This window comes from Chanos chanos, chromosome 5, assembly GCF_902362185.1.
Source record: "Chanos chanos chromosome 5, fChaCha1.1, whole genome shotgun sequence".
Classification (NCBI taxonomy): domain Eukaryota; kingdom Metazoa; phylum Chordata; class Actinopteri; order Gonorynchiformes; family Chanidae; genus Chanos; species Chanos chanos.
The window spans coordinates 10731621-10873005 of record NC_044499.1 but is presented as its reverse complement, the minus strand read 5'-3'; the positions used below and the strand labels follow the sequence as shown (position 1 = coordinate 10873005).

The 141385-nt window shown below is 40.0% G+C and overlaps 12 protein-coding genes and 2 pseudogenes across 15 annotated transcripts; 7 read left to right on the top strand and 7 right to left on the bottom strand.

Moving 5' to 3' along the window:
• Positions 1-9798: 9798 nt before the first annotated feature.
• Positions 9799-30038, bottom strand: apold1a (apolipoprotein L domain containing 1a). The gene is made up of 22 exons (XM_030774626.1): positions 30003-30038; positions 29801-29860; positions 29193-29258; positions 29031-29099; positions 28879-28947; positions 28690-28761; positions 28238-28306; positions 28062-28133; positions 26768-26836; positions 25449-25523; positions 25290-25358; positions 25095-25163; positions 23947-23997; positions 23670-23741; positions 23544-23583; positions 23368-23419; positions 22386-22800; positions 21678-22278; positions 11164-11294; positions 10881-10982; positions 10607-10724; positions 9799-9845 (listed from the first exon to the last, which is right to left on the bottom strand). The coding sequence occupies exons 1-22, from the start codon at positions 30036-30038 to the stop codon at positions 9799-9801; spliced, it is 2424 nt and encodes an 807-aa protein (XP_030630486.1).
• Positions 30039-37050: 7012 nt separating this feature from the next.
• On the bottom strand, positions 37051-40678 carry apol1 (apolipoprotein L, 1). Its single transcript, XM_030774625.1, has 10 exons — positions 40670-40678; positions 40379-40438; positions 40134-40190; positions 39854-39937; positions 39633-39689; positions 39443-39505; positions 38975-39049; positions 38843-38882; positions 38107-38158; positions 37051-37963 (listed from the first exon to the last, which is right to left on the bottom strand). The coding sequence occupies exons 2-10, from the start codon at positions 40397-40399 to the stop codon at positions 37051-37053; spliced, it is 1362 nt and encodes a 453-aa protein (XP_030630485.1). The 5' UTR covers positions 40400-40438; positions 40670-40678.
• A 7863-nt stretch (positions 40679-48541) lies between these two features.
• On the bottom strand, positions 48542-71687 carry tep1 (telomerase-associated protein 1). The gene is made up of 56 exons (XM_030773560.1): positions 71605-71687; positions 69177-69752; positions 68711-68881; positions 68255-68404; positions 67948-68112; positions 67670-67807; positions 67403-67474; positions 66486-66607; positions 65999-66156; positions 65770-65879; positions 65553-65631; positions 65074-65266; positions 64728-64947; positions 64274-64426; positions 63571-63642; positions 62999-63123; positions 62573-62644; positions 62298-62444; positions 61611-61902; positions 61253-61374; positions 60915-61028; positions 60704-60821; positions 60360-60548; positions 60082-60269; positions 59157-59319; positions 58851-59030; positions 58665-58757; positions 58366-58498; positions 57668-57827; positions 57448-57581; positions 57126-57214; positions 56910-57024; positions 56749-56799; positions 56286-56499; positions 55799-55919; positions 55524-55648; positions 55275-55374; positions 55003-55158; positions 54617-54829; positions 54341-54397; positions 54124-54238; positions 53760-53990; positions 53352-53509; positions 53080-53187; positions 52756-52860; positions 52451-52580; positions 52249-52334; positions 51944-52079; positions 51627-51757; positions 50973-51094; positions 50645-50776; positions 50438-50537; positions 50023-50212; positions 49622-49704; positions 49419-49523; positions 48542-49253 (listed from the first exon to the last, which is right to left on the bottom strand). Exons 2-56 carry the CDS (start codon positions 69681-69683, stop codon positions 49134-49136), a joined length of 7833 nt encoding a protein of 2610 aa, XP_030629420.1. The 5' UTR covers positions 69684-69752; positions 71605-71687; the 3' UTR covers positions 48542-49133.
• A 2524-nt stretch (positions 71688-74211) lies between these two features.
• LOC115812136 (mannose-binding protein-like) lies at positions 74212-75568 on the top strand. The gene is made up of 4 exons (XM_030774624.1): positions 74212-74434; positions 74575-74661; positions 74973-75056; positions 75180-75568. Exons 1-4 carry the CDS (start codon positions 74212-74214, stop codon positions 75566-75568), a joined length of 783 nt encoding a protein of 260 aa, XP_030630484.1.
• Positions 75569-77779: 2211 nt separating this feature from the next.
• Positions 77780-78886, top strand: LOC115812135 (uncharacterized; annotated as a pseudogene).
• Positions 78887-83257: 4371 nt separating this feature from the next.
• LOC115812134 (mannose-binding protein C-like) lies at positions 83258-84614 on the top strand. Its single transcript, XM_030774623.1, has 4 exons — positions 83258-83480; positions 83621-83698; positions 84019-84102; positions 84226-84614. The coding sequence occupies exons 1-4, from the start codon at positions 83258-83260 to the stop codon at positions 84612-84614; spliced, it is 774 nt and encodes a 257-aa protein (XP_030630483.1).
• A 6003-nt stretch (positions 84615-90617) lies between these two features.
• On the top strand, positions 90618-93767 carry LOC115811783 (mannose-binding protein C). 3 transcript variants are annotated; one of them, XM_030774138.1, is made up of 5 exons: positions 90618-90691; positions 91119-91368; positions 91506-91592; positions 92442-92525; positions 92649-93767. In XM_030774138.1, the coding sequence occupies exons 2-5, from the start codon at positions 91146-91148 to the stop codon at positions 93035-93037; spliced, it is 783 nt and encodes a 260-aa protein (XP_030629998.1). In that variant the 5' UTR covers positions 90618-90691; positions 91119-91145; the 3' UTR covers positions 93038-93767. The 3 variants fall into 3 exon arrangements, with proteins under 3 accessions (XP_030629998.1, XP_030630000.1, XP_030629999.1); XM_030774140.1 differs by having other exon boundaries at positions 90629-90691; positions 91122-91368; XM_030774139.1 differs by having other exon boundaries at positions 90632-90691; positions 91136-91368.
• A 3270-nt stretch (positions 93768-97037) lies between these two features.
• LOC115812133 (uncharacterized) lies at positions 97038-97765 on the bottom strand (annotated as a pseudogene).
• A 2731-nt stretch (positions 97766-100496) lies between these two features.
• On the top strand, positions 100497-104107 carry LOC115812968 (E3 ubiquitin-protein ligase znrf1). The gene is made up of 5 exons (XM_030775536.1): positions 100497-101212; positions 102393-102488; positions 103164-103269; positions 103397-103496; positions 103670-104107. Exons 1-4 carry the CDS (start codon positions 100693-100695, stop codon positions 103452-103454), a joined length of 780 nt encoding a protein of 259 aa, XP_030631396.1. The 5' UTR covers positions 100497-100692; the 3' UTR covers positions 103455-103496; positions 103670-104107.
• A 4427-nt stretch (positions 104108-108534) lies between these two features.
• Positions 108535-111223, top strand: LOC115812132 (protein lifeguard 1). The gene is made up of 6 exons (XM_030774622.1): positions 108535-108799; positions 109011-109093; positions 109214-109414; positions 110229-110357; positions 110616-110759; positions 111069-111223. The coding sequence occupies exons 1-6, from the start codon at positions 108535-108537 to the stop codon at positions 111219-111221; spliced, it is 975 nt and encodes a 324-aa protein (XP_030630482.1). The 3' UTR covers positions 111222-111223.
• A 995-nt stretch (positions 111224-112218) lies between these two features.
• Positions 112219-117163, bottom strand: parp2 (poly (ADP-ribose) polymerase 2). 2 transcript variants are annotated; one of them, XM_030775669.1, is made up of 17 exons: positions 117088-117163; positions 116537-116740; positions 116248-116424; positions 115767-115837; positions 115459-115509; positions 115253-115349; positions 115056-115131; positions 114842-114944; positions 114575-114731; positions 114202-114340; positions 113856-113919; positions 113466-113600; positions 113212-113339; positions 112957-113056; positions 112720-112818; positions 112497-112621; positions 112219-112378 (listed from the first exon to the last, which is right to left on the bottom strand). In XM_030775669.1, the coding sequence occupies exons 1-17, from the start codon at positions 117161-117163 to the stop codon at positions 112219-112221; spliced, it is 1962 nt and encodes a 653-aa protein (XP_030631529.1). The 2 variants fall into 2 exon arrangements, with proteins under 2 accessions (XP_030631529.1, XP_030631530.1); XM_030775670.1 differs by having other exon boundaries at positions 116248-116421.
• A 498-nt stretch (positions 117164-117661) lies between these two features.
• Positions 117662-122281, top strand: mettl17 (methyltransferase like 17). The gene is made up of 14 exons (XM_030774620.1): positions 117662-117744; positions 118684-118825; positions 119033-119188; positions 119291-119372; positions 119520-119601; positions 119756-119829; positions 120172-120266; positions 120404-120474; positions 120584-120691; positions 120803-120871; positions 121049-121099; positions 121241-121333; positions 121577-121791; positions 122179-122281. Exons 1-14 carry the CDS (start codon positions 117667-117669, stop codon positions 122279-122281), a joined length of 1419 nt encoding a protein of 472 aa, XP_030630480.1. The 5' UTR covers positions 117662-117666.
• Positions 122282-122363: 82 nt separating this feature from the next.
• Positions 122364-125393, bottom strand: sdr39u1 (short chain dehydrogenase/reductase family 39U, member 1). The gene is made up of 6 exons (XM_030773673.1): positions 125310-125393; positions 124736-124842; positions 124226-124308; positions 123820-123941; positions 123414-123566; positions 122364-123231 (listed from the first exon to the last, which is right to left on the bottom strand). Exons 1-6 carry the CDS (start codon positions 125323-125325, stop codon positions 122804-122806), a joined length of 909 nt encoding a protein of 302 aa, XP_030629533.1. The 5' UTR covers positions 125326-125393; the 3' UTR covers positions 122364-122803.
• Positions 125394-129516: 4123 nt separating this feature from the next.
• ltb4r2b (leukotriene B4 receptor 2b) lies at positions 129517-131356 on the bottom strand. The gene is made up of 5 exons (XM_030774619.1): positions 130790-131356; positions 130320-130520; positions 130167-130210; positions 129622-129816; positions 129517-129565 (listed from the first exon to the last, which is right to left on the bottom strand). The coding sequence occupies exons 1-5, from the start codon at positions 131354-131356 to the stop codon at positions 129517-129519; spliced, it is 1056 nt and encodes a 351-aa protein (XP_030630479.1).
• Between the last annotated feature and the right edge of the window lie 10029 nt (positions 131357-141385).

The following is a 141385-nucleotide window of genomic DNA, read 5'->3' as shown; positions in this document are numbered from 1 at the left end:
TATTTTAGGTGATTCACTCCAGTCTCCTGACAGAGACTCTGCCTGTTAGATAGATAAGCTCATCATGACAAGAAGATGTTCTGGTCTAAAATATTAATGCGTTAGACAGTTTAAAGACAATAGTTGTTGAATGTTAAGAAACAGCTGCCTTTGCTTTAAGGTGACATTCAGGCAAAGACATAGCTAATGTTGTTCTGTTTAAATACTGATTTGTGATTGTATCTGTGAATTGTGGCAAGTTAATTTTATGTGGATGGGTATGTTGGTAATGATTATAGTACAGCAAGCTTAAATAGCCTGTCAGTTTTACAGATTTTGGTATTATCACATCATGGTTAGAGATGACTGACTATGTTGACAAAATTTTTCACCAATGTAATGTACTACCTCTCTGTCCTGATCTGGCAGAGATACAGCATGGTGTATAGATGACCACTGATGTGTGATAGTGTTATTATTTATAACATATAACATATGAATTTCAGCCCCTCCAGAGAAAGCAGTAGACCCTGCAGGCAAGCCCCCAGCACAGGAGCAAGAAGAGGAGATCGACATTGACTTAGATGCTCCTGAAACTGAGAAAGCAGCTTTGGCAATACAGAGCCAGTTTAGACGCTTCCAGAAGAAGAAGAAGTAGGAGAAGAGAGTCAGCGAGAGGAAGAAATGATGTGAAACACCACAAGAAATTTCCTGCAATGAGGATGAAAACAGTGAGGAGCAGAGTGAGTGGGTGGAAAATTGAGGGTTTATCAGAACCAAATAACAGTACTTTACTTTGACATAACGGGGTAATTAGCATTTAGGAAGATATGGGGTGGGGGATATGGTATCAGTTTTGTTCAGAATGACTTGCCAAACAGCATTCTAACCAAACTCTTCTCTTCTCTTCTCTTCTCTTCTCTTCTCTTCTCTTCTCTTCTCTTCTCTTCTCTTCTCTTCTCTTCTCTTCTCTTCTCCTCTCTTCTTTTCTCCTCTCTCCCCTCCGCCTCTCTCCTCTGCACTCTTCTGCAGTCAAAGGCTTTATCCCCCTCATGTACTGAAATCATGATAAATAATTGATAAGCGCATAGCAATAACATGTACAATTAGCAATATAGGTAATGTTCTGTGTTACAAGATTGTTTATGGGTGTAGTTCTGTCTCATTTTTTTTACATGGGCTTTATAGTTTTTAGAAGGCTGTACAGTCAACACTTATGTCCCATTAATCAGATGAGAGTATGATTATTCAGCCTTTAGTCAGTGAATATGAAAATTCCACAATAATTTAATATAATCTTTAGTTCTTATCTGTATTTGGTGTAAAATATGTGCAAAAATATGTTGTATGTGCACTGAAATGGTTCAGAATACACCAAACATTGTAACTGCAATATTATCCAAATTACACAAATTTTGTCTGTGCATCACCATGAGTCCTCTGGATGAGAAATGTGGTGTATTTACACTTGGGTGTCTTAAATGTTTTTGTTTTTTTTGTTAGTATACTTTGTGCATGGGTAGTGGCTGTCAATAACTCTCAGAATTTCCAAGCTGTTATTGCATACTGAGCTAAATAAAAGTTGTTTATGAGATCAATTAAACCTCAGTGAAGTCTCTTTCTCCTTAAGCGTCTATTTACATCCCTGGCATTTCAATAACTACAAGCTGTTTTGCAGCTCATAATGGTTCATTTTACATTACCATAGGCAACGGATAACAGGAGCAGCAAAGGTATGCAGATGTCATTGCATAACTTTATACCTTATTATTATCCATCTCTACCTTACTGCTCTGCATTCCATCACTTCTTTCAGGTAGCCAACTCTGAGTCATCCATTTAGTGGCATGCGCGATGGGGGCTTTTCCTAAAGTCTATGCTATTTTTTTTACAAATGCCCAAAGATCTGTGAGCCCAGTTTATTGTTTATGCGGCATCTTACATGTAATGGCTTAGTTGAGTCGTGCTCCAGGCTGCGATCTTTTCATTACACATTCTACATACTTTGTTGAGTCTGCTTTCAGTGACAGACAAAATCCGCGGACAATGTTGACTTAAAACGTCTTTGACGAACTTGACGGATGTGTTTCAACTCTTATGATGAATTCAATTTGTACTTTTAAAACATTTTTACAGATGCAAAGTGAATATACATTTATAGCGTTTCTAGTCATTGAATCAAATAAATCTGGGGAACAAAACCTATAATTATGTTTCATCTTTTCTAATTATCTCAGTCATATCTTTTTACACTTGAAATTACATATATTTACTTGCATTTGATGAGTCACTCCCCTCTTTTCTCTCTCCCTCTCTCTCTCTCTCTCTCTCACTCACTGTGTCTGTGAGGGTGTATGTAACATATACAGATTCAGAGAGTTGTGGGTGTGATACATTAGTCCACAAAAGGCACTTCTACTGAATAATATCTGAAGGACAGTGAGTTGTTATATAAACTAAAAAGTATTACCCAACGTGGTCCTTTTCACATATTCAAACATGTTCAAGCGATGTTCAGAGATAACTTTTCAGTCGTCTATCTCAGATTAGCCAAGCAACCATAATTTGTTAGAATTTTTTTTTTTATCAAATTAGCTTGACCACACTGTGTAAATTATATATGTTTATGACCACAAATCTCCTTAGGCGACAGAGCGTAGAAAGAAGCAGAATTGATCTCTTTGAGGGGTAAAAAGAGAGGGAGTGAAAAACTAAAAAAAAAAAAAGAATGTTCCTACTTGTTTCTATTTATAACCTAAAACAAGAGCACTTACTGAGAGCAGTGAAAATGAATGCTTAAGCGTGTGTATCTGAGTGTGTTTCTATTTGTGGTGGGCAGTTCGATAAACAGAGAGAGCAACAGCAGAGAGGGGTGAGAAGAGGCAAGGAAAGGTGAATAGAGGATGCAGAGAGGATGACAGTGGAGGAATAGAGTTACGATCTGAGGCCAGCACTGGCAGTGAGAATAGGTTACGATAGGTTAATATCTGTGTTTACAAAACACAAAGAAGTTTGGGGGAGTAGATAAAAGTTCTAGTTAAGCTTCAGATGTGGTAGAAGAACTCCCAAAATAGGTAAAGCTCCATATTGATATTCCATATTCATATTCACTTCTATAAATAATGTCAGTTTTTTACCCCGTCAAGGTGTACCAGCTATACCTTTTTCAGTGTGACATACCACAGTTGCATTTTTTTCAGACAGTTTGTTTGAAGTCTCTACCCTTTCCTTATGCCATTCATAGTACATTTTACACAATTAATTTAGCCCCCAAGATTTTTTTTTTGTGTGATAATATGGACTGATATAGGAAAACTTGCAGGCAGTTGTCATATAGTAGTCATGATTTCAACACACTTTTCTGCAGTGATGGTTTTGTAATCGGTTAAAATGCGACGAAATTACAGAATATTTGCTCAGTGATTAAACATTCTCAACTTGCAGGTCATATGAAGGCAGGCAGGGGGCAGCCAGAGCATGTCTCTTAGTTTCTTTTTTTTTTATCACATAGCAGTTTCCTTTCCTGTCCCTTTCTCCATGTGACACACAGCTTCTTTCTGGTTCTGGATTTCACCACATTATAGAATATATGAACTACACATGTCTAATTGTGCATTCAGCAGGTTTTGGCAAAGGCACAGGTGGATGAGACTGAAATGTTTTGGTTGAGAACATATTTAGTCACAAAGAGTATTCCAAACAACAGCAGTTGTGGTGAGTGTGTTACTCACTTCAACCTGTATACATTCCAACGAGTCTGTAAATGGTAATGTCTATTTTGTACTTTGCTCTATGTTAATATTTCCCTCTAAAATATTTTTGGCACATGTTACTGGTTTAGTGCATGCTGAACACTTGAGAACGAGTTAAATGCTTTTAGTAAGTCAGGGTTGAGAGGCATTTTACAAGGAATTATTTACAATGAATGTTCAAGAGGCGAATTTCAGTCCATCGAAACTCTCTGCTATATAAAGTAGTCAGCCACCTCTCCATCCACATTTATGTGAGCAAACCCATCTCCTCTCCCTGCACTGTGCTCTTTTGCAGGTTGCCCCTGTTCCGGCATTAGTAGAGACTCGGGCACAATCAAGACTAACTCCCACCTCCCAACCAAAAGACTGTCATCTTTGCACATTTGCATACTGCTATTTTCTCCCACTGATGATTCAGGTATTGAACACATAACTGATAATAATAGTGGTCTAATAGCACAAGGAGAACATACTTGCTAACTATGTGGTTTACGAAGAGAAAACATGCACATCTACATTTTGAGGTGTAGGACTGATAAACCATCAGTTAGAGAAAATGTAAGAGGATGAGAACGGAGTAAAATTTGCACACTGCTATGATGTTCCCACAACCAGCGGTTTTATTTACACATTGATCAACATTTCAATCTAAAGGAGTCTTCGTCAGCATGACAGCGACACACAGAAACATCTTCCCTGGCCATGTGATGCGGATCAGGTAAGAGGAACTAGCCATATGTGCAATAAACCGTGATAGTAAAAGAGTACAAGAGTTCAACCAGTGCATCACTTCTATATACTGGCAGAAGTGCTCAATGGCCTGTAATCCACCATGGTGTAAAATACTGGTGTATATGCTCTCCACACTCAGAGAAACTGAGGAAGTCTTATGTTACACCATCTCAAGACACTGTAGTGATTTAATAAAACAGAGAGAGTTTCCTGTGTTGAGAGGAAAAGAAAAGACAAATGGCTTCAGAAAGAAGTCAGCAGGTGAGGTTAGGAAGGTGACAGATTTGAGACTCCTAGGAGGTGTGTCAATAAAGGCTCTTTTGTAACTTGTCACACTGAGCAGGAACTTGTACGCACTTGCCCTCTCATTCTTTTCTTAAGTGTGATCACAGCAGTGTGAGGACTCTACTCCCTCTTTTAAAAATGAAATAATATCTGTTTATTTTAGACTGGTGATGTGTATTTGTTTTGATTCCACAACAAATTAGCATGTGCTGATATTCCAGCACCCCTGGAGAAACACAGTTCGTTCCAGAGATGTCAGGTGCGGAGGAATCTCCCTCATATGTCAAGTGCATGAATCTAAAGGTGTGCCAAGAAAAGGTGTGCTAATGTTTTAAATCTGGTTGACAAAGCACAAACAGCCACATTGTTAAAATTAGTCTTCATCCATATATTTACATTCATTCATTTGGCTAACTCTCAATTTCAAAGCAATATACAATTGATTTTATGTCAGAGGTCACTCTTCTTGAGAAACAATGAGGTCAATGCATGTGCACAGGAAGCGGTCACATCCTTTGGCTATTGGGCTGTATCTTTACAAATGCATTTACTCAGGCGAATTTGAGTTATACACTTAAAAGTGTTTCCATAACTTGTAAGTAAATCTCTTGGAGGTAATTTAACACCAGTGAACTTGCAGAGTGTTGGTAACGTGTCAAACATCCTTGTTTAATATCCGTGTTCTTGTTTGTTCGAAGTTGTAAAGAGTGCAAACAATGGTATTGGATTATGTGATGGAAAAGTTAACCAGTGATGGATGCAGAATACCATTCACTTCTCCAGGCGGGTGAGAAGGTGTCCATTAATCCATTTGTTATGAAGAGTCATTTTGTTTTCGAAGAGTTTTGCCCTAGGCCAGTGAGCCACATATTTGCTATGTAAAATGTTTTGCTCAGGTTCCAACTTAGACCATCACCCACTGATATACAAGAAAAAAACACAATTACAAATCTCTGCATATTTCAAGCAGGACTAGTTAAAGGAGGTATAACTCAAGATTGTTAAATCACTGATATGAGCATAGACAAGGCCCAGTGTTCGGTAGTTTGACTGGTTTGAGATCACATCTATATATCACAGACAAATAATTCCTTGACACAATGCACTGAACTGGGAATCAAGTCAGGTCAAGTCAAGCAGAGCTTTACTGTCATCTCAGCCATACACAGTACATTACACAGCAGAGATGAAATCACGTCCTCCTTGAACCATATGGTGCAACATAGACAGACAGCAGCACATTCAGTCAGAGAATAAATACACTTTGTTAAATAAAGAGCAACGCTAAAACAATATAAGAAAAAAACACTATACTAAATGACAATATAACTGGGGGGACACATCGGGAAGGCACAGTGCACTGAACATAAATATAAGTGTAGTGTAACATTGTGGAACTGTAGAACAGCATATAAACAGTAAAACCAGTATGTAAACAGAATCCGTGCAAACAGAAAGTGCAATATAAATATAGTGCAACATTGTAGAACTGCAACCCCAGTATGCAAACTAGGGATGTACCCGAATCCGAATCCGTTACTCGGGAACGCACAAATAATGTGATGGAAAAAGATATTTCTTCTACCCGAAGTTGCTCGTTGTTATTCGGGGGGGGGGGGGGGGGGGGGGGGGGCGTGACTGACATGTGTGTGCGTCCCCCTTTATGTTTCTTTAAATTGATTATCATTGTGGATGGCCACAAGATAAAAACCCCCATTCTAAATGTAAAAAAAAAAAAAAGTAAATTCTCTGTGATTGCACACACACACTGCGAACAGTGAATTTGTCTCTGCGTTTAACCCATCCAACACACCAGTAGTGAACACACACAGGAGCAGTATTCCTCTGCAGCCAGGCTGTGTTAGGGTTAAGTGCCTTGCTCAAGGGCACACAGCCATGGATGGGCCTGGGAATCGAACCGGCAACCCTCCAGTCACAAGACCGGTTCTCTTACCTTTAGACCATGGCTGCCCCGTTTGCAACATAGGACTATTAGGTTAAAAAATACATTTGCCCGATTTAATGTGACTTCTGGTGTAAACCATGCACACTTCCGGTCTACTATCCGAATACAGTTACAGAGACAGATAATTTTGTTGCTTGAACAGATACAGATACTGACACAGACAATGACATCTCTCTACACCTCTAATGCAAACAGTAAAAACAGTGTGTAAACAGGATCAAACAGACAGACTAGTGCAAACAGACAGAGAGTGCAACATGGATATGTACTTAGATCAGCCAGCCATAGTATACGAGGGTTAAACACTGGCAGCTATGGAAGGATCTCCTTGTACTGTACCTATTACAAAATTGTCTGTGCACTTCAGTTGTTCAGTAAAGTGGCTGTGCAAGTGGGGAAGGTGAATAGGAACTGGTAGAGGTCCGGGGGGTTGGGGGGGTAGGTAGGGGTAGAAATCCAGAATGGGGGGGTTAAGGGGTTGGCAAGAGTCCAGAGGGGGGTGGGTGCCCCAGGGGGAATGTGACTTTTTATACTTATACTTACTATACTATACTTATGGATATATCATTTTCACTGCACACCCACGAGAAATAGTTGATCAAACAGGACCAACAGAACAACGATACTGTAAAGTCACCAAAGATTCTGAAGCGTTTTTCAAGTTGAAGCAGTTTGAAGACTTTGGAGATTAATGAACGTGATGTGATGCAAGTGGTAGTGTGAGCGTATGGTCAAGCGTGGGAGGGGAAAATTCTTTTTTAAAGGGAGGGATCTGACTTTCTGCTCTTTTGTTCTACTGCTTATACATCCTCCTTTCTTCTTTCTTTCTTCTATTTTTTAAAAGAAGTGTTTTTCCTAACACCCAGCCGAGAGCGTCGAAGGGAGCCATCTGATTTGCAGTCAGGATCTTTTGTGATGTAGCTTCCTGCAAATGAAGCTACACCACAATAATGCAATAATGCAACAGGGGAGTGATGTTTTGAATAATCTCAGTTTAAGGTGGAGCAAGTAACGCTCAGTCGTTGTGTGACAAGCAGAAATAAAACACAATTTCAGTTAACTCACTCCTCAACATTCCATTGCCATATTACATTGTGAATATGTCCTGTTTTTTTTTTTTTTTTTTACAAGATTATCGCTTCAAAAATTCCTATTTCCATCTGTTCTGAATCATGATATGCTTTTGTGGTCTGAAAAACAACGTCAGATGTTCTAGTTCTCCTAAGTGGTCCAATTTAATATAATTTTAACCTTTAGTCGTGAAATGCAACTAAACACAATTTCTACAAGGTGTTATCGCCTCGCTGTAAATTAGAACAGTATTCTAAGTGGGAGGATAAAGCCCGACATTTTTTCATTTCACTGCCAGCACTTCATCTATGTCCTTCCATAGAAAGGGACTTACTTGGTAGACTGGATTTTTAACGATGTGAAATGTTAATATGGAACAGCTGAATGTGATGTAGACAGGCTTCAAGGAAAAAACCAAACAAACAGAAACTTCCCAGAACTGATGGATGTCTGTTTACCCGAAACTGACCTGATAATAGTCTAACCACATCATAAGGGAAAGGACATTTGTGACTCCCATTAACCATCCTGTGAGTGGAGGAACTGGCTTTCTGTTGTTCTTTGTGTCTTTTGTGACAGACCATTTTTTAATGCCTTGGGAGGGTTATGTTGGGTTCATCTTAATTTGGTCCTCTCTAATTCTTACTTAAAAATGCAGTCCGCTGTGATTTAGGTCCGCTGTGATTTTCTCCTCGAATCACACATTCATGGCCCTTTCTTTGTGATATCAGACTGCAACAGCAACAGGAAACGTCCACAAAATAGGTCCCACCGAATGATTCTAAAAACTAGGCCTTATTTGCTTACTTTACAAATGACAGATACTGCATGACAAATGACGAGATACTACACAACACTTTGTGTGATAGCTAAACCTAATGTGGACATAAAGTTGCCACACCTTCAAGCAGAATTGCAACATTGATGTTTTGGATAAGAAATTGCAAACAAACATGCATTCCAATCTGTCAGATTCCTAACCTTTACACAGGCGTGAACAACGCCTACCCATCAGAGGTCCCAACAGCCTACCAGTCCACCCTCCCTGTTCTACACTGCTCTCTCCCTGAACTGCCATTCCTCTGTTCGTTTGCATGATATCTGAAGCGCCCTCCAAAAAACTGCATAGTAGACCTGTGTTTCCAGTGAGTCTCCGGACCAAACAGGACACACACAGTACCACAATCATTATCCAAAAAAAGTCTAAAAAGCCTTTCTTTTACTCCACAAGTCAAATTGCCACTGTTTATACGATTAAGAGCATAGAGGTAACAAAGTTTTTAATATTTTTTTTTAAGGTGTATTGATATTCTTGTTCGCTGGTAACTGAATATGTTCCATTCACATAATCTATAAGATTTGTGATCTCAATAAATAGTCAGTTGTTCTGCTCACGCAGTAATGAATGTGGGCTACGCAAAAATAAATCAAAGCAGAGAAAGCGTTTTTAAAATGTTGTTTAATTTAAATTATTCATACATAAAATAATCACAAAGCATCTCCAGGACATTTCAAAAGAGCTGAAAAGGTAAGTGCAATAGTACCAATAACAACAGAATGCAGAGTCCTTCACTGACATGGGAACGACTTCATGCTCAGCCTTTTAACAAAAGGCCTCATAACATATGCTTTTATAGCTTGTTCTTGGATACACTCTGTCAGACACACAGGCACACACACACGCACACACACACACACACACACACGCACACACACACACAGGCACACAGGCGCACGCACACACATGATCACAAACGTGCATGCCAAATCACAACTTTTCCCTTTCAGGAAAAAGTTTTGACAAAGTGTGCAATAACATTTGAGAATGGTTGTAAATCAGGCAAAGAACTTGACAACATTGTAGAGACAACACAGTTGTCCTGCATGGGGTCTCAGCCATCTCCTGTATGAATAATGTACTTCTGTAAACCGTCACAGTAAATGAGAAAAGATCCATTATAAAAGTCTTTAGATCCGTCTGAAATAGTCCTTAGGTTAGGGGTCGCCGGGTCTTCAGCAGAGCATGCGGAGAGTCAGGATACTGAACAGGGCAATAACAGCTACGAGAGACAGAGACAAAGAGAGAGACAGAGAGAGTCATTTTTTTGTGACCGCAAATACACTTCAACTGCCAAAGGCACTCTTTCCGTTTGACACACGACACAAAAGCTGAGTCATGAGTGAATTACTGCATCTTGCGTAAACTTATTATTGGCGTGTTTACTCAGACTTGGCAAAAATACTCCAAACCATATTATTTCTGGCTGCAAAATGATTGGATCGGTTTCCAAACAGGTATGTCCATTTACCATGAGAGAGTGTATTTTGGGCTGATCCATTGTCTGCTGTGGTTGCAGGTGTCATGGTGGTTGCAGCAGTTGTGGCGGTGTTGTTGTTGTTATTGCTGGCAGGATCAGACAGGTTCAGTACTGCAGAAGCGTTAGCGACAGTCCTGGGAGATTCAAGTACTGTGCCTATTGGACGATGATTAAAAAATATTTCCATCAAAAAACGTTAGAGTGAAGGCATGCGACTTTCTCTTGAGCCAACAAAAATTACAAGAAAAAATAAATAAATAAAATGAAAAAGAGGAATTTTTCAGGTGTGCTCATAGTTTTTTTTTTATTGAATGATATTGTTTTCTTACTGTCCCTTACTTTCTTTTATATGTCTTTACGTAAATTGTCTTTATGGTGTAAAATTGAAAATTGTAATTGTTTGTGGTAGGTCTTTGTCGGATAAATCAGTACTTGTTATGTTACATTTCAAGTTATTATATTTGTACCATGAAGAAATGGAGTATATATAAAAAACAACTCACCATTGGTAGTGCCCTCAAAGAGGGTGAGGGAGAAACTTGTGCTGCTGAGGTTACGAGCAGTGAAAGTGCACTGGATTAAGCTTCCATTGATTAAGTTTTGAATTGAGTCCACATTTGGCTAAAAGAAGGCACACAGACACCAAACTAAATTAGCACAGAAACGTTGGATCATTCCTTTCTTTAAAGCGAAATCTTTCCCCAGATATTGTGAAGGCAGTAACTTAAACAATGTTAGAAAGTACAGAAACTTGCGCATAATTCAGCTAAACCTTACCGAATTAGTTACTTCAAGTCCTGCTGTGGCATTGGAGTTACTGGCCGTACGGAAGAAGAAACTGGTGTTGTCGTTACCACAGACAAAGACTATGCTTGCCGGCTGGGATAAAGGGATAAAGAAGTTAGACATCCAGATAAGAATAACACCCTTTTATTTCAGTTTTACACATTTGTAGATCTGACCGCTACTGCAGGAGAGTTGGAAGTTATGATAGCCCATAAAACTCTGAAAATTTTGCCCCGTGTATGCGTAATACAGAGAAACATCACTTGGACTTTACCATGGACTGGCTAGCAGCTAGTCCGAGGGCAATGTAGCCTGTTGAATTTCCACTGAGTTCAAAGGAAAGATCTGTAGCGTTTGATGACGTGTTGGCGGAGCGCGACGAGGCAAAGAAGCAAGAAGTGCTAACTGAGGGGTCGCAGTCAGCCGGCTCCGCAACACACACTTTAGTTGTGCCACAACCCTGGCGAGTGATGCTGGTCTGCCAATCAACAGAAAACAATGCATGTTATCATAACCATCATTACCAAAATTATAATAAACAAGTTCCTTTTTTTTTTCACAACATCTCTGTATAATCCAGAGCCATATATTTACTCATCATATTAATACATACACCATCAGAGCAGCCAATATTACTATATCACAAATAATCCTTATTGTCAAGGTTTTCAGTTTTTCAGATAGATCAGTGATGGAACACACGTGTAGTCACTTACATTTAGGCTCCCTGAAAATAACAAATGACCATCTCCCTTGATGCATGGTGTCATGAAGGCCATCACCATGACAGCCATAAAGACCAGTCTGTTGTCCATTCCTGCCAAACAAATTGATTTGTCTTTAATATACGTGATCAAATTCAAATTGGTAAAAGGAAGCTCAATTGCTCACAGTCTGAAAATGCACCTTAAACATTCAGTAACGGAAACCAAGCGGAATGGGCTTTTGGTCAGTCTCAATTGTTCATATACTTACTCTTACGTCACAGTAAATAAAACATGTAAATATGTTTTATTACTATTTATTTAGGTAATTCAGTATCATAATAAAAGATATTAATAAGTGTGTTTTCTTTCCGTGACTGTAGAAAATGTCTTTCTGATCATTATCTTCACTTTTTTGAGTCAAAAATATATCATATGGGATCCATTTTATACCAGTTTTCCTTAATTGTATTTAAGATAAAGATACTATTTATCACAGACCTGAGTAATTTATGGTTATATTCTTATAAATACATGACATACAACAAAAAAGCCAGATTGTAAAGAAAAAGAAAAACGGAAAAATTAAAACACAGTTCTTTAAACTGAAAAATGACTAAAAATAGATGAATGAATTATGTTTACCTCTTCTTGAAAAAGTGTAGATCCTCACAATGTGGGAAAATTTCTCTCAGTGATGTGATGAGACACCTGTGCCTTTGCTTATAAATCCAGATTACACTATTACCTCACCAACCATGACCTCATCAAAGGTGTGCTTTAGGGTGGGACTAAGGCCAAGCAAAGGTGTGGTTAAACAGGTTGTGTTGTGTCATGGAACAACTGCGTTGGTATAAGTATCAGATTCAGTTGAGCTGAGTCACGTCCTTGTGTGATCATTAATCACATTATGACTGTATACCACTTAAAACTGATTATTACAGCTAAATAAATAAGTATCACACACACACACACACACACACACATATATATATATATACACATACATGTATATATATTTATATGTATATGTGTGTGTGTATACATCTATATATGTGTGTGTGTGTATATTAGGGGTGGAGCCGAATCCAGTATTCGGCAAAACACAAGTAGTGGGTTTTTACGAATATTTATTTCATAAAAATATTTTAAAAAATTATTTGTTCTTGGGAAGAGAAAAAAATAGCTGGTGTTCCTCATAACAACGGAGTATTAGGCCAATACTGAGGGGGGAAATTCTGAGATTTCGAGAATCAGGTTGTAATTTTACGAGAATAAATCGTAATATCAAGAGAATAAAGCTGTAATTTCAGAAGAGCAGAAGAGGATCAGAAGAGCACACTGCCCCAGTGTGGTGCTGATGTGCCAAAAGATTAAGTATTTCGTTATTTGTGAAACCCTTTACCAAAGTATAACTTCACAAGATGCTCCACTTAGGAGATTAGCCTACGTTAGCTCTGGCAGTGTAGTTACTAGCTAGTTCACCTATACATGCTGTGCGCACTGCCTAGTCAGTCTGTGTGTCACGGTTGCGCTCTCCAACTAGGGCGGATGGTGGCGGGGATTACAATGTTCACGTGGGAATTTATTAGTTTAGAGTTTAGTTTATTGGTTTGAGTGTGGAGTAGGAACTGAATGTTAGTTTTAAAATGATTTTCCTTTCAATGATGTTTACGGTTATACTAGTTTATTGCTGGGTTTATGAAAACCATAAACCAATATTACATTTAAGTGTTCGTAATTATTATGGTTTATTGAAGAATACTTGTATTAACACTTCAGTTTCCTAAAATGGGAAGTGTAATAAAAACAAAAACAAAAAAAGGATTGTTACACTTATTTCTACTTCAAATACAAATACAAATGCAAATAATTTTGCTTCCTCAACAAATACAGATACAAATACAAATACTGGGCTCTCTGTACATCCCTAATATATATATATATATATATATATATATATATATATATATACATATATAAAGAGTCGAGACAATTAACTTACGATTTCAAACTAAGCTACTGCAGTCATCAGCTAGTATTGGGGAAAACAGTGTCATGAGATGATACTTTGTCTTCAGGAAGACATCATCTTCTTCCTGTCAGGAAAAAGAATAACAGTGCTTATTAGTACTCTACTGTGAACATAAACAGAGACGAACAGGTAATTCATTGTTCCTAAACCAAAACTTTCGGGACAACATCCTCATTTTTCATCATGGCTGACACTGGTTGTACTAGTTTTGAAAACAATAGGAAATAGTTTTGTGAGTACTCAGCCGTCAAGGCAGTGTTGGCAATTTTCCGATCTGTACTTTGTGTGATACTGAAATAAAATCAACAACATGACATGCATCGTGACGTGAACATGTAGGTTTCAATTATCTACTGAGATAAAAAAACAACAACAACGATGAACTGGAATAACCAAATAATTCATTCTCAACGAATGAATATCTTACAGTGTTTTTAAATGAATCAACATGAAAATACATATACATATAAAGACACTGTTTCTGGAAAATGGGACAATATAATTGGGTATGAGACAGTTTACTACAGAATGAGAAAATCTTTCTCAGGCAGTTTACAATTATTGTGGAAACTCCTCTTAGAATGATGAGAACATAGTAAGGAGGATGTCCAAAATGAGAAGAAAACCTTGAGAGATATGGGTCTGAAAGTCTTGAAAAATATTACATGACACATCTTTGAGGTGTTAAGTTTCAGGTTTGAATGAGAACTGTGTGTTGTATTCACCTTTGCATAAAACACACTCTTTCTCTCAGCCATAGCAGAACAATTCAGATAGTATCTTCCATGCCATTCTATACTACTGGAATTTTCTTGGCAAGACAAACATTCCAGTCACGAGCTCCAATTCTGATTCAGCTAGAGAATATGAGTGTTGCGCAATGCCTCCATCATTTTCCCATACTTATTTTTTGTGTCATCATCATCTTAATGAAGTATCGGTCTGAGAGATAATGAAGAATATTCACCTTTGAAAATCCATTTATTTTATAAATACACAGTAATTAGGCACAGTAGATATAAAGTAACTTACAGCAGAGTAGGTATTTTTGTTGCAATGCCCATCCATATTAATGCTGGTGACATAAAAGCGACCATAAGAGAACTTCTCAGGCTGATGTGTAAACACATAGTTATTAGACTTGCATTGTGTAAAATGAGATGCCAGAACTGACTTAGCACAGATATGGGGATCAGTGGGCACATGACTATCTTCGAAGAAATGACTGTCTTACAAAATTGTTGTTGTATTGATTCATGGATAAAGAATCTCCTTTCTCTAGTCTGAGGGTATGCATGCAACCAGTCCATTTCTTGTCCTTCCTCGTCACTGTCTTTTGGGTTGATTCCTCATATAGGCATTGTGTGGCTAAATGCATTGTGTAATACTATGACTAAACCTGGGAGTTTACATGGCAGAAACGTCAAACTTCGGGTGGTTATTCATAAGGTGTAAATCACTGGATAAGTATTAAACCCACCTGTTGGAGGATGGAAGGGTGTCTTGCCCTCATGCACATGCGGATGAGCACTGTTCAGGAGGCACCAAATAATCCAAGGGTCAAATTTGGACAGTTACAGAACTGTTGTGTCCTGGGTTCACTAAGTCCTTAAATTTACAGTTATACATAAGGCCATGCCATCATATTATTTTGAAAGCACTTTTTTCATACTATTTTATATTGATTGACTACTTTTTAAAATTTTGAACATGTTTTACCCACTCCTAAAATACATTTCACATGTATTATTTTACATGTTACACTAATAAAGAACAATTAAAGCATATTGCGTTTAAAGCATTTCTGTAAAACAGTTAAGATTATTAATTTTTTTCCTTTTTCTTTTAATTTTAGCTTTAGCATTGTGATTTGTTTCAATCAATCATGATTAATCACAAATGATAAGCATTCAAATGTAGTCCTAATTAAAGATTTTTGAGATAAATTAACTCTGTATAAGAGTACAACAGAGTATAAATGAAAAAAAAAAAGTTGTCGGTATCATATATTTTAATTAAAAGAGAAAAGACTTTTTCTTTAATCTTTTTTCTTCTTGTTTCCATTGTCGTCTGAAGTTTATGCTGAAACAAAATGACTTGAGATGTTCCAACAGGTCTTGTTTCACTGGTGTCTCAAATACAGGTCCCCACCTGGGCCTTTCACTCACAGCTTAGGTTTTAAGCTTTAGAAAATCAAATAAGAACTATCAGTCGGTTTCAGTCCTTTGGGCAAAAGTAGCTCATTGTTGAGACGTGTTGATGGAGAACGGCAGGGATAAACAGAATTAATTCATTCTGTCAACAGATGGACCACAAACAAGGAAACCACAGCCCTGTTTAACCAGTTAGGTGCAGAACGGCACCTTAGAATGGGCATCTTATTGCTGCCAGTCACAGATACGCTGAAGACAGTGACACTGGGTTCTATTCCTCTCAGCTAAAAACAAGAAGCAGCTCCAGTGGGCACATAATCACTGACATGGACAGCTGAGTACTGGAACAACAACACTTCACAAATCCCAGAACCTGTTGCATCATGCTGATGGTATATTCGGGATTCGTTGTAAAGCAACGCGAATCCCTGGACCCATTCTGAGAGTAAACGTTAAAGAAGTGTATGGTGCGGGGCTCCTACAAACGTATTAGCAGATGCTTAAAATATACATCCTGTATGCACTCAAAGTATGTGTCCTCAGCAAGAATACAGTCATGCATCGCTTAGCATCAATGATAAGTTCTATGAAATAGGACGTCATGTGATTTGGATGTTGTGTGAACACCATATTCTATACTTAGCAAAGCTATATGGGATACTGTAGTGTACCTGCATTGACTAAATAGCCAAGACACTGTACACATACAGTACTGTATTTCAGCTTATGTATTTGGCAAGGTAATATGTGGGTTAAGTAGGTTAATATTGTACAATACTGTATACATAATATAATACTCACTCAGTCTCACTCACTCACTTTCAAAGTCGCTTATTCTAATTAGGGTCGCGAGGGGGTGCTGGAGCCTATCCCAGCGTTCATCGGGCGAAAAGTGGGGAAACACCCTGGACAAGTCGCTAGTCCGTCGCAGATATAACGATACATGGTAAATATACACTACAGTAGGCTATACATAGGCATTTATTGTGACTATAAAGACATACGTATTGTAGGTTATGTATATTCTGTATCATTATACTCCTGGCAGCATAATCGCTTTTTATACAAGAGACGTTAGATACACTTGTTGCGTGCTGGAAGCTGTTGCGTTCGCTACGCCCGCTTACGTCCCGTTCTCCGATCGGAATATCTGAACTGTATTATAACCTTATGGGATCACGGACGTAGCCTGTACTGTGTTTTAGTGAAGTTATGAGAGAGTTAGTTTTAGAGAGTTAGTCCAGTCCCACGTGCTGGGATACTATTATTATTACTGAACCTAACCTTTATGCTAGGTTCAGTCCTAGCATAAAGGTTCAAATCCACGGTTAATTTTACAAAGTATATCTCGAGCAGAAAATATGTGGAAAAATCTATGAAACCATGGTGCACTTTTGACACGATAAGTTTCACACAACTGTTATTACCCAGTTTTACATGAGGATGGTCAGGTCTCCACTTCCTCAAGGTGAAGCATTCATTTCCTTCTGGTCAAACCTAAATCTTCTCCCGTAAAAAAAAAAACCTGTGACATACCAGCCATGTCGAACACTTCTTCCTTTAAACATGAAGACTCTTCCCGCATAACGTGAACAGGAACGTCAACAATGACGGTAGAGAATATTCCCGCATAAAGTGAACAGGAACGTCAACAATTACAGTAGAGAATATTCCCGCATAAAGTGAACAGGAACGTCAACAATTACAGTAGAGAACAATGGAGGAATCTCTTTAGAATATATGGTTTAACTTTTCCTCCTGTCACGTCACTTTACTGGACAACAGCATTGGGAAAGAAGTTGCTTTATTATCAGCGACACCGCTCCGGTAGTTAAACATTACATTATTACACACAAAGAAGGATGAAAAAGCCCAGTGCCTTAGATGGAAAAGTACAATAAAACAATAAGAGTACCACATTTCGTCTCCCTCAAATATTTCGTTTCAAATTAATCAACCTTTTTTTCTTTTTTGTTACAAATTCTGTGAGGAAGCCCATTTGCAGAAGTGTTATACAGTAGTTTATTTTTTGAACAATTAATGAAGTAGGTCAAACCAACAGTTGCATGTGTACAAATAAATCACATTGAATCCTAAAAGGAAATCCCCAGAAGGAAGAGGCACAGATGTCTTCTTTCAGGTAAACCAAAGCGGAGCATTAGTTACTGCTACAGCAGAAACTGCTACATACATACATACATACTATACTATACTATACTATATATATACTATACTACATATATATATATAAACTGCTACATACATACATACATATATATATATATATATATATATATACACACACACACACTGCCCCTCAGAGGTGAACGCCAGTAATGTGTAACATCCTTAAACTGAAAAACTGATCTTTTATTCATTTATTTTAGTTTTGTTTTGTTGTTTTGTTTTATTCTGTTTTATCTCAATGGGCTAAGGGGCTCAACAACTCTGTTAAAAGATCCTTCAAAAAATAAAACAGACAATTCGGACAAAACAGCAACAATGTTAAGGACAGCACTCAGAGATCCAGTTACGGTTAAATGATGTCAGTAATTATTTCTCTTTATGTATGTATGTTAATCATCAATTTATCTATATACATCAAATTGTTTTAGAAAGTGATTAGCTTATTTTGAATATTATATGTAATCAACAAAGAAAGAAAAATTAATAGTTACATTAAAATTAAATGTAGACAAAACCTATATACGCTACAGCCATATATATGTTTGAAATGATTGGAACTTCAGGATTTTATCCACTAATAGCTGAAAGTAATTGTGAAAGAACGGCTATGGGATAGAATAGGATCAGAATAATATAAGGTATTTGGACATCATAACCTCAGTATAGCTTAAGATGTTTATTATTAAAGAGATTCAGTTTTTTGGAGATTCATGATGATAAAAATGATTGGTCTCCCTCTGTTCCTTGCCCCATTCAGAGCACTACCTATTACCATAGCGCCACCCAGTGGTAAGAAATGGAGCAGAATAATCCCAGAATGCACATCATAAAAAGCAAAAAGTCAAATTCCCAAATCTAACCTGATCAAAAGAAAATTGAGACCATAAAACTCCCAAGTTCACATTAATACTTTAATGCTGTGCTATTAATCATTAACACAGAACTTAGGCTTTGAAGGTCTTCAGACTTACTCCCAGACCATGAAAAATGAGACAGGAAAGTCATTCTAATTGATAAATTATGAATTACCTCAGCTTCAATCTTCATATATTTCCAAACATGCAAACACACTCAAAATCAACTAAAAGAGGATTCAACCCTCAATAGAAACAAATAAAATAAATTTAAGATCAAAAAGCAAGATAAAGAAAATAACACTTACCTTTTTAAGATACAGGTTAAGCATCGTAACCTGATTATGCCAAACTGTTAGAAAACTGTACCGCCACAAATATATATTACCCCCATGTAGACTGCAATAGCTCTGTACTGAAAGCCTTTCAAGAAACGTAACATCAGAAATAGAAGCCAAGGTTGATAAATACTTCTGTACCACATTAAGAATAACAGCCATAGAACAACCAGTTTAAACTGGTTAAAACCCAGTTTACCACACAGATGAAAATGGAGAGGAGATTGTTAATTAGGGAACAGTGCAGGAAACATCAGAAAAGGAAATAATAACAAATTGAGAGAGAAATCAGGATTTAGAATATGGAAAGCTATGGAAGAATAGCCAACCCAACGAATGAATTATTTTATTTAGCCATATTAATTAGAATACAGCATAAATTACATGTAGAAGCAAAACAAAAGAAAAAAAGAAAGAAAAAAAAGAGGAATATCATTCAAAGTTTGGGTGGGTGCCCTTACATGTTTTCTGTTTTTTTAGTCTGTATTTGTGTCACAACCTAGTTATAGTTACTGTTAGTCACTGCAATGGCAGTATGCACATCAGTTTTTACTGTATCATGATGTCCTATTTAATCAGTACTACAGTTTCTGTACTCACCCTCTCATCTCTCTTTTCCTGACTTATGTCTCCTTTCACTCATCTCACCACACACACACACACACACACACATTATATATACAAATAATTCAGAACACTCATTCCTATATAAATTAGCAATATCAGGGAATGAGTGTTCTGAATTATTTGTAGAGTTAAATCAAGAAATTAGAAGTATCACAAAAGTCTGCATCACAACTTGGCTATTTTACTGTAGGTACTTTATTAATATCCAATAAACCATTCTAAATAAAAAATAATGAAATACAGACATATATGATAAAAGTGTTGCCGAGTAACAGTAAGAGGTCCATGGTGTAACAGACTAAAGAATATTTGACCACAAACAAGTGTGTAATCACCTATCACATGTAGTAAATGAGAACTGAAAAGGTGATACACCAAATAATAAGTTATGTTTCATTTCAGCATTAGTGTTACTGTGTAAAATGTATGGGAGTTGAAAGTTAAGATGGAGAAACAGTACAGCAATGGCAACAACTTTGTGAAGAAGTGAAACCCTGAGTTCAAGAGCAGGACAAGGTCTATAAAGTGCATTTTGGTATTTTAAAAATGTACAAAACCATATTAAACTGGATGGCCAGTTTCTCAACCTGAAAAATAACTTAAGATGGCAAGTCTCCTTAATGTAAGGAAAGCCATATAAAAAAAGACAGATAGGAGAAAAAGTTTTGTAACTGCTTAAAAGAGTATTATTACTTACAAATCAGAAAAGTTATTCTAATACCAATAACCCCCTACAAGGTATTACAAAGGAAAAACTTAAAAGTTAATGTTGGTCCTGTCTTTGTCTTAAACCCACTCTATTAATAAAAAAGTATCTCCAAATCCCTGAAGAATATTTCGTTCATCTTTCTGGAAAATAAGTAAAAATGGTGAGGCTGTTCTCAGCGACCTGATGCTAAATGTTGAGGCCTTCGTGTCGAAGAGAGCGAAGACGAGAATTCAGACTGGTGCTCTCCCCTTTTCTCAGGCTTCCTTTTTCTCCCTCTTCTTTTCTGTCATCTTCTTTGCTCCTTCTTCTCTCACTCACATGTTCGTGCTTACTCGAACGTCTGTCCTCTTCCCTGTCCCTGCTATACCCAGAGTGACTATCACCTTTCCTCACTTTCTCCCTCTCTCCTCTGTCAGATTTGCTCTTTTCACCGACGTGCCGTCTCTCAGCTGTACGTTCCCTGATCATCCCTTCACGATGGCTTGTCCTTTCAACTTTATTTCCTTTTTCTGTTTCTCCTTTCTCTGCCGTCCTTTCTTTTCTTCCTCTATCGTCCTTAAACGTATCCTCAGGATTTTCTCTTTCATTTTTACTTGTATTCCTTTCTGTCGCAGTTTTACTGATCCTCTCAACCCTGTTCACTATTTCAGTCTGCTCTCTATTGGCAGTACTGTTTTTCACATTTGCAACCTCTTTCTCCTTCTCAGTTTTCTTGTCTTTGACCTCAGATTCAGTTCCAGTTTTGCTCTTGCTGTCTGTCTGTCTCTCTTTTATACCTAATTTGCTCTTAATAATTTCTGTGACTCCTTTGTCATGTTTATTCGTTCTCTCTGAATGTGACTTCTCATTATCACCTGCTCTCCTTTCTGACTCCCTTTTCTCAGTTTCCCTCTGCCTGTCATTCTCTTGTATTGTCTTTCTTTTCACAGTTTCTTTGACAGACTCAGTTGTTTCATATGTATCACCGCTCTCCACCTCAGTTTCTCCTTTCTTAGTTCCTTTCTCTGGTTTTATCTTTGTTTCCATGGTTTCTCTAACAGACTCTGCCTTTCTCTCACTTTTCTCACTCTTGTTTTTCATCTCTTTCTCGCTCTTTGACTCCTTCTCTTTTTCTTCCTCGCTCTTTGACTCTCTCTCTTTTCCTTTCTCAATCTTTGACTCTCTCTCTTTTCCTTTCTCACTCTTGCCACTTCTCTCAGACTCTCCACTCTTGTTTTTCACGGGTTTCTGCTCTGGGCGAGTCTCCTTGTCGAGTTTTTCCTCCAGCTCATCGAGCTCCTGTTCAAGTTGAGCCAGTTTGACAGGATCTGACACCAAATCATCCTCATCATCTTCCACCTCCTCCTCTACCTCTGCCTCCTCTTCATACTCCTCTAGTTCGATGCCATCCATGGTCTTCTGCAGCTGAGTTTTCACCTTGTTCAGTTCCAGGAGGCCATCTTGCAGTTCTTTGCACACGTCACGGATCTTGGAAGCAAACTGAGTCTTAGCACCCTTTCGCAACTCGTGAGAGTCTTTAGCAAGGAAGAAAACGTCAAGGGCGAGGAAAAGCGCAGACATGACACCTGTGGTGACACTGATGGCCTGTGCAGCTTTGGCAGCCCCACCAGCCACGCTGAGGACCTGCACGGTGCTAATGAGCTTGTCTGTGTTGATCATGAGTGCTTTGCCTGCACGTCCACCCTCCTTCATCACGTGTTTGATGTTATGGCTCAGATGCTTCTTGGCCACACTCTCAGAGTACTTCTCAAAGTTCCACTCCTGCAGAGTGTCTATCCCTTCCTACAGAGAGAACACACAAAGAGGAGAGAAGGCTACGAATGGAGCAGTTGGGGGAGATGAAAGAAGAAAGAAAAACAGAAAACGCCCGTTATGTCCATTCTACATACCTGTACAAACTCCAAGCATTCTCTAATGTCCTTGATCTCCTCCTGATACCCCTGGATCATCTTCTCCACCTTCTTGCGGTCCATTTTAGCGTGGACCGTGTCTGTGATGTTGGCTGTAGCTGAGGAGATGCTGCCGGCTGTCGCAACACCAATACCCACTGCAGTTACAATGATGGAGGTGCCAAATGTAAAAGGTGCCAGGATGAGACCCGTTATGGTGGCAACACTGCCGACCACACTGGCCACCCCTCCCCCGACAGCTGCTGACACAGTCTTCTTATGGAAGTTATCCACGCCATCAGCCACTGCTAGGAGCTCCAGAATACGCTGCTGCAGTGAAGCGCCGCGTTGATTAAACAAGCTCACGAAGAGACGGGCCGCCATAAACACACGGTCTGATGCCGCCTCCAAAGCCCTGAGACAGAGGGTAATGGGAGGGTGACAGGGTGAAAGTATAGGAGGATTGGAAAAACATGGGAAAAAAAAGAGCACTGGGTTCCAGTAGAGGTGTAACGGTTAGCCCTATTCATGGTTCGGTTTGTATACCATGGTTCAGTTTGTATCATGGTTTGGCTTAAAAGGAAACTGCACCGACTCAGAACTGAAGGCTTTCTTTTGTAAAAAAAAAACAAACAAAAAAAAACATATGCACACGTGCATACATGCAATGCACGCATGGCGCGGTGAGAAATGAAAAGTAAAGGAAAAGGCATACGGGCTTCAAATTATGACTAACCTTATTCTTATTAATCAAAAGCACAAACAGAGTGAAATATTGTCCTTTACAACCAATATGTATTCCCTGTGATTTGCAATCATGTTCCCTACACGCATAAAGTGAAAACTGAACTGTGGTTTTTGGTTTCGGTACAAAACCATTACCCCCCTCAGATTCCAGTAACAGACAGAGAATGCAGATCAGTGTATGCAATGAGCTCCACTTGAGAAATGCTGCATCAAAATGAGGCACGGATTTACTCACTCCTCCTCTTCATCCTCATTAAAATGCGTTGTTTCATTCCATTCATTCCAGCCTGGTAAGCGAAAAATCCAGAGTCAGGCACCGACACACCAAACCATAAACTTTGCGGTCAAGTATACATGGTGGTTCAAATTTGTTGTCCAGAATCGATCTGAAGTCTAAGTATCAAGACATACCCTCAACTTGTCTCCACCACTCCATCAGTCCTTCATCGTCCTAGGAAGGGGAAGAATGCAATTCGATTTATTAATATGATTCAAGTGACAAACTGGGATCTGCCTTAATGCATGATGGAGACAAACCTCCATTTCCAGAGGGTTGCCTTCAGTAGGGAATGCTGCCATCTCCACTTGCTCAACTTCTACTGTATTCTCCTGAAACACATTGACAGACAGAGGAAAGGGGTCAAGAGAAACAGATGGGACGAATCTAATAATAAAGCCATGTTAGGCTAGATAGGTTAGACTAGGCATGACGAATTTTGGAGAACAAACTTCAGAGCAGATTCTGAAACCAGCAATTTAATCTAACATTCTCATGGAGGCACAAACATATAACCCAAAAATTTATGTGCCTCACCTGCAGGGGGGGCAATTCCTGCATCTCCACTGGCTCCTCAACTATGGCCTCCTGATCATGAGAAAAGCAGATCTCATCACTGACATAATGCAAACCATTTAGCTTTCAGTGACTTACACATGACTTACACATACCAACTGGAAAAAGGGAACTGAAAGGGCCTGGGATTTTTTTTTTTTTGTTGTTGGTTTGTTTCACTATCACCAGAGGGTGGTTTGTAGCGATTTTTTTTCCTTTTTTTTTTTTTTTGTGGCTGTCATGGTGACCATACCAGAAAAGTTACACATGCTGGATTATAGTGTTTGATTGAATTTAGAAAAAAATTGATCAGCTTTAAATGGGGACAGGCAAGAATGTAAGGGAGCAGAATGATAGCAACACCTGTGCAGAGTTACTGAGAGAGAGCTTGGGCATCCTGGGAAGAGTTCTCTTCACCCTAAATGACACAACCTGTGGAAAACAAAACAGCTAGGATGATTCAACACTAAACACCAAAGAGCAACATAAAAAAAGATACATCTAGGCACACGACAACAAACAAAGTTCACAAGTCAGTTCTGTATAGTTCAACTCATGAAACCACTATAGAGGAACTGGAACAGGAACTGGTTTGTGAATGACATGCAGAAACTGATAAAAAAAAGGGTTTTAATGTACATATGACTGGCCACTCACTCTCTTTTTTCTTTTGATGGATCTCCTTTTTTTAATACCATTTCCACCCTGTCTCTCACGGTCTGTTTCTCCCTGAATGTAGTAAAAGGTTGTGTTAAAAGTGTAATTGTGGTTATGCAAACACATTTAATAAAATATACACAGTGAGTCCAAAGGGAGACGATAAGAAGTTAACATTATGAAGAGAACATAGCATTTAATATATCTAGCAATTAAAGGCACACTTTGCTCTCAACCAGTGTAATGAAATATTCAAATGCATTTCCCTTGACCATCTGACACTGAGCAGTTACCTGTTCAACTGGTTTAGTTGCTCTCTTAAACATGCCACCAAACACCCCTTTCTTTTCCTGTGGTTAAATTTGAAAACACATATGAGCCAGTACTTTTCCATTTTAGGGAGGAAGAAAAAAAATCAGCAAGCACATGACATGCTGAATAATGGCAAAAAAAAAAAAAAAAACCTGACACACCTTGGCAGCATTGTTCTCAGAGAGACTATCACAGCTGGCTGAGAGCCCCTTGTGTACAGAACGATTGTCCTGAAAGAAACACATATGAGGTCAGCTTAGTCTTGATTACCAGGTGAACACAATAGGAACAGAGGAGTAGAATAACTGTCCGTCAAAATGGGCCATTGGACAGAAAGGCTTTTGTAAGTTAAATACCTTTGTGCTGTCAATTTCAGACAGGCTGTCATTGCTGCCTGAGATTTCGCCGTGTTCGGTGAGAGGGTGCTACATGATGAAAAACAGGTTGTTTTTGACAAACTGTCACTGACAGACAGAAGTAAAATAAATTTAACATAGAGGGATCAAGTTGAGTACCGTATCAGTAGTAAAGCGTACAGCAGGTTTAGGAGAACGCCGGAAGATTCCACTCAGCATTCCATCTGGTTTCTCCTGAAACAGAGCGAAAAGGCGAGCTCAAAGACGAATTACATTTAAAGTGAAGAAAGAGAATATGCATACATATGCAGAAAACAGTACCTTTGTAGTAACGTTGTCAGATAGATCATCATAGCTCGCTGAGAGTTTTTTATGTAGTGGTGGACTGTCCTGAAATTAAGAGTGAAATAATATTGCACATTTTAGTGTACCGAGTAGTTATTTTAGTGAATTCCAAGCTGCAGAGGAAAACAGAAGTAAATTCAGTAGTCTTTGTATGGCTGATCAAAGATCTTCTGTATTCAAGAAGGTTTAGTTTCAGTTCTGGCTGAACCATATTAAGGATTTCACCATTAAGATTGAGTTTATATTAGAGATCTCTTGATATAGGCCTGACCAGGTGACTGTACCTCCTCTAGTTCTGCGTCCTCAGTAGGTTTTTTAGACTTCTTAAACATCCCACTAAATATGTTTCCTTTCTCCTAAGGAATGTAAAGATGACATTTAAGCCAGTTCATAGACAGTTTTGATTATTATCAAAAAATATTTAATACTGAAAGTTGACATGGCTGTTAGAAAGAACTGACCTTGGAGTGAGTGTTGTCTATGAGATTCACGGAGCTCCCTGACAGTTCATTGTCTAATGTTAATTCTTCCTATAACACAATGTTGGATAATTCATGTTTAAATCTTTGAATTAATTTTCATCTACATCAATGTACTACATACATATGACTACTGCGTATTCAGAACATTTCTGTGTGGTTCACGACCAGCAGTGTACAGGCAGATCACAGCGCGAAGTAAAATGGAACGCATATACCTCTCAAACAAAGATGTTACACTCAGATTCATTAAGATCTCATTCAATTTCTCTGACAAGCAAAGCCTCACGTGTTCTAGTTCAAACAAGGAGCAGTGTAAATACCGGCCACTGTGCAGGTAAATCAAAGTAGAAATGTGTGGGCATGTAGAGTCCAGAACAATGTAATGACCCAATCTTATGTCAATATGGAAGCACAAATAAAGGCCGCACTGTTACGATGTATTGTTATAAACTCAATCTAACTGTGACACAGCCTGTATTAGTGTACTCACTTCATCTGTATTTGTGACCTCTATCGATTTTGGAGGTTTTCTGAAGAGTCCACTCAACACACCCCCTTTCTCCTGAAACAGTGTGCAAAGTATGACGTTAGTTAAGTTGGGTTTTTTTTTTTTTTGAATATGTAAATTATGACGTAAATTAAACAACTGACCCTTGTGTTATTGCCATCAGCGAGATTGTCGTTGCTGCCGGAGATATCACGGCGTGTGGAAAGATTATCCTAGAACAGAGTGAGACGAATGAGTAAGAGTAAGACTAGAGTTAAGGACCATGGTTATTTAAAGAAAAAAAAAATGAAAGAACAATGCCTGAGGTGCATTAATCACAGATGGATATGGATAAACGATTACATTTAAAAACAGAGATTCATAAGAATTCCCTTTGCGGAAGAAAATACCTGTGTTTGCACCTCTTCCTCTGAGGGTTTAGGAGATTTTTTAAATATTCCACTGAACATGCCACCTTTCTCCTTAAAAAAAAAAAAAAAAAAAAAAAAAATCAAGATCAAGTTAAGGATAACTTAGGGATGGTTTGCATTGATTTAAAACTAAAGATAAACTTGCTTTTATTGTGTGAATAATGAAAAAGTTTTATGCTGGACTCACCTTAACAGTGGTATTGTCAATGAGATTTTCAGTACTGGCAGAACATTCATCAAATGAACCATTCTCATCCTTTGACAAAGCAGGAAAAAAAACTTATTAAGAATCTAGGCACCAAACATCTCTACTGGTGTGACTGTATTTAGCTATAATTATGCAACTGTTATAATATCCATTATAATAACTATAAATATAAACTGTATTATTGCTTTTTTGTACCAAAACAACAATCTAATTATTCCGCAGGCAATTCATCGCAAGTTCAAAAAGACTTTTCATTAAGAATGCTAAATGGGGCATGGTGATCTATGCAAACGCTTGAATTATGAATTATGTCAGCAGACTTTTCTTTTTTAAAAGAGCGAACAACAAAAGTTTTCAACAACCATCACCTCATCTACAGGAGTCCTTGCTGATGTCTTTGGTGACTTTTTGAACATACCACCAAACAAGCCTGACTTTTCCTGAAAAAATGACAATGCACGCATATTTTGAGATATACTATATATGTCTGTGTGTGTATATATATCTATATATATAACTATATATTGTTTTTTTATTACAGAGGACTTTGAGAGACCAGACCTTTGTATTATTGTTGAGACTGTCTTCACTAGCAGAAAGCTCACCATGTAGAGGTATCTTATCCTGAAAGAATTTTTTTTTTTATCATGTGGTCAGTATACAATACCCAACGCGTCTGTACGATAGGGATTAAAATTCTTGTAAAATTTAGAGAAAGCAGAACTATGGTTATAGATAGCGCTATTGCTAGTTACAACAGTGTGATTTTAACTCAGTATTTTCAACAGTTCAGTTTCAGCACACTATTAAAAGTCTTACCTCATCAGCAGCAGTGTTCTCGGTGGATTTAGGAAACTTCTTTAAAAAGCCACTCAGTACGCCTCCTTTTTCCTGAAATACAGCAGAAAAAAAAACATTGATCATAAATTTTGGACACTGAAAGTCACCTATGTAACTAAGCAAGGTCTAAGACAATGTTCCACATGCTGACTAACCTTGGTGTTACTGTTGTCACAAAGACTGTCGTTGCTGGCTGTGAGGTCACTATTTAGTGACATTTTGTCCTGAAATGTAAATCAAGTTCATATAGTCACCCTTATGAGAAAACACAACAACAGTGGAAACTTTTGGCTGTTGACTCAAGATTTTATAGATATTAACAAATTTTAACAGGAGTATGTCTATCGATAAAGGTGACGCACTCAACAGCATGTTAAGAAAATCTTGCACTAATAACAATAAATCAATAAATAGAGAGATCATGATACTCATTTTGTTACAGGTTACACTACACAGTACCATCATCAGGGCTAGTGGATTCAGAACTACAGTAATACTGCCCATCATCTAAAACACAATTTTACTTGTATTAAAATTCCTATTTTTTTTTTTAATAGGAATTTTAATACAAGAAGGAACACTATTTACACATTACCACTACTGTTACCTCCTCAGCAGAGGCATTGTCTTTGACTTTTGGAGTTTTCTTGAACATTCCACTAAACATGCCACCTTTGCCCTGAAACATAGCCAAGAAACACTCTAAGTCATTCAGAGAGTCAATAAGGCAAAATGTTGGGTAGCATTAGTATACTGAAAACAAAGGTATGGAAATATACTCCATGTGTGGACTGACCTTGATGTTATCACTCTCAGTGAGACTGTCATTGCTGGCTGAGAGTTCACTGTGCGCAGATAGACTGTCCTGAGAGGAAAAGATAAAACAAAAGTAATTTTCCTTCTTCCTCCAAAAACCATCAGCTGTATACTTATAGAGCGTCGGATCACCTCAGCAGGTGTTCCGTCGGCTGACGTTTTCTGTTTTTTGAAAATCCCACTGAAGACACCCCCTTTCTCCTGATGAACAGACACAAATAAAATAAAAATGCATCAGTATTGCAACGGTACCATTAACTTTTCTGTATACTGGCATTAATCATTGGGACTGACCTTAGTAGTATTATTGTCAGAGAGGCTGTTACTGCTGGCAGACAGTTCTTTGGTGGAGAGGTTATCCTGATGTAGAGACAGGGAAAAGTGGTTTGATTTGGAGTATGTGTGGTTGGTACAACTTAGAGTGGCTGATCATTTTGGAGACAGAAAAATTTAGGCTACTGATACTTGTGGTTAGAATTATACTGCTACCTGCGATGAGTCTTCAGGCTTGGGGTGTCTTTTGAACATACCACTCAAAATGCCACCTTTTCCCTGCACAGTGTTAATACACATTAGCCTTGACAATCTTGATAGATTAGTCTTTAAATATTGATACATCAGTTAAAGATGTTGATGTTATATGTGTTAACTGAACCATGACTTGAAGTTTCTATTGGTGAAATCTAGTAGGGCTTGTGGCAATGCCATGGTACACGCATGCAAAGTGAATGTGTTTCATGCCCTACAGAGGTTTTAAAAACAGCAGCACTCCATAAAAAAAAATAGGTACAAAGTTGTAAATAGTATAGGTGAATGTGAAAGAACCGGTGAGATGTGTGGAAAAAAACAAAACAAAACTACAACAAAATTAGAGACAATGCATGAGAAGTGCAAGCTCTTACCTGACTGTCCTCAGTTTCCTCTTCCTGTGGAGTTTCTGAATCACTGTCTGCTGGGCTTGGCTGCAACAAATTAGAAATATTATCAGGGGGAGCTCAATAAAAGTTATGCTGTTAAAAAAATACAGAACAGAACAGAACAGAACAATTAACTAATCTATAATAAACTAAAATGAATAACTATGGATCAGGGAGTCTGAAGCACCTTAAGGACAGGGGAGGAGGCATCTTTGCGGAACATTCCGCGAATAAATCCAGCTTTGTTCTTTGTTTTTTCCTGTTGAAACAGTAGGTAACATTTAAACTATACATTCACCTGAATTTTTACGATATTAACTTTGACCCCTTCTCTGTCTCTCTCTTTTTTTCTAACAGATGCACAGTCTTACATGTTTTGTCTCTGTGGACTGCTCATCATTGGATGGGTCATTCTCTGAGACCGATTCATCAGTTTGAGCATCAGAAGACACTGGAACAGACTGCGTGGCAGAAGGAAAAAGTCTTCATTCCTAAACTATTACACTTGTTATCATTTACTAATGAGGGTGAGTTCACACATCATTGTAGTTAGCCAAGAAAAAATTTACACTGCACCATAAGAAACATTCACAGCCTCACTGAAAATCATACTGAACATAGCAGTAAAAATCCAACATCCCAAATTCTCCAAAGCCTGAAATTCCCATCAATCAAAACTGCCATGATCAAACCTGCAATCAAAGATGAGGTAAATCAAAGCTAAATGAACAGATAGAGGTTGCAAATCCCAGGTGAGATGACTTCTTTATTGCCAATACTGACTTACTGTCCACTCTGTTACAAGCTACCTGTACACATCAGCGAACCCGTCACTTTATAACATTAAGCCAGTGAAGAAATGTTGCATCATTTGCATAAATTAAATGTAGGTTCCTGGTTTGTCTGTCATATAGCCTGGGGGCATGCAAACCCTATTGTCCATTCAGCCAAAAGTGTCATTGTTTCCCATTTTAAATATTTCTGTAATTATAGAACAATGTATCTAATACCTTAGCTGAAGATCTAAATGGATTAACCTTTGTTAACAGTCCTTTTGGTAAACCCTGGCACAGATAAAAGACTTTTACTACAAATGTTAAGGGAAAAGAAAACAATTCCTTAATCATAACAGAATTTGTTATCAGTTGAATTTCATTTTCTGGCTATGGGTGTATGTGTGCGTCTGACAATATGTAGGGGTTGGGTGTTTGCAAACCTGTTTATTGTCTTGAGTGCTTTTCTCAAGGGTGTCGTCATGCTCATGTGAGTCAGCATCTGTAACATAACTCTGAGAGAAAGAGAGAGAGAGGGAGTGAGAGAGAGAGAGAAACAGGGAGAGAGAGAGAGAGAGAGAGCGAGCAAGAGAGAAAGAACCACTGATTGAGTCAGCTATCTGTCTAATAGAACACCACCTGGAAAAAACACCCATGAAGTATCTCTCTGTTATACAACATCAGGTGACTAAAACACTCACGGTGAAAGTAGATGGGCGGTCTTTTGGAGCTTTCCGGAACATCCCACCAAACACACCAGCTTTTTCCTGAAATTAATAAGCAGATAAATATGCAAAACAGAAATATACCTTATAATATCAGCTATAGCATTAGGAGTATATCACACCTGTCTGACATCAGCCTTCTCTCTGAGGACCTCAGCCACGGGAGGCTCCTCTTTCTCTTTGGATTTCTGTGAGAGACGAGACCAAAGCCAAACACTGCATCAGTTATATATAGGACTGGGTATTGGCACAGTTGCCCCGATTCGATTCGATTATGATTCACAAGCTAGCAATTCAACTCCATACAATTTGATGGTAATAATATGAAATACTACATAGCATATTTGGAGAGATGTTTAAAAAGCTCTAAAGGAAACACAAATTTACGAATGCAGAGTCACTGGAAACAAATAGTGAAAACCACTAAAGAAAAGGCCAAAGACTTGTATACCAAAACCTGTTTATTTGAGGAACACATGTGTAGAGTTCCTTAAAAACAAAACCAACCTGTCTCTTTTAAAGCACAAAAAAAACCCTTCTGACTGAAAAGAATAGCTGAAAATAAAAATGGGCAAGTCTAAAAGTCACATGCCATGTTTCACAAGGACTTTAACTTAATGATACGAGCCAAAACATAGAGTTCGTCATTAAACTTAAATATAAACAACAACTTAATTATAAATTTATATTATGCAAAAGTTTTGCCTCCGCTGTTACTACAATGAGAGTTTGGTCATGTGACTAAGCGTTGCGCGACATCAAAGCAACACCCCTGTGCTTCCTAGACTCGGCATATTAGCACGACCCCCAAATGTCAACGCAGACATCCCTCAGCCAGTACTCTAAAAAACCGAGTAATGGTGCAATGAGGTCGCGCCGCAGATAAGCAGGAATTTGACAAACACAGTCTCGGAATTCGAACCGACCAGCCTATTATTTTATTTTAGACCTAACTGCTTCTTCATTTAGCCTGTTTTCAAGAGATTTAATTAAAAGTGCTTGGAATGCAAAGAGATATACATTCAATGTAGGCTTATGTCTTTATTTAATTAACAATAGCAGGGCCATAGGTTATTTGTTTTATTTTATTATTGTAGCCTACATGTTCAGTTCGCAAAGTTTTCGAAGAGTTGCAAAGAATTCATTCGTGCTAACTATTTTTAATAAAATGGGTTACATTTTTTGGATCATAGCGTTTGTGTTTTGTGTTTTATTGCTGTTTGAATGTAGACTATTATATGGCTATTTAAAACATAGCCTATGTCCGGTTGTTGCAAGGCCCGATTCTGGAATATTAATGGTCATATTGGCCACCAGAAAAAGTCTAGCATAAACTCTGGTAGCCTATGTGTATAATGTATAGGTTTTCCTATGCGTTCGTAGGTCGTTAAACGTTAAAAGGTAAAGTCAGGCTATGTCAGAGCCCATCTATTTAATTCTCTGGCTATATTTAAGCATTTCGGAAATGAACCTAGAAAGCCGGGGGGAAATACATATTTACCTAAAAGATCGATCCATAAATGTTACAGATCGAATCGGATGAATTTATAAAAAAAACAACAAAAAACCCCGATATTTTTGCACACCTCCGGGTAGCCTATATATCACGATATCAGTCAGAAACAAAAGGCTTGATTTCCCCCAAAAGAACCTAGTAAGTCTATAATGGCCCAGGAACATCTATTCAAATATTATTATTTATCCTGTTTGCGTCTGTATGAGCATGTGTCTACCGTGCTGTCCTCCTCCTGCGTCCTCCTGCGATGACTGCTTCTGATGGGCCCATGCAGTTCCTGATGAGCACGGCAAAAGCAGACAGAGGCAGTTAATGACCACAAAACATGAATCATTCACAAAGAAAGGTATATTCATAAAGCAGACATGACACAAGCTTGTGGATGCCTGTGCTATGTGACTGTGTGTGTCATAAAGCAGGCTGACCTCGTATGAGGGTCTGGGAGGCACCACTGGAATTTGAGTCTTCTCTCCCTGAGTCATACAACCATTGACAAGAACAAAGGCAGTCATACAATGCACTTTAACTAAATAAACACAAAACGAGAAAATCTAGACCAAGGCCCATGACTTATGAAGTGTGCATAAATACCTGATTATCTCCCGTTTTGGCCGTATTTAGTCGACTGTGTGTGATTGTTTTGCTCAGCTCCTGTCAGGAGAAGCATGTCTTGACTGAGATATGTTCATTTAATTTTTTTGAGCTTTTTTTTTTTTAATGTTTATGTCTTTTTATTCTCATGCAGTTTGGTACAGACTGTCCAACACTGACTTTCAGAATCACGTGGATATATTAACCCTCTGGAGTCAGAGGCCTGTCAGCCACTTTTGAGGTGGTATGACATGTTCTGACATTTTTATATATTTCACCTATCTAAAAAAAACACTGATCCCAAAGTGTTACATATGCTTATATTCAGTACAAACTCTTAACATTTCACACGAGAAGCAGGATAATGAAATGATATCGCTTTATAATATTTTCACTACTAAAATGACCCGCAGAATTAAAAAGTACCTCTTTTGTCGGTCTGGGGGGAACCACTGGAGTCAAATGCCCTTGCTGGTTCACATTTTTGTTAACCTACAAACAACAGCTCATATTACACAGACATTCCAAAAGCTTAAGATTGAATCTTTTTGTCCTCTGAGCATAACTACTCCATGACCTATCCTTGTGCACTGTCTCCATGGTTAAAATCTGGATGAGGGACATGTTTAAAAAAATAATACTAACAATAATGAAGCGTGATCTAGACAGAGAAGTAACAACTAAACAGTGGAGTGCGTGTCAGTACCTCCTCTGTGGGCCTGAGTGAGACAGCCGTAGTGGGGGGATCTCTTTCTCTCCGATCAGCTTGAGCCACATCCCTATTTATCTGAACAGAGGAGCCACAGTCAGAAACCGGACAGCATACTGTAGCCAAATTTAAATGCCAAACCCCAAAAATGACACCTACCTCTTGGGAGATCTTGGGTGGTTTGGGGGGAGTGTGTGATGGTCTTGGCTGTAAGAGGAATAGAGAACCATGAAAAACATCAGGAAAGATTGATGAAATTTCAAATATAAATAATGACTGGTGTTATGTTTGCTGATATGATACAGTAATATTATCATTCAGTGACGTAGCATGATATCCCATATGATATAATATGATGATACTACCTCACTGAATGATTATATGGAAAATATTGTAAATTTTATATTGTGTCTCTCTCTATCCTCCTGTACTTTTGGATCATGTGCTTTGAATGAGGCGGAGTGTAATCGGACTTAACCTGTCTGGGTCTCTTGCTTTTCGGCTCTGGCCTCACAGCACACTGCTCCATCTAAGCACACAGATGTAAACACACTCAAGTTTGACAACGCCACCGTGCACACCATCTAAACAAATGATCGTTCACAGTGGTTGTGAATGGAACCTTAAAATGTAGCGATCAGACAAACAGTTGCTGGAAATAAACATCAAGAAGTGAAAAGTCAAAGGAGAAGCGATCTCTCGCAATCTAAATCACTGAATATCTACTGAGTACATAGTCGAAACTGTTCTTTTCAGTTGGCACACCACAAAAACGTCGACACTGGTTACAGTTTAGTTACAGCGACTCGAACACATAAGTTACTTCGAACAGTGACCGTATTTCAATAACTGCGGCATGATCCCCCCTTTAAGTTGCATAAACACCACAAGCAAAGCAACAGTTTGTACCCTGTCAAGAACTACATACACAGTCGGTTTGAAAGAGCATTCCCGACAATATGTAATGTCACGATGAATGCCATCTCTTAAATAACTGGCGCAGCGTAAAACTAACAAAACTTACCGTTTTGTTAGTTTTGCTAAATTTAACAGCCAACTGAAGTCGCAAGCTGTAGACGTACTCCTAAAAGCGTACATTAACTAACCCCATCCTAACATCTGCATGTAATTTTAAACGACCGACCAACGGAGCAGCAAAAATGCCAAAATACATTTCTCATCACAAAATAAACATTTTGCCTTCACGAGACATACAATTTCAAGCCTATCCACAAACTGTTTTTAAAACAACTGACTCACATGTAGTCCTGTAAACGATAGGCTTCCAGAAATCGAAACTCGAACGGGTCCTCTTCCCCTTAAATCTCTACCAAAAGCAAATTTTAAAATAAAATGATATTTGACACTTCCAGTGTTTCCCCCTCTCTTTCGCCTACCTCGCCTCAGGATCGGTGATAATTCGCCTGAACGAGGCGTGGCTAGGTTTGTCTTTACACCATAGGTAGTAGTCCCTGTGTTGAAGTACACCTTGTAATCACGGTGACGTTTAAGCACCTGAAAACAGGTCTTGGCTTAGTGCAGTTCACTGCCTTCAGGCAGTTAGCCTCAAAGGAAGATCCGTTTCATCACGTCTATTCGGGTGTCTACACATATACTTGCCAAATGACATTTAATACTTACGGCTTGTATGCATTTTTTGTAACTTATTTTATACATCAAATCAAAATTCTTCAGAGGGTTTTCGTGTCCAAGCTTTGATTGACTGTCAACGCAGTGTTTCACACTGGTCTAAAAATATTCCACACAAGTCAGGACATGCATAAATGCGAGGTTTCGGTCATGCTCTTCTGTGTAAGAAAACAGATCCAGCTCCTTGTATTGTTGCCTGCTTCCTTCGTCTGGAAATTTTAAATGTTCAATCCATTCACAAATACAAGCTTAATATTAAATATTTTAATGGTTTTATTATTTGTAATATAATACATTCTGTATGAAATTACAGGTAGGCCTATGTATCATTATATTTATTTAGAAAAATATTCACAGAATAAAATCACAAGTACACTCCCAGCCAGTATCATTTAAAAGTAATGGCTTATATTGTGCAGTAAAATGGATATCTAAGCCATTTAAATCATTTCCAACAAAGGTATAAGGTTTCAAAATCCCTTATATAACTCCAAAAATGTGCGTAAAATATTCTTATCCAGCACAAATTTTAAAAAAGGATAAAGCCAAAAACCCAAGAACACTAGGGACATTGATCTGGTCATTCTGAATAGATCTGTCCACTTTGATAGACCTGTGGTACTTAAGTAAAAACAATGAGCACATGAAACCCTGATATTTTCCAAATGACACCATCTAAAGATATGAATGACAAAAATCCCTGGAATCTCAGAGACAAAAACAAAACAAAACAAAAAAATGAGCTAAACCTACCTTTCAAGATAACACATTCAAATAAACGCCTAGCTTATCAAATACAAAAAGGTGGAACCTTTCACAACTATAAAAGATTTAAAAGTTAAAGCACTCCATCATTACAAATATCAAAGGAATACAAATGTAACGGCACAAATGTAACCTCCTGCTGAGGAGTCATTTTTTAATCTAACTCTATGCTAAAAAGACTCCTGAGGCAAGCTATTTTAAAAAAGTGGTTGACCTAATAGATGTATTACCATGTTCCTACAAACTCTATGAACAAATAAATAATATCAGTACTGCCTTAAAATCTCCATGGTACAGTCTCTCAAAAACTAAGTTGTACAATGGCTCTGGCAATGCTACAGTAGGGTCCAAGATTAAGGGAGTACCTTGTGCTTACAAAATTACAGATTGTAATGACTGGTTACATGTGATTCAAACGCACGGAATTTCTAGCATTTGAGATTTGCAGTTGTTTTGAGGGAGGAGTCAGTGTCACTACCGAGCCTTTAGAGCTCTGAAAGCAGAGGTTATTCGTCAGCAAGCTTAGCCTTCTCAATATCCTCAATACTTTTCTCTGGCGCAGGAGACACAAAGGAGTTATCTGGATCATTGGTAGAAGAATTATCTGGATTACTGGTACACTGAAGCTCCTCTCGGATACCGTTGAGTTCCACTAGACCCTCATGTAGCTGCTCAGCAACTTCTCTAATCTTTGCAGCAAATTCTGACTTGGCACCTTTCTTCAGCTCTCGTGAGTCCTTGGCCACAAAGTAGATATCCATGCCTACAAACAGACCAGTAAGCACACCAGTGGCCATACTGGCAATCTGAACAGCTCGCGCTGCTGTGCTACCAGCCACGTTGGCGATCTGTACCACCCGCATGATCTCGTTGGCATTAATGAGTATGGCCTTGCCAGCCATGGCACCATCCTCATAGATGTTATTGAGGCCTGGGAAATCTCGGTTGTAGGCATGGTTTTTCATTTTTACCAAGTTGAACTTGCGCAGGTTCTCAATTCCCTGCTTAATGAATTTCATGCACTTGTTGAGGTCGGCCATCTTCTCCTGGTAGTCCTCCACAATGCGTTCCACTTTCTTGCGATCCAGAGAGTTGTTAACAGTATTTGAGATGCCAGCAGATGCAGAGGTTAGACCACCTGCTGTGGCAACGCCAAGTCCGACAGCTGTGACAATCAGTGAGGTTCCCATGGTGACAGGTGCTAAAGCAAGTCCAGCAATGGTTGCCACACCTCCAACAGCACTGGTGGATCCTCCAGTAATCTGGGCAATTTTGGTCCTCTTGCTGAAGCGATCTAAGCCGTCCGCAATGGCATGCAGGTCAATGACATGTTGCCAGAGGCCCTCAGCTCGCTCGGAGAACAGCTTGTTGAAGACACGGATGCCTTTCTGCACCTTCTCAGCTGTCACTGCAAATGCCCTGGGAGACAATAGCAGCAGTCTTTCTCTGTGCTCTGAGAATTATAGATTGGACCTCCAAACTACCTCAGTAGGATGGGATTAAACAGCAATCTAAACTTGGTAACTGCAGACAAATATCTCTTCGTATAAAATACAACTTACTTGGCCTCTTCCTTTTCAGTCATGTCATCATCTTTGGGCATGTCCTCCCACTCTGGATAAAGAAAAAGAGGGCAGGGGAGACAAATTTCAAGTGAATAAAAAAAAATACGCCTCTGGGAGCATCAGCGCCTTGCTGGGTCTAAACTAGGCGGCGCCATGTCACCACCACTCGCTCAGACAGCAACCACTCAGCTGAAGGATCAACAACCACAAAAACATACGGAGAGCCCAAACAATAACAAAGGCACGTATGGACAAGGCGGGAAAACTCCATGGCGGTTCGGCTGGCGGCTCATCAAAGTGCACACCTGCACCCCATTGGAAGAGCAGCTAAAAAGCCAGCCTGGGGAGAGGCGAAGTCACACTTCAAAGGAAAATCATGAGCGTCTATCCTCTCCCACAGACTTAGACTGAGCTGCCTCCCAGTAAGCGCCGCAAGCCGAGTGGTCTAGCAAAAAAGTCCTTGCCTGCCACACAGGTTCAACTCCCAGCCAAGTCCCACTGAGTCAGCAACGTCACCCACCCGCCCACCCCCTCCAGGCCCAGCAACCAGTGCAAAGACCCCACGCAACATCAGACCTATACATCACTGAGCTGCTCCACAATGGCACCCCCAAAAACTAGACCAGCTACCAGAAACATATCCCCATAGCAATCCACGCCTGTCTTTGGGTGTAAGTTTGTGTGTGGATATACATGGCACATTTGTGTGTTGGCGTGTGAAAGGTAGACTCACGTTCCACTGTGTTCCACCATTCCATGAGGTTTTCAGGATCCTGTGCAAATACAGGATGATATGAGGATAACTCAAAATAATTTGCTGATTGCATGACGTCATAAAGGGGTGAACCACTGAATGTACGCATACCTCTTCGTCTTCCTCAGGCCTATCAAAACGAAATTCATTCAGCTGCTCCATGAGGGACTTCTTTTGGCCTTCACTCTAATGACAGAATAATGACAAAGAGTTCATCGCAGTGCAATATCACTGTGTTTTTCTTATTGTTCTCTGTTTCTCTTTAGTTCTTGGTTGAACAGAGAAAAGGGAAATGATAATATCTAGGTCGCTGAGTCTGACCCACAATCATTTCCCTACTGTCTGCGGAAGTCATGACATGAAGTTACCAAACAAGTTTTGGCACATATCTGCCACCGTGTTAAGTGCAGCTTGTTGCAATGTGACATGCCATACTGCCAGGATCATTTTAAATCCATGTTAAACCATCAGTGAGAAGATGTGTTTCCATAGAGTTTAAGTAGAACAATTCAAAAGGGCTTTAATTTCCTTTTTGGATAATATATTCATTGCTGTTATTCCATAAGTCAGACACAATACCTCCCCGGGGTTAGTGCTATTGCTCTCTCCCTGATTCTCACTCTTCTTCTGCATTGTTCTGCCCTAAAGAACAGGATACACAAAAAAACAAACACACACACACACACACACACACACACACACATGATCACTTTGATAAACACTGCTTAAAGACAGGGAACAAACAAATGACCACTGATTTGTTTCTTACCTTGACTGCAACGTGAGGCATGAATGGGTTCTTCCTCTTAACTTTCTTTTTCTTTGGCTGTGAATATTGTCCATAGGAAAAATGCATTAACAAACTGAATGCCAATGTGGAAAATGCTTTGTTTTTATAAGTTGGTAAAACACACATGTATAAAAATATACAGCTAAGGAAAGCACAAGAGAGATGTTTGGGAAAGTGATGGAATGAACACAAATCCGTACTGGTTTGCTTGCTTTGGCACTGCCCTCTTCTTCATCCTGTGCTTTCTCAGTGGGTGTGTCCTCCAGGCAATCTTCACTCTCATCCTATAAATCATTATCTCATTAAGACCAAACCGTGCACATACTGTATGTATAAGACCATTTCACAAACATTTTCAATACATGTGAGAATCTATTGGAAATGTCTGAAGGTCCACAAAACAGCATATGATCACGTAAGCACACTAAATATTTCAATCTTGTTGTCCAGGTAACAGTGTACAAATTCATGACATCATACCTCTGTGTGATCATCAGCAGCAGTTGCATCCTGCTCCTTCTCATTGGCTTTTTTACCCTGAGGTGGAAAACAGTTTAATCATATGACAAATATTGACCGAACTGCGGGAATGGCCTCATAAGGCTCTTACTGTCCACAGCATGGAGTGTTTAAAGTGTTACTTTCAAGCATTTAAAATCATGTGAACGTCACACACTTCACAGATGAAATTATGAATAAGAAGAAATTGAAAACAAAACATCTACCTTGGCTGCAACAGCAGGCATAAATGGATTCCTTGGTTTCTTGGTTTTCTTTAGTTTTGTCTGTGAAAAAAAACAAATGTCAATGGAAGGGAAAGCAATTAAAGTACTGTCTTTTTTTCTCAGAATGATCCATGCTGACCACTGCAACTTTGAATGAGTTGCCTTTGAGTACATCAAATAAGTAAGCTGAGTTAAAACGTAAAAAAGAAGAAAAAGAGAGAGAGAGAGAGAGAGAGAGAGAGAGAGAGAGAATGTTTCTCAAACAGTGAGTAGGAAAGGCAATGTTCTTACTTTAGAGTTTTCGTCAGTGATGGGCTTCTCCTCTGTGCATTCATCACTATCATCCTGAAACACACACACATATGAACCACTACCCAGACACCTTATGGGTTTGTCATGACATGGCACTGACTTCATACAGTCAGTTTGTGATGCTTATAATGGTATGCTGAGCTTTGTGCTGATTTTTGTACCTGACTCTCCTCAGCATGAGCTTCCTTGAGCTGATGTTGTTTCACTGGAGTATTAAGTTCCTGACGGGGCTGTTTAAAAAAAAACAAACAAAAAAAACCCCAAAGATTTAGTTTCCTTTTTCACCGTAAAACAGTTTTCAGTTTCATCCCACAGTATCCACCATACATCCGTGTCCTGGCACAGGAGCTGAGTACTTTTCCACAGGCTTAAGATAACATTCACAATGACATTTCCTCCCATGAAGCTGCACCCAATACGTAATTCTACACCATCTATTGTTTCCTCTGCTTTTACATGACATCAAACAAAAACATGCTTTAAGTGTCCTCCTTGTTTCAGACATACCTTTTCAGGCACTCTGGGAGGACCCAAGGGCGTCTTAGCTGATCTCTCCCTTTCTCTCACATTACCACTGACCTGCACAGGACAAACACCACAGACACATTACTGTACACAGAGTGCTTTTGTCCTCAGGTTAGCTACACATGTCGATATAAAATGAGCAGGAAAATCTAGCGGCTCAGCAATAGGCTCTTCGTACCTGATTGTTATCCATATCCGATCTCTTCTGTCGATGATGTGAGACGGTGTTCTTCAGCTCCTAATGAGAGAAAAAACATAAATTTCACTACAGTGGGCAATCCTTACAACAATAACAAAACAAGCCACTGTGCTCACTGCTGTGCACTGTACCTCCTCAGTGGGTCTGGGAGGAATGAGTGGAGTTCCAGTAGCTCTCTCCTTCCTCTCTGTGTAGTCTGATTTCTCACTGACCTGACAAGGACACAGACACACACACACATACAGTCACGCGCTGCACCATTCTAGAAAGCGCACAATAAATCCCACAGGAACTTTGCTTTTGTTTTAGACACAAATACACATGGATACATTTTACTTTGTTGTGGGTCAAATCCCTTTCTCACTGCTGTGTGTGTGTGTGTGCGCATGTGTGTGTGTGAGAGAGAGAGAGAGAGAGAAAGAGAGAAAGAATGAGCAAGCACCTTTTTTGAGTCTGAGTGCCCAACTTTGTCCTTCTCTATCCTGTGACTATCTTCAGAGGCTTCCGCTTCATCCATGCTCTTCTGTGGCTGAACGATAGTCGTCGTTATAATCATATACATATCAATTCTTTACATCACTGGATTATCACAGTAACCATAACCATATCACAATAACCAGTGACCCTCCTCCACTGTCAAAGACCATCACCATTAAAAAGCTCTGCACATTTACAAAAAAGAGAAAACTCTTCAATCATTATTATTACCATAACAATAATAACCATCAAATCCACCACCGTTATCACCAAGCCTTCTGCTAAACATGACCCATATTAGTATGAAGCATGCCAGTCATGAGTTTAAGAAAAGCAACAAAAGCACCAATTTCACAAAACTAAGATATTCAGTAGAGGTTTCACCACAGAACACCATCACCATGGTTATAATGACAATGTTCACAATCATAGCAAATCTCATAAAATGTTTACTTTAAGGCCACTGCGAAATGGGTTCAGTTTTGATATGGCTCCAGTCACAACATTCTAGTAAAGAGAAAACACATCAATATTTAAGCTAAATGAATTAAGAAGTCTGAAACGTAAAACATTATGACATGTTCCAAACGTGTATAAACAAACCAACATAGAGGCCAAGTCGGACGCCGAGAAGAATACCTACATGTTTACATTAATACAGCCTTGGGGGCATTAATACAGACCTGTTTACGATTTGACTGGTTGTTTGCTGTGGCAGTTGCTTCCTCACTGTCAGACTCTGATTCCTTGTCATTCTACAGAGGAAAATTTCACTCATAAATCCCCGTCAACATTTTTGTCCTCAATCCACAACATTCACATAATAAAGAGTTGATTTTTTTTCTTGTTGTTGTTGTTTATTTGGAATATGGACTTGAGATAAGGAGTGTGCTCTTACTTTGGCTGCTGTGCGGAATGGATTCAGTTTGGACATAGCTCCAACCAGCACATTCTGATATTCACAGAGAATGGATATATTACAAATAAAAAAATATAACCTAACCCAGAGGGGATATTAAAAAACACAGGCAAGAACAGTGAGGTAAGCCAGGTTTTCACTCACCTGCTTGCGACCTGGACCATTCTCAACATCAGCCATCTCCTCTGAGTCTGAGCCCAAAGCTTTCTCCTGCAGTACAGCAAAGGTGCAAATTAATTAATCAACCAATCAAGAAAGAAAGACAGAAAAAAAGACAGAAAGAAAGAAAGAAATTAGTCTTACCGGGTTATCAACGGGTTTGTGACCTGGCTTGGGAGATTTTCTGAACATACCACTCAGCATTCCAGACTTCTCCTGAAACAGACAGCAAAGACATCATGTAAAGACAGAGAAAGATGGAAAGAGATAAAGAGTCATGGAGAGAGAAAGGGAAGAGGAACTTACTTTGGTAGTGGAGTGCTCAGAGAGGCTGTCATTGCTGGCTGCAAGGTCTCTGTCCACATTAAACGTGTCCTGGAAGAGACAAAAAAGTCATTTCAACAACTAAACACAGACAGTCTCATAAAAAAGGAAAAAAAAATCCATCTTTCTTCCCACTATACATGCGGCTGCCCACTGCTGCTAGCGTGTATGCTAACTGCTCCTAGTGTGTGTTTGCTCACTATTCACTACTCCTAGCGAGTGTGTGTGTGCTCACTGCTGCTATCATGTGTGTGTGTGTGTGTGTGTGCTCACTGCTCCTAGCATGTTTTGTGTGTGTGCTCACTGCTCCTAGCATGTTTTGTGTGTGTGCTCACTGCTCCTAGCGTGTGTGTATAGGCTGGGTCAAATACAGAGGATGAATTTCATCCCAGTGTGTACTGTGTATAGGGCTGGGATGACAATAAAGGATTTCATTACATTTCATTTGATAAGGAAACACACGCAGAAACACATACGGTCACTTGCTGCACCACCCCAGAAAGTATACAATAAATCCCATAGAAACTTTCCTTTTTTTTCAACACAAATACAAGTGGATACACTTAATTTTGTGGTGGGTCAAAACCCTCCAGCAGGTTTTTCTCACTGCTGTGTAGGCATGGGTGGAGTTTTCTGTCTGTGTGTGTGTGTGTGCACATGCAAGAGAGAGAGAGAGACAGAGAGAGTGAGAGAGAAAAAATGAGCAAGCACCTTTTTTAAGTCCGAGCGTCCAACTTTGTCCTTCTCTATCCTGTGACTATCTTCAGAAGCTTCCGCTTCATCCATGCTCTTCTGTGGCTGAACGATAGTCGTCATTATAATCATATACATATCAATTCTCTACATCATAGGAATTATCACAGTAACCATAACCATTGACCATATCACAATAACCAGTGACCCTCCTCCACTGTCAAAGACCATCACCATTAAAAAGCTCTGCACATATACAAAAAAGAAAAAACTCTTCAATCATTATTATAACCATAACAATAATAACCATCAAATCCACCACCGTTATCACCAAGCCTTCTGCTAAACATGACCCATATTAGTATGAAGCATGCCAGTCATGAGTTTAAGAAAAGCAACAAAAGCACCAATTTCACAAAACTAAGATATTCAGTAGAGGTTTCACCACAGAACACCGTCACCATGGTTATAATGACAATGTTCACAATCATAGCAAATCTCATAAAATGTTTACTTTAAGGCCAATGCGAAATGGGTTCAGTTTTGATATGGCTCCAGTCACAACATTCTAGTAAAGAGAAAACACATCAATATTTAAGCTAAATGAATTAAGAAGTCTGAAACGTAAAACATCATGACATGTTCCAAACGTGTATAAACAAACCAACATAGAGGCTAACATGGACGCTGAGAAGAATACCTACATGTTTACATTAATACAGCCTTGTGGGCATTAATACAGACCTGTTTACGATTTGATTGGTTGTTTACTGTGGCAGTTGCTTCCTCACTGTCAGACTCCGATTCCTTGTCATTCTACAGAGGAAAATTTCACTCATAAATCCCCGTCAACATTTTTTTCTTCAATCCACAATAAACCAATCTATCAACCAATCAAGAAGGAGAGAAAGAGAAAATGTAAGAAAGGAAAAAATAAATGTCATCTTACCGGGTTATCAACGAGTTTGTGACCTGGCTTGGGAGATTTTCTGAATATACCACTCAGCATTCCAGACTTCTCCTGAAACAGACAGCAAAGACATCATGTAAAAAGAAGACAGAGAAAGACGGAAAGGGATAAAGAGTGATGGAGAGAGAAAGGGAAGAGGAACTTACTTTGGTAGTGAAGTGCTCAGAGAGGCTGTCATTGCTGGCTGCAAGGTCTCTGTCCACATTAAGCGTGTCCTGAAAAAGTCATTTCAACAACTAAATTAAACACAGACAGTCTCATTAAAAAAAAAAAAAAAAAATCAGACTTTCTTCCCGTTATACATACCTGTGAGGATGTCCTATCTCCAGATGGTTTTGGAGATTTTCTGAACACCCCACCAAATACGCCCCCTTTCTTCCAATACAAAAAGAAGGATTCAGTTTAAAATCTCTCTCTCCATGCTGTGTCTTAAAACTGACACTCAACCCCAGAAAGAGTGACTCAAAAAAAAAGAGCGAGGGTGACCTTACCAAAGGGTTAAAAAAACAACAGGTTTAATGTATGTAACTATCACGGACCAATGTATGGACTAACCTTGGCATTATTATTGTCAGAGAGACTGTCATGGCTGGCTGAGAGTTCACTTTGAGTGGAGAGATTGTCCTGGAGAAGGGGTTGGTAAGATCAGTAAGAGAAGCATGATGATCGATTCTACATACACATGTACTACAATTGCCAGTGTGGACTCTAAATTCATCTACATAGCATTTATACTCATAGAAGATTCTATCCTACACTCCATACTTACTTGTACAGAGGATTTGGAAGATCTCTTAAACATCCCACTGAACATTCCCCCTTTGTCCTAGAATGTGGAAAAGATTGAAGCAGAACAGGGGAAAACTGATTGGATTGGTCCGACCTGATCCTGCACAATTTAATCGTATTCTTGTTAAAGTAGCCATAGATCCTGACAGGCCGTTATATAATGACTGACTTGTCACTTATTTCAAAACAGCGAAGAAGCTAAAGTACACTCAGTCAGGAATGTGGGTCTCTCTGGCTCCTGTAGCCAGAAGCAAGATTAAAAGATCTAAACAAAACCGCTCCCTCTCGTCATGCTGTTCTTAAATGAGTCATTCTCCTCCCCACTGACATGATACTCTGCTGTTCCCTCACCAGTTTAGAAGGTGCCTCGCACTCCAAGTCAAAAGCGTCATATCGTCCACCTGGCTCCTAAAAATAAAATGAAATACGAGCAGAAAGGAACTTTTAATATGGTAGTGGGTCGGTAACATCTACATGCTTACGATGGCAAAGTGTCCAACGCGCACTCCCCATAAAGGCAAACTGAGTCTTGATGTAAAGTTACTCAGTCGAGGCGAAATTTGATTTCAAAGTCAAAATGACAGAACATGTCTGAAAAGGGGGTGCAGCTTTGTTGTCTAACTTACCATACACCGATACCTAAATGGAACTGAACCGAAGAGGGTAAATGTTCTTCCAAATCAAATATATATAACCACACACAACTCTTGTTGCTTCTTCGGCAACCAACGAAGCAAGTTCTTTTTCCGCCCTTCCAATGTTATTCAGCTTTGCGGAAAAACAAACCCCGCCTTCACACTTCCCATTCGTCCTTCCTCCGTGAGGACACCGAAACCAGTCAGGTGGACAAATTACCTGAGTTAGAAAACATAAGGGAGCATTCGTTGCGTCAGACGAAACCGTCTTTTTTCCATAAACGAACACGAATCTGCGTAAAATGACAGCTTTCAAGATTTCAGTTAGTCGCGGGACTGAAAGCACAATGTAATGTAATTAATGCTGATGCTGAACACTTACGAACACCTGTTACAATACGACTGGTTCCTGTAACATCCCGCATAAACAGGAATAGTTTCACAGATATTAGAAATGCTAGACTGCTCAGACAAAAGGACAGTTCGCATTTTAGTGATATTTCAATGACGGATAGTAGTGTTTTTTTTTTTAATCATAATTAGTCGCAATCATTTTTAATTGCATTTAAAGTTTTACAGTTCTGCATTTTTCTTCTTTTTGAAGGGGCACACCCACCAAAACAATGGGTGGGAGGACTTTTCTGAAGTGAAGAGCCTGCAAATTTCGCTTTGAAATCTACATTCGCCTTTGAAATAACCAAGACATTTTCTTTTGCATTACAGGCCCTGTACCTTTGGAGACACTCTTTTGGCTGAGCGCTATGACGGAGTATTAGGGCTTCAATGAGGGCAAAAAAATTCTGAGATTTCAAGGTCGCAATATTACGGGAATAAAGTCGTAATTTTACAAGTCATACTATTACGGGAATAAAGTCGTAATATCTGGCTAATTGTTATTTTATAGGGAAAATATCAGAAGAGCAGCCTGCCGTCTGCGTTAAAATGAGGAACGTGGACCATCTCGTGAAGTTATACTTTAGTATAGGTTTCACAAATGACGAAATACTTAATCTTTTGGTACATCAGCACCACACTCTCTTGACTATCAGGACATGACTGTCCTCTCGCCCGTTTCGTTGGTTGCTGGTAATATATTGTCCTAAAAATTATGTTTTTGTCCTTGAAGTTTTACGATTTTATTCTCGTAATATTATGTCTTTTTATTGAAATATTATCATTTTATTCTCATTTAATTGCGACTTTATTCTCGAAATATTCTGACTTTTTCTTCTCAATTACGGCCTTATACTCGAATTTTTTTTCCCCCTCAGCCTGGACCTAATAGTCCGTCATAGAGCGCCACTGTGGCTATGAGCTACATTTGTGAAGAGATGCAGGGTGAGGACTTGACTTGTTATTCTGCTTTACTGCAAGAAGTGAAAAGTGTAGATTGTAAATCTATGATGTGCAAAAGGTGAGAGAGGAGTGATTACAACAGCTCACAGGAACTACCACATATTTCGGATTATACATCTAGTGAGAGACTCAGCTGCCATTATTTTGACTAGAATTGTCATCAGCATGTATTGTCTGAGATACTTAAAATATGTCAAAGTCAAAGTGCACTTCTGCTTGTATTTCAAAGGTTGGAATCAGATTTGCTCAATGTCTGATCCAATCCCAAAGAGAATGACCAGTCATGGAAAAATGTCGATTATCCCTGCCATAGTCCCTAAACAACATGAAAGGATGTATTCTGGTTTAATCGCCACATGAGTGAATTGATATGCCACAGGCATAAACCTGCAACCTTGTGGTTAAAAAGTGTAATTGCAAGTTTCGTATTACTTGTACCCCCTTTAAACCTTTAGACAGTTAATGTTTGTCTGTCCACCATTGTAAAACTATCCAGTATCTTTTTCCTCATTTAATCACTTACATCTGTTCAGTTGCAGACTATTTCTTCCATTTATAACACAGAGGAAGCTGTCAGCCGGTGGAAAGAGTTGCACACTGTTTTGCATTATTGTGCAATACTTGAAATAATCTGAAATTTTATTACAACTGACACAGCAATCCAAAGTGTCATATTCAGTCACACGGTCATCTAAGGATGTCTTTAAATTCACTCCACCCTCCAATATAGATTTTACATTAAAACAAGCACTATAGAAGCTTACAGTGTACACACGGGGACATAACAACAATTTTTACCCACATAGCTATTTATTGATCGAGATGAAAGTCACACAGTGGCCACACAGCAAGTCTTGACATAACACAGAGTTATAACACCCACAAATAGGCTACGGAATCACATGCCCTCCCCAAAATAACTGAGCACAACAACAGCTATATAAATAAATGTCAAAGTTTGCCCTTAACTTACCAGTCATCCCATAATAATTAGTCTCTTTCCAACAGTAGACTTGTGGTTTATACAATATCACTCTGTTCCTAAAAAAGAAAAAAAAAAATACCCTGACCCCTGCTCGACACCATCCAACATTTAGAGGCCGTCACGTGAAAAGAGGTAAGCACTTCAGAGCATGTAAATGATTGAGTTACAATACCATAAAACTTATTTGTCAGTTGCCACTGTTAATCTGGGGAATAGAGCTGTGTAGTGTCATCACTCACACACAGACTCAAAACTATTATAAGCTACAAAATGTAGCTGCCTCAAGTACTGTGTATTGTCTTTTGTGCAATTTAGCTTTATATGTAATGCTTGCAGTTACGAGGTGCAGTGAACATTATTGTAGTGACTCTACAGTACATATTGCAAGAATGTCACTGTGTGACATGGGAGTTCAGTCTCTCCAAGACAGGACGTAGAACTGGCCTTGTGCATCTCCACACACCAGCTCATTGGGGTGGCTTGGGTTCACCTCCAACACCACAACGGGCCCCCCACACACAAACAGGCCAGTCTAAAGAGAATGAAAGAGAGAGAGAGAGAGAGAGAAAGGAAAGGAAGGAGGGAAATAAGGTAAAGAATTGTATGAAGTTTAAAAACTGAACTCGTACATTGAATAAACAAACTTCATGAACAGAGAGTGTCTAAGGCAACCATGGTAAGAGCATGTTTAACTCACCTGTTTCTTGCTGTTTCTGTCCCAGAATTTGACAGTTCTGTCATAGGACGCAGAGATGATGGTGCTGCTCGTTAGCCGCAGAACGCTGACTCTGTCGCTGTGCATCTACGAGAAGCATAACTGTCGTTCATACTATCACAGATATCACAGATGTATTACACACAGTAACATCCTCCTTCCAAAAGGAACTAGACAATGCTTACTGGGCTTCTTTCAGTCCAAGATGTCATGCGAGGTGGCTGATTGAACCAAATATTCCCCCTCGAATCTCCACACACCACAAAATCTGCAGACAAAGAAGAGCACACAGCTTTGGTTTCATTAAAGCTTCATTTAAGAATAATGAAAACGTGTCATGATATAAAGGAGATTTTTGCAAAGAGATCAGGCATAAATATTAGGTACAAGCTATAACCATAACTTGGTGAACGTTGTAAGAATTACAAGACAAAGGCCAGAAGAAAAGTTGGTGTCCGGGAGTGGGAAATTCAAGTGCTTGCCTGTCACATTTTTGATTTTCTTTCTTTTTTTTTTTTTTACTTATTACTGTTTTTTTTTTTTTTTTTAATTAATTTAAAATATGTGTGAACAAATACAGATGTACCTTTCTGAATAGCGACAGCTGTAATCCAGTTTCTTCTTGCCTCAGAGGAGACAAATGTCCTCTGACAAGTGTCCCAGATCTCCTCTGAGGTTACGGAGACATTTGTCTCTTCTGTCTCCTCTGTCTCCTCAGCACTTAGTGAAACACAAGTAAAGCCCGAGGAAACAGAAGTTGACGAACCCATGGCAAACTAGAGGAACACACGGTAAGCAAAGTTAAGTGTGGTCATTTAGCAATTAACAAAGCAGCAGCATTCACTGAGATGTTGTTCAGGATAACATGACACCATTATAGGCATGTCTCATTAATAAAGAACACTTTATTCATTTTTCACAGATTTTACGTGGTACGTTTACATGCTAATGAGAATGAACAGTAAAGATGACAACTATTATTTTAATGAGAAGGCACTCACACAGAAGCCAAGCTCAACCTGGCCATTATTCTCTCCCAACAGCCACGTGCTCTTGACATCATTGCCCTCGAATCCCAGAGGTCGCACCTCGCCGCTCCCTCTGCCATGACAACGGTATACATGAGGATGTACCAAAAATGAAACGTAACAATCTGATGAACAAGACTGTGTGAGTGTGTGTGTGTGTGTCCGCGTGTTTTTATATACCTAAATATAGTTCTGTCCTCACTGGCCATGACATTGAGCACATCTCCATCCACACAGGTGCCCAGCAGGATGCTGCAGTAATGCAGAAATTTCACAGGATTTGGCACCGTGTTGGAGCTGACTTTACACAGCCTGAGAGAAACAAAAGGTCATAAATATACAGAAATGTCGCTTTAAACCCCACCTATGAAATTAGACAATTTAAGATATAAATTAAGAGTGACACATGCACAGGGCAGTGAGTGATATGGGCAGATGTGACCTACAGGATCTGATCGTGAACTGAGATCTCATCTGAAAAGCCTGAGGTTAAAAGTCAATGCTATACCTTGCAGTGCAGGACTGAGGTGTCCAGTCCAATTTCCAAACAGACACAGAGCAATCACTGCAGCCAATGGCAAGTTGACGGTCTGGCATAGCCGTGACCGCTCCAATGTGACCGCCACTCATCTGAAACCAAACAAACACATGTAAATTCAGAGCCAAAAGGTACCCAAAGCCACTCACACAATGACAAATGATCACATGTCATCTGCATTAATTATTTAACATCACCAGGGATGTATTTCCACGAAATATTGTGGGGATGGATTCTTCATCTTCAGCAAATTGTCCAACAATTCTATCACATGACAGCAAACTAAGAGATATTCTTTGTGCAAGCTCAGCAGTGAGTCAGAGGTTTTGAGGTTCTAGCTAGAGTTCATTCAGTGTCTAACAGATGTTACAACAACTGTTATCAGAGAAAATTAAGAGCTTCACTTGGAAAAATGATCCTACAAAATGTCAGAGCAACAATAAAACACGCAAGTCTTAAGTCTTAGTTTTATATGCCATGACCAGAGTAAAAAAATAGCAACAGTAATTTTGTCTTTTAACAGACTTCAAACTCACAGAGTCACACCACAAAAATGACATATAAACACACACAGATTCCACCGTTACTATCTATTATCAGATCAGTTTAAAACACTTGGCTTACCTGCTTCCAGTACACCATTGAGTTGTGATGCCATATCTCCAGTCTACCAGTGTCATAACCACACACCAGTAGTTCTCCATTCTCCATGAAGCACACAGCACTGACACTACCCCTCTTGCATGGATGACTCTCTACAGGCAGATTTAGGAATGAGCACAGCTGTGAGGTCCAATCTCAAAAGTTAGAGAAGGTAATACAAATTTTAACACTATGATAATGTTTGGTCTTTGTTCTGCTGAGACGATTTAGCCAAAGTCATTTAAACCAAAAAGTCAGATTGACAGGATTATTGGAAAGTATTGGAAAGTGTGCAGTACCCATTGCTGTGGCGAACTTCCAAGCCCTGAGTGAGTGATCCTCAGACACAGTGAGGAACACAGGGTCTGATCCCTGCCTGAGCACTGCAGCCTGGACACCTCCACTGTGTCCATACAGAGTGCCATGGTGATGTACCTGTGACAAAAATACACATCTTACAGTCTTTTTTTTTTTTGTGGTGGTGGTGGTGGTGGTGTTCTTACTAAGGAGACATCAACGTTGGATATCAAATGATGAATATGACTCTTTAAAAAAAAAAGGCTTTTTGAGGCCTTGTAAAGGTTAAGAAGAGTTGAATGCCAACTTTTAGCGGATGCCAGAGCTTCACAGTGCCGTCCTCACAGGCAGTGGCTATCATAAGCTCCTCTTCCTTGCTCTCCCGGTCCTTGTCTATTTACAGAAGCAACACATTCTATTGCCGGAGTTGTTGGAGTATGCATGTGTGTGTGTGTCCATATGCCTGTGCGTGTGTGTGTGTGTGTTCGTATGTGTGTGAGTCACATTACCTTGTGCTGAGATGACAGTGCAGTGATGTAAACGTGACTGATGAGCCTGAATCCTGGTGATCTCCAATCCCGATTCCCATTTCCACACCATTACCAGACCATCTGCAGACCCTGCCATCACCAAATCCCCCTGCACACACACACACACACACACACACACACACACACCACCAGGTACACATTAAATGCGCTCTCTTCTGATGCACAAACACAAACCCATCCCACAGAAAACCACTGTTACTCTTCACATAAATACACAATCACTGCAGAGCTCAGAGGCTCTATAGACGATGCAGTGGACTCACCCAACAGCAGAGAGTGCTTAGAGAAGAGGTGGTGAGGATCTCTCTGACACAGCTGCCTGTCTGTTTGTGCCACACACGCAGGCTGCAGTCAGAGGAGCAACTCAGCTGGAAGAGAGGCGCAAACATATTAAAAAAATGCACGTTATTGCTATAACAGACTGAGAGCAGTGAAGACTACTGCCAACCTCTGACGTGTGCAAAGAGAGGCCAGCAGTAGACATGAGAAACAGTGTCATCCGTCTGTACTTAGGGAATGATATCCACGTGTAACAATGACTATAACACACGCACACAAAGTCACACTCACACAATCTGTATACACACCACAAAGTTTGAGGTCCAGTTACAGCCTGTGACCCAGTCCCCATGACAGTGAGGGATAGACTGAGAGAGCACAGGAGGGGAGGAGTCCATCTTCCACACCATTAAAGTCTAGAAACAAGAATGTACTCATCGTAGTCAGTACAAAAGATACTGGGAAAATGTAAAAAAAAACAAACAAACAAACAAACAATGAAACATTATATCAAATATTAATTCCACTAGGTAAAATGAAGAAACCTAAAAAAACAACACATAAAGTGTACACACAGTACCTTATCTTTTCCCCCTGACAGAAGCTCATCCCCATTAGGGCTAAAGGACAGACATGTGACCCCTCCGTTATGACCTCTCAGGACACAGAGCACACTGGGCTCAACCCAGGCCTGAGGGGTCATGTCACTCTTTGCCCACAGAGCAATGGTAAAATCATCTACAGAAAGAAGAGAGAGAGTGGTTAAACGAGGGAGAAAATTAGTTGAACACTCAGACTTTTTCTTCAAAAAAGTTCATGATACATGAACATCCCAATACATGAACATGTGACAGTTTTCAAAGGCACTTCTTTATTTTCACGGTAAAGACCTGAGCAGCAGCGCTGGAAAATGAAAAGACAAAAAGCACAGACATGTGTGAGGTGTGTGGGTGAGAGTGTGTGTGTGTGTGTGCTCGTGTATACAAACCTGAGGCAGAAGCCAGATGAGAAGAGTTTTGGGCTAAGGCAAGGATGGGACCACCCTGAACCCCAAAACAACCTGTCAGCGTTAGATCCTCCAAGTTGTCCTTTTGTCTCCTCCAAATACGCAAACGGTGGTCAAAACCTCCTGATACCAAAAGCTCTGTCTCTCCTGACTCCATCCAAATCAGGCAAAGCATGGATATTCTGAGGTCTTCGCTGGACCACACTTTCTCAGCTGTAGACCAGAGCAACTGAGAGTTGGTGACTCCATCATTAACAGCACAGTTCCAGAGATGTTCACTACAAATTATCAGCCCAAGGTCACCGAAACAGTCAACAACAGTAACCACTTGTTGCCAATAACATACCTGACTCCAAAGAGAATAGCTTCACGCCGTCCCCATGGTAACCTACAGCAGCATAACCTCGAGCAACAGCCACACATAGGGAAGCAGTGTCAGTGGCTGTTGAATGACTTTGCCTCTGTAATACAAAAACATACATTAATACGCATACATACATAAGCATGTTTTCGATAACTTACATAAGGAGAAAAGAGAAAAAGAATAGAAGAACCGGTCTAACCTTTTCCTCTCCCAGTACTGCAACTGAGTGACCAAGACCTCCAGACCACAACTGGACCTGAACAAAACAAACCACTTATACACAGACGTTCATCCAAGGGCATTATGCCATATTTCCCAATTTGTCATCACTTAATCTGGCTGTTCAAAACGATGGCTGAAATAAACCACAATTGCTATGTCTTTCTCGGTGAATAATGAGAAAGTGAGAGCACTGAACCAGATGAGTGAAACAAAGGACAGAAGAGGATCATGTTTGTTTTGCATCAGGTCTCACCACACTGTCAGATCCAGCGCTGAGTAGAACGCTCCCTCCCTGCAGGAAGCTGAGCACTTGGGCAGAGCCACGGTGTGCCTGATAGCACCCCACACAGGCTGAGGCCGAAACCGACCACAACCGTACCTCTCCAGACAGACTTCCCGAGCAAAGAAGAGATGAGGAAGGAGAGAAGGAGAGACTGCGCACAGACTGCTTATGACCTGTGAGAGTCTGAAAGAGACAGAGAGAGACCGGGAGCGGGGGAGAGAGGGAGAGAGAGAGAGAGAGAGAGAGAGAGAGAGAGAGATTGGAACTGACATTTCTGTTTCTCAAAAGCTATTTAATCTCATCAAATTCCTCTGTCTCATCCACCCCTCCCCTAAAATCACTTTCTTTCATCTCACCATCAGGCTTTTCTGTTCAAGCCATTTCCACACTCGCACAGTTCCATCCCAACAGCCAACTGCCAGAAGGTGTCCTTCAGGGTCAAAGGCCACGCAGTTCATAGGGCTCGGGTTCGACAGGGAACTAACCATCTTGGTTTTTTCAGATGACCACACCTGCGTGAAATGTAATCAAAAACGGAAATCTGATCGGGAGAAAACACACTTGATCTATCAAATCAAAAACATCAGGGATGTTTTTACATTTTACTTGGCTCGTTTTGATGTCTCACCTTGATGTTAAAGTCTAAAGATACAGTAGCAAAATGTTTCTTATCAGGACTGATGTCACTTGCTGTGATCCTATTTGAATGGCCGTTCATATGGGCAGTCCTTATAACACAAGAGACAGAGAATTTCACATATGTGTGGTGTTGCGCAATTTACGTCCTTCTTGCAAATTTACATCCCGGTTTAGTGACGCAAATTCAGATGCCCAGGTATGACATAAATGGTGAGGTTGAGAGCGTGTAAGAACTCACCTGAAGCCATTTTCAACATTCCACACTTCTATCTGTCCATCATATGAAGTGGTCCCAAGTAATCCTTCCCCCAGAAAAACACATCCAGAGATGCCATCGCAGTTGCTCGCCAATGACCTCACTTCCTGTTATCAAAGAAAAATAAAAACTGATTTGTTAAAAGCCACGTCAGTCTGACTGACTGGAAGTTCTGCCAGATCTTAGCTTCTGATAAAACCAGCGTGTGTGCACGTTGTGTGTTTTCTTGTGTCTGAGGAAACGTGCGTCCAGGGCACCTGTCGCGTGTTTGTGTCTATAAAATGAAGAGTTCCTCCCCCCGTTCCAACAGCCAGGAGCTTGCCACACGGACTCATGACTGCACAGGTTGGCTCGGAGCGAAATGTTGACACCAATTCACTGAAGACAAACAGATTAACAGACACAGGTATATGGAGAGCAAAATAAAAATATAAACCGATTACAAAATGGATTAGCCAACTACAACAAATATCAATAAAACACTCATATTTATTTATCAATACTTACTAGGAAATTCATGAATTACAAATGAATCATAATTAATGTTTAAGTCATTCAGCTAAAAAAACTTCAACCTGTTGCAGAATAAAAAAAACATATTTGTCAAGGTATTGATGTACTACAAATTGATAATAACTAATGTATAAGTTATCTGACAGAAATCCTCAACCCGCTGCGGGGTAAAACTTGTTGTACGAGCATTAACAAGATGCAACAGCAATGACTGCCCCACAGTGGACAAACCTGGTCACATCCGGTGTCTCTCTTGTGTTGTTCAGCCACCTCACTGCGTGTGCACCTCTCTTTGACAACATGTCCTGTGCCCATGCATGGGCTTTGGTATTGCAAGGTTCATTAAGAGCTTGCTGTACAAAGAGACCTGGCCAGCGAGACAGGAGTGGGGCATGGCACTGCAGGAAACGGTGACAGTCTTCCAAATCACCCATGGAATTCTGATCTATGGACAAGAGAGAAACCACTGAATTCTGGGGACCCCTGACTTTGACAGAGACCAATCTACTTTGCAGAGAAACCTAAACTGCAAACGACACTCAAACGGAGTTACGTGTCACTGTGAAAGCATGTCCGCAAATCCTTTCAGAGTCATACAAACTGTACTACTGCACTGGAAAAATACTTCAAAGTCTAATGACACAAGTAATTTCCTTCACACAAACACACAGAAACACGATGAGAACTGAGGTACCTGATGGTGCATCTGAACAGACCGACTCTGACTCCTGCCCATTCCTCTTTGCTAAAGAGAAGCAAATGAACGTTATTATGTATCTCATTCAGCCACAGGTTACTGCAACAGCGAAGGAAGTTTTCATGGGAAATGTAGTTCTAAGTGAATACGTGACTCACAAAATGACATGTAGGTCTCAAAAAGGTGATGAAGGAGTCCATGTCGCACATTGGCATAGAGGAAGTAGTAACTGGAAAGCAGAAAATGCATAGCTTCCCACTGACCACAGTTCATCTGAAGGAGGAAAGACAACAACAGACAGACATGTATAATGCCTTCATTTTAAAGGCTCTGTAAAAATGGAGAGGTCAGAGGTGACAGAGAATGATGCCGACCAGGTGATGGGGTAGCTGGATGAGAGTGTCCAAGTCACAATAAAGAAATGTGTTCTTCCCCTGGGGGTCCGACCTAACCCAAAGGTGAGCTGGAAAAAAAAAATGGGCGGGCACGGGCACGGGCACGGGCACGTGCGCACACACACACAGACACACAGACACACACACACAGGGACACACAAGACATTTATGAACAGTTTTGAATGGCAAGCATGAAATCAAAAACGTGTACAAATTTATTTGCAATTTGTAAGTTTTCTGCACACAAAGCCATGCGTCTATTTAAGTGTTGTGGAGCTTAAGATGTCCACTCCCACAGTACCTGCCATAATAAGGTGAGCTCTGTTCTGGTCTTCCTCTGTTGAAAGGAGAATCTGCTCAAAGGCAGACCTCACCTCCGGATTGGTCAGAGTTAAGCAGTCATCTGGGCCTCGAGCAAGGGACGGACTGATAAGGCTGAGAGTCAAAAAAAGTACCTTACAATACCTTACCTGATATACTGACTTGTACTATCAACAACTAACTGCCCACATTTCTTGTACCTTTCTAAAGTTCGTCCCAGCTGTGAGAAGGTTGCCATGGGAACACGGCTCTTTGGGTTTCTCGCCAAACGTAACATGTCCTGCCATGTTGCCCGCCCTCCTTGAGTTGTTAGGTCATTGCACATGCATAGTATGGTGTACAGATCTCTCTCTCTCAGCCCTGAAAAGAGCACACAGTACAAAAACCAACCAATTGAACTATCTGTTTTATAAGTTAAATTCAAATATTCAGAATGAAAAATAAAGTTTTGAAAAGGCATGTCTAACGCCAGAAAGGATATTTTAATAATCCAGTAACTGTAATGCGATTACAGAAATTTGAACTGTAATGCTTTGCTGTACTTTGTTACGGAGGAAAGTAACATAATTACAGTAACACGTTACTTTGTAACTCGTTACCCCACTGATAGTATACAATACAAAGCTACCTTTCTATCAATTTGTTCCTGCAGGAGTTATGCCTGTTCCCCAAATGATCTCAGACAACTGAGAACTACCTCAACAAGACTATAGAAAATGATTGCTCTCAGGCTAAAAACAATCTGGAAGAACCCCATTCCCAGAGCATACAAGGTATTACATGACTGGAGTACATGGACGAATGAGCTAAAACGGTGAATTGGGAGTAAAACAGAACACAGTACTAGATTTCTATAGAGCTGTAACAGTTTGTGTAAAACGTGTAAGTGCCATCGTACCAGTTTTACTGACAGCTAGAGCCCCCAGCGCCCAGCCCAGCCCCGCACTGCCGTACTGAGACTCCAGCCTCAGCAGGCTGCGCTGCACCAGCTCACAGAGAGACTGAGGGAGAGACTGGAGGCTTTCCTTCATCTGAAACGCAAGAGGCACCATCATCATTGAAATCATCGTGGTCATCGTCGTGATCTTCATTATCATCATCATCATCATCATCTTTGATCTAATTTTGTTTATTGAACTTGCACCACAAATCTCCATCACTAAAATGTACACGAAATCAAGTGACATGAATTCAGACCTTTTCAAAAGACGCATAGTTCCTCAGCTCTTCACAGGCTAAGTGTAGATAAAGTGGGCTCACAGCTCCTTTCTTCATCAGAAGTGTTTGGAGCTAAGGGCACGCATACACACATTTGGTAAAAAATTAAACTGATCCTTTTTCATACTTTTGAAAGCACCATAGAGTGGTTTTAGTGAAACACACCTGGTTGTTAAATGCAGAATCACTTAGTTTCTTCCCATAAACAGCTAGTTCCTTTTGAACTATGTCCCGTCGGTCTGGCACGGATAACGGCCCCAGTGGAAAGGATATGGAACTTCTCCTTTTGGACACAGTTTGGTGAAGAGTCGAGTTGGAAGTGACACTCAGAACCAAAGACACTCCCTGAGAAAATGAGCAAAGATAATTATTGAAAAGATTGGATCCACTGATGCATTCAAATACAGTATCTACAACATGACTTTTACGTGTGTGCCACCACTGAATTATATTCTACTTCTAAAAGTTAACCGTGTGTGTAAACTCTCTGACCTTGGGGAGGCGTTGAGGTATCCATTCGGACACCTTTTGGCCTCTGGCATCATCCAGAAGGTCTGCTCCATCAATTAGCAAAGCCAGAGGTTGTCCTTTCCTGACCTCACTCAGCTGAGAGTTGAATTCCACCAAGAGGTCTCTAAGACAAGGATGAGACCATGCATTCATCTTTTGGAAGAAGGCCCATTGTCATCATTTCAATTAGCCTCACGGGTAACAAGAGCAAGATTCTATTCTGTCATGATTCTATTACTTCTGTTGAGATGCTATACTTAAGATGCTATACTTCAAGTGTGTCTCCTATCTCAAGTCAGCACTTATCTACTGTGAGTTAATCCATATCATTGCTGCATGTAACCACCCTTTGGCGCCATCACGTGGCACACCCAGTTAGCACATTAAACACTTATTTTTTATTATTTAATTTCCCGTCGTGCCATACTTGCAGACAAGGGCCAGAAGACCAAAGGAACTCAATCAGCCCTGTCCCTTAGGTATGACCTGTCAGCTAGGGTCACCTTCCCCCTTGCTGCTCATCACTGGACAATACCAGTCCCCTGTCCACTGGTGGATATCACTGTGTGAGTAGTGCTGTCATCCAAGCTCGTAACATCACTTCATGTGAAAAGGTTAAAAATCCTGTGTGAATTGGCAGAAGGATGTACTACCCTAATGCAGAAATGAGAGGGGGCTAGTGTGCAAGAGCTGAATGAAATATTGAGCTTTCCAAATTCAGGAGGAATGTGGGTAAACCCAGTTCAGCTATTACATCAGTTATAGGGGATTTTAGGCCGTGCCACAACCATAACCTCTGATGTACACCAATAAGAAACTACAATGAACAAAACAGATAAAGCATATCATTGGCTAAGCTTTTCGGTGTCTAGTTTACGCCACTCACCTGTAAGACAAGTTAACGGCTAACTCTTCCTCTTGTTTCTTCCTTCTTCTCAAGCATAGGACCAAGCAGCGTAGCAGCTGCTCCACTCTGCATGCTGACTGGCTGGCAGCTGTAGAATAGGATATTACATCACAGACGTGGGCTTTCTTGGACTTGTTTGGAGTTCTGAGGGCGTGAGCCAGAGCAGCCTGAAAGAGGACACGCAACAAATAAAGGAGGATGCTGGCCACTTATTCAAAGCGGCAGGATATGTGTGAGTGCAGCAGAGAACTAGTCACCATGAACACAGTCTTGCCCTCTCCAGCAACACCATCAATGAGCACAATTCCCCCTTTCTCCTGACTCTCCTTAACTTTCTCTATTGCCATAGAGACCAGTTTTCCTCGCCCGTGGAACAGACGCTGCTGGGCATCCTGGTACACTTCCTGTTCTTTGATTTCTGACTGGAGATCAGTCTCATCTGTTTCCTGTTAAAAAAAAATATGCAATATTCAAATGATTAGTCAAAAGAGCATGAAAGATGAAACAGTCAGAGCAGGACAGAATGGATGGCAACATGTATGTTCTGGTTTTCATATCTGAGCAAAGTTACTGTCCTTTTTTTATTCGTCAGCAGACTGACCTCAACAAAGAGTTTCAGTAATGCAGCCCAAAGATCATCCAGGACAGCCTTGGCAAAGTCTTCAAGGCCTTTCACAAAAGGTTTTCCATCTACTACGCCACCCCACTCACAGGGGTAACTAATGAAAAGACACAGAACACAAAAACAAAATTAAAAATCTGGTCCTGGTCTAACTTCTGTTCCACATATTACAACATTATATAATACTCACTTTTCAGTGACATTAAAATGACTGTTTAGGAGTCGTTTCTTCAGATTGTCCATTTTAGCTTCTGCCTCCTTGGATTCTGATGCGAAATCAGCCCTCCATGCAACCGGTACTGACCTGAGCAGTACAGACAATCACGCAGAGAACAGGAGACTTTATGTCATATATTTTTTGTGATGTCTGTCTTATGTGTTCTTCAGTCCAGAACTGAACTATGCATGAACCGTTACAATGCCACTACAATTTTGCTTAACTTGGATCTGATTAGGGGACATTCTTAAAAAGAAAAACAAAAGTAAATATCAGTGGGTTATGGCAATGGCGGAGGAGAGAGTGTTTACTTGGACAGGTGAGGCGATCTGAAGTAGAAGAACATGCGACTCTGAGCAGAATCAGGAAACAGAGCCTCGAACTGTCGAATCTCCATCTCTGTGATGGAAAGGCCAGAGGGAGCAGATTCCAGCTGAAAGAAGAGGGATGAATGAGTACGTTAGAATACAGTGACAGATTCGTATTGTTGGCTCTCAATGTGCAGTTTTTTTCTCGTTGTTCCTGTGTTGCTTTGTTTTGTTTTTGATCAAGTGAAATTGACAGGAGTAAAAACATTTTCAGACTGAAATCAGAAAGGACTATAACCAGAAACAAGTGGAAAGTTCTAACAACGGTGAATAAATATGAACTGAAGTCTACCAGACCTACCCAACTGTACTGAGGAAGATCGGGTAAGGAGGGACGGGGTGGCACTAAACCATATCTTTCTCCCAGAATTCCCAGCAGCACTTGGCTGCGGCAGACCTCAGACAAGCAGAGCTCCACAGTACGGCTTGTCTCCTCCTCAGTGATTCCCCAGCGCAATTCCACCTCCTGCAGGTACAGGCAGTGTGGCGCAGCACGACGGCGGAGCTCAGGAAACACGCTTCGCACGAGAATATCTCTTTCAGCATGCATGTCCCTGAAAGTGGACGAAATGAAAACCCGCACTCCACGCCACCTAGAGACAAAATGAGAGGGGGGGGGGGGGAATATATGTAAAGCAAGGAGACAGATTGAAATGAAAGGTCAAAAAATTTCAGCATGTACCCATTCTGACTATTCTCTCACATTCCATGACAATGTCACCCAAAGTTCAGGAAAACACAACACGAGACTCATTCACAATAAAAGCATTCATGGTAACTCTTCTCTACAGCGCTCTGATAGGCTCATTATACAGTGATATTATCTGTTCATCTCACCACTTCTGTTCATATCTTCATATCAGATTATTGAGTCTTTAGGTTAAAATCTCTACCACTGTTCTTGGAGATCAACATTCTAATCCAGGTCTCGTTGGCTCCAACATTTCAGTGCAGTGTTTTACTGTCTGTTTTATCAGGGTGTAAGTACCTTAACTTTGGTGTGGCAGGCAGCAGGGACACATCAGCTGCTTGTTCGATCTGATCTTTGGTCCCTTGTGGAGGTGGAATGTTGTACAGTTTATCAATGCATTCAATGTGGTCCAGAAGCCTAGAGGATCCTCTCTCTGAAATAAACCTATCGGTACAGATAAAGTAAGTGAAAGAAAACAAAAAGAAAAAAAAAACGCATTAAGAGGACCAAACTTCACGACAGTACTCCCAACATAATACAATATTTTCATCTTACTTTAAAGGAGCTCTTACTTTAGGATCTGCTCGCTGAAACCGTGGAGCGTCACTGAGTTCCTGCCTGTTGCAACATCTTGGTTGTCTGAGCTGTTAGCAGGGCATAGACACGAGAGCTGCTGAGTTCTAACTGTGGTTGAGCTAATGAGATGTATAAATAGTTGAGTGATAATAGGCTAACGTTTAAGTATGTGCATTTTACATGAGAATGGTGATTTACCAAAGGTGACCTACTAATCGTTTAACGCTAACCTGTAAGGATCAATAAAACAATTATCCTGGTACATTATGCACACACTCAGCATTGTCTAAAGGAAACGATGGTATGTGCAAATCTTTATCTGAAGAAGATACTGCACAGGTAAGGGTTGGCTTTCCAAACAAACAGGGGAGTGGTATGAGAAGGGTGGTCTGGTCTAACAGACGAGAGCTGACATGACCTACCTTGATGATCCAAGTAGGACATTAACCACAACAGCATTGCTGTTTCCATCCATTTGATATTTCGTAATTTCTCTGCTCAAATCTATGTCACAACAGTCACCATCCAGAACAATTATGCTATCCACCTAAGACCCAAAATACAACAGTCATCAGTAAAGAAAGCTGGATAAATACACAGGAGTTCAGGTCCAAAGTTATAAACATGTGAGCAATAAAAAACTGAAATACAACATTTTATTTCTTTTTTCTTTGAAGAGCAATATAAAAACAGTATTCTCATTGTAAGCTTTCTCATGAATCAGATTTGTAATTTACAAACACACTAACATAACACTATAAATTACCGGCATAGCTTTTACAACTTAAACAGGTTATGAACAACATTTTGAACATATATGCAAGGTCAAAGTAACTAGGGACTGTATATGGTCTGTAGCATGTAGCCATGTTGAACACTGAGATAAACACTTTACAGCAATATTTGATACTATCTCTGTACAAAATTTGGAGGGAAAAAATCACACACTGAAGCAAAACAACAGGTCAAAGAAGAGTGTCAGAAGAGAACACACCTTATTCTGCTGTCCATAAATACCACAGAAGAATTTACTAAAGGGTGTGGTCTCCGTGTCACTGCTGTGGTCCTGGTATAGTACAGGGAGAAATGAAAACAGATTTAAAAAAAAAAAAAAAAGAGCATGGCAGAGTCATTTGCATTGAGTCAGTGTCAGACGAGTAAGGCCACAGTGATAACTAGCCATGCAAATTGAAGAGAACAGGTCACTCAGTCAGCATGAGTGTTAACTATAGTAATATGTCCCAAACCAGCCCACTGAATGCCATTTGTTGCTGCATCATATCTATTCCACATTAGTGTGATAAAACAAAATGATTACACAATGATTAATATTAATACAACAATTCATATATGTCCTCACCAATACTGCTGTCTATTTTTTACTTGGCATCTGGCAGAAAACCCAAACATATGAAATACAGGTTGAGTATCCCTTATCCGAAATGTCTGGGACCAGAAGTATTTCGGATTTTGGAATTTTTTCAGATTTTGGAATACTGCATTTCAATATGCATAATGAGATATCTTGGCGCTAACAGAGCGTTAGAGCCCCACATGGGCAAGAGAAGTCAGGTGTAGGATTTTCCACTTGCGGTGTCATGTCGACGCTCAAAATGTTTCGGATTTTGGAGCATTTCGGATTTCGGATTTTCGGATTAGGGATGTTCAACCTGTACTAACTCTAAACTGATTCTCACCTGCACTTTCTTCATTACATGCCTCACATTCTCCAGGATGATGTCAGATTTGAATTCTGCCTCAGTAAGTCCATAGCTGTTGCTAAGCATCAGCTGAGCATTCTCACTGCAGTAGCCAATCATCAGCGCCAGAAGCACCGCAACTTCCTGTACCTGCAGAGGATTATTGGATACATTATTACTGATATTTTCAATAACACCCTTCTAATAAAAATCTTAACAAATTGAGAGCTTGACAAAAATCTAGACAACACCGAACTTTTTTATTTAATATAGAAATTAAACGCATGAACTAAATACATAGAAAAGTAAAGACCTGCGTTTTGATGTTGATACAACAAGTCAGGTCAAACGTATGTTCACACAATTTCATTAACTCATAGGAGAAAACTGCAGGTATTTCAATAGGCCCTGTAGGGCTTTTCGGTCCGTAAGCTACAGAGAGACGTCTTACTGATGCGGTAAGATGTGCATTTTGGGATGAGGCATCTGGCTCGGGGGGGAGGCACAAATCCTTAATGCCGCTACATCCATGGCCTTCCCTGAAGGTTGTGCTACAGATCACTAAAGTCCGCCCAGGCAGCGGGGGGATGTTGTACCGGCACGATATCTGTATGGCTGTCTCAAGAGCCTGTCGGTATCGGTCCAAAAGCCTCTGACTGTATAACTGCTGACTGAGGATATATGCATATCAAAGGAACAGATTAATTCATTCCCCAAAATTTTCGCGCCTACTATACCTATGAAAAAAATATAATTCACACTAAACTCTTCCCTTGAATGTATTTTGAAGCACTCACTTGGCCTTCATCTGTAATTTGTGCTTCTTTTTGAACATGCGATAAACAAAGGGCACCGCCAGACTCATTCTAAGCCTTTTTCGCCCAGCTGTTTGCCAGCACACCCCTTCAGAACGCCTGTTTTTCGGCATCTTCTTCAGAATGTCTTTCAGGAGCTCCTGAGAACTGCGCACTGCTTTGTGAGGTCCGCCAACTAAGACAAGAAGAATATTTCGTATAAATGAAATGCAACACTTTTGAAAAGAGTGAATTAAAAACAAAATATGCCGAGCCGTCCTTCCATCCAATCACCCAGCCCCCCATCCACCCACTCAGCCATCCATTCATCCATCCATCCACCCACCCACTCAGCCATCCATTCATCCATCCATCCATTCCTCCATCCATCCATCCATCCATTCATCAGTGGGGAGACTTTAAGAGAGGAAAATTGGTGAGAGACTTCAGGACCGAAGGAGAGAAGATTTGGCACTACTTACTAGTCTCGCCCAGCTCCATTATGACTTTATATGCTGACAGGAAACGGAAGGGGAACTGTCGACTCTGCATCACTGCAGCCTGTAGGGATAATTGAAGAGATGAGAAGGAATATTTTGTGTGTGTGTGTGTGTGTGTGTGTGTGCGCGTGTGTATGCGCACGTGCGTGTAAGCCTGCGTGTGTGTGTGTGTGTGTGACAGAAAGAGAGGGATACTTGCCTTAGAGGTGAGTTTATTCAGGATCCTCTGGTGATGTTTTTCACTAATGCCCTGGGTAATCATGTTTCTGAGGTTCCTCAGCATAGCCATGAATGGCAAAGAATTACTGTCTGCAATTACACAACAAAACACGGCAAAAGGGTTAGACAAAGTGACAGCATTAATGAACGTATGTGTGTGTGTGTGTGTGTGTGTGTGTGTGTGTGTGTGTGTTCATGTGTTCACACACCTAAGAGCTTCTCCCAGGTGGCAGCATTGTTGCCCTCCTGGGTGAGTTTGCGGTCCCAGGTATCTGGCTGCGTGAGTTTCATACGCTGTCCTGCTCTCTCACTCTGCCACACTCCACTGAGACCACTGCGTGTGAAGGTCTTCATGTCCTCAGGGTACCTGCATGCAAACATGGGCAACAAATCTGCACATGAACACGACACATATGCACGTACACACATAGTCAAATCCATATCCATACAGTTACAGAGAAAATAGTGAGAGACAGCGAATGTCATTAATAACATTATGTAAACACTATTCATTTAGTTCTGAGTGCTGCTAATATGAACACTGTTTCTGTTTGTGTATACTTATTGTCATTAAAATAAGCTACATGCCCACATAAACCAGTAAGCTGCTGAATCTCTGAGTCAGTGGGAACAGAGAATCATACAGCAGTCAAAAGACAACACAAAGGCGAGTGTTGTAAAGATAAGGATTAGCACCTCTTTCCCAGTATAGCCATGATATACTCCGCTGGCTCTTTGATATGAAGACGCTTTATCATGTTCTTTAGACTGAATTCACTCTGTCTCTTATCCACGGCAGCGCGTGTTCCCATCTGTAACTGGAGTGTTATGTTCATCATGTGATACAAACATACACACAAATCCACATACGCAGCCGCAGTCCGTGACTGAAATCAGTCAAAATAATAACGTTTTTTTTTTTCATCTTATAAAAATTGTTTTTTTCAAAAATAATGCTTGTCTAAAATAGCCACACTTACGTATTAAGCATATTCTGCCCCTCCATTTATAAGCAGTTGTATGGAGTTCTCATTTAATTTGCTTTGTGTTTTATAATCATTTATAATCATTCTTGCATAAGTCTTTCTCTGCACTTATGTGCCATTCAAACCAAAATTATATTCAAAATCAAGCCTGCATCAAGCCTACTATCATGTAAACATTCCCATGTGAGCCTCTCTAGTGCTACCATTTCAGTTTCCTGTGAGGTGGACCCAAAATGTCTTGGTCTCCACTGAACCTCACCATTTCTTTGACCTTACCAGAAGCTCAAGAACCAGTAAATGCAAAAAAAAAGCTGTAAACTGAGAGATACACCACATATTTGACTAAAATTACAAGGTTCTTCTCACCACAAGCATCTTTCCTTCACTACCCCCTTTATCAAGGGCGTTGCCTTAGAGTGTACTGTTCTTCTTGTTGGGCTTAAAGATAAGCCCTTCCTTCGTGCGAATATGAAAGCTAAACATATTTTACTGTGCGTATAACGTTCTTTTAAATGTACGCGCCCTTCCTTTCTATACACTCTTTGTTTGTCTTCTTGGACAGCGGTGTCCGAAACAAACAGGTGCAAGCATGAAAACATTCAAAGGCAGATATAAATATGCACTCACATATTTCTCAAGACTTTCAGCATCTGATCCAAGTAGGCGAGCCCAACTCTTCAACTGCTCTCGTGAGGGTTTCTAAAACAGAGGTGCATAAATGTTTAAACAAAGCTTTAAAAGCTAAAAACAGTTCATCACAAAACAAGCTAAAGGGAATGACAAGAGTATTTCAATAACCTGTTTATATCTGCGTGATACTATTCAGGACTTTTTTTTTTTGCTTTTGAAGGTACGAGAGCATGCATGTCCTTGATGCTGAAAAAAAAAGCAAACCTTAGCCGTCTTTTTTTTGCGACTGTGTTTGCAGCGATGCTTGCGTGTGTTGTATTTGGCCAGCTGATATTCGTTGAACTGCTTGAATTTGTCCACCAGAGCTTTCTTCAGACAAGACGGAAGAGACGCGCTAAAACACTGCAAAGAAGACACACATGGAGACAGATCAGAGGAAAGTGAAAAATACACAGGATAAAGAAAACTGAGTGGCCATGTGAAGGGCTAACCCATCGGCTACAGGGGCTGGGTGTGAGTACCATTTCAAAGGGACAACTCACCGTACCATACAGTCTTGTCACCTCCAGCCAATCAGATGGCAGCTGCACAGCTGCACAAAAGTACCTGCGCAAGTGTGGCTTGGTATCAGGTAGATGAGCAGCCAGAGCCAATAGAAAATTGGCCGTGGCACGAATATTCAGTTCCTGTCTGGTGTAGACTGCAACCTGTGATGGGACAATGCAATCAGCATACACTGAATTGTTACACTGTGCAGTGGATCAGACATGTTCTAATACGTCATTGCTAAACCAGGGAAAAAAAAAAAAAGTTGGTGTACCAAATACACACACAGACATATACTTATACCTTGAGGAGGAACTGAGGGTCTTTGAGAGCGATATCTTCAGCCAGTCTTATAATCCTGTTCCACACACTGCTCTCCACATGCCGAGAGTTCGAGGTTGGGGTACAACTCTTATTGACCAAGGAACTGCACACCTCATTCAGGAGCCGGTACTGAGAGAAAAGAGATTGACACAGGGTGAATTTTGTTAATTAAGCTGACACTGTTTTTAGGAGAGATTTTGCAATTACTACTGGAGTAATCTCCAGGGTTTAGTGGCTTGGTAAGGAGCCTATCAGCACCAAGCTATCACACTTGGAGTTTGTCCCCACAATCCTGCAGTTAGCAAGCCAGTTCCCTTACTTCTAAGCCATTAAAAATAAAAGGTAGAAGCATAAAAAGAGAAGCAGACAGAGAAAAGGTAGCAGAAAGAGATTCACCACGTCCGCCACTTCTAAATCAAAGTTCTATTAGCTTACCTTCTTGTCCTTAAGATCTTCCATCTGTTCATTTTTATCTGTTTCAGGTTTACCAAATTCCTCATCAAGAACTACTGTCTCCTCTTCTTGATCATCCAATCCCAGATCCAGGACAGGCATCTCAGCAGACAATGCTGTATCTTCACACTCAAAGCCTCCGCATTCAGAGTCCTTTCAATATATACAAATGACCATTTCATTTCATGTATCTAGTAATAAATTAAATATTACCTTGAATACATGAGTTGGTTAATATCACAGCGATAGGACTGCTGAAACTGAACCACTGAAAATATTCGACAAACAGCTTTCTAGCTGCAGAGGGCTAGATATGACAGAAGCTTGATTATTAATTCATGTTGTGGAATTAGGATAAACCTGGATTTTTACATTGTTCAATCCAGACTGCAAATGCATAAGATGAATTAGCAAGTTCAGAACAATGGATTGTGCTGAAACATGGTACCTGAGAAAGCGTTTCATCATGTGACTGCAGGTCTTCAGATGAACATAGACTCTTCCCTCTTTCTCTCATGTACACCTCAGGAGGAGCAGGCCAGGAGCAGATGGGAGCAGAGACTCCAACAGAAGGAGTCAGGGTAGTGGTGAGTGAGGGGTTAAGGGGTGTGGAATGAGAGGACAAGGGAGGAAAGAGGAGTGAGCTCCTCTTCAACTGAGTATTCTCAGTGTTGAGGAGGGTGGAGGAGGTGGACGTCACATGAGTGGGGGTGACGGGAGAGAAAAGAGGAGAGCTGGACGTGGTGGAGGAGAGGCGGGACGGTTGGAGGGAGAGGCTGGGGGAGAAAGAGGTCTGAGTAGCCCAGGATGGTGGCATGGAGAGAGACTTGGACACTGCTGAGGAGGCCTCGGCAAGGACACGGTTCTCTACACTCAGCCCAGCGTAAACGGAGTGAGGCCCACCCGATCTGGACCCGTGGTCCATATTCGCTTTTGACTGAGTCAGCACTCTCATGTCAGCTTCGAGGTTTTACAACAGAGAATGGCTGAGGTGGTGTGAACTGCGTCTCCAATCTTGGCAGCCCTGTAGGAAGTATAACAACCCCATCTCACATAAAACAGTCAGCAAACATCACTTACTTAATAAAGTGACCATCAAGTTGCAGCGATAAAACATGTCTCCATAATGTCTCTACAATAAAATTCTCCATGTCTGTATAATAAAACATTTTTAAAACATGCAACTGCATACGGGTCATGAACCTCGTTCATAAATACCGGACCAGGTAACATGACGTCCCTCTTTCTCACTTGTTCTACCTGTTGCACCTGAGCGCTCCTGGTTCGCATGTGGATGCTGCGTCGTCCTGACGGGCTAAGCAGGTTTTGTGTTTTTACAGAGAGAGCAGCCTTTTGTTCATTCTGTGGTGGTTTTTTTTCCGCACCGTAAAGCTCCGTGATCACGAATCTGGTTCACACTTCTGTTGTGAACTGTTTATCATTTTTCGGCAGGTGAGACGGCAGGGGTGGGTTTGACATGGCAGTGGTGGCTTCATCTTTTTTTCTTTTTTTTTTTTGTTGTACTTGTCCGGTCAAAGTGGGGCTACCGGGGAAGATTTCTTTCGGGAGGTTTTTCATTAGGGTAATTGTTTTTTTCCCCTGTTTATTTACATTTTTATCTTATTCTCTATTTTCCTATGGTGCCCGGTTGCCTTATGTGTGTATCTCTGTTAAATGAATTTAATTTAATTTAATCCACCATCAGAAATTAAAGAGTCTGTAAATCTGAAACCTGCGTTTTCTTATCATATCATATCGTATCATTTTCTGCCGCTTATCCAGGAGCAGGTCGCGGCTACATCAGGCTGAGGAGGGTAACCCAGACTTCCCTTTCCCCACAGAGAAACAGGCACCTAGTCCAGAATAGCCCCCCCCCCCCTTGAGCCAGGCATGGGAGGGCAGCCCGTAGGCGAGCGCATGATGGCCGGACCTGCCACAGGGTCCGGCCAGGCTCAGCCCGAATGAGCCACGTGGGGCGCTCTCTTGTGGGCGGGTTGGGGCGAGGGCCCCGGCTGACTGCACTTTCTTTAACATGTTCATTTTTGTTCTGGAAATGTTTTCATTGCATACTTAATCATACTTAAGGTGGACGTTAACTGAAATGTTTGTTTTTACCCCTCTCCTTTTACCGGGATTACCACAACCCTTAGAGCGGAGGACCCGCCTTACTTATCCCTTAAGAGACCCTGGCCCGTGTTTGTTGCTTTGTATTGAACAATAAAATAGAAATCTTCTGTTGGTCATATCTGGACTGGAATGTGTTTCTTTAAATAAATAAATAGCAGCGTTAAATGGTTTTGCTGTGCTTGGTTAACTTCCACCTAAGGCCAATACAATTATTAACTTATAATTTTACTATTATTATTATTATTATTATTTTGCCACTTTGTCTGAGTGGTGGTGGATATCACCTGGCGCCTAAACAATTAATAGTGCCCCACTACCGCCACAAAATAAATCCGCACGAAGAAAAGACATTGCCAGAGAAACAATGGTTAGTGTCATTACGTTTTAGTCAAACAAACAGAACTGGGCAAAGTTCTCTTTCTTGTTCGCGTTCACGGATATGTATTTTAAAGGGCTACCCTCCGGACTCTGGTTTAATGTCCTAAAATTACAAATTAGAGCGAAATTTTACCAGTTCTGCAATCTCAGTTGTGAAACAGTGGACAAGGTAGTCAAATAAAGCTTCTCAGCTTTGATGTCATGACACAGTCTCTTATGACAATGTTGATTTACCACATTGTATTTTCATTCCATTATGTCCGTGTGCAAAACAGGTAGTTCTAACAATGTCGTATTGCTCTAAATCTTCCGAATTTTTTATTTGCTAATTTTCTAAAATTACTATGAATAAATTACTATAACCTTCTTACCGTAAAAGAGACACTTCGAGTGTCAACCAATGCTAAGGAATACACAACAAACCGTGGACGATGTGAATAGCTGTCATTTGCTTCCTGAAACTTGTGCAACTTAATCAAACAGGCCTTCTCCGTCAAACACTCGCTTACCGTAAAGGCCGATGTAAATGCACAGAGGAATCAAAGTTAACTTTGTTTCTTTGTTTTATATTAGGTTGTGTAACGAGAAGTTTAGTTAATTCGTTATTATCGTGACTACGCGCAGATGTGGAGTAGATTCGTGAAGTAAATTTGTGAATACCCTGGTGTATATATATGCTTGGAGTATGCCTCGTGAATACAGAGGTCCAGTAGTGGGCTAATAGTCGCATAGGCCATTTGGGGAAGGAATAAATGTTCGAATTAATATTTCGTTTTACAACGCTGCATTGGAGCTATTCACGCTTGCAAAATGGAGCGCAAAAGAGTAATAACATGTGAACACAGTATCAGAGAAAAAATTAGGTCTGATTCACGTACAGTTTCTCAAATGAACCTGCAAATAGATCACACCAGACTAAAATCACGAATTCATTCAGCCTGTAGGCTATGCATTGATGTGTACAGAATATAAGATTTTTGCAGGATGTAATATTTTTGTCTGAAGTATGTTTTGGGAACAAAACTTAACAGTAAACATTCTTCAGCAATAGTCCACCAGTCTCTTTTGTGTTTTTATAGTTTTCTTCTGTGATTGTAGGATGCAAAGAAAATATTATTAATGTGAACTTAAGTGTTCCAGTAGGTACGCATTTCCAACAGAATTTTGGAACTTAATCCATAAATGAACATAGAATCGATGAACTTAGGTTTTTCCAACAGGTTTGAGCAAAACTTGTGAAGAACTTTTCATGACTTTTATGTGGTATAGTAGGGAAACATTTAAAGGCTTTGTCTCATAGGTAAAATTCAAGCACTCAAAATGAGTTTTTTACAGGGTTTTATTAATGATGAACAGAATATCTTGTTGACTGCGTATGATATAATACTTAATTCATCACCAAAACTGACAGATAGATAGATAGATAGATAGATAGATAGATAGATAGATAGATAGATAGATAGATAGATAGATAGACAGACAGACAGATAGATAGATAGATAGATAGATAGATAGATAGATAGATAGATAGATAGATAGATAGATAGATAAATAGACATTCTTTCTAACATCAAATGGTCTAGTATTAGTAAACATTGTTGAATGCAGCATGAAATTTGGTGCCCTGCCACAGGTGCCTCTGTTTATTAAAATTTATTTTCTTTGACTCATGTTAACTGTGTTTGCATTTTCTTTGAATAAAGTTTTTATGTATGTATGTATGTACTGTGTTTGTTTGTTTAACTTCAGTGAGCTGTTGTGGGTTATTGACTCCTTTTTCTGGATATACTCTCTCTCTTGTCCTCATATAGCCTGTGTGTGTGTGTGTGTGTGTGTGTGTGTGTGTGTGGTGTGTGTGTGCGTGTGTGTGTGTGTGTGCGTGCATGCGTGTGTGTGTGTGTGTGTGTGTGTGTGTGTGTGTGTGTGTGTGAGTGTGTGTGTGTGAGTGTGTGTGTGTGTATACACACGTACACATACATACATACTTAAATATACACACACTCACATACAATAAAAACATATTTACGAACTTGGTGTCAAGTTTTGTCTGTGTATGAAAAACTCTACACTTCAGCAGTTTTAAGATAAAGCATCACATGGAGAATGTGGTAACAAAGTACTCTGATTAAGGAGAAAGAAAGCAAGTCAAACACTGAAAATAGGTTAATGGTCTAAAGGTTAATGGCTAATGCCTCAAAGATGAAAGTTAAAGCTGTAAACATTTACGGTCTTAAGGATAATAAAAGGTGTAAAAGGCAATCCTATTCATACAGTGTATAAAAAACTTCACCTCATCTTCATTCTACAAAAAGAACCAGACACATTTACCCAGGCACTTTAGAATCCAACATCTCCAAGCCATTCAGCTCCTATAATCTGTGGTATGTGCACATTTTCTTATGAATTTTAAAGCTTAAATCCATACAAACATTAAATATACAATTAATATACTCAAATCATTCAAACAAGTTTGAGCAAAGTGTGTAACGAACTCATCCTTTCTGTGACTTTTGTGTAGTATAGAAGAGAAACAGACAATAGCTTAGCTTCATAGTTAAATGGATGAAGTTTGGGAAAAGGAAAAAATCCTTGATTGGGGTTTTTATGCACAGGGTTTGTTAATGGAAAAACATTATATCAGTTGATTGTCTATGATATAACAGTTCATCCATCAGCAAAACTTATTGGGTAATCTTCAGGAATATCAAACCTGTTCTATTCGCTGAGTATGATCGTTATGTGGCAATGACCAAGTGGTTAGAGAAACAGCCCAATAACTGCAGCCTTGTTGGTTTAACTCCTCAGCATGATAAGTGGGTGCAGATATGCCCCTGAATAACATCCTAAGATCTGCTGTTGTTATAGAGATTTCTAACAAAATTTAGATGTTCTCTTTAGGTTGTTCTTCTTCTTTGTCTTCTCTTATTTCAAAATGAATTTTATTCGGTTAGCGGTTATGTTTCCATAGATAACACCAGATGGCACTATACAAGCAGCGTCTCACTGCTCTGCTGCTCCTGCAGCTAAACCTGCTTGTGAGAGTTGGAACTGAGACAACGACTTCTAACAATCAGAGCTGCCCTGCCTGTGCCGGGGTCCCAGGGACTCCTGGGCACAATGGTCTTCCTGGCATAGATGGGAGAGATGGGAAAGATGGGAGGGATGGAGCTGTTGGACCAAAAGGAGACAAAGGTGACCCAGGTGTGTGTCTCTCTGCAACAGCTCAAAAGTAAAAAGCAGACTGAATGGATACTCAACAGTTATTTACCAGTGAATGTAAGAACATGGTGGTCTGGAAGTTTTACGAAATTCTTTTCATTTTCTGCCCTCCTTGTACTCAGGAATTGGTGTGCAAGGACCTCCAGGTGAGCCAGGCCCTGCAGGTCCAATAGGACCCAAAGGGGAAACAGGAGAGCCAGGTACAACAGGTAATAATGTGTTACGTGTGTCAATGTATTGATTAATCCTAAAACACAATCATTTTCATGATCTTATTATTTAATTTCAAGAAAATTAAACATTTCTCCCACATTTCTTCCTGTGATTTTTATATAACACAATGGCTTTACCACAGTCTTAGAAAGGCTTTACAAGTTGTGTAGTAAAGTAATTGTAAATAATGTGTGAATGAGCTGAGGCAAATCATAATCAGAAAATAATAATCAAGTAAAAATTTCTTGAAATTTTTGAAACATTACAAGCAAACATGGACACAATGTATTCTGTTATTTGTTTTCAGGAACTGTTGTTAATGAGAGTTTGATCACATCTCTTCAGTCAGAAGTCATGAGCCTTAGAGCCAGGCTGTCCCTGATCGAGAAAGGTGGGCTATTATAACTAAATAAGTGACATGATTCATGCTACACTGTTGTCCTACTTTGTAATGGGTAAAATTAGGAATACCTCTCTAATCACTTACCCATACATATCACGCTTTCCTTTACAGCTGCAAATTTCCGCACTTTCCGTAAAGTTGGACAGAAATACTATGTGACTGATGGACTGAGTATGAGTTTTGATGAAGGTGTGAAGTTCTGTAGAGATACTGGTGGAAAAATGGTCTTACCTAGAAATGAAGAGGAAAACCAAGCATTATCTCAAGTTATGACCACCATTGGTTCTTCTCATGCATTCATTGGAGCAACAGACAGGCAACATGAGGGGAGATTTGTTGATATGGAAAACCAGCCATTGACCTTCTTCAAATGGGGTAGCAATGAACCCGGCAATATTGACGGAATAGAAGATTGCGTTGTTGTTATCCCTGCTGCATCATGGCATGATGTTAGTTGTGATTCACCCCGTTTTGTTATATGTGAATTAACCATCTCTTAACCAGTGTGTCAGTGCAATACATTCACGAGGTGTAACTACAGTCAGTTTTCTTTGTGTTTGAATATCACATTTGCCTGAGGAATACAAGTGTGTTCATCAAACATTTGTTTTCCTTACTGAGCAATGTATTGCATATCACATCTTAATTCTGTTTTTGTTTTGCCCTATTAAACATACCCTTCTTGCCGTCATATTATTATTATGTTTCCTTGATACTATTGGTTTTAATCAAATTAACATGACGTCCTATTCATTTCATTACTCATCTGACAAAGTGTCCGACAATGACATCTTGTCTCACAATGGCTAAACGTCCCCTAACTGACAGGCACATACAGCCAACACATCTCATAGGTCCAAACTGTTCAAGATGAATCCAAATGTGTGTACATAATTCCACATTTTTGTTACTTTTGAGGAATGTGTGTAAATGACGCCCTGTGATCTCGGGTAGGCACACATTTCCATATGAATTTTGTAGCTTAACTACCATACACTTTTTGCACATAAAATGACTACACTTAAAAGTTATCTCAAGAAATGATCAGTTCTGTAGATTTTATGCAAAGTGGTGCGCGGATCTGCAATGGTTTTGTTTTGTAGCAAAATGGATGCAGGTTAGGAAAAGAATTTTAAAATAACTTTTTAAAAATAAATTCAAGCACAGTGTTTATTTAACAAGAATGTCAGAATATCTTTGTAAAATAGCTTAATTGCTCGCGTGTGAAAGACTGCCGTACTTCTTTGTAAAACTGAATCTTTAGGAACACCTCACGCTGACTTTATGATTGCGGTTATAAGTGTTACGCCTGAGTATAACGGCTCTCTGGAGATGTATTAGTTCATGAGTCTTTTAATCAAAGGTAGTTTGTAAAACCTGGTCTACTGAGGTTCTACTAAAGTGCTCATCTTGTCCAGCTCAGAATGTCATGCTGGCTGGTTTGTTGAGTGACGGTTATGGCTTTGATTTCCTCTCTCTCATCCTTTGGAAATGTTGTTAGTTTTTAACACCATCACATTTTAACCATACATATGAGTTTCAGGCAGAGAGGAGTGCACCAGATTCACCTACACTACTCAGGATTTCCCTATGACTTATACTGATGTCTGGCAATTGCTTTTCACACACATTTCCTATCTTGTTAAATCATCCTGTGGACTAACACATTTATAGAAGGAAACATGGGTAGAAAATAAGTTAATAAAGCCATACTGTAAGCCATTACTATGAACTATATGGGTCCTTGGCGGACAAAGAGGGTTGAGTAATCAGGGCATTTTGCCCTAGTTTCTGTTCAGACAACTGGCTTGCTCGACTTATACATTCTCTACATTATGTTTGTCAGAATAGTATAAGAAGAATATTTAAAAGACTGAAAGAGGTAAATAAAGGAAACGAAAAAGACATCTTTGTTCAGCATTTTTGTTTCATTCTACCCCCATGTAGAATGGAAATGGTCAGCCAGTGGTTAACCATGTTTATTACTGAAAAATGAGCTGTGTTCCAAGACTTCTTTTTCTGAGTTGGATGTTTGGAGGAAAATTGAAGGTGGTCACGAAAGTAATATTTGTGCATCATTCTGACATACATGTAACCAGTGTGATTACATTTACAAATTTGTGTCTGTGTCTGTGTGTGCGCATGTGTGTGTGCGTGTGTGTGTGTGTGTGTGTGTGTGTGTATGTGTGTACATGCATGCATATGAGTGTGTGTGTGTATGTGTGTTTACGTGCACACATGTTTTATTATCAGGATTAAGAGAATTTATTAATGATTAAGAGCCCAAAAAAATCCCACCGTCCTACTACCTGTCTTCTTGATCCCATCCCCTCCTCTCTCTTTCAGGACATTCTGAGGATAATCTGCCCTCCATTTCATCCTTGATCAACAGTTCCCTGTCTGCTGGTACAGTTCCCTCTGCCCTGAAGAGGGCACGGGTCAAACCACTGCTTAAGAAGTCCACTCTATGCTCAGCTGTTGTCAAAAGCTACCGTCCACTATCTCTTCCACCGTTTCTCTCTAAAACCCTGGAACATGCAGTCTATAACCAATTCTCTCCTCTCCTTCTCCAGAACAATCTCCTGGATCAGAATCAGTTGGGATTCAAAGCTGGCCTCTCCACCGAGACGACCCTCCTCGCTCTCACAGAGGAGCTTCACTTGGCCAGAACGAAGTCGCTCAGCTCTGTCCTCATACTTCTAGACCTCTCTGCAGCATTTGACACTGTTAACCACCAGATTCTCCTCTCATCCCTTGCTGGGATGGGATTTGCAGGATCTGCACTCACATGGTTTGAGTCCTACCTGTCTGACCGCTCCTACCAGGAGGGAATCGGTCTCTTCCCGCTGCTCTTTCCAGACTGGGGTCCCACAAGGTTCCGTACTTGGTCCAGTCCTTTTCTCTCTTTATACTTGATCGCTCAGACAAGTTATCTCTGCCCACGGTCTTTCTTACCACTGCTATGCCGATGACACACGGCTGTTCTTCTCCTTCTCCCCTTCGACTCTCAGGTCCAGTCATGCATTGCAGCCTGCTTAGCCAACATCGCCTCTTGGATGTCCACTGCTCATCTCAAGCTCAACCTGGAGAAAACGGAACTTCTCTTTTTTCCTTCTAAGAGCTTCCCAACGATTGACGCTTCGATCACCATTGAGGGTTCGGTGATGTTCCCCACCACCAGACCAGCCAAAAACCTTGCCGTGCCCCTTGATGACCAGCTGAACTACTCTAGCCACATCGCAGCGGTCACTCGACCCTGCAGATTCTCCCTCTACAACGTCAGGAGGATCCGCCCCTTCCTCACGCAACAAGCAACCCAGCTCTTGGTCAAAGCACTTGTCATTTCCTGCCTCGATTACTGCAACGCCTTACCTGCTGGCTTACCGGCCTGCACCATCAGGCTGCTTCAGCTTGTTCAGAATGCTGCTGCACGCCTGGTCCTCAACCTCCCAAAACACTCTTATGTCACTCCGCTTCTGACTGCACTCCACTGGTTTCCGGTAGCAGCCCGCATCCAGTTCAAGACACTGGTGCTGGCTTACCAGGCCACAAGAGGCTGCGCCCCATCCTACCTTCAGTCTCTGATAACTCCTTACATTCCAGCCAGAGCTCTCCGCTCTACCACCTCTGGTCAGCTGGCGGTCCCCTCACTTCGGGAATCTGGCAGCTGTTCCTCTCGACCACATCTCTTCTCTGCTGTTGCTCCTCGGTGGTAGAATGACCTTCCTCACTCAGTCAGGACTGTGGAATCTCTTCCCATCTTCCGCAGGAAACTGAAAACCCACCTTTTCAGAACCCACCTGTTACCCACTACCTAACCTCCCTTTCTATGTCACAAAAAAGGAAAAAAATTGTACTAACCTTTCCCCTATGTCGCAAGTCTTGTTTTTTATCGCTTATTGTCACAGAATTCCAGGTGCGTGATACTGAAGGTAATTAATCTACAACCTTATTGTGATCTTTGCTTATGGGGCAATGTGATCTGATTGATGCACTTACTGTAAGTCGCTTTGGTTAAAAGCGTCTCCTAAATGCCAAATTGTAAATTGTAAGTCAAACATTGAAAAATAGGTTTATTCTCTACAGACAGATCAAAGTTAAAGCTGTAAAATGTTTATGGTCTTCAGGATAATTGAAGGTGTAAAAGGTCGTGTTATTCATACAGTGTATATTAAACCGTGCTTCATTTTCAGTCTCCACAGAACCAGGACACATTTACCCAAACACTTCAGAATCCAACATCTCCAAGCCTGTCAACTCCCGTAACCTGTGGTACGTGCACATTTTCGTCTGAATTTTAAAGCTTAAATGCATAACAAAATATACAATTAATATACTCAAAATATCCAAACAAGTCTGAGCAAAACATGTTAAGATCTCATCCTTTCTGTGTCTTCTGTGTATGAAAGAGATATGTGGAGGAGTATGGAAGTATGGAAGAGAAACATTAAACAGTTTAAACTGGTTAGATTTATAGCTAAATGGATATAGCTAAGGGTCTTGATCTAGTGGTCCTCCATCCACACCTTGTTTGACCTGGATGTGCGGCATTGAGTATTGTCCTGCTGGAATAACCAATCCTCAGAGTTGGGGAACATTGTCAGAGCAGAAGGAGGCAAGTTTTCTTCCAGGATTGTGTGTGACTTGATTCATGCGTCCTTCACAAAGACAAATCTGCCCAATTCCAGCCTTGTTGAAGCACCCCCAGATCACCACTGGCCCTTCACCAAATTTCACAGTGGGTGCGAGACACTGTGGCTTGAAGCCCTCTCCAGGTCCTTGTCTAACCAGGTGTTGGACAAAGCTGAAAATTGGACTCAGAGAAGATGACCTTACTCTCCTCTAAAGTCCAAACCTTATGTCCCTCTGCAAACCTCTTCTTTGTTTCTCATGGATGAATGGCTTTTATCTCACTTTGCACAACTTCAGCCCTGCCCCTACGAGCCTGTTTCAAGCCATCCTTGCCGTGCACTTCACCCCAGCTGCCATTTGCCATTCTTTTTGTAGGTCACTTGATGTCATCCTACAGTTGTTGAGTAACATTCACATGAGTTAGCGGTCATCCTGGTCAGTGGAGATTTGTTTCCACCCTCTGTCGGTCTGTAGCTTTGCTGCCCTCATTGTCTGTTGCTTGACCTTGTTCTTATAAACTGCCATCTTTGAAATGTTAAGGATGGAAGCAACCTGACGCTCACTGTATCCCTCTGCCAGTAAAGCCAGAACTGAACCCTTCTTTTCCTCACTTAAAACTTTCCTTTTCAACTCTTTTGGCATGGTCAATAGTTGTTGTTTTTTTTATTCCAGTTACTTTTGAGGTACTACTCGCACCATTTTTGCCATCCAGCTGGTCCTGCTGCAAGAGCATAGTGATGACCACAGCAGTGGTTTTTATACTTTTCCTTGTTTCCTTCCCCGTCAATCACTCGCTTACCGTAAAGGCTGCTGTAAATGCACAGAGGAATCAAAGTTGGCTTTGTTTCATTTTAGGTTTTGTTACGAGCAGCTTAGTTATTTCGTTATTATCGTGACTACGCGCAGATGTGGAGTAGATTCGTGAAGTAAATTTGTGAATATTCTGGTGTACATATATGCTTGGAGTATGCCTCGTGAATACAGAGGTCCAGTAGTGCGCTAAAAGTCACACAGGCCATTTGGGGAAGGAATAAATGTTCGAATTAATATTTCGTCTTACAACCTTGAATTGGAGCTATTCATGCTTGCAAAAATGGAGCACAAAAGAGTAATAACATGTGAACACAGTATCAGAGAAAAAATTGGGCCTGATTCATGTACAGTTTCTCAAATGAACCTGCAAATTGATCACACCAGACTAAAATCACGAATTCATTCAGCCTGTAGCCTATGCATTGATGTGTACAGAATATAAGATTTTTGCAGGGTGTAATATTTTTGTCTGAAGTATGTTTTGGGAACAAAACTTAACAGTAAACATTCTTCAGCAATAGTCCACCAGTCTCTTTTGTGTTTTTATAGTTTTCTTCTGTGATTGTAGGATGCAAAGAAAATATTATTAATGTGAACTTAAGTGTTCCACTGCTCTGCTGCTTCTGCACCTAGACCTGCCTCTGATAGATGGAACTGAGACCACTCCCATTGAGCTTAAAAACAAAACATCACGGAAGAGAGCCCTACATAGAAAAAACAAGCCTTTCTGTGATGGTAATATGCTCCCCCCCCCCAATACACACACAGACACCACTTATATTCATATCATAATCACACTATACCACCATGTCATGGTTGTACTGTCCATTGTGCTTTTCACGGTATGTGACTGAGATTGTTCGATGTAATGACATTTGACTTCCAATATCCCAACATAGAAGTCCCTGAAGCACATGATTAAAAGTTAATAGTTGTCTTGAAAGAAAAAGAAAAACAAAGTTCAAAGATTGGAAGGACTGTAAAAATGTTTGATCTTTAGAACAGTAGAAAGTATAATAGGTAATCTTGCTGATAAATTGTGTGTTGAAGCCCAAGCATATCAACTCCTGTGGTCTTCAGTAGGTACGCATTTCCAACAGAATTTTAGAACTTAATCCATAAATGAACATAGAATCGGTGAAATAATTTCTAATTTCTAATTTCTACAAGTTTGAGCAAAACATGTAAAGAACTTATCCTTTTCATGACTTTTATGTGGTATGGTAGGGAAACATTTAAAGGCTTTGTCTCATAGGTAAAATTCAAGCACTCAAAATGAGTTTTTCACGTACAGGGTTTTATTAATGATGAACAGAATATCTCGTTGACTGCGTATGATATAATACTTAATTCATCACCAAAACTGACAGACAGATAGATAGATAGATAGATAGATAGATAGATAGATAGATAGATAGATAGATAGATAGATAGACAGACAGACAGACAGATAGATAGATAGATAGATAGATAGATAGATAGATAGATAGATAGATAGATAGATAGATAGATAGATAGTTAGATAGACATTCTTTCTGACATCAAAAGGTCTAGTATTAGTAAACATTGTTGAATGCAGCATGAAATTTGGTGCCATGCCACAAGTGCCTCTGTTTATTAAAATTTCTTTTTTTTGACTCATGATAACTGTGTTTGCATTTTCTTTGAATAAAGTTTTTATGTATGTATGTAAGTATGTATGTATGCATTTATGTATGTACTGTATTTGTTTGTTTGTTTGTTTGTTTAACTTCAGTGAGCTGTTGTGGGCTATTAATTCCTTTTTATGGATATACTCTCATTCTCCCTTGCTCATATATAGCCTACAGCCTATACAAACAGTATATATATATACACACACACACAGTATATATATATATACACACACATACATACACACACACTCACATACAAAAAAAACACATTTATTAGCTTGGTGACAGAGCTAGTTAACAAGTTAAACATGGAAAAGTACTCTGATTAAGGAGAAAGAAAGCAAGTCAAACACTGAAAATAGATTAATGGTCTAAAGGTTAATGGCTAATGCCTCAAAGATGAAAGTTAAAGCTCTAAATATTTATGGTCTTAAGGATAATAAAGGTGTAAAAGGCAATCCTATTCATACAGTGTATATAAAACTCCACCTCATCTTCATTCTCCAAAGAACCAGACACATTTACCCAAACACTTTAAAATCCAACATCTCCAAGCCTGCCAGCTCCTATAATCTGTGGTATGTGCACATTTCCTTATGAATTTTAAAGCTTAAATCCATACAAACATCAAATATAGTAATATACTCAAATCTTTCAAACAAGTTTGAGCAAAGTGTGTAACGAACTCATCCTTTCTGTGACTTTTGTGTAGTATAGAAGAGAAACAGACAATAGCTTAGCTTCATAGTTAAATGGATGAAGTTTGGGAAAAGGAAAAAATCCTTGATTGGGGTTTTTATGCACAGGGTTTGTTAATGGAAAAACATTATATCAGTTGATTGTCTATGATATAACAATTCATCCATCAGCAAAACTTACTGGGTAAACTTCAGTAATGCTAAACCTGATCTGTTTGCTGAGCATTATCCTTATGTAATAGTGACCTAATGGTTAGAGAAACAGCCCAATAACTGTAGCACAAATAAAAACAAAATTTAGATGTTCTCTTTAGGTTGTTCTTCTTTGTCTTCTCTTATTTCAAAATGAATTTTATTCGGTTAGCAGTTATGTTTCCATAGATAACACCAGATGGCACTATACAAGCAGCGTCTCACTGCTTTGCTGCTCCTGCAGCTAAACCTGCTTGTGAGAGTTGGAACTGAGACAACGACTTCTAACAATCAGAGCTGCCCAGCCTATGCCGGGGTCCCAGGAACTCCTGGGCACAATGGTCTTCCTGGCAGAGATGGGAGAGATGGGAAAGATGGGAGGGATGGAGCTGTTGGACCAAAGGGAGACAAAGGTGACCCAGGTGTGTGTCTCTCTGCAACAGCTCAAAACTAAAAAGCAGACTGAATGGATACTCAACAGTTATTTAACAGTGAGTGTAAGAACATGGTGGTCTGGAAGTTTTAAGAAATTCCTTTCATTTTCTGCCCTCCTTGTACTCAGGAATTGGTGTGCAAGGACCTTCAGGTGAGCCAGGCCCTGCAGGTCCAATAGGACCCAAAGGGGAAAAAGGAGAGCCAGGTACAACAAGTAATAATGTGTTATGTGTGTTAATGTATTGATTAATCTTAAAACACAATCATTTTCATGATCTAATTATTTATTTTCAAGAAAATTAAACATTTCTCCCACATTTCTTCCTGTGATTTTTATATGACACAATGGCTTTACCACAGTCTTAGAAAGGCTTTACAAGTTGTGTAGTAAAGTAATAGTAAATAATGTGTGAATGAGCTGAGGCAAATCATAATCATTAAATAATAATCAAGTAAAAATTTCTCGAAATTTTTGAAACATTACAAGCAAACATGGACACAATGTATTCTGTTTTTTGTTTTCAGGAACTGTTGTTAATGAGAGTTTGATCACATCTCTTCAGTCAGAAGTCATGAGCCTTAGAGCCAGGCTGTCCCTGATAGAGAAAGGTGGGCTATTATAACTAAATAAGTGTCATTATTCATGATGCTCCACTGTCCTACTCTGTAATGACTAAAATGAACAATACCTCTGTGATCACATACTCATACAAATTACACTTTCCTTTACAGCTACAACTTTCCGCATCTTCCGTAAAGTTGGACAGAAATACTATGTGACTGATGGACTGAGTATGAGTTTTGATGAAGGTGTGAAGTTCTGTAGAGATACTGGTGGGAAAATGGTCTTACCTAGAAATGAAGAGGAAAACCAAGCACTAACTAAAGTTGTGGTCACCACTGCTTCCTTGTATGCATTCATTGGAGCAACAGACAGGCAGCATGAGGGGAACTTTGTTGATTTAGAGACATACCCATTGAATTTTTCCAAATGGGCCAATGGTGAACCCAGTAATACCAATGGGGCAGAAGACTGCACCATGATTCTTAACAATGGTTTTTGGAATGATATCGATTGTAACTCATTCCATCTCACAGTCTGTGAAATAGTAAATCCTTAATTTGTGCTTGAATATGACAAATTTGTAATTCATCTATACTTTTGGGAATATTCTAATGAATTCAATGATAAACAATGCACACAATACCCTGTGTCACTCAATCTTCTTAATGCCAGATTGGTTCTATGAATGTATTTCCTTAAATCTTTGTTTTCTGGAAAATGAAATGAAAATCTTGATATTTTATGGCAGAATAAATCTGTAACTCCTCTGATCATAGGTAACATATTTTTTCATTTTCCCCTGCACTGGAAAGATGATCCTAAATACAACTAAATGTCTGAAAGTATGTGAAATCTTCGTCTTTGTTATAACCTCATCTTTCAGATTATCTCATGTGAAAACCAATATTAAAAAAGGATTCTCTGAATGAGATTCAAATGTACCCTAAATGAAAAGTTTAATATTTGTGTTATGGAAAATTCTGCATAATAGTTAATGCTCAGGCCTTTTTTGTGCTATAAAAAACACAAGTTGATTATCTACTCAACTTTATGGATAAGTTAGATAAATACACTGAGGATGACCCAACAGGACAGGCTGTGTAGATCCCACAGAAATGCTTTATATGGGGAGTATGTCATAAGTCAGCAGTGGAGAAACAGAATAAACAACATGACTTAGATGACATAAGTCAGACACATCAGGTTTGCGCAGGTGGCTGCGTAATCTCTAGTAATCTCTAACATGCTATATATATATGCTCGGCATGAGCCTTGTGAATACAGAGCTCCAGCAGTGTGCTAGTAGTCACATAGGCCATTTGGGGCAAGAATAAATGTTCGTATTAATATTTAGTCTCACAGCGTTGAATTGGAGCTATTCACTCGTGCAAAAATGGAGCACAAAAGAGTAATAACATGTGAACGCAGTATCAGAGGAAAATTTAGAACTGATTCATGTACAGTTTCTCAAATGAACCCGCAAACTGATCACTCTTTTTTTTGTAGACAGGAAACAATGTCAAAAACCACCATGGTAACAATATTAACAAGTACACCATAATGTCTTTTAAACCAGCGGTTCTCAATCCTCTGCTCCTGAGGGACCCCTGCTCTGTATATCCTCTATCTATCCTTGCTCCAAATACACCTGATTAGTGTGATTAACATGCTCTTGATTAAATCAGTTGTGCTCAGCCAATCAAAAGTGCCACTGATGAGTTCAGTCTGGCAAGTAGAGCAGGAAAAGATGGAAAATGTGCAGAGCAGGGGTCGCCCAGGAGCAGGATTGAGAACCACTGGTTTAAACCATTTGCTGTAATTTGAAGAGAGTCTTGATATTACAAACATATTTCTTCACTTTGTAAAACTATTACATTACATCTTAACGAGAGTTTTGGGTGCCGGTAGTTGTACTGAAAGTTGATGTGGGGACGAGCAGACCATGAGAAGCCTATGTAGAATGTCTGCATTGTGGCATGATGTCCGTTGTGATGCATCCTGTTCTATCGTATTTGAATTAATCACCTATTAACCGGTGTGTCTGTGTAATACATTCATAAGTTGTAATTGCAGTCCACTTTCTTTGTGTTTGTATAAGGAACACAAGTGTATTCCTCACACATTTGTTTTCCTCACTGAGCAATGTATTAAATAAGCAAGGAAATGTGAGTGAAAAACAATCACCAGACATCGCTGTCAATGACGGAGAGATTTCTTGCATTCTGTGTAATTCTGGTGTCGGAGGTGTCGGAGAGATGGCAGTGGTTGAAGCGCTACTGTTCATCATTTTGGGACACCAGTCCTTACGGACAACTCAATCAGAACAGAAATTTACTGAAGGGCATAAAATCTTAGAGTTTGTAGAGCTGATCCGACATGAGAGAAACAACATCAAACAAAGTTTTAAATAAGTTTTAATGATATAATCAGAAAACAGCGGTCAAAGAATGGAAGTAACAGACAAAGAAAAGCAGATAAAATGGATTGTTCACAACAGTAAACTAAACAAGACAATTAAGACAGAGGAAACACTATGCAGAATGAATGGCGTGTAGAATGTTGTAAGACTTATACAGTGATCCCTCATGAAGTGAAGTAATCAGAAATAATGAGCCTAAATTGTCGTCATTAGGAGAGCTAACTATGGCCTGTGTCAATGTGATAGAGAAAGGGTAGGTTGGGTAACTTACCCAAGATTACAGGGATCAACTTTATATTTTATGAAAAACAATACTATTTACACACATTCCTCACTCACTCTCTGAGCTGCATATCCTAATTAGGGTTGTGGGGGGGGGGGTGCTGGAGCTTATCCCAGAATTCACTGGGCAAAAAGTGAGGAAACAGCCTGGACAGGTCACCACTCCATCACAGGGCAAACACACTCACACTTAGGCAACTCAGTATCTCCAGTTCACCTGACTCGCACATCTTTGGACTGTGGGGAGGAAGCCGGAGCTCCTGGAGGAAACCCATGCAGACACAGGGAGAACAAGCACACTCCACACAGGGAGTACCCTGGCCACCCTGCTGGGAATTGAACCAAAGACCTTCTTGCTGTGAGGCAACAGCGCTACCCACTGTGCCACCGTGCACCCCACATTCCTCAAAAGTAACAGAAATGTGGAGTCATGTACACAACTTTGGGTCCATCTTGAACAATTTGGACTTATGAGATGTGGAGACTGTATGGGCCTGTCAGTCAGGGGAAATTCAGTTGTCATGAGACGAGATGATCTTTGTCAGATTAATAATGAAATGGAAAGGGTGTCATGTCAATTTAATTAAAAACAGTATCATCCAGGATATGTAATAATTTGACTGTGAAAAGGGTAAAAAAAAAAAAAAAACCACAGAACTGACATGCGATAAGCGATGCATTGTCCTGCTGGAATAACCAGTCCTCAGAGTTGGGGAACATTATCAGAGCAGAAGGAATTGTGTTCTTCCAGGATTGTGTGTGACTTGATTCATGCGTCTTTCACAAAGACAAATCTGCCCAATTCCAGCCTTGTTGAAGCACCCCCAGATCACCACCGGCCCTTCACCAAATTTCACAGTGGGTGCGAGACACTGTGGCTTGAAGCCCTCTCCAGGTCCTTGTCTAACCAGGTGTTGGACAAAGCTGAAAACTGGACTCACCAGAGAAGATGACCTTACTCTCCTCTAAAGTCCAAACCTTATGGCCTTTTGCAAACCTCAGCCTGGCTCTTCTTTGTTTCTCATGGATGAATGGCTTTTATCTCACTTTGCACAACTTCAGCCCTGCCCCTACGAGCCTATTTCAAGCCGTCCTTGCCGTGCACTTCACCCCAGCTGCCATTTGCCATTCTTTTTGTAGGTCACTTGATGTCATCCTACAGTTGTTGAGTAACATTCACATGAGTTGGCTTTCATCCTGGTCAGTGGAGATTTGTTTCCACCCTCTGTCGGTCTGTAGCTTTGCTGCCCCAAGTGTCTGCTGTTTGACCTTGTTCTTATAAACTGCCATCTTTGAAATGTTAAGGATGGAAGCAACCTGACGCTCACTGTATCCCTCTGCCAGTAAAGCCAGAACTGAACCCTTCTTTTCCTCACTTAAAACTTTCCTTGTCAGCTCTTTTGGCATGGTCAATAGTTGTTTTTTTTTTTTTATTCCAATTACTTTTGAGGTACTACTCGCACCATTTTTGCCATCCAGCTGGTCCTGCTGCAAGAGCATAGTGATGACCACAGCAGTGATTTTTATACTTTTCCTTGTTAAATAAGACTTGGTTCAGGTGATCACCTAATCTGTACCTCATTAAGTAGGATGAGGTGTGCTCGGGTGCATCCGAATAGTCTTTTTTGCTTAGGAAGGTTCCTATCTGAGTGAAATGACTTGGAAGTATCCAAGTGGCAGCTGTGATAAGAGCTGGTCGAATTCTCTAAATGCTTAGGAAAGGTGCTTCAGTGCTTCCTTTCCCAGAGTTGCCAACTGTCATGCATCTGACATGACACTCACGCTTTCAGCCTGAATCTCATGCCAAATCTATTCACATATAAAAATTTTTTTAATCCATTCACAGATCCTTGAGATCACCAAACAGACTGCATTGATTTCCCTGCTACAAAAAGTCACATTTGTCTTTGGCCTAGGTTATCAGCACAATTTTCAATTTATTATGTTTATATTTTAAAATCTTAAATATTTCTTATCCTTAATTAATCAACACCGTCAATGTTATGCCAAAGAACGGACAGAGGAGTTAACCATTTGCAGCAGTAACCTAGCTCGCTTCTAATGTACAATCTCGTTGATTTGTGCAGGCAGATAGATATCTCATGTCTAGATCGCGAGGTACGTGACGTAATAATGTTTAACAAGCAGAAAAACACGTTCATTCTCCGTAAAGCGCGAGTGCGTGCTCCGTCCTTTAAAGCCCAACTGTGTCCTCAGTAGTGTCAATGATTAGAAAATGCAATATAATTCATCAGAACACTAGAGCAAGTGCTGAGGGGAACTGTAGAATGACCAGCAGCGATTACTTGATTGTGAAGCACAATTTCTTTGTAATTCCATCTAAAGTAGGCTACCCTGAAAATACGTCCAGCTCCAGCTTTGAAAGCTCCAGCTCTCCAGCTCCGGCGTCTGTGTTTTGACAGTTTTGATTGCATCAAATTTGAAGTTGCGAAATTGCAATGTAGCATAAGCTATGATATCCTGGTGACGCCACTGCCTTTAGGCCTTTCATTTCTGTCTCAAACTGCGGGAGAATGGTGCATTTAGCTGCCAGAGTTAAGAAAATGTTCCCCGGGGGAGGATGTCCCCTGCCCCCTACGGCTCTAGGTTTACCAGTGTTCTAGTCAAACACGACGCACCATTCGGTCGTTCACGAAAACAAACGATTATGTCAATGTAACACTACCGTTGGGCAGTGTCAGGCGTATCTTTGACGAGACACAAAGATTATCTGACTGAGGTTCTCTCATTTACTTTGCTTATCCTACACAAGTAAAATAAAAAAATAAAAGTAACATGACAAAGTGATGGTGTCAGTCAAAAGACGTATTTGCTCTCCAAAAGATAACACTTTCTAAACAGTCTCTATATCAATAAAGGGGCAGTTCACGCAAACCGCCTCGTGCTCGTGCATTCTTACTTAAATTCTTCAGAGAAAATATAAAATTAATAAAATTCGCAATATGAATTTAAATAATTTACTACCAGTTGTCCAACTATTTCTGAATAAAAGTAAGACTTAGTACTGAAGTACAAGCATTAGTAATTGCAAAATAAATAAAATTCTGTTATCTAAAAATGGATCAGATCAACATGACCAACAAGGAAACGTTTACAGCCAGATGATGTTTTTAATTTAGCATGTTCGAAACTTAAGAATGATGATATGTATAGTAGCAGATCTGTTATGCATGATATGCCTATCTTGCATAAATTTAACAATTATTTTCATACAGTCATACTAACTGGGATTCATGTCGATAAATATGAGTGGACAGGAGGGCGAGCGTGAGCAACCATTCGTTTCACTTTTGTGACTGGTATCCTGTATTATTTTTTTTATTTCAATTCCAATGTTGGTAATGAAGTATTATTTTTACCGGGTTGTCCACGCCTGTATAGCCTGGCGGTAACAACACGATGCGAGCGCACACGGAGCGAAGTCAAGATGCGCTTTTAGTAGTCCATCTTTGGACTACTAAACATTGTAGATTTACCATTGCAGACCCACGTCAATAACATCCGCCGTCACATAATTACGTAGTTTAGTGTAAGTGCAGTCGGATTCTCTTAGCACCGTGGTTGTTTTTTCCTTCAACAAGTCCTTATGAATTCTCCTTTCCATCTTTCCTTGAACTCGTGACTTTTTCCATCGAGGTCAAGGAAAAGTGGTTAGTAAAGGACATAAGACGTGATTTTTTGTGACTACTCGGATGCACCCCTTGTGTTGGAATGGCTGCCGTGCATAGAGATGCAGATATATATATATATATATATATATATTCTGATTAAGAGACAAAAGCAAACATTGAAAGGAAGGTTAATGCTCTATGGCTCAAAGATCAAAGTTCATTCTCCAAAGAACCAGGACACATTTACCCAAATGTTTCAGAATCCAGTATCTCCAAGCCGGACAATTCCTGTAACCTGTGGTATGTGCACATTTTCTGATGAATTTTAAAGTTTGAATCCATAAAAGAATATACATTTAATATACTCCAAACATCCAAATAAGTTTGAGCAAAGCATGTTAAGATTTCATCCTTTCTGTGACTTTTGTGTATGGAAGAGAAGTATGGAAGAGTATGGAAGTATGGAAGTAGAGAAACATAACACAGTTTAGATTCATAGCTAAATGGATGAAGTCTGGAAAAGGAAAAATCATTTTGTCATAACTGCAGCCTTGTTGGTTTAACTTTTGAGCTAGATAAGTGTCTGCAAATACTCCCCCGAATAACATACTAAAGTCTGCTGTTGTTACAGAGATTTCTGACAAACAAAAACAAAATTTAGATGTTCTCTATAAATTGTTCTTCTTCTTTGTCTTCTCTTATTTCAAAATGAATTTTATTCGTTTAGCAGTTATGTTTCCATAGATCACACCAGATGGCACTATACAAGCAGTGTCTCACTGCTCTGCTGCTCCTGCAGCTAAACCTGCTTGTGAGAGTTGGAACTGAGACAACAAATCCTCTTTCTCAGAGCTGCCCAGCCTATGCTGGGGTCCCAGGGACTCCTGGGCACAATGGTCTTCCTGGCAGAGATGGGAGAGATGGGAAAGATGGGAGGGATGGAGCTGTTGGACCAAAAGGAGACAAAGGTGACCCAGGTGTGTCTCTTTGCAACAGGTCAAAAGTAAAAAGCAGACTGAATGCATGCACAACGGTTATTTAGCAGTGAATGTAAGAACAAGCTGTCTGGAAGTTTTAGGAAATTCTTTGAATTTTCTGCCTCTCTTGTTCTCAGGTATCGGTGTGCAAGGACCTCCAGGAAAGCAAGGCCCTGCAGGTCCAATTGGACCCAAAGGGGGAAAGGGAGAGCCAGGTAAAACAGGTAATAATGTGTTAAATGTATTAATGTATTGATTAATCCTAAAACACAATCATTTTCATTATCTTATTATTTAATTTCAAGGGAATTTACACATTTCTCCCACATAGACATTAGTGGCATGGAAAAAACAATTCTTGAAAAATCTTTGATTTTTAAAGAATAAATGGAGTAGATTACTGAACTTGTGTTTTGATCCCATCTGTCAAATTCCTTGATAAACTGGTTTTCCACCTCTCCAGTTTACACATAACAAGTGTAAATAAATTGCTTTCACCACATAGGCTTCAGGAATCTGGAAAACATACATTACAACACTTGGAAAATTATAACATAAGTTAATTTAATATATATGAAGTTATACAACTTCACCCAAAAGAACACCAACGTTCTCAAAAGTACTGAACCTGATCTTCCATCAATGACCTGGGTTACTGGTCTGGGTTGCTGAGATACTCACAGTCTTTTAGTGGCTTATTTATCATCACCATGAATTTCCAGTGTAGATGGATGGCCACATAATTTACAATGTATGCCATTTATTTATATTAAACAGAAACTATGTAAAGTGTACAGCACACATATGTGCACACACAGGCTCACATACACGCACAGACACACACACATATAAGTGTATATATAAAAACATACTATATGAATCACTCTGCATACCACTACACAACAACCATATATCAGTGTGTAGATGGACTCTACCTCAGTGTCTTAAAGACTTTACAAACTGTGTGTAAATGATCTGTGATTGAGGTCAGGTAAATGGTAATGCAGGGTTTTTGGTGATTTGAAATATTACAGGCAAGTGTGGACACAATGTGTTCTGTTTTTCACTTTCAGAAACTGTTGTTAATGATCATTCGATCACATCTCTTCAGTCAGAAGTCACAAGCCTAAAAGCCAGGCTGTCCCTGGTAGAGAAAGGTGGGCTATTATAACTAAATAAGTGTTATTATTCACACTGCTCTGTTGTCCTGCTCTGTAATGATTAAAACTAGAAATACCTCTGTGATCACATATTCATACAAATTACACTTTCCTTTACAGCTACAACTTTCCGCACTTTCCGTAAAGTTGGACAGAAATACTATGTGACTGATGGACTGAGTATGAGTTTTGATGAAGGTGTGAAGTTCTGTAGAGATACTGGTGGGAAAATGGTCTTACCAAGAAATGAAGAAGAAAACCAAGCACTAACTAAAGTTATGGCAAGTACTGGCTCCTCGTATGCACTCATTGGAGCAACGGACAGGCAGCATGAGGGGATCTTTGTTGATTTGGAGACACGCCCATTGAATTTCTCCAAATGGACCAATGGTGAACCCAATGATAGCAATGGGGCAGAAGACTGCACCATAATTGTTAACGATGGTTTATGGAATGATATCAGTTGTAACTCATCCCATCTCATAGTCTGTGAAATAGTAAATCTTTAATTTGTGCTTGAATATGACAAATTTGTAATTCATCTATACTTCTGGGAGTATTTTTAACGTATTCAATGATAAACAATGCACACAATACCCTGTGTCACTCAATCTTCTTAATGCCAGATTGGTTCAATGTCTGTATTTCTTTAAAGCTTTGTTTTTTTGAAAAATGAAATGAAAGTCTTTATATTTTATGGCAGAATAAATCTGTAACCCTTTTGATCATGGGTATCATATTTTCCCCTGCACTGGAAAGATTATCCTAAATGCAGCTAAATGTTTGAAAGTATGTGAAATCTTCAACTTTGCTATAACTTCATCTTTCAGATTATCTCATGATATCCCCATATGAAAACTAACATTTATAAGGATTTTCTGAATGATACTCAAATGTGCCCTAAATGAAATGTTTAATATTTGCGTTATGGAAAATTCTACACAATGGTTCATGTTCAGGCCATTTTGCAGTTTGGGTTTACAATTATGTTCATTGTGTTTACTTTTCATTTTTCATTAAACAGATAATATGTTTTTACGTTACTTTTAATCACAAAGATTTCAATCCCAAATGGAATTATATTTTTTTCTATCATTTAATTTGTAAAATAATTTATATTCTACTCTACTTCTATTCTGCCTTGTCTCCTGTCCTGTCCTGTGATGTTATGTGCAGCCTGTGTTGTGACACTATTAGTATGGGAACTAAAACTACTTTATAAAGATGTATTTGACAAAACACTGCATCACTTTATTATATCATGAATATAATACATTCTCATCAGGATTTTAATATATTACAACAGCTTTCTACAGGTTTGTGCGGCAAAAATGCTGGCATGTAAAGAAATTAGTTAAAAAATAACTGTAAATTCTACAGATATGTGAAATATTTGTGATGACATGTTGAAAAGGATGTCTGTTTTTTTAACATTAGACAAAATCTGTCCCTAAAATTTAATGAACATTTTAAATATTTTTCAATAAAGTGTGATGTCACACTGCAATACAGATTATATGAGGTGTTGACAGAAAAAGTTGGTAAAAAATGCAAAATACAGGGATTGTTTTGATGACCACACTATAACATTAATTTATGGTAAACTAGTATATAAACTTTTTCTTCCAGTCAACAATTCTGAAAAAAAAAAAAAAGGATTTCTTTTACCTTCATTTTTCAACCACCAAAATATACAATCATACAATGGTCTAATTTTGTATTGAAATAGATGCAGGTTAAGACCAGACCCTGAAAAAAACTGATTCCAATATTGAAAATGAGAGGAGTTTTATGTATAGGTGTTGTTTCACAGTCACCAATATCTTAACTGCCTGTATGCAGAATTGTACTATAACTCAGTACAATTTACAATTTAGCATTTGGCAGACCCTTTTTTCCAAAGTGACTTACAATCAGTGCATCAGTCAGATTCCGTCAGAATCACCCCAGTATTCTTCAGAATCACCCCATGGAGATTTAATCGTGATTTAATAGAGGCTGTGTACATTCCTCCTGAGGATAATGCTCATTTTGAGATATACTACCAGTCATTCTTCTAATCAAAAACAGTTTGTAAACCCTGGCCCACCTCACAGTGTCCTTGCTGATGTGGAGTCAGTTGTCATACCAATTCAAACAATGAAATCTGGCGTTTTCCTACTGAGGCACTCATGTTGTTCAGATCAGAATGTCATGTCAGATGATGGTTTGTGGAGTGAAGATTGTGGCTTTGATTTGCTGTTTCTCATTCTTGGGAAATTGTGATAGTTTTTAGCACTACAGTCTAACCATACATAGGAATTCTAGGCAGGCAACAGAACAGCAGAATCACCTACATTGCAAGAGCTCTCTCCATGATTGACAGTTATGTCCAGTGATTGCTCTTCACACACATCTCCCATCTTATATCATCATCTTGTTGACTATTAGAGTATTATAGTACTGAGTAGAAGAAGGAAACATGGATAGAAAAATGGGCAATAAAACAATTGTTATGCCCTGGTCCTCTCTTTCCCCATCTGGTAGTTAGCTTTGGTTAAGGTTTGTGATGTCCTGGTTTCTTTCATTCACCATGTTAATTGATTCCATTAGTTCAACTTGTTTTCAGCTAGTTGGCCCTGTTCAGTTGTATATAAATACTCCTAGTTTTGCCCATTGTTCTCTCTGTGGAATTGTATTGATTCCTTGTGTTGAATCGTCAGCCTGTCATGAAGCCTAAATCCTCAACCCTGTGAGTTCTAAGATGTCATTTGTGGCAAAGCCTGTTTGAATAAAACTGAGAAGATTCTGCACATGCATCCAGTCTCTTCAACAAATCGTGACAACAATAGAATGCCATTAAAAAAAGAGTTCTGACTAAGACCGTCCATATAGGAGAGCCCTTCATGGTTTCAAGTAGAACCCTTTGTAAAGGTTATATCCACAACGCATTCAAAAGGTGTTGTATATGCTTGATTATAAGTCTTGCTCTACATCTCCCTCTAGCGGCATCTTAAAGTAAAAATGATTTATTTAAAAAAAAAAAAATTAATTAATTTGCCAGAAATTAGATGAAAAGAGGCAGTAAACAAATATGTTTTACAGTAAAGCAGCTAAAACATTCAGGCCCCTAGTTATTCACAGATTACACAACACAAATGGGGCCTAAATATTTTCCATTTAATCTAATATTTACTGACCAGGCCTCTACATTCTCACACTTTTTATATTGTTTCAGATGCTGTCACAACTTCACTGATGTGTCCGGTCAACCACGAATAGTGAATTACGTGTGCTATCCACATCAGTGGTCCATTACACCGTGCAGTCTCATCTAGAACAGGAGCACCAAAGCTGATCTGGTGTTTTGTGGTAGCCTAATGTCCTATTTCAATTGATATGCATATAAAATATAGGCTATATGTTACAATTAATTATCTGATTTACAACCATGCTGTTAGAGAGTCTCATATTGTACAAAACTTACAGAAAAAAACAACCCAACTCAACAATCACCCCAAGGATAGAGAGCATAGTGTGCAGAGTGGCCCATCATGTAGTCTAATTCAGTGATTCTCAGCTCCAGTCCTGAGGGCCCACTGTCCTGCACGTCTTTGTTTTAACTCTTCATCATCACAGTTGATTGAGCTAATCAAGGGCTTGATGACTAACTGATCAGTGAAATTAGGTGTGTCAGTCCTGAGTTAAAACAAAGACATGCAGGACAGGGGCCTGTCAGGGCTGCAGTTGAGAATCACTGGTCTAACTGACATCAAGAAGGTCATTCATGGTTTTGCACTGCCTTTAAGAGTGTTTGATATGATTAAACAGGTACAGGTCTATCGTTTGACACTGATCCAGAGTTGAGTTTGAGGAAGGGTCAAATAAGCCCTTTTGAATGTAACTGGTACTGGGCCACAGGTGTCGATAAAGGTCGTCAGGATTGGGGAGGTTTTGCTGCAGAATGGGCTGCTCATCAAACTTTAAACTATGAGAATGCTAAGGCTTTAAACCCAGAACATGCTTTGAATGTTTGAGGCAAACCAGTGTGGGGACAGACGTCATTTCTGGTTGATGGCTGAAGGAGTTGTGAATGTGGTTGGGGAGCACCTCTTCATAAAAGTTCATGAAATCTGCAGTGAGAGGACCTGGAGGGAAGGGTAGGGTTTAGCAGAGAAGAGAAGTTAGAGAACTTTATTAGGGGGTGTGAGATGCATGTGTCCATTTTAAAATGGAAGGTCTACAAAGTTGTAATCTACAATTTATAATTTAGCATTTACAATTTAGCATTTACAATTTAGCATTTAGCAGACGCTTTTAGCCAAAGCGACTTACAATCAGTGCATCAGTCGGATTCCTAATACCTTATAAGCATACATCGCTAAAAAAGACTGAGCGTCAATTTACTCCTTCGTATTGCGCCCTGGAATTCTTAGACAAACATAGATACAAGACAAGGGTTTTTTTTTGTTTGTTTGTTTTTTTTGTTTTTTTTTTAAGGAAGGGGTGTTAGGCTTAGGGGGATAGGTGGGTTCTGAAGAGGTGGGTTTTCAGTTTCTTGCGGAAGATGGTGAGGGATTCCGCAGTCCTAACTGTATGAGGGAGGTCGTTCCACCACCGAGGGGCAATGGCGGAGAAGAGGCGTGGTCGGGAGGAGCGGCTGCCGGGTTCCCGAAGTGAGGGGACCGTCAGCTGGCCAGAGGTCGTAGAGCGGAGGGTTCTAGTAGTGGTATAAGGAGTTATTGAGGACTGAAGGTATGATGGGGCGGAGCCTCTTGTTGCCTGGTAGGCCAGTACCAGTGTCTTGAATTGGATGGGGGCAGCGACCGGAAGCCAGTGGAGTGTAGTAAGCAGTGGAGTGACATGAGAGTGCTTAGGGAGGTTGAAGACTAGTGTGCATCGGCGTTCTGCATGAGCTGGAGTGGCCTGATGGCACAGGTCAGTAAGCCAGCCAGCAGGACGTTGCAGTAGTTCAGGCGGGAGATGACAAGTGCTAGGACCAGGAGCTGGGTCGCCTGTTGTGTGAGGAATGGGCGGATTCTCCTGATATTGTATAGGGAGAATCTGCAGGATCGAGTGACTGCCACAATGTGACCGGAGTAGGTTAGCTGGTTGTCGAGGGTTATGCCTAGGTTTTTGGCTGCTGTGGTGGGGAACACCACAGATCCCTCGATGGTGATTGCAGTGTCGATCGTTGGGGAGTTCTTTGCAGGAAAGAACAGAAGCTCAGTTTTCTCTTCTTTTCTTTGTAATCTCATACAAAGAGAGGAGTCAACACAGGTTTCGGTGTAGACCAGCTCCTTGTAAAAACCACGTTTGCCATACTTGTGAGCTGGTGTAGATTCTGATTGGATGAGGTTTTATGAATGTAAGTGTGACAAGATGATGTTGATAAACTGATCTGTATTTTGGAGGCTGTTGAAGTCATCAAGAAGTGTTAGTGGGATGGTGTCATTGAGGAGGGAGTTACAAAGACTGCTGTGTTCATCAAAGGCGTATGTGAGAAGAATTCTGTAAGTAAGATAAAATGCTATGGCGGTAAAATCAGGTAGCAGCATCTAAATAACAAGGTAAAAATCCCACAAACATAAAGTTCACCTTCAGAGTTACCATTAACGGAACACACATTATTCATGCAAAAAGATGTAGCGAGACAGAGTGTCAGTGACAAACTTAACATGTGACTAGAATTTGACATATTTAACAGGGTTTTAACAACCTTTACATTCAGTTCTTTAGGGATGTTTAGTTAACTATACTGGTACGGTTGACCATGAAAACCCATGAAAAATAGATTATTGTTCACGCTGCAGTAATCCTTGACCATTTTTGTCCATAACTAAATTGACTAAAACTAAAACTAAAACTGAAACTATAATAAAATAAAACGGAATAGAAATGAGTCAATGAAATTAAAAATAAACTGAAACTAATTAAACTGTCACTTCAACTAACTAAAACTTAACAGAAATTCAGATTGAATACAAACATATTATCAAAATAAAAACATTATTAAAATTATTATTTTAATTATTATAACCTTGCTGAGTACAGCTGACTGATAAAATATCCAGAGTAGCTTGTTGCATACATTAAAAGTTCTGTGCCTCCTCCGCAAGTACATTCTGCTCTGTCCTATCTTATGGAGTGCCTTGGTGTTGTGTGACAAGTTTGGTTTATTATTCAAGTGCATACCAAGGAACTTGTATGTCCACCGCCTCTACCTAATCCTATCCCTAACCCTAGCCAACAATGGAAGAGTCATCAGAGAACTCCTGAAGGTGGTATGACCCAGAGTTTTACCGGTGTACCATAACCATATACACAATAAACACAAATAACCATGGGCATAATGCATATGCAGAGTAGATTTAGTGACACCTCCGATGCTTTACCCATGTAGGTCAGACAGAATATTTTTTTAAGTATCTGTCTTTCTTTCCTCAATGTAACAATCAACTGCCTGACCCACACTTGATCGTTACTTGAATGAAGAAGTTACTAATTTGGGAAATCCTATTGAATAGGCGCTACAGTATTAGCAACTGAATGTAAGAGGTATGCCCCAAGATAAACACCCAGACAAATGAACTTGATGGACTGTAAATGAGTAAGTAAATGAGTAAGTGGATATGAAAAGAAAGAAAGAAAGAAAGAAAGAAAGAAAGAAAGAAAGAAAGAAAGAAAGAAAGAAAGAAAGAAAGAAAGAACAACCCTACAGCACTATAAGCAAAACTAAAGAAGAAATTCAAGAGCAAAACTACAAGCACTAACCCAGTGACACAAATTCAGTCAGCTCTGAGCTTGATCAAGTATTTAAGGTCATTTCATTTAGACCTGTGACACATTGTATAGACCTGTTACAAATTCTGTAAGACAGCTTTGCCAAAAGATTAACCACACATCTACTGATTGATCAATCATCTGTGGCCTATTGCTGTTTGTTCTCATGTACTTTTGAAGGGATTACTTGGTTAGAGGTAGTATTGTGAAAGGCATTTGTAAAGCAAGTTTGACACACAAGCAGCTATGCTATCCTCATTATGTTCATGTGAAATGACTGGACCACAGTATGTCATCTATCAAACATGTTGTTGAGAGATAGCATTAAGTGCTTGCAGATTTAAGACAGGTTTAACATGCACACAGAATTGTTAAACTTACAAAGGACAACAAAAGCATTATGAAAAAAGAATGTGGTAATTATACAATGTTTGTGTAAGTGTGTGTATTTGTATGCGGTATGGAGTGTTAGTAAGCACACCACCATATGTATATCACAGTCTTGTTCACAGTGACAAACATCTTAATCCCTCTCAGGACTGATACTGGTTTTGTGATTTTGTTTTGGGGATTTTGATTTGGGGTTTGGGGGTTTTCTCAACAAATTTCCCTGGAAAGTTGTGTGGGAGGAAAATTACACATTCTGTTGGAAAGAAATGTCTGCATCATTCTATTACTAATGAGTCATTTGCCTAAATAGCATTTGGCCAGGTACACTGACTGGCAGACGACAGTCTACTATCAGTCTGGAGGGGCTGAACAGTTTTAATAAGCATACCATCATATTAATATGGAAAACTGTGTGAGGTTTATCTGAAATATTCTCAGAACTGTCTGTGGCCTTTCCTGAGTAGTTTCAAACTATGGCAGATCTTTTACGTGCAGACTACGCTGGAAAACGCGTAGGATGAAATACTTTATTAAGCCTACATTTAGAAAAGCTGGGTATTGAAAGCCATGGGTACGAAACTAATAAAGACATGTATCCACAATTGCAGGCATTTGACGTACGCAAATGACCAGCATGCAACTGTATCTTTTTCAAATAAGTTACTGGTCTGCGTAGCCATTGGACAAACAAAGTTCATCCGGCCAACAGCGTCACAGTTCCTATTGAGCAAAGAAGGAAAGATATGTATCGCTACTTCCGCCGCTGCGGACAAACGAAACGGCAGGGAAGCGAAGAGGAAGAAGATGTGGTGAACATATGCCAAGACAAGAGAACAAAGCACTTGGAAAGTTGGCCGCGTAGTATTTAACGGTTAATATTACAGTGTCACTCAAATTTAAAACAACAGACCCTCACAAGTCAGTCGTTGACACATCAGTCGTTAATCACCGTAAAGCTAGCTAGCATAGCTAGCCTGAAGCCTTCGTAGCTAGCAAGCTGCACTTGTGAAAGATGGGGACTAGATCCAGTCGCTTACAAGAAGACGCTGTCTCAACGACTTTTGATAAAGATGGTATTAAACGCGAATCTTGTCGACGTATCCGAAACAACAGGCCAACTAGTCTCATGGTAGATTTCTCCGGTAGTTTCGATCATGATTCAGAGGCTAACCGTAGCCGCTCTGAAGAATGTAGTGACTCGGACACTGGGCAGCAAGCGAGTGCTGATGGAAGCCCTGCCGATCACAACATGTCCCCATCTCTTACAAGCCAGGCCTCACCAACAGATGAGAGCGGCGTCAGTGACAAACGGGATGATGACGGCGGTTCCGAAGGCCCTGTGAGTAATGACCGCCTGTCTGGAGAGGAAACAGGCCGCATCCCTCAGCGTACTTTCTCTGAGCGTTTACCGGGCGGTCGACACACTTCTGGGCGCAACGTTACAGCAAGATCCGCACGGGTGCGGGGTAACCATGCCCGGCCAGTGTCAGAAGCTTGGATTGGCCTCTATCGAGTCAACAATAGGCATGGCAGTAAGTTCACTGTACACCTTCACGCATGACAAAGATTTTTTTAATGTTTCGTCTGTAAATGAATTTGTCCAACTTGTGGTATTTTAACAGCAATGCTTTGACGCCATAGCTATCTGCCACTATGGTTTGTTCTTAGTGTTTGCGTGGTTCTTCATAACCAGAAGTATAAACTCTCGATGTCCTCTTCTTGACATTGTTTCTACAACTACGTTTACTTAGCGAGCACGTACGGTACTTAGGGTGTACAATAGTCGGGTGTTTATTGAATTAAATATTTACGTATTTTGACCGACAGAGTATCTTTATTAAAACAGTTTTAAAGAGGTTAATGTACGAAATGTGACACTCAAAAGGGCCATTGTGTTGATGTGGTGCGACTGAACTGGTGTGTAATTAAGCTTGAGGTTTCCAGACATTTCAGGCATTCTTGAGAGGATCTCCGCGCGGATTGGGAAGAGTAATCCCACCGTAAAACCTAGTGTTGAGCTGTAGTCCTTGGGAATTAGTGTACCCGGGTTTGTTCCTCTAGAGTGTCTGACAAGATGGTGCTTGGCAAGATGTAAACATTTTGTCACAGAAATCACATAATAATATTGTTTTTGATTTTATTCACTTGAACGCAGCATGTCAAAAAGGAGTTTGATATGTGATTAGGTCTCATGCCACTTCTCGCTACTCATTTCTCACATTCATCTGTGATGCTTAGAGCTTTAGCAGGAAGTGGGTCAAACACCTCACGTGGGTGCAGTTGGCAGTGGTTCAGTGAATGGGAAAGTGGGCCGACTGGGTTAGCTTGCACCCAGCTTCTTCCCTGAGGCGGGCACTGTTGCACTTTAGTGTGTCTGAGTTGTCATCTTGCTTGGAAAACTGATCATTTGATAGTCAGTTGTAAGGTCATCCCATGTATTGTTAGTGTTTTTACAAATGTAAAAAAAAAAAAAAAAACCTGAACTCATGAGTTCTCGCATAACAGCGGAAATTAATTTTCTTTCTACATTTTATCTTTTGATGCAAGATGAATTAAGTAAGTGTATAGCATAGCGTATGTTTTGGATCAAGTGAAATCTATTACTGTTTATTGTTACTGAAAATGACACAAAATCAGGAATCTAATCAGTATACTAAGCATCAACACTTAGTTGTTCAGTATTATATCCTTATGTATTCTTCTGTGTTACAGCTATCCGCTGCCCCTTCTGTTCCAAGCCATTCCCTGGAGGCAGGATTGAGGACCACCTGCTGAGCTGTCTGACATCACCCCCTCTCCCTTACAACAGTTAGTATCACTTTACTCCAGTGTCTGACTTACTGGATAAATGTTCAAACTGTCCTCCTCTCTCAGTGAAATATCTCTACACTCACTGTTCACTTAATTATAAAACACCCACTTTGGACCTACACTCAATGGCTACTTCTATTATGAGGTGCACTATGGAGGTATACAATCGCAGATTTGCACAATTAGTCAACCCCTTTTCATCAATGGTCAGTTTCTGACTGCAAGACCACTATTGTCAGGATGTTATTTGGATGTCAGACCATTCTCGATACAGCGGAGATAGTGTTATGGTAGTGGGTGTCACACTGGTATGAGTGTATAAGGCACAGCAGTGTTGCAGGGGTTTTTCCACACGTCAGTGTCACTGCTGTGTTGAGTGGTACTGTCGGCAGAAACTGACTATTAATGAAGGGTTAGAGGATGGCTAACAAAAATGTGCATGATAGCAGATGGGCTGTAGGCTTTAACCAACTTCTACAAGGTAGATGTTTTGAATGAAGTGGCCAGTGAGTGAATGTGGGTTATTTCTTTCTGTATTTGAAAATCGGAGAACTTTTTATAGCACATAATAATAATCCATGCTATTATGAATGTGTTTATGGTATCGTAATGTGTTCCATGCTGTCTCCCGTTCATCATAGAATTGTCTAACCTGTCTCCTTTGCCTTGTAGCTGATGTGCTCAGTAAGGACAGTGGAGAGTGCTCTATCTGCCTAGAGGACTTGCTACAAGGAGAGACCATTGCCCGCCTGGCTTGCCTCTGCGTCTACCACAAGAGGTGACATCACTTAAAGCTACCTCTCAAATTTCTGTACTGCCACTCAAAGAGAAAACATAATAATTCAGTATGTAGTGCTCCTCATGGCTAATGATCATGGTAACATCTGTTCGCTCTTCCCGTGTAGCTGCATTGACTCCTGGTGCAAAGTGAAGCCTTGCTGTCCTGAACATCCATTTGATTGACCACAGCGTATGACGGTGCCCCAGCAATGATACACGACTCAGGTCAGTCTGAGTGTCTAATGTATAAATGCTCACGTGCTTGTTTTTGTTATGTATTTTTGCAGATGTGATTTCCATGTGATTTATGCTCTCTTCCATAGATTTACACATTGATCATTCTCAACAGGTGTTCCTTTGTTTTTTGTTTTTGTTTTTTTTTTTTCCTTTCTCCACAGGAGATGGTGCCCCAGCCAGGATCACAACATCAATCACGGGACTAATGAGGGGGGAAAGATACAAATTTCAAAATAAATAATAAACATCACCATCTGTGGACAATACTGAAACTCCCCTGCTTGGCACAGCTGACCACTTTGTCTCTACTGCTCTACTGACTGGCTGTTCTGCTGTTCTCTAGGGTGCTTGCTTGGACAGTGATTAATCCTCTGCTTGCCTTTCCTCTCTTTCCTTTCTACTCATAAATCCATGCTCAGATAGCTGGACTTGGAAAAAGTGAAAGCCCCTAGGCGAAAAAGAAGATATAACTGTTAACATAATGACCACATCAGTTTACCAGTACGTTGCTATGGGCTCTTGGGGAAAGAAAGAGAAGGGGAGAAAAAAAAAAAAACAAAAACGTAAGGATCAGCAGGAAGTTGTGTCTTTTTTTCTTTTTTTCCCCCCTGGAGGAGGCGGAGCTTGGTTGATTTAGTATTCGGGGTACTCGATTTTTACCCCGTAAAACTCTGGTCCTTTCGTGGTTTGTTTGGATGAACTATTTACTGAATGCATTGAACAACACATGGACAAAAGGAGATACCTTGTACATGCGTAAATATTGCATGGGATCACTTTTTAGGCATGACGATTTAAATGAGGATGTATTTTGATATTTCGAGAGATATGGATGTGAGCCTGTTGCAATTATTGGTTGAGTGAGATATATATATATATATATATATATATATATATATATATATATATATATATAATTTTATTTTTTTTCCTCCCTGCTTCCTGTCATCATAATAACACAGCAGTGTCATGCTGTCACCTGATGTAGGTTTTTTTTTTTTTTTTTGGATTGATTTTTTTTTAAAACCATGCTGACCCATTCTGTCGGGATCTCGTTCATTTCATCGTCCTGAGCACTGACTTGGATTTTTCAAACCGTGCCAAGCCCCTCGGCCCACATTTTCCAGTCCCTCACAGCCGACCGAGCCCCCGCTATGTTAATGGTCTGGAGCAGAGTTTGCTATGGCCAGCTATGTGATGACTTCATTGGTTGTGGTGATGGGAGTGTTTGTGGTGCGGACGAATGGGACGCAGACATGTCCTAATGACCCCGCCGGGCTTTAATGATGTTTGGGCCGATCTCTTAGGAGCCTTTTTTTTAGGGGGGGGGGTGTGGGGTTGGTTTTGATTTGTGTGCGCTGCCCTGTCTCTGACAAACGAACAGAAGATGTGTTTGGGACATATGATGAAGCGGGAGTCGACGTAGATCCTCTCAACCTGCCCTGCAGGGATGTGTGTTGGGGTCAGATGCTCCTGTCCTCTCTTTCTCTCTCTCTCTCTCTCTCTCTCTCTCTCTCTCTCTCTCTCTCTAGGAATTTGTCTGAGTTTTTTAGACCTTAGCCTTTTTGGCTTTACATGTAAGGATCAGGCCATCTGTGGTGTGCGCAGTGCAAGTCTGCCTGGCCAATGCCATAGAGCAGATGCCATGCCTTGAGGATAAGAACAGCTGAAGGGTAATTATTACATTATTACTAACCCTGCAGGGTGGTGGGGGCTTCAGACCGCCCACGCTCCTTGGACATTTATTGAGTATTAGAGTGAGAACATTGGATAAAGCTGTATTTTGAGAAGTGGTGAAAGTGTTACGATTATTTTCATTATTACTGTTACGGCTAAGGTCCTCATTATTTGATGTAGATTATTATCAGTCACTGGTTTGTTGACTCATAGGTTTTGAATGAGCTTAAAGCATCACACGCATCACCCGTGTGCCTCAGAACTCCTCTGAGGTGTCTCCGTTATGAGTTCCATGCTCAAAAAGTCCCTGCATTTGCCTTTTTTCTCTTTCTTTCTTCAGCAGTAAAACAGGACACTCTGCTTTGCTCATGAATCCCTGCCTTCAAAGGTGCTTGGATCTGTCTCTCCTCTAGGGGGCAGTCATGTGCATGTCACAGTTTCTGTTCTGTTGAAGACAATAGAAATGCCAAATGTGTGTGCGTGTGTGTGTGTGTGTGCTTGTGTGTGTGCGCATGCAAGAATGTAGAGTGAGGAGAGATCAAGATTGGTAGTAGAGGAAGGAAAGTCATACCATCACATTTGTGTGTGTGTGTGTGTGTGTTAGTGGTGTAGTATATCGTAAGGGGTGATGATAACTGAATATCTGGACAATCTTTGAGCTCAGAATGCTACCTTCTGCTCTCTCCTTTAGCTGACGTGGTGCAATACCTCAGTACTTAAATTTACTATACTAACCTTGGGCCTAGCTAACTCCAAAGGTGGCATTTTATTAATATATACGTATTTGAAAGAGTGAAATATGTTGTTGGCATAAATCACAAAGGGTCTACAACCTCTTGACCCAGTGTTTTGTGACAGATTTGGTCAAATATGAAAGGGAAATATCATTAAAAAGTCACCATGATGGTATTTGCCTCCCGAGACATAGACAATCTGCCTTCTCTCTGCTAAAGAACAATTAAGTATTTATTTATTAAAGTGTAAATAGGTAGTGCAATTGAAAATGGCTTGGTCTTTTGTTTGTCCATGATACTGTTTCTATGCCCAAATCTTTTGTATGTCTGAAAAGAAGTTGTTTTTATATGTAATTTTTTTACAATAAATATGCTTATGTGTGAGTGCCATTGTCATTAGTTGTGTATTGTCTGTGTGGATTTTACTTGTGTTTTAACAAACAGTTTTTTGTGTTAGTCGCGCCATAAAAATGCGTGGTTATTAGTGTGTTCCACATTGTACCTGGGCTCAGTTAGACATGCTGTTCTAAACGTGTTGCCACATAAAGTATATGAATTTGTCTATACCTCTTCCTGTGGACTCAGCTTGTAACTTAAACATTACCACACAGACGTTAAGGACAAAAGTGAAATGGGAACCACTTGAAGTGATTTCTTCTTTTGTGCTGGTAATGCGGTGGGGTTTGACCCGAAATCTTGCAACTTTGTAACTCCTATATTGCGTCAAACAAGTACAAAAACCGTTGGCTTTTAACTCTCAGTATTTAACACCTCTCAGCAAATAGTGGATGATGGAAACTGTTATCACATGTTCAACCAGAAGAGCTTCCTTTTTCAATTTTGTTCAAATCATTTCAAAAACCTGAGCTATACCTGTTTATGAAAACTGCTGATTAAAAAGCAGGCTTTGTTTTGATACATTGTAGTAGATCTAATCTAGTAATCAATTAGTCATCTGTTAGCCCTCCTAGGCCCTATCTTTTAAAGAGATGCTGTTGAAGTTCCTGTGAGAAACGTGTTTTTTTTTTGTTTGTTTTTTTTTTCATATCTTCGCTTAACTGACTGCCTTGTTTTATTATTTGATTTGATACTGAGTGAAACCAACCCCTTCCATCTCGACATGTCAGTCGTGGAAAATTCACCACCTTTGAATACTACACAAATACGTATAGTTAAGGGGATTCAGATTTGTTCTCATTCTGATAGACTGTAAATATATTAAAATGTGGTAGCTCTTAGCGTACCGAAACCAAAAAGCAGATGGCTCTATATGTTCAGTGCGTTCAAAAGACGTGTATGTTCGAGTGGCTCACTCAGTATCGGAGAGAAAAGGAACGACCGGTGTCAGTGTCACCATCGACCTGTTTGAGCAACAGGCTGTGATTAGATGATCTGTTACCACATATACCACCCACAGCTTTTCCTCTTTGAGCCTGTGATACGAGATACCAGAAAACGTAAAGCAGGCCTCAAAACACTTTTAGTTTCAAAACAGCTCAGCGACAGTCGTGCACAGGTGTCTGGTTGGGTTTTTTTCTGCTTAAACTTTTCGGAGTCCGTTTTGCAAACAAAGAATCCATCGAAGGAGAGGAAAGGTAAGAGCTCTTTGGAGATGTTTTTTTTTTTTTTTTTCCCCAAACCGTGACCGATGTAACAAGTGTAAACCCAATGTGTGATAGGATTCATATATTTTTAGGAATTTGCAGAGTAGACGTTTAGAAAAGAAATCTCATTGCCATTAAATCTGCTCCCTGATAAACACAGAGGTTCTGATTTAATCAGAATTACTTACAGAAAAGTCATGAATGAGTTTGATGACAAACTGGGAAAAGAGACAGAATGTTTTTGATCACTTTTGGACAGGATTGTAGTTTTAAATGACTGAAACAAGACTTTGTGACTACCTCAACTACCTCAGAATTTAAAGAATCTAACTTAAAAGACCAGTTTGTAAATACAGGTGAGCTTTTATTTGTTGGTTCAGATGTTTTAAAACATCGTCTTATCCAATTAAAAAGTTGTACAGTAAAACTAAAGCCAGTTCCTTAATTAAGGAAGAAAAATGAGAAAAGCGGGATGTGGAAGTTGGGTTGACAAACAGGTCAGATGTCTTTGTTTAAATATTAATGTGTTCAGTATGAGAACACGTTTTTGATTTTTGTTTTACATGCCTGGTTGGCCAAAAAGCGTAACTACTCCCCTAGATCGTGTCTATGAATTTCTCATTTTCGCTTCATCAAAAACATCTTTGTTTGGTATAATCCCGTACTTAACAGTCATGTGTTTTAACCTGAAACCTGGCTCCCATATTTCAAGCGCACACATTTTCAGATTTTAATGTTGGTCTGAATTAGATTTTCCTCACTTTGGAAACCCCCCCACCCCCCACCCTGTTGTTGTCTAAAACCACTCTGTGGTTTCCTGCTTGCAAGCTGATCATTAAAGGTATACTTTCCCACGCTTCTCTTGCTGCCTGTGTCAGCCGATAATCATCTTACGTATGGTTTCTGAACATAATCACGTGTAACCAAAACACGTCTTCATTTAAAGATCCCGTCTTTTCTCTCTTTTACTTGCGAAATACCACATATTTCTACATCTGCCTTGTCCTCAGAATGACAGATATACAGAGCCAACCACCACCTGAAGAGAAGCAGGGTGAGGCAAGTTCAGACATGTCCACTCTCCAAGCTAACCCCACCTCAGAAGTCCAGATGGAGCACCCGCCTCCATACATGCCTCCTCCTTACCCTCCTTATTACAGTCCATCCCCAGCTGTCTACCCTCCTCCAGCTCCTTACCAGGGTGGCTGCATAGGTATCAACCTCCCACCAGAGGAGACGGGCTGTCCCACAATATCAAACCCAACACCTCAAACAGGTAACAGCTCTCTCAGTGAATAAACAGTGAACAGTGAAGAGAGAGAGAGATTTGAGTGCACAATGTTTGTGAGAATGACACTCTAATTGTCTTTTGAATGTCTAAAAATCACACCCTTTGCCTTGGTCCCCCATAATTACATGTTTTGTCCATCGTGTAATTGTACATATTTTACGAATCAAGTCCATTCACTCACGACGAATTGTTTCAGGTTATGAATCAGTGGACGAGAGCAGCACTTTGGTCGTGTCATCCTTCGACGACAAAACCATTCGGAAGGCTTTTATAAGGAAGGTCTGTATCTTTATATAGATTTTACTCTTAATGTAGATTGCTCAGAATTTTTAAGTTGTGTTCAGTCAAGACTGGATTCACCGCGATGCTCCTCTTCTCTCACTTTATCTGTCTGAGCAGGTGTTTAGTGTGGTGACACTGCAGTTACTGGTCACCTTTAGCGTGGTGTGTATATTCACCTTTTCAAGCGCATTGAAGGACGCTGTGCAGAAGAATATCTGGGTGTACCTCAGTTCATACTTTATCTTCATGATTGTGGCACTCTGTCTTACCTTCAGTTCCTCTTTCACCCGCAAACATCCCTGGAACTTAATTGCCCTGGTAAGCCTTTGTCTGTATGCATGTGTGTGTGTGTTTGTGTGTGTGTGTGAGAGAGTGCTAGACAAAGTGAAACTGGTTTAGAGAACAAACGCACAGCATATCCCATATGAAAAGCTGACAACTGAGTATTCCTACGGTATTTTAAGAATGTCACATTGGATGTGACCGGCCCTGCATTGTTATTTGAAGTATAACAAAAGTATTTCTCTCAGGAGTATTAACTGGTAAAGAGCAGTCTACGCCATGCAAAAAACAAAAACACACACACACACATTGGGCTGCACACATTGCTAGCATTTATGTGTGTCATGGTTTGACTTCCTGTGGTTTCATTACAATGTTATTGCTGTAGAGTGTGCACATCACACATATGTATTTGCACCGACTGGATGTTTCTGACACAAAAATCTGATCATACTTCCAGATTCTGGTGTCATTCTTTATGGATGATTGCATACTTCTCTTTCCTTCACTGTTGGTAGCTTATCACTTCCTTCAGCTGAGGTTAACTGGTTCTCAGTTCTAAGTTCCCTTCCCTTACTGGCATAGTATGATATTTTCATGCAGTCAAGCACAGTTCTATGTGACATATATTATATTCTGCACAAATTAGAATATATATATATATATATATATATATATATATATATATAGACTGACAAAATATCACAGCTGTGCTAAAGGCAGACCACAACAGGCTACTGGATATAATGTTGCTCAGGATGTATATGTATTAGTAATGTAATTGTTTGTGATGAGAAGTAACTTTGTGTGAACAAAATAACATGATGGGCCAATGTTTGTGCACCTCCAGTCTGTCGTCACACTCAGTCTGTCCTACATGGTGGGCACCGTAGCTTCGTACCACGACACGACAGCTGTGGTCATCGCCATGGGATCAACTCTGGTTATCTCTTTCACTATAATCATCTTTTCTGCTCAAGTAAGATCACACAAATTTTCGTCACCATAAAGTAGTAATGTACAGTTCACAAGTGATTCACACTCCTTGAAGTTAAAAAAACAAACAAAAAACTTTCAGTTCTTTGTCAGTTTTACTACGCAACAGTCTGTGTCACATGTTTTTCCTTCCTGTCAACACTGCTTTCAACACATTTCACTGTGTTTAGATTTTCTCTGTCCAACCGTTTGGCCCTGAGGACATTGTCTCTTATCTGTTTATCATGCGTTTCCTCTGCAGACCCGTATTGACTTTACCATTTGTAATGGGATTTTGCTCATTCTGGCAGTGGACTTGATCATGTTTGGCTTCTTCAGCTGCTTTTTCTACTCCAGAGTTCTGCAAATTCTCTATGGAAGTCTGGGAGCCCTGGTCTATGCACTGGTAGGGTACCATAAATACCCTTTACTCTAAAAAAAAAAAAATAGAGATTTGCAGCACTAACATGCAAACAAAAAACCAGTATGTTCCCTTTCAATCTTATTGGTTCTCATTATGTTCCGCTCGCATTGCCCTGAGCGGGGACGAGCGTCCAGAGAGGAACGTTACACGATTTCTTCAAAATGTGTGCTGTTGTTTTCTTACTAAAAAGTATTGCTTGTGTGTATGCTTTCACATATCATTTTCCTCTTCTTAAAATACCTACCACCAACTCTCCCTCACTTCCTGTGTGTGTGTCTCTCTCTCTCTCAGTTCCTGGCGGTGGACACTCAGCTAGTGATGGGCAGACAGAAATACAGCCTGGATCCTGAAGAGTATGTTTTTGCAGCCTTGATTCTTTACCTGGATATTATGTTAATCTTCCTCTACATACTTATACTACTAGGAGGTAGCTCCAACAAGTAAACAAACACAAAAACACACAGCCTCTGCGCTTATAGATGGACTAACACAAATATTCCCTCAAACTGTGGGATGGCATACATATTTCGTACATGTTTCAGCTCAAATGACATTTTAATATTGTATGTTGCTTATGACTGAAAACTGTTTTAATCTTTCAGACGCGCAAGTCTACTAACATTTTGTGCAAGTATTAGCAAGTACTAATAAGCAAGTATTAATCATTTAAAAAAGTGTGTATACATGTCCTGCTTCTAAACTTTAGAGTTTGCTCACTCTACATTTCTATGTTTTTCATAACATATCCTGTATATGTGATTTATAAATGATACAAATGATGTTTTTTGTTTTGTTTCAAGCTGTGAAAGCTCTATGTATAGTAATAGGGTTGACATACCCAAAATGGAGCACGCAATAAAATCTGCTGAATCGTTGCATTCAAGTTGCGTGTAATATTTGGCACTCCGAGTGATTCTGTGTCGCAAGGGTTAAGGCGAGAGCATACAGTTCTCGTGCATGAAAGATTCGTAAGACTCGCGTGACCAACATCTAAACCTACATATACACTGACATATGTATGAGACTGAAACCGTACAGAACTTCATTGCTGTGAAATATCTTAACTACGCCAAATCACGCCTCTGAAGCCAAGCAGCTGATCCTGATTCTCCCCATTCTGTTTATTTAGAGTTATTCAGCATACCAAGCACATACACAACACCAAAAACTACACTTCCAGACTTTTCTCAAGTTTCTCTTTATGGTATTACCTTCAGAGTTAGTTTTTATTATATTTATACCTTGAACCATTCACTGAAAAATAGACAGAACTGTATAAAGTTAATCAGTATTACTGGCTACATTCTTTCTTTTCTTTTTCCCCCCTAACGGAATTACCCGTAGCCAGCACTTCATAAAAGCCTTCTTCTCCTCTGTTCCATCACCATGAAAACAGAGAGAGGTCTAGTGTAAACACAGAGAGCACTTTTTTCCATTTACCTCACCACAGTGAGGAGTAGTTAAACTGAATTCGGAGCAAGTATCTCATGCGTGTTTGTGCAGGGTTGTACACAATAAACTCATTGTAGAGGAGTGTGTAGCCACCATCCTGCCCCACCCCAGTCTTTATTGCAGGCCCCATGGGCACCGTGACATCATTCCTAAAGGATACCCAGAGAGAAAAGAAGACAATGCAGATGGAGGTGATTAAATCACACAAACGCGTCAATAATACACACACACACGACCAGACAAATGATGCTAATGAATCAGACGTACAATGTTACAAAGTTCTTGGGGTCTGGGGCAGTCTGTCCAAGGCCCTTGGTGCTGTGTTTCCCAGAGGGCAGCCTGTCAGCATTGTAATCAGCAGCCAGCAGCTCATTACTGTCACCCAGGGCAACCTGTCATGACAGTGCTTAGCTTTAGAGACCAAAAAGAAAAAAAACCTCTTAATTCTATAAAACAATGACTTTGCTTATTTCAGTAGTAAAAATCCCACCTCACTCAGCAACAGCAGGCCAGTGTTGTTCTTCTGATTGGCAAAGCAGTAATTGGCACTTTTGGATGACATGTCAGCAAAATAAATCCCCTTTCCAAACTGGAGCGAGGGAGAGTTTAAAAAAAGAAAAAGACATGTCTGATTAATAAAAAAAAAAAAAAAAGAAATGATCAGATGAACACATATACTAATCAGTAGAAGTACAGTTACAACAGGTTCAGAGGCCGTCCCTCTCACCATATAACCAGTGACTGGAGCCTCTTTGGGAGCTACTCTCAAACCCTGACTCAGGATCCCCACCCAGTTAGACATACGAGAGCCATGCCACAGCAACATCCTACAAAGGAAAATAACACACACACACACACACACACACGCACACACTTGCTGAGCAGGGTACATTAAAAGAGTCACACACATGTGCCTAACTGTATATAGAAGGACTTTCTGCATCACTGCTAATATAAAGGCATTTCAGAGAAGGCTTGGTACTTGTTGTTTAGGTGAGACAGGAAATCATCTTTCTCTCCCTCTCGCTCAACGGTAAAGATGTCCACGACTGTCATGGTGTAGTCTGTGTGCGTAGGAGCATGAGTGGACTGCAGATACTTCTCAATGACCTCAGTTGGAGAGAGCAGGAGACGTGATTAAAATGAATGAGAACAACCGTGTGGGTTTTTAGAGGGGAATAAAGATGCAAAATGATGCATAATTGAAGAAATAACACACACAGATGTAGTCAGTACCTGGTACTCATGACTACCATGAGGCAGAGGGGTCAGCTGGCACTTAAGGGAACGATACTGTTTGTCCAGAGGATGCTCATCAGTGTGGGTGCTGGACTGGACCATTTTCACTGCTATCTGTATATCGCTTAGAGCCTACGAGATGAATTATGACCACACCGCTGCCATTAAAGTCCTTAAAATTGCTTAACTTTTCACACAGGGTTGAATGTATTAAATGGAGCTTAGTGTCAATGTGATATGACACTGTTTTCAATAAGCTCGTTTCCAGTCAGATAGAAATGCAACTCCCTGGTTAACTGGCTTAGGGAAAAAAAAAAAACTTCACAGCTATATAACCGATTTATTTTACTGTAAAGCAAAGTCTTTAACAAATTTGTGTGGTCTTACCTCCAACAATGCTATCTTCTCCTTCAGTTCCTCCTCAGTTCGAATGATAGGTGGTGTTCTTAACCTGGCCAGTGAGAAATACAATTATAATAATCGATCAGATCCAATCAAATATTTACTACGCCTTAGGAAGATTCTTTTCTTTTAAAAATTCATGACATGCAACTGACAATGATTGCAAGATATGTACAGATGTGTCGTTTATTGTATTACATGATTCAAATTTTGATTTTCAGTGTTCTTAGATTAAGATTGTTCAGTGTTATTATCACTGAATGGGTCAATATCTGTAAAACTTATTTGATAAATCTTTATTGCACTGTTCTTTCTTTGTCATTTCATTTACCCAAAGTCATGAGGGATTCTCGTGTAAAACTGATTACAGGCTTCTAGAAGTTCCTTGTTGCTACGCTTCGTATTCAAACATTCCTCAATCTTCTTTAGAGAGGCATAACCAGCACGGATCTGTTCCACCGTCAGCTTACCTAGCAGACACAGACACCAGTTCACATCATCACGAAATAAACACACTTACGTTATTCTCCATACACAGCTCAGAAACTCACTCCTGATGAACTTTACCACAGTCCTATCTGAGCAGGAGTCAATTCTATGTGCTACTGTCCTAAACCCGAAGAACGAAATACTCTAAGATTATGACGTTACGAGCACCCATACGCGACAGTGATGAAAATTTCACTGCAAAAACATTCACTAACCGAGAGGGGCTTTCTTGGTGTCAAATTTCATCTCTAGTACACACTCCTCCATAGCCCTGAGGTCACATATAAGCTGTAGGAGAGTCTGCACCTTACTGTCCAGCTGACAGGTTCTTTTCTGAGGTGCAGAGGACACGTTGGCAGTGTCTTCCTCTTCCTAATAGAGAAAAGTGAGAAAACAAACAAACAAACAAACATAAAAAGATACATGACTAGAAGAAGGGATAAAGATGTGAATTTACTGAGCAGTAGTTGTTTAATTCTTGCCTTGTTGTTGGTGCTGTAGTCCATGAACACCATGTCGTATTTTCCAGCAACCTTCTCGAAATGTGCTCGGTGTTCCCATTCATTCTTCGTCTTGTCAAAGAACCTGTCACGGAAAGGCAATCGTGTAAATATTAACGGAACTGAATGTTGAGAAATCCACAAACTAAACACAGCGGGGTTATTAGAAAACTTCAACCCTCTGAAGCACACTCACTTTTTCTTGAAAACCTCTTTGGCTTGTGCTAAATCTCCACCGCACGACACCAGACTGTTTTGCCCAACTTTACCCACTAAAGAGAAAGACAAAAAAAAGACCACTGAAAATGTCTCATATTTTATCATACTACATTATAGTGGCGGGGTGGACATTTGCATCATAGTGTAACATGGAAGGGCGAACATTGGCATTACCTCGGCCCCATCTCATCCACACGCTGTAGGTTTTGGCGCCATCATCCTGCAGAAGCTGGATGAGGTAATATTTATTGTTGTTGAACTGAAGATTTGTCTGTAACAAATGATGTAACAAAAAAATGTAACAGGGCTATGGAAAATCAAAAAGAATCACACTACAGAATTTCTAACACAGTAAGAACATGACAATGGTTTGCGCTTACTTGATTTAGCATGACATCGTATATGTCATTTCCTTCACTGTAGACGTGAGCCTTCGTAACAACACAGAGAAACAACAGAGAATAAAACAGAGCCTTAGCGTTATCAACAAAAGGTATTATAGAGGAAGGGACGGTGACTCAGACGTGTGCTGTAACAGAGGATAACTGCATAATACAATTTAGAAAAACAATCGTCAAAACTCAAAGCTATGAATTATTCAGTATTAATTCATTTATGTTAATAAAATGGCATGCAGTAAAATGAAAGGCCATTTTGTTGTGTGAAAATGTCAATCAGATACTTTTACCTTTCCTAATTTGGCTTTACACTCTGTGTCCACAGGAGCCTTCCCCTTCATAACAACAGTCTTCACAATCTCTGCATGAAAACAAAGGCATAATCGGTAACGTGGCACACACTGTGCCTTTTATCTAATTTATCCCACCATCCTGTGATCATTGTCGTGCTCCCACTAAAAAAAAAAAATATTGATAAAATAGGTGGAGACGCACTGAGTGCAGTCAGGGCACCTCAAGGAACCAAAAATATTACTGTACTATTAGATCCATCAGAGACGCCCTCCAACTTGCATAAAAGATTGCAAAAAACAATTCAGTAAAACTTAAATTCAATCCAAATCCAAATTTTTGAAGATGAACCATGAAAGAAAACGCCTGATGTACATAAACATTTTGGCCTATGCTGAATATATAAGAATATGCACTGCGTTAGTTTTTGTCAACGAGGTTAAGAACTCAGTGCCTTCAGCTTCATCGCTGGATGCTCACCTTTGCTGTCAGTTTCATGAGTGAGTGTGTTCTGGCTTGCTTTCTCACTTTTCCCATTCCTTCTCCTCTTCTTGGCAATGGGTAGATCTTCTTCCTCCTCTTCCTTCTCCTCTTTGATACGAGTAGGTCCTGCGCTGTCAGTCTGAAGGTCGACTGCATCTCCTTCATCCAAAACTTCTGTAGATAAACCACGTGGACACATACTTTCACGGCAACCAAAACACCAACGAGGCACAAAGACATAGCTAGACATTCAAAATGACTACCGGACAACAGAGTCGTGCCTTACCTGGTTTTACAGTATGTGACCGGATCTTTCTCTTGTACTTCGTTTTAACATTTGTTTGGGTCATTTTCACCAAATCCACAAGATAACCTGGACCAATTGCGAGGGAAACTGAGGTTTCCCCTGCCTTCACTGCCTCATTCAGCTGGACGCAGACTGTGGAAGGGTATGGCTGCCATTGACCATTGTCGCCCTCCCACTGCCAAACTATTTGTAAAATAGATGAACACGCTATATGTAGAGCTGTTGAAGCACCGCAAGGCACCAAAAATAATATTCTACTGTCTGACTGATTAGAGATTGAGCATGCCTCAACTTGCCCATTAAAGCAATATAACAGATCAAAAATGTCAGTGGCTAGATAGTCCCAAGTGTTCTCTTTCTCACAGAAGCACCAGAATACCCCCAAGGCTTCAGCGGCCCCAAATATTCCTAGTTTTTATAAAACACAGCACACAGCCTAAACATAACAAATGCTATAAGGCTTGTCGACAGCTGAGTAACTTTTGGTAACTACTTCATTCGTCACCTAGCTGGACTAGCATACAGGTTACCTGTGTTCGCCTCTATAGTCGTTTCTTCGGCTGAATTTCCATGAAATTTGCTTCGTGTACTCCTTGTTCTTCTCATGACTTAGCTGGTTCACACAATACCTAATGGAATAATCTAACTAGAAGTTTTGTGTACGTCTTAGCATCCAACAATAGAATGCTAGTACATTAATAGAAGCTTCATAGGAAACGATAACTTAGAAACAAAGTTCGCTGATGTTTATTGCTAGAAATCTTGGCAACAGAACATAGCATAGGCGTGATCTCAGGACTAGCCTTCCAGTCTTGGAACTCTCTACTCTATATCTTCAAAACGTACAAAGCATTAAATAAATAATAAATAAATAAGAATAACGTCGCAAGTCCCGTGCCTTGAAGAGGCGCCAAAACATTACAAAAATGGGTGAATGCGTTCCGCCGGCTTTGTTTCTGGACGGATTTATTTTGGCGATGTGCCGTTATCACCCTGCCCCAGATGTCGCACGACGTGAGCACGACGTGATTTCTTGGTCAATATTTATTGCTTATTATTACAAAGTGGCGTACTGAATTTACTTAAAAAATTTTGTCGTGAAAAGGAACATGTCTATACCTAGAAATATAATTTCCAGTGTCTGTTCACTGTGCGAGTCAGCGGTGTCTTTGAGAGTGACACAACGGGTGAGTGTGGTTTAAGTTCTAATGCATACTTCGTACGCCTCTACGAAGTGTCCAATTGACAAGATTTTGTCGGTCTTATCTGATGTGAGAGAGGCCATGTCACTGGTACAAACTATGTCAATGGCTACATTACTTACAAATATGTAACTTAGTTTCAAAGTGCGTTCTGGTGCTGCTTTTTTATTGTGGTGTTATAGTTAACACTTGACCGATTTATGAAAAGAGTGGGGGGAGAGTAGTCTGAATTGGGTTCTGGTCATGTGGACCAGCTCACACATCGCACTCAGACGCTAGCCGCGAGTGATTCCAAGCCAGCGCAGGCTGCATCCGTCGACATTGCGAGATTTTACAATTGCCAACTTCTCCTGCATATGTGCTACGCTCAGGCCCCAATTCTCTGTGCGCTCGCTCATCAGTGTCAGATGATACCCTGCAAGGGTAGCTATTGGCTCTTGTCTCAGACCTTCCCCGAGGTGATTGGTTGAGTGACTACGCACTCAGTTTGTGACCTCTACAGTGAGCTTCCTCCCGCTCCGGGAAATGACGTGGTATCTAGTTCAATATATAGGCACACATGATCGTAACGTTTTTAAATCGCGGTTGTGATGATCGAAAACCCAAATAGTTAATTTGTCCCACAAAGAAAAGAAAGAAAAAGGCATATTTTTGTTTGAATGCTGAAAAAGTGAGAATACGCTATCTACACAAGTAATAATAATTTCTGAATTGCAGTGAAACAGTGAGGGTGGACACTATGCAAATGAACTGACTGTGATTGGCTACATGTCGTGTTACTAGAACTTAAATCAGATACTTAAAACAACCATTAGTTATTTTAATTCTTGTTTTGTCTCAGTTTAAGGGACATTTTTTTTTATCTTAGAACAAAATGCTGATTGTTTTATACAGAGTGGATTTTCATTCATGTTATTCTCTCAGGGCCTAAGTGCAGCAGCCCATTCAGTTATCCAGACGGACTCCCTGAAAGGCACTCCTCACCGAAAGCATCCAGGTCTGACAAACCTTAAGACTCTTCACCTCCCAGAGGAGCTGCAGAGAGGGGCATTGTCCATCATTCTTGGTAAGTGGCGACCAATCAGGTTACCTTTAAAATCTTACCAACGTAGAAAAATACATAGAACTGCAAATTAACTTTGCGTCTTTTGCTTGTCAGTGAGAATCAGAAATTATGCATATAAATGATAATTCCCATCATAAAGCCAGCTGGAAACACTTTCAGTGTTGAAAATGTTACTCTTGAGTTTTGTTCCTCTTGGTCAAATTGCAGAAGCAGAGGTGAATAGGCTTTCTGAGAGAGCACAAAATCTCACCAACTTCCTCTGGAGCAGGAAGCGTGCAGCTGAAGACACACAACTTAGGGAAAGAGCGATTGCTCTGGAGAAGGAACTGTTGGAGAAAGAAAAAGCATCCCATAATATAGAGGGTGAGATAGTTCGGAGGGATGAAAATGAAAACAAAGGAAAAGAACAACTAAACCAAATAAAGAAAGAGACATTTAATTGGTGCTTACCTTTTTTTGATATAGGCGGTCGTGGACTGGAAACTCGAATCAAGAAGCGAGTGTTGTCTGAGCTTAGGAGAAAAACCTACCACTGGACCCCTCTCAGGTGGAGAGACTCTCACTCTCACATTCCATTCTTATTCACAGTTCACACTGATCTGACTCACTCTTGTTACTTTGTTGATTAGTTTTGCATCTCTGTCTGTTTGTGTTGGTCTAATTGTCTGTCTCATGACATTGCTGTTCATCACAGGTATGATAAAGATCTGGGTGTGGTGTACATGGCTGCTAGACTTGCAGGTGGTTATGCTGCAGTTAAAAGAGCACTGAATGAGGTAACAGACACACACACGCACACACACACACACACACACACACACACGCATATACACACGTACTGATATGCAAGCACACTTTTTCAGACCTTCCTACTTCTACAAAGTTCTAATTTCCCCTCTTTTTTACTTCTTTAAAACTCTTTCATTGTAGATAAAGAAAAGAGATTCTTCATTTTGGCCACACTCTCTCTTGGACTTTGGCTCAGGGCTGGGAACGGCAGTCTGGTAGGAGTGATAATGATGATTATTATGTCACTTTTTGTATTTTAAAAATACTCCAAACTTTGCGTAGTGTGTGCACATAACTGTGACACATCGACAGCTAATGCAACTTCATGATATTGTACAAAAAATGATGAATAACTAAAGCAACTTTGCCTTGAGTTATTATTACTGAGTCATGCAGGCAGCTGAGTAAGCTGATTTTAGTAGAGTATACTGAGAATTTTACACTGAGACATGCTGTCTGCTTCAGATCTTTGTGACATAAGTTTTTAAATGCTAAAGCCTTATAATGTTAAATCTTTACATATCTGCTTAATTTGTCAAATTCAAATTGTTATTTAGGGCATCACATGCGCTCTGGGGGGAGTCTTTGAAGGAGTTTGTGTGTGTGGACAGTTCTGGAGCAATGAACTCCTTAGCAGAACTGCTTCTCAAAGGTATACTGAGACGCAAAAATTTTACACACACAGAAGCATACACATAGACACACACACAGACACACGTGTACATACATACATACACATGTATGTTCTGTTCTGTTCTGTTATTTATGTTGCTTGTATTTTTTGAATAGGAGGCAGTGAGAAAAATGAGCCTCTCATCAATCAAGTCTACTTCCGACAGTTTCTCCCCGTTTCCCCAAAGGTTAGTTCAGATACTATCTGAGAATTTGTATAGTACCTGTTTCTCCAGCTTGTATGAGCTTATATTTGCCAAATTCAAATATGGATAAAATTTTGATTTTTTTCTGTAGGTGCAGTCAGATTTAGTGGTGGGAGCTTTCGCATTGTCTGAGTTAGCCAGTCAAAAGGAACGTGAGGACATTGTACTGACACTGTGGAGAAAAACCAACGCCTACCTCGTCAGTGAAGCTTTTTTTCCTCGAATATCTACTGTGTTAAAAAACCTTAGTATACCCTTTTATAGCTGTGCTATGAGAAGATCAGCTTTGCGATTCTTGTTTATTGTAAAGGTGCTTGTAGAAAACGGGACCAAAGAAGGACACCAGATTCTCATGGAGGCCAGAGAGACAGTACTTAAGGTGTGACATGTCAATTTCCTTCATTCTCTCAAACCGTTCACACATATTTCACAGTGACAAAATACACTGTTTCAACTGTTTACAGGGAGATCTCACACTTATTTAGGTGTTATCAACATAAGAGGATTTCACCGTGATCTAACTCTGGTTTGTTGATGTGTTTCGGTTTATTTATAGAAGCAAGACAAGGTGATCCATGACCCCAGAAGACCATCTGTATTTGCCCCAGTGAGATATTTAGCTTTTTATTTTATTTACACCCTTTCTAATCCAGTCATTCTCAGGTGGGGTATCATCACCTCAGTTTTCACCCTGGTACGTTTATTTGCTTCTCTTTCCATCTTTGTTTCTTCTCCTGTATTTGGACAGTGCACTCATGAGCTTCCATGTCCCAAAATGGCCAAGCAGCCAGTAGTGCCATGCAACTTCCTTCAGCCTTACTGCCCCCTGCCTTTACCCGGGGTGAGTGACCTGTTGTTCTGTTCCACATCTAATCCTGATGGATTATTGGTGATTTGTAAATATGACAACATTGTAACAAGGTTGGAGATAATACCCAGATATGTGTCCTCCAACTCAATTTCACTTAAAAATCATTAGAGTGGATTTTCTAAAAAAAAAACAAAAACAAAAAAAAAGTACATAATTATGTTCCTGTAAATATTTCTTAACATGTCTCCAACTTCTTCCTCTCTCTGCTCTCAGAACCCAGATAAACAGCAGGAGAAGTTCAGTTACCTGATTCTATCCAGGGTGGAACCAGTGAGCATAGAGGTAGAGAAGAATGCAGAAAGTGATGGGTTAGACTGGGCTAGGCTAACTGCACCAGTCCTGCGCAGGGCCAAACATGTTCACTGCCACATGTGCTGCTCTGATGGAGACCTCAAACATGTTGTGGTCACTGCCCGTCGTCATGGCAGGTAATTCTTTGTTTGTGAGTTTTCATTTATGTCATCCCTGATACATCAAACTACAGTACAGATTTGCCATATACAGCTGCAACTCTTCATAGGGCTGCAATGCATGTAGAAAGATACAGGAATAATTAGTCCTGATTCTGTCTTTAGAGTGCTGTGTGGCATGACTTGGTCAGAACAGAACTTTTATTTGTTTGTGCATGTGCCAAGGTGGAATTACTTGCACAAAAATTATGTAGACTTTGGCAGTGAGAACCTGAATTCGGAGAAATCAGTGGCTATTCCAAGAACAACATGAGCTTTGCATTGAGTGCAGATACATGCTGGCTGTTACATAAGGTGCAGGGTTGTGAATTGTGCGCTAACGACATGTCTTATCTCGCCTCACAGAGACATGTACCGCTGTGCCCGGAGAAGCGACTGGGGAGATCGGCTTCCGATCCTTCAAACAGGGGACGACGCTCAAACAGACTCAGCGGATGAGCCAGTGTAATAGCCTACATAATAATCATAAAACAAAAAAAAATCTGCTGCTGAGTCATAGATTGTAGAATGAAGTGACCTTTATTCATTTACTTCAGCTTTGCCACTGGTCTGTATTTTCAGTCAAAGGAGATGTCAACAGCGGGTGTCATGGTGTAAAACATGCTGTAAATGGAAAAAAAAACTCTGCCTTCAGTGCGGCATAAATATTTATTTGGAGATACAGTCTGAAGAAAATAAAAAAGAGTTTTATACAGTTCTGAAGACGTTTGTGAGAAAAGAGTTTCCGCGGTGGATCAGTATCAACGTAGATCTTGGAAGTATGCAATTTCAAGTATCCACTCAAGGTAAAAACAAAATAAAAAAAACAAAAGCTGCTTTCTCAACCTGTGTGAGTTACTGTTTACCCTGTGACATGGTAACCCCCCCCCCCAAAAAAAACCTTCAAGAACTTGCGTGATTACCATTTTTTACCTTTTACTCAAGAACTTCTCGATGGTTAGCTCAGAGTATCAACCTTTTCCCCTGATTACTAGCTTCCAACAATTTCCCGGAGAGCAGAGGTCAAATCTGGATATTTATACTCAAAGCCTGACTCCAGAGTCCTTTTAGGCACAACTTTTTGACCCTGTGTGAGTATGACCGCTCTCTCAGAACCCAAGAGAGCATCCATAACAAAGCCAGGCACAGGAAAAATAGTGGGTCGCCTCAAGATCCTGCCCAGTTCTTTAGTGAATTCAAGATTAGTGTTTAGTGCTGGGGCGACGCCATTGAGCACTTCTGGGTCATTTGAAGGGGGATCTGTGGAAGGTTCTAATGCATGGGCAATGATTCCAGCCAGGTCAGAGACATGGATCCAGGGGAATGGCTGTCGTCCAGAACCTAAAGTGCCCCCAAGGCCTAACCAGAAAGGCAAAAGCATCTGTTTCATTGCTCCACCGTCACGCCCCAATACTGCACCTAGAGGAAGAGGGTAGGGGAGAAGAGACAATCCAGCAGATATAATAAGTGATCACAAAAAAAAAAAAAAAAAAAAGAAAATCACTCCAAATGACAACCCATACCAGCCAAGATGCCAGAACTGTCATGCTCACAGATCTGCACTTGCCTATTTACACACATGACAACGTATGGAGACTTACCTGGCCTGATGACGACTTGTCTGGTGATGTTTGCGACATTTTCAGGTAGACGCGCGGCTCCCTCCCATTCTTTAACTAGTCGTGAGAGGAAGTCAAAGGGTGTCCATTCACTCTCCTCAGTGTACTGGGTCTGAAGGCAAGGCTTATAACATGCTATCGACAAGAAAGACAGGTGTTGAGCTGAAATCCTCAAACTTATCCCTAAGCACATATTTAGGAGTAAACACGGTGTTTACCAAATAGGGTGTGATTATAAGGCAATGATGGTTTAAGCAACGTATTAAAAACTCGAATATGCAGGGTTGAATGAAACTTTATTTGGTCTTGTGTTTGAGGAAATCTATTTTTATGGAGTTGCTTTTATAGAGTCAGGAGAAACATGTGTAGTGGCAGACATCAACCTCACCTACACCTGTGACAAGAACCCAGGCATGAGGAGGATTGGGAGAGGCAGCAATGGCTTGAGCTAAACTTCTGGTGGTGTCAACTCGACTGGAGAACAGATCTTTCTTGTAACTGTCATTCCACCTACAAGGGTAGAATACCACATATTACAAGTGGAAGAAGAGTTGGAAGTCACTGGATAACAAAGGAAACAGATGCAGTTGAGACAAAACCAAGGGTCCTCATACATCTTGTTTGGCTCTTCCAAGAAGCTCACCAATAACTGTCTGTCTGATGGTATTTTTAAGAAAGCGCTTTCAGTCTCTGTACAACAGGAAAATTGGTATTTGGACATGACTATTTGGACATGAACATCAAGGTCATTTAAGAGTAATTGCACGGATATTTCTTGCGGTTGGTTCACTCACCAACGCAATGGGTTCATGATGTTCTCCCCGGTCAGGTTTACGGCACCCTCACATGGTGGAAGGCCTCCAGACTCCAGATCTGACTGCAGTAAAGACGTAGGATTGCAAACTATGTCAACAAACTCATCTGAAGGTCATTAAGGAGAGTGCAGTCATTTTTAAAGAACAAAACTACACTTCCTCTACATGGTCTGGCAAATACAATGAATACATCTGTTTTTATGATGTTTACTGGAGTACTGATGACCAACTGTGTTGTAAAAATTATGCCTCTTGCTTTCCATATTTTGGGTAATTCACTAGTTTATGAAAAACTTCATTTGTTCAAGGGGTAATATTTAAGTAGCAGAAAGCTGACGAGTGTTCACCGTAAAAGTCGCAAGCAGCAAGATAACAAAACTAAACGATTTAAGGTGTCTCTGAGGTTGCGTGCATCATTAGATACATAACCTGAGACGGTTAAGTGATTTGTATGTGAGCAGTTTGCCTCAATAGTGAAACGTTCCTTACCCATGTGATTCTCCCTGGGCCAGGCTGCCGAGATATTATAGTGACCTCATGACCTTTGCTCTTAAGCAAACGAGTGAGCTCACGGCCCACAAACCCAGACCCTCCACCTGGTACAACGAAATGATGTGTTGAAGGCAGTGATAGTTCAATAATAACAGTCTTATGATTTCAGGCAAAACACGCTGCTTCAGCGTCCTATCAGTATGCACAATTTAACTTGATAATGAAGGTGTTAATAATCGATTCCTGGTGCAATTTTCACGGGGAAAAGGTTTCTTGATTTCTATGACTTCGGACTGAGTGTTCAAATACCTCACACGAAGTGCGCATGCGCCACAATAACACTTACAAAACAGCTCGCCTCGATCAGAGGGTTATTGTGGATAAATTTGACCTTTACTGACGGTTGAATCAGGCGACTGGGCGATTTACCATTGCAAGGTCACAAACGCAATATGAAATCGTGTTTTTGTGAAAGACTCTCGACAGTTACACGTTCAACCACAAGCAACACAACACATTCAGCAGCTGATTTAACGGCCCGACATGTAATATGTAAAATGCTCCCACTTACCTATTAATATTCTCATTTTGTTCGGACTTTTAAGGGCCTTTTCTTCGGATTTTTAGCTGAACCTACCTCATTCAAATATTACAGCTTGTGGCAGTTTTACCAGAGAATATGTAACTGGGACCTGACTTTCCCGTGTTGGTACCACGTGACCACCTCTAAACTGGCGAGAGAGTGCCACCATGATTGGAAGGGAAAAGAGGAGACTGCCAGAAGGTGCTCCAGCGTCCAGGCTAGATCAGAAACATTTGACGTACTTTAATGAGATGTACTCCCTTAGATGTTTTCAAAAATAGATTAGTAGATCTTCCTAACTAAATAAATCAAGACCGAACAATAAATTTGATCAACACAAAGTTGTTGTTTTTTTATTTTAAACATTTTAACTTAATTGTTCGGTTATGTATTAAAATGATCACACGCCCCAGCTAAAATAAGTTTTATTTGGGTAAAAGAAATCAGTTTGTTACCTTGTGTGCACTTTTAAATTGTTTTCGTAATATTTGAATATTAATATGCTGCAGACCAAAGTGCCGCAACCGGAAGCGATGAGCAGGATTTCTCAAAATAAACACGTGGTTGAATGAGACGATAAATACATCCTCACGCGCACAATTTGATCTCTTCTTTCCTGGCTCGCCGCGGTGGTCAGCCACGACGCTTGGATCGACTTGTCCGGTCTAGAAAAAAATATTTAAGATAGAACTTGCGATTTAATTGTGGAGTTTTTGTCAGAATTGAGGATACCCTTAATTATTTGTTTGCTAATTTATAAATTTTGTGTTACATATTGGCCTCGAACCGAGGTAGTGTAGATAAGGGAATTTGCACGCAGTAAATTGCATAGTAACGTTATGTATTCTTATCTTTGTTTTTTTGGAATAGTTACGTAATTATTGTAGAGCCACAGCTTCTGAGCAAATATTGGTGGTTGGATTGTTTGTATAGACGACCCAGCTAACGGTTTTCGAGCGAAGCCTACTGAGGACTAACTTGCCCCCAGCGAAGAGCGAGGTAGCATTATCTTGAATCGTCGTTCTAAACGTTTAGTATTTTAAGAGTGAAATTCTTAAGAATGAGGTCTCTGAAAATCGGTTTAGATCATAGTGTATCTGTGTTAGGGATTTAGCGAGACAATTCAGCAGGTGCAACAATCCGAACTGCACGCAGACATCGGGCCTTTTCCTCCTCTGGTTTACTGCACCGCTGTGGTACTAGACTCCACTAGACCAGCTAAAAGATGACTGAAATGCGATGCAGTGACCAATGCATTCGTGAATTCATTTTCAGTCTGTCTTCTGTCTCTGTATGCTCAAAATGACTTTACTGATTAATTTAGGAAACCGAATGGATACGGTTCAGTGGCACATTAAGGCTTAATGCGTGTCCTTTATATTAACAGGGGATGCTTCCCTTTTTATCTCAGTGCTGTCGTATTGTTATTGGGTTGGTTCAACAAATTCTTTAAATTGCTGGGTCATTTAATTGGCGTTTGATTTATGATTTGTTTTCGTCTACGTTTGTTCAGTGATCTAAACTCCCTCTTCGCAAGGATGCTCTGTGGATAGGAAACTTCGGATATTCAGGTCGGTAACTTATCATTAATCACGCTCATGAGTCGTTTAATGTGACGTTGTGATGAGTTGCATGTTAGTCCGTGTTTCACCTGACAAAACCGTGATTATATACATGCCCTGATGGTCACCAGCACAGTTGACAACTCGTGTATGTATTATTGGCATACAATTAATTTCAGCGTTTCTTATTTTTAGGTATTTTTTCCAGTGGATTTTTCTGCGGAGGAAATGTGTGTACCCACGTGCTTTATACGGTAATGTGTGACTAGGAAATTGGCTGGGATTGGTGTAATACACATTTGAAATTAGAAATGGTTGTAAATGTGAACTTGTAATAAATGACAGATTTTAAAAGGCTGCAAGATGTCGTGTTTTTTTTTTTTTGTTTGTTTGTTTTTTTTAACACCCAAGGACATGAACCGAGTTTTGAAAAGGTGGGTTTGGTATAGTGATCTTACTGTGATTTGTTGATTCAGAGCTTGAAACTGGAGGGAGGTTATACACGTAGGAAATCACGATTTATAACGGCTGTAATGCATCTAGGCCATGTACTTCTATACGGAATTCGAATGTTATCTGCCCCAAGTGGGTGGAAACTACGGTACTAACAAAATCAAAACTCTAGAATATCTGCATCGAGGCTCAGGGATCAAGTGCTTGGTGTTTGTTTTGGAAAGCTAAGTATGTAAGTAGTACATGTACACATTGTAGAAGAAACATAAATTGAAGATTTAAAGTGAAATATTTTAAACACAAGTGGGGAACCTTGAGAAGCCAGTGTGCAGTCTTTTCCAGTGAGGTTTAGTCATGGAATGAGCACAAAGTTTCAGTGGTACTAAATAGCATTTTGTGTCATGTCAGTTTAGAGCATGATTTAACCTCCTTTGAGAACCTTCACTGTGAGATCAGTTAAGCTCAAGTCAAGTGTTTTAATCCACTTCTAGTACACTGAGTTTTAAGGACACAGCCCTCAGGAATGTCTGTGCAAAAAAACAGTTTGAATTCAAAGAGAGAGATGGGGCTCCCACTGAAGTCATCCGTATGAACTCAAGAGATGGTTGGTGGTTTTTTTCGCAACCGTAAAGGTTTTGAAATGGGTGTCTTAAAGACGTTCTGAATTTTACATTTTGTGGCCATGTTGGGTATCAATAGGGCCTCCATGTCTTATGTAGGGTTTTGATCTTCAATTTAGCTTTGTTTTTGCAAAACAAGAAGTCATATCTCAGCTCTACTAAACTCGAACTACTAAAACTAATAAACTAATGTATGTAATGAATTAGTTCAGTCTCCAGCATTGGGTACACCCAGTATTGACACTGTTACAAACAGTTTGATAATTAGAGATTTTGGGTGTTAATTCCCATTTAGGTGATTGGGGATTTCTTGACAGCAAATAGACGTTTTAATTTGCAGTAGAAATTTTATTTGGTCCAGCATCATTATGACACGTGTGTAGCGTATTTTCAAAAACAAGGGTAGCAGGCTCTAGCACACAGCTGGATTGGTAGGGCCATTTTTAGATCCCTTAGCAGCTGCCTAATTTTTCAGATTTAATCAAGTATGTGAACTGAACTGTCTGCATGCAACAAACAATTCATGTTACAACCTTTGACGGTTGGTGACCTTGTTAGCTTCAATTGTCATTGTGTCAGGATGGCTGAGCATTATAAGGTGCTGCACCAGGTTGCAATCTCCCCTGGACGTGTTGGTTTGAATCCCACTTCTGACAGCACGATTTTAAAAATGATTACTGAATTCATAACCTGTTATATACATTCATAGTAATGGTAGACAATGTACAGTTGTTAATGTGGCAATTCCGAGGTGGATAGGGTGTTATAATGGGCAGAAATACTCTCAAATGAAAAAGTGATTCTTTACAATTTGCTTCCTTAAAACGAAGTTAGATATGTCAACCAGTAACTTAGCTGTTGATTAAGATACCATTGTCTTTGAAGTATCTACTGAGCAAGTATGGATGCAAAATACTATTCTCGGTTTTCGATGGGTGCAGGAGCGACCCCGAGTTAGCTGATTCGTAATTAATAAAAATGTCCAAACACAATCATGTCCACACTTCATGTCTTTTTTTTCTGTGGTAAACATTCATTGCCGACATACTTTATTCACAGATATAATACAAACGGCGGTAGACCAGACCTATGATTAAAAAAAAAAAAAAAAAATAGAAATTAAAAAAAGCAAACCCCACATTATTATGCGAAGATTTACACATTGAAGTAACAGTGTTCATAGGGGTTGAAGCAGACTACTGTCCTGTACACTCTTTTCCCGAGAATCTTTCAAAATTATTGTGGTTATACTCTCCTGTGCATTACAAAAGACTTAAATACCTGGATACACATAAATATGTTTCAGTCAAGTTAATATCTTTCAGTCTCTGTGGAGTAAAGCTGTTCTAAAAAGATAATCTGCAATTGCTAATGCAGAAAGTCTAAAAATGTACCAACATACCAAGCGATTCTTGTTTTATTGAAGAAACGTTACAAAGGAGCACTGTGATTTGAGACATTGCAATTTGTACTGTGTGTCTGTATGAGTGCAAATGTATTAAAAAAAAAAAATCAGTCTGTTCAGCCCTTCTTCAGCGGTAGACAGCAAACAAAAATTTTTTAAAAAGTACATATTAACAGGCTGTCGAAGTTTTTGTCCCGTTCTTGAATGCGTCAGCCCCACTGGTGCTGCAGGAGTTGGAGTGTTGCAGTCCATATACTTCCCTTTCTTGGCCGTTCATCCGACTCTTCCTGCCCGAATCTGGAGCCGTGCCCTCAAACAGACGGGCCATGAATGCTAAGCCCTCTGCTCGGATGTAGGGCAGCGCAACGAAGGTGTAGAGAACAGGGTTGACACAACTGCTGATGAAAGCCAGAGAGGAGGTGACTGCCCGACTGTTCACCCAGATATCATCCAACCTGGGAAGGATGCATAGTGGTTAATATAGAGATGGCATTTAACTAACGTCCATAAAAGTGACATCAACAAAGCCAAATCCTTATTCTTTACATATGTGAGTGAAATATTTGTTAAAGGACCTTACAAGAGACAAGAAAGTTAGCTAGCAAGCTAAGTGACAAAAAATTACTTAAGATTCAGTCCTGAAAAGTTTTAGGACATCATTATTTTGGGAACAAAAACAAAACATGAACATCAAGTAGTGAATATAAGTCATATGATTTTGTATAACCATCAACACACTATGTCATGAGACTGTTAAAAACTATAAGTTTCATAAAGCATTTTCCAGTTTAATGGGGGCACGTACTTCTCTTTTAGTTTTGAATTTTCTGGTGAAAGTGCAGCTACCACCTGAAAAAGGGCAGCAAGAGAGTCATTAGGGGGGTTTTGATAACATATATTTCCACAGAGTTGAATCACTGGCTTAGCTTTTATAAGTAAAACAAGCTAAGAGACTTACCTGCACCATGTTGATAAAGTGATAAGGAAACCAGAAAATGCCAAAGACTACAACAATGGCTTGGATGAGATTCTCGCTGCGGATCCGTCTTTTGAACTTTGTCTGTCGAAGGCGACGTAGAATGCACACGTAGGAACCGATTATTACCCCATAAGGAATCAGAAACCCAAGCACCGTCTCCAGAGCGTATTGCATCACTATCTGTCCATATGAAAGAAATTATCGATCAGTCTTAATGGACATCATAAACACCAGCGTCCTAGATCACAAAGAGCAGCATGAGAAATATTGCATTTCCTCGTCCAAGGTGGTAACACTACTCATGAGAGGAACTGTAAACTGTCTTAGTCCTGACCTCTATTTTGAACATCAGTAAATGGAAAAGTGTATTTCCTGCAAGAGACATTGTATTTATAATTATATTTGTACGTTGTGTATCGTGTTGAGTGTGCGCTTGTCCAGTCGCTTACATAACCGTCCTTTGGGTGGTTGGGCGCACACACTATTCGGTCTCTCCCGTTTTCGGCGGTGTCTTCCCTGATGTCCCTAAACACCACCGCTGGGACAGCCAAAATAAACACGGAGACCCAGAGTCCACAGAGCACTCTTATGACAATTTTACGCGCGTGGAAAGTGCTCACTCGCTTGGGCCACACCACTGCCACCAATCTGTGTAAGCTCATTAGAGTGATGAGCAATACGGAGGCATACATGTTAGTGTTACACAGGTAGAACAGCACTTTGCACATGGCTCTGCCAAACACCCAGGTCTGCTGGGCAAGGTAGATTACAAAGAAAATGGTGAGACACATGAGGAGGCCGTCAGCAAACGCCAAGTTGAGGATGAGGAGGGAGGTGACGGATCGCTTGCGGACGCGTGCCAGAATACTCCACATGACGAAGATGTTTCCAGGCACTCCCAAGATGAAGACAATGCTAAGGATGAGGGCGCCAATGGTGACGGATGTGTCATTACTCACAAGGCTTTCATCCTCAGGCTCTGCTGTGGCTGAGATGTTGGATATGTTTTTTTCCATCATTAACATCTGAGAGAGAAAGGGGGAGAGAGAGAGAGAGAAAGTGAAGCCAACAAGGAGACAGAGGAAGGGAGCTAGAAATTAAATGTCAATATTTGTTGAGTTTTTGAGTTTTTTCCCCTAATTTCGCAATGTTTCATTCTTCCCTTGCATTTCACATTACTAAACTGCCTTCCTGTTTAATCTAAATATTTCTTCCCTGGGGCAAAAAAAGTAGTTACAACCGCTGAAGTCGAGAGCTTTCACAACTAAGCAAATATTCACATTCATGCTCAGTCAGCATTACACGAGTACTGCAAAGAAACAACATGCTAAAACATGCCATGTATATGACTGGCACTCCCTCAGATAACACATCATTTAGAGCCATATCCTGTCCTCTGAAAAACGATCTGGCCCATCATTAGACACATAAATGCACATACTCACACAATCAGACAACCTGTCTCTTTTTATAACATGGCAAGTAGAACACAGATAAGACATTATGGTCAGATGAAACTGCGTCATAATATGATGAAACTGTCTGCCTTTTTCTATGACAACACCAGTGAACGAGTCAAGATCACAGGGAGAAAAATGTATGAGATGGAACCTCTGATCTCCAGTCGGATTTACAGACTGTACTGGAGAGTCACAAACGGTGTTTTATTGTAATATTGAGTTGTTTTGGGGGTTTTTTTTTTTGGAAGTCTGAGAGAGTGGGATTAACCAATTTCTATTTTGTTGACATTACATCTGCCCATGTTTACTGCTGTTGATGACCTCTGAGCAAATGTCATGTGTGAATATGAACAGTTGGGCATCACAAGTGTAAACAAGGAAAATTCAGAGCCATAGAAACAAGGGATGCCCACAAAACACACGCTGTGAAGAGGGAGAGAGAAAAAAAAAACACTGACTAAAAGATGAGCGGATGGAAAAATTCGAGAAAGAGAATACAAACAGAGCTGGCAAGGTAGATAGATAGATAGATAGATAGATAGATAGATAGATAGATAGATAGATAGATAGATAGATAGATAGATAGATAGTGGGAGACAGAGGGAGTGGGTGAGGGAGATGTGTGAAAGAAGATCAGACAACGTGATGAGCTATGATGGGAAGATCTGTAACTTACCTTTGTCTTGGATTTTGTCAGAGGTGAAGACAGGGACAATGGAGAGCAGACTCTTCCTGAGGTGAGCACGAGATTCAGACTAAGACGTGTACCGCCAAAAACTTTATAGTTCTCTCCCTGTCTTTTGCTACAGATGAAACTGACAGTCTTCTCACTCCTCCCTTCAGTCTCACTGCTTTTAAATGACCAGCTCCTCTCCTCTATCTCCTGTAATGTGACAAAACCTTCTTCCTAATAGGTGACTTTTCCATTGTCACTCTGATCGCCTTCCACACTATTATTAAAGATGTTTTTTTTTTTTAATTTATTTCTCTTATTCTATTCCCCTTTTCTCCAGTACAGTATTTTTTCCTGCACTCCTTGTCTCGTAAAATGAAACGTTTGCTGCCACACAGGCTACAACTTGCTGAGAGAGAGAGAGAGAGAGAGAGAGCAAGAGAGAGTAAGAGGTGTGTCACATCACTCCCCATCCTCCCCTCTAGCCCCTCCTTCTCTCTCTCTCTCTCTCTCTCACTCCCTCTCACTCTCTCTCTGGCCCATTCACTTTCACCCATTCTCTTCAGAATTCCCTAAGCTCAGTTGTTTATACAACTACTCAAAACTTCTTCAATTATAGCAATTTTTTTCCTTGTGCAACATTTCTTTAAACAAAAGCTGTGACTTTCCCCCTTAAACATATTCCATCCCATTTCAGCAATCAGTTATAAATCAGGATAAACAAGCAGGAGGACAGAGACAGGGAGATAGATGTAGAGAGAAAGAGAGAGAGAGAGGGAGGGTTTCATGAGAAAATAAGAGAAAATTCTAATGTGACTTCAAATTCTTTCAAACATGGAATAGACTCAGTGTATACACAAAATAATTCATAAGCTCATCAGCTGTTTGTGTTAATGGAAGAAATAACAAGTAAACACTTGCTCACAGGAATGTTCACCACTCACTGGGTGGGGAAAAATTACAAGGCAGCGGAGAGTGAGACCCACGTGAACAGTATCCGTGAGCCCAGATTCTTCTCACCTTCCACATGTCTGAGCCGTACTGTATATTCTTGTTTGTACTCCTAAGAGAATGCACAAAAGGTTAAAAACTACATGGATCAGGGTTGGCACAGCTCCTGACAAAAACAAGAGAGGAAGCAGCTGCCTGGTTACTTGCTGTTGGCTATTTTCCACTGAAGTGATATAAATATAACAGCAAATCCAAATTCTTTACATACGTGAGTGTTAAAGGACTACACATGGGATGAGTCAATTAACCAGGAAACTATGTGACTCACAAATGATTTGAGATTGAATCCTGAGAATTTAAGACAGTCATTGTTTTAGGTTGCATATGATCATTGTGATATGATCATCGAGTGGTTAATAGAGGTCTGAATGCAAGATAACGTGCACCAACGAGTGTGTGAGGGAGTGAGTCATTTGTCATTTGAATATCCTTCCAGATGAACTGCAGTCTCAAATTACCTCCACCAAGAAGCCTGGGTTCCAAAACCAAAGACTCCATTGATGTACAGTTCAATGTGTTGTCCTTCCTGTCAAGATTTAATTTAATAAAAAGTTCAAATTCACCTTTGTCACCACATCACCAATAACAAATGACTGCATTGCCGTTTCAGATTAAAAAATACCCACATTAAAAGCGAGTCAGTCCTACAGACAAAAAGTCATGTCGTCATAGCTTGCTATATAAATCCAGTAAACCACATAAGCAGTTTCAGTTACTGTTCATTTAAAACCTGGAGTGAGAAAAATGACCCAGGATGATCTGGTTGTCATTGCCAACTGCACCAGTTCCAGGGCTTTTCAGAGATGAAAATAGTGCCTATCTCAGTGTATAAGCTTGTTTGAATGCTGGAGACGTGAGCGTAAACTCTTGTTCACTTCTATATAACACTGCTGGCTCCACCTGCTCTTGGGATACAGATGATTTCAGTAAAGCATTTGATAGAGTTAACTCTAGTACAGTCATAAATAAACTCACCTCAATGTTTAGTGAAATAGTTTTGCAATGTTGCAAATTTTGCCAGGATGTGTGCTTTTTCCACCTGTCACTGATGATTTGGCAGGGATAGAGAAGCTGGCTTGTGACTGAAAGATTGCTGGCTCTTTAGTTTTTACATTGTCATCGAGTACTTGCTGATCGCTTGATGCTAGATCTCGCACGCACTCAGTTTCTAGTTAGAGCCCTTGATAAATTAGAGGAACAATGACGACAGCATTAAAGGGTGACTTGATCGTTTGTTTGCTTTATTGTTGCATTTCACTATGCAAATTTTCTTTCCCAACAGTCGCTGTGATGAAATAAACGTGCAACATTTGCGAGTTGTGGACGGATTTCTCAAGGATGGCTCTAACATCGAGTCTGTCATGTGCTAGACTAGGCCACTAACCCGACTACAATACTTCACCATTGAAGTACAAGATCGAGTGTTATCTTCCTATGATAGCATTCATTTTATGGTTTGCCCTATCACCGGGACCAACGGCATCATAGTTGCATAGTCTTTTAATTGGTGCAGCACCCCTCCCTCCCACCCCCACCCCCCACCCCCAAGTGCTTGAGTATGCGAGTTTTTCAGGAAACAAGTACCCGAGTTGTAAAATTTTACACTCGTGCAACCCCCAGTATACACAGGCCACATTCAGCCCATGATTGGAGGTGGTATGCTGAACCTGCCCACGCCACCAAACACCCACTTGTCCCAAAACCTCTGATTAAGATTGGACTGGGTACAGAGGAGAGCTTGCAGCATTAACCTTATCCTTTATGAATGACGTCTACCCAACTGCCCTATCAGCACTGGGAATCAACAGCCTGGCCACCAGAAGTGACCAGATTTCCTTGCATTTCGCCAAAACCTTTCAAAAGTCCCACTGCCAACTGGCAACCCCCTGTAAGTCACTCCGGTTACAAGAACAAATTGCAGCAAGAATTCCTTCACGGTATATGTGACCACTGAGCTGTATTATTTCACTTGGCTCACTATACACTGTTGAACATACGTTTCATGTGCTATGGCTGTTTATTTTCAGTCATGTTTTAACTTGTGATTTAGTGTTTAATTCTGTCCACAGACTGCTATGAACCAATGAAACCACTGCTATTCACATTAGACAAGTTGGATTGTAGACATATTGCCTGGGGTAAAGAATCACTGTTCATGTTACATCTAGCAAGTCAAGATTTGTTACCTGGGGTCAATGATGAAAGCTCTTGGTGGTGGTGGTGGAATGGGGTTTGGAATTTTGTTTACTAGGATCTTTGGGCTACGAACAAGGATATGAACTGAGCATACAATAGTATGTGTCACCATTGTTGCTGACTAGGTGCATCCCTTCATGAATACCTGCAGCAGGATAATGTATCAGGTAATAATGCATCAGTGTTTCAGGACAGTTCCAGGAACATGACAGTGAGTTTATATTACCTGAATGGCATGAGCTGACCAAATATCCGATCCAAGCACTGCATCTTCGGACTGAATTGAAAGAGGTTTTCCCTAGAAGATGTGTCTTAATACCTGCTTTCAATGTCTACAGATAACTATCTGCCAACACATTTGTTGCTCAATGTCCAGGGATGCTGGCTGTGTATAATATTCTATTTGAAACCTAGTGTATGTGAATGTTATGTCACTTGCCTGTCACCAACTGCTCTGTTAATCCAAACAAAGCAAACAGCCTCCTCAGCCTTCTGCTGGTATCTTAAGAAGTCATCTACAACATGTGGTAAACTTCTAACCGCTTAAAATATGTTTAGTGATGCAAGCCCCTCCTAACTTACGGGGAAATTTAAGTGTACGTCACCTTTGGTTCCTGTCGTTGCACACGTAAGACTGATGCTTGAAAATGCAATGTGAAACTGCACCTGCACTTAACTGCCGCAATACATAGCCGGCTAGTCTTTTAATAAGACAAATAACTGCTAGCATAATAACAGTGGCCAGTTGACCTTATTTCTTTCCATTCAAGTTTTGGTGGCGGTGCGGCTTTCTTCAGGTCTCTTGGCTGTTGCTGCGGTGTTAACGGTAATGAATGAGATTCTGTTTAACCTAAAGAAAAAGGTTAAATGCACAGGCAATGAATGGCGACTGTGGAAAGCAAAAGCTAAATCTTGGACATTTTTGGCAATTTAGAGATCCTGGCTGGACGCATTTTTAGGTCCAAAAAAGAGGGCATGTCCTGGAAAAAGAGGACGTATTGTCACCCAGCCTTTAACAAGAAGAACTACTGGTACAGCGCATTCACTATGTTTTAAGTAATTATATTGGCTTTCTCTAGCCTGTCCAGTTCTACACTGACTTGCCGCTTCATGGCAAATGACAAAAGTCTACTCTTATGAAACTTGGAGGTAGCACTGGGCTTCACTAAAATTGTTGCTTTAATGTCTTTTAATGTGCCCAACTCATCTTTGAGCATGAGTGCATATGTATCCGAAACTTCTTTGATAGATTTGGGTATCTGCTCAATAGTTTCCATTTTTTATGTGCTTTCAGCTCAACTTGAATTTCTTTAACAACTTGCAACTAAAGGCTAGACCTTCTCTCTCCACGATTATCAGCTGTAGCTCCTGCTTTTGATCCTCATAGATTACCATCGTGGTGAGCTGTCCCTAAACAACAATGTTCCTTCCAGTCATATGTCTCCAGCTTAATATTTGCACACTCTAGTGGAAAATGCGTGAATGACTGCCTCTAGAACTGCTGGGAAATACTAGCACAAGTTCTCATGTCTATTTCCATATTCTTGTTTATGTTGTGCACAATTAAATTACTTTTAAACTGTAGCTTATCTTCATCACCTACAGTAAATAGTAAAGATATTTCGCTCTGGTTTTCTGCTTGAATATGTCTAGTATGTTTTTTCTGGTACAGTTTTCTTTTGGACTATTACAGTTTGCCCCTTTTGGAGTACATGCCTTTCTAATATGTCCCAAAGGTTATGGCATTTATTGTCCTTGAAATGCCACATATTAGGGTTTTGGCTCGAATTCCTGTGCTTTTGGCATTTTCCATCGGCAGCCTTTTCCAGTACTTCATTTACACCCATGGCAGAGATCGATTCATCTATTTTCCTTAACTGTTGTGTTTTCTGTTTTCTCCCCTATTTGAAAATGGAATGGTTCAATGCCATTTTGATTCAAATCAAATAAACAATAAAAAAATACACCTCAAAAAAAGTGAGAGAGCGAGAGAGAGAGAGAGAGACAGAGACAGAGACAGTGCACTTACCCGTTATGACAAACTACATTCCACATGACTGAGATACATTACATGTCATTGCACGTTTGTACTCTGAAGAGCATCAGCAGTATAACAGTCCAATGAAATATCTTCAAACAGAAGTTCTGTGAATGCATAGCGCTCTGCTCGATTGTAAGGCAGCCCAACAAAGGTGTCAAGAACAGGCTTGACATAACTGATGATAAAGGCCATAGTGGTGACTGCCCAACTGTTCATTCAGATATCTCCCAACCTCAGAAGGATGCATCGTGGTTAATATGGACAAAAGACAATGCTAAAGATGGGGGTGCTTAGGGTGACAGATGTGTCAGTACTCACAAGGATTTGATCCTCAGGCTCTGCTGTGGCTGAGATGTTGAAGAAATGTTTTTCCATCAGAAAGGTTTAAGAGAAAGAGAGAGAGAGAAAGAAACAGAAAGGAAAAGAGAGGGACGGAGAGGGAGAGAGCTGGAAATTAAATGTCATAAAATTCACTGAATTATTGTTATTATTATTATTGTCATTATTATTATGATTATTATTATTTCTGGTTGCCAGTTCTCTGAACATGGGTTGGACACTGATTCATTCTTACCTGGAATTTCACGCCCCTAAGGAGTCTTCTTGTCTGAACTAAACAGTTCCTTCCTATGGCAAACAAAGTTGGTAAAACTGCTTAGAGCTGCTGAGAGCTTTCGCGACCAAGCAAATATTTGCGCTCATGCTCAATTAGTGGTACATGTGTTCTGAACGAGCGAAGCAAAGAACCAGCGTGCTAAAACATGCCATGCGTACAACTGGCATTCCCTCAGATAGCGTCATATAGAGTCATATCCTGTCCTCCAAGAACACTCTTGCCCAACCTTAGACATATACATGCACAGATATTCACACACTCAGGTAACTTGTCTCTTTTTTACCTTGGCAAGTAGAACATACAGTAGGTAAGACACGATGGTCAGATGGCACTGTGTCAGAATATGATGCAGCTGTCTGACTATTTCTATGAAAATGCCAGTGAACCACTCCTACAAGCAGAGTCAACATTATCAGGAATAAAAATGTGTCAGAGAGAACCAATTGAATTATAGCCCAGACAGTACTGGACTGTACTGTCGTAAGCTTAGCTTTATGATGATACTGGAACGGTTTTCAAAGTTTGAAAGAATGGCATTAAGTAGTTTTTATTCTGTTGACGTTACAGCTGCCCGTGTTAACAACCAGGAACCTTTGATCCTTTGAACACATAATTTCTGAGTGATTAACAGTCCTAGCAATGTCTTCTTCTCTCTTTTTTTTTTTTAAGATGAAATTCCATGCCAGAGCTCTAAAAGTTGATTATGCCTTTTCATCAGTGTGTTCATTACTTTGCTTTTCTCTGTCAAGCCGCAATGTGACAATGTCCCCCCAGTGTCTGTCTGAAATAATATACCAAATAATATATCAAACAATTTTCATGTTTCAAATGAGTTATTTACAGATCATGTGCACCTTACAAAGTGCATCATGAGTGAAGCTAACAACAGGAATCAAAAGGCCTAATAAAACCTGTGTGTATTGTGGAGCCCCTTGGGCATCACATCAGCATCCAGTCACGTAATTAAATTACTTGTGTTCAATCGGTAGTCTTAAAACAACAATATATTTCCCCACTTCTAAGTCCCTTTGGATAAAAGCATCTGCAAAATATATGTAACGTAGTATTTCTTCATCTAACAGTTTCATATCTGTGGTTTGTCCAGCCATTCAGCCAGCATCAGTCCTACTGGCAAAAACAGTTTCTTGATGAGAGCTAACAAAATAGAATGACAACAGTTATGCAAGCAACGAGATGGGGCCAGGAACAGGTAAACCATGTTTCATTATGTGAACAGTATTTCAGGAGGCACTGCTTGGCCTTCCTTGTGCATGGATTATAACAGCGAACATCCACCTGGGGTTCCACTCCAGTCAGCTGAAAGCAAGAAGAAAGGCTCTAGTGGGCACAAGATCACCAACGATAGACATCTTAGAGGTATCGAAGCATTGCCAAGAGAAAGGAATCCAAGTACTTTTTGCATTATGCTGATGGCGTGTCAGGATTTAGCATCAGTCTGGTGCCAATGGTGCAAGCTGTTGATGGTGGTGCAATAAGGGTGGGGTATTTTCCAGGTCTTCGGTTCTTTGATACCATCTGAGCAACATTTGAATGCAGCGGTATATCTGTATGTTGCTGCATCCCTTTTGCCCTTTGTCACATGATTGCTTCCAGCGGGATAATGTGCCACGTCATAGAGCGCGTATTACTTTAGGATGGTTCTTAGAACATGACTCCACATGTGAACCCACTAGGCATCTTTGGAATGAGTTAAAAAGGGCAGATCCCAAAAGGAATGTGCTATGTGCCGTCATTTTGTCTGCAGCAACCGTGTGATGTTGTCATAAAGGTACGGGCCAACATCCCCACGGAGCAATTCTGACACCTTCAGGATGTTCTGAAAACAAGCGGGTCTGAAACCACACAAAACAGATGCATCTAATAAACTGACCATTAAAAGTTACTCTTACATATGTACAGAAGGGCTACGGATCACGTGTGTGTGTGTGTGTGTGTGTGTGTGTGTGTGTGTGTGTGTGAGAGAGAGAGAGAGAGAGAGAGAGGAAAAAATGAGTGTGATTTTAAGTCCCTCTAAACTTGGTATACACTCGAGCAAGGGGTTCATTTATACATGTACCTGATGCTCTCATCCAGAGTGACTTACCCTTTCAGCCTCCCTCCTTCACATGACAGAAACACACAAAAGATTTAATATTTCTGTTTTTACTCTGAACAGTGTCAGCAGTATAACATTATAAAATATGTTTGCAGCTTTTTTCATTCACTTAATGACGTTTCTGAAAATATTGTCAAGATGTAAAAAAAAAAAATGTTTGTGAACTCAAAAGTACAACAACAGTAACACATTTGATTAAAGCACAACTGTCCTTTCTATTTAGGCTCATGCTAGTATAGATAGAACTGTGAGTGGCATTGCATTAAAGGCTGCTTTACTTGCTGTTTTAAAGTCTCGTGTTCTAAACTGTCAAATTGCTGGAATTACATAGTGTAAAACTGTTATCTACAATATGATACCATGTTGAAAATAAAATAATAACCATCACTATTCTCAAAAAAAAAACAACAATAAGATATTGTTAGATATTAGATATTTAAAACAAATGAAAGAATAAGTTCTTAAGGTGTGATGTGTCTGTTAATGGTTTTGAATTTTGTCTCAAGAACATAAAGAAAATATGGGTAGCACCTCAGTAAGAAAGATTTGTAAGGAAAAAAAGCCTCATTGGTTTTAATATAATTTTTCAATCCGTCATAAAAAGATTACAGATGTTCATACTCGTTCTATTTCAGATGTTTGTGACTGTGCATTTTTGTGCTGAGTCATGTAATATCATACTTTTCACGAGGAGGTTATTTCATTAATCCAGTGCTTTCTACCAATTTTCCACTCACGTTACTACCTTAAACTGAGGAATATTTCCTTGATGAAATTTGAACTCTCAAAGATTGGTCCTTATTCTGTGATGGGTCAGTAAAAGGTTTCGGTGGAGGTCACCTCCTTAACTTCGACCTAGTCATGAGGGGACAATTTTTGGAGTATCTTCAGCATGTTGAGATGGCCATGTGAGGGAACCAGATATTAAGGAA

What these genes read in the sequence shown, in the direction of transcription:
- ltb4r2b (XM_030774619.1), bottom strand. Translation starts at nt 131,356, where the DNA reads ATGGAAAAAAACATATCCAACATCTCAGCCACAGCAGAGCCTGAGGAT. An exon ending in ACTTTATCAACATGGTGCAG is followed by an intron (nt 130,211 to 130,319) that starts GTAAGTCTCTTA and finishes GCCCTTTTTCAG; the next exon opens with GTGGTAGCTGCACTTTCACC. An exon ending in CGGATGAACGGCCAAGAAAG is followed by an intron (nt 129,566 to 129,621) that starts GGAAGTATATGG and finishes GGGCTGACGCAT; the next exon opens with TCAAGAACGGGACAAAAACT.
- apold1a (XM_030774626.1), bottom strand. Translation starts at nt 30,038, where the DNA reads ATGTTCCGCAAAGATGCCTCCTCCCCTGTCCTTAAG. An exon ending in CTGACAATAATACTACTAAG is followed by an intron (nt 29,100 to 29,192) that starts GTCAGTCCCAAT and finishes TCTGTTCATCAG; the next exon opens with GAGAAAGGGGGTGTCTTCAG. An exon ending in AATGCTTGGAGTTTGTACAG is followed by an intron (nt 22,279 to 22,385) that starts GTATGTAGAATG and finishes TTCTCTCTGTAG; the next exon opens with GAAGGGATAGACACTCTGCA.
- parp2 (XM_030775669.1), bottom strand. Translation starts at nt 117,163, where the DNA reads ATGAGAAGAACAAGGAGTACACGAAGCAAATTTCATGGAAATTCAGCC. An exon ending in CACCAAGAAAGCCCCTCTCG is followed by an intron (nt 114,341 to 114,574) that starts GTTAGTGAATGT and finishes TGTGTCTGCTAG; the next exon opens with GTAAGCTGACGGTGGAACAG. An exon ending in CTCCAGTCACTGGTTATATG is followed by an intron (nt 112,819 to 112,956) that starts GTGAGAGGGACG and finishes CCCTCGCTCCAG; the next exon opens with TTTGGAAAGGGGATTTATTT.
- LOC115812134 (XM_030774623.1), top strand. Translation starts at nt 83,258, where the DNA reads ATGGCACTATACAAGCAGCGTCTCACTGCTTTGCTGCTCCTGCAGCTA. An exon ending in AGGGGAAAAAGGAGAGCCAG is followed by an intron (nt 83,699 to 84,018) that starts GTACAACAAGTA and finishes TTTTGTTTTCAG; the next exon opens with GAACTGTTGTTAATGAGAGT. An exon ending in GCTGTCCCTGATAGAGAAAG is followed by an intron (nt 84,103 to 84,225) that starts GTGGGCTATTAT and finishes TTTCCTTTACAG; the next exon opens with CTACAACTTTCCGCATCTTC.
- sdr39u1 (XM_030773673.1), bottom strand. An exon ending in GGTTCTTGTCACAGGTGTAG is followed by an intron (nt 123,567 to 123,819) that starts GTGAGGTTGATG and finishes TCTTGTCGATAG; the next exon opens with CATGTTATAAGCCTTGCCTT. An exon ending in ACAAGTCGTCATCAGGCCAG is followed by an intron (nt 123,232 to 123,413) that starts GTAAGTCTCCAT and finishes CTCTTCCTCTAG; the next exon opens with GTGCAGTATTGGGGCGTGAC.
- LOC115811783 (XM_030774138.1), top strand. Translation starts at nt 91,146, where the DNA reads ATGGCACTATACAAGCAGTGTCTCACTGCTCTGCTGCTCCTGCAGCTA. An exon ending in AGGAGACAAAGGTGACCCAG is followed by an intron (nt 91,369 to 91,505) that starts GTGTGTCTCTTT and finishes TCTTGTTCTCAG; the next exon opens with GTATCGGTGTGCAAGGACCT. An exon ending in GGGAGAGCCAGGTAAAACAG is followed by an intron (nt 91,593 to 92,441) that starts GTAATAATGTGT and finishes TTTCACTTTCAG; the next exon opens with AAACTGTTGTTAATGATCAT.
- LOC115812968 (XM_030775536.1), top strand. Translation starts at nt 100,693, where the DNA reads ATGGGGACTAGATCCAGTCGCTTACAAGAAGACGCTGTCTCAACGACT. An exon ending in AGTCAACAATAGGCATGGCA is followed by an intron (nt 101,213 to 102,392) that starts GTAAGTTCACTG and finishes TCTGTGTTACAG; the next exon opens with CTATCCGCTGCCCCTTCTGT. An exon ending in CTCTGCGTCTACCACAAGAG is followed by an intron (nt 103,270 to 103,396) that starts GTGACATCACTT and finishes CTTCCCGTGTAG; the next exon opens with CTGCATTGACTCCTGGTGCA.
- apol1 (XM_030774625.1), bottom strand. Translation starts at nt 40,399, where the DNA reads ATGCCTGCTGTTGCAGCCAAG. An exon ending in ATAGCACTAACCCCGGGGAG is followed by an intron (nt 39,050 to 39,442) that starts GTATTGTGTCTG and finishes TTCTGTCATTAG; the next exon opens with AGTGAAGGCCAAAAGAAGTC. An exon ending in ATGGTGGAACACAGTGGAAC is followed by an intron (nt 38,159 to 38,842) that starts GTGAGTCTACCT and finishes TTCTTTATCCAG; the next exon opens with AGTGGGAGGACATGCCCAAA.
- LOC115812136 (XM_030774624.1), top strand. Translation starts at nt 74,212, where the DNA reads ATGGCACTATACAAGCAGCGTCTCACTGCTCTGCTGCTCCTGCAGCTA. An exon ending in AGGAGACAAAGGTGACCCAG is followed by an intron (nt 74,435 to 74,574) that starts GTGTGTGTCTCT and finishes CCTTGTACTCAG; the next exon opens with GAATTGGTGTGCAAGGACCT. An exon ending in GCTGTCCCTGATCGAGAAAG is followed by an intron (nt 75,057 to 75,179) that starts GTGGGCTATTAT and finishes TTTCCTTTACAG; the next exon opens with CTGCAAATTTCCGCACTTTC.
- LOC115812132 (XM_030774622.1), top strand. Translation starts at nt 108,535, where the DNA reads ATGACAGATATACAGAGCCAACCACCACCTGAAGAGAAGCAGGGTGAG. An exon ending in AAACCCAACACCTCAAACAG is followed by an intron (nt 108,800 to 109,010) that starts GTAACAGCTCTC and finishes GAATTGTTTCAG; the next exon opens with GTTATGAATCAGTGGACGAG. An exon ending in TAATCATCTTTTCTGCTCAA is followed by an intron (nt 110,358 to 110,615) that starts GTAAGATCACAC and finishes TTTCCTCTGCAG; the next exon opens with ACCCGTATTGACTTTACCAT.
- mettl17 (XM_030774620.1), top strand. Translation starts at nt 117,667, where the DNA reads ATGTCTATACCTAGAAATATAATTTCCAGTGTCTGTTCACTGTGCGAG. An exon ending in GGCATTGTCCATCATTCTTG is followed by an intron (nt 118,826 to 119,032) that starts GTAAGTGGCGAC and finishes GTCAAATTGCAG; the next exon opens with AAGCAGAGGTGAATAGGCTT. An exon ending in ACTGCCCGTCGTCATGGCAG is followed by an intron (nt 121,792 to 122,178) that starts GTAATTCTTTGT and finishes CTCGCCTCACAG; the next exon opens with AGACATGTACCGCTGTGCCC.
- tep1 (XM_030773560.1), bottom strand. Translation starts at nt 69,683, where the DNA reads ATGAGAGTGCTGACTCAGTCAAAAGCGAATATGGACCACGGGTCCAGA. An exon ending in GCCGTTAACTTGTCTTACAG is followed by an intron (nt 59,320 to 60,081) that starts GTGAGTGGCGTA and finishes TCCTTGTCTTAG; the next exon opens with AGACCTCTTGGTGGAATTCA. An exon ending in CTTGGACTGAAAGAAGCCCA is followed by an intron (nt 49,524 to 49,621) that starts GTAAGCATTGTC and finishes TGCTTCTCGTAG; the next exon opens with ATGCACAGCGACAGAGTCAG.